The following is a 144,179-nucleotide window of genomic DNA, read 5'->3' on the forward strand; positions in this document are numbered from 1 at the left end:
TTCACTAATCCTAAATGTTTATAAAAAAAGAACTCTCAGATTATTCTACTGATTGCCTTCAAGCACAAGTGAAGGGAATTGCCCAAGGGACATCCCATGCAAATGAGATGGTAAGGGCTTGCAGAGTGGCAGCCCAGGCTTTCAAGAAAAAAACTCCAGTGGGTATTCACAGAGGATATTAACATACACTCATATTTTGTGATTTCATGTTCCTTAAAAAAAAAAAGCCATCCTATATGACAACCTTAGCACTTGGCAGAAAGGTTTAATTAGTCAAATTAAATGAGAAATGAAGAACTGGTTTTCATGAATTCTCTGAACACTTAATCCCTTGAAAAACACTTTGATATCCTGAGAGTTCTCTCTTTTTTTGCTATAAAAATGGTGTTGGTAAATTCAATTGCTATATTAAGTTAGAATAAAAAAGAAACTGATAATACTGCAATAAATTTTTATGAACATTTGAATCCCATTATAACAAAAATACGAAAAGACATATAAAAAACTATCTAAAACCATACAAAAACTTGAATCTCCTACCAATCCCATTTGTTAGAATTTAACAGCTAGCCTATTTGAATTGGATTTCAAAATGCTGATCTCATTCTAGAAAAAGAACATAGACTTCTTCAGACATTGAGATGCTTTTGCAAAAGCAATACTAGGTGTTCTAGTGGCTAAACACAATCCTTTATAAAGCTAAAGGAGCTGAATGGGATCAGCCCAGATTCAGGTGATGAGCTGCCTCTTCTATGGCCACTCCAATCCCTGGCCCACGGGACAGATCAGTGTGAGCTCCCTTACTCTGCCTGTATTGCCTTGGATTTGCCCCATCCTAAACTTGACTCTGAGCCCAATGTGCGAAGTTGTAGAAATTGTAATTCCGTGACAGTGTCCAGCTTGGACACAAAAGTCTTACTGAGGAGTACAGTAATGGCCAAACAAATCCAGAGATAAAAAATTAAGTTATGGCACAACCATGGGCAGAAAGAGTAAAAAAGGACAACAGGCACAGCTCTACACATTTTGAAAACAATCATGATAAACACATATATGGGATTCAAGTTTCCAGTATCTATTATTTCCAAGTGTACATACAGGGAAATCACTTATAAATTTAAAAAAATATTACCTATTCATCAGAAAATAAATTTTCTAAGTTTGCTTTTTTTCCCCCTCAGATTTTCTTTAAAGAGATGGCCAGTTTGTGCTGTACAGCAAATTACTTTTAGTTGTCTTATTAAAGTTATAATGGAGAAAATATCATGTACTTTTCAGAATTCATTTAGTACAGAAGTTTGAGTCTATAAGTTAGTAAAAATAAGGCAATTTATTTATGTGAATGCATAAAAATCCTAGTCTTTAATCAAATAATCCTAAAACTGTTTATAATTGGAGTATTCCAGTTCCAATCGCTTGCAAATATCATTCCAATAGATACACTATTAAATATTGAAGTTTCCTTTTTCTATCTTGCACAGATCACTTGGCAAGTCACTTATATAGAGAATAAACTTCACATTGAATTTATTTAATTATTGTAGCATTGCTCGATAATGTTGCTGCTATTGAGCTTTCTAACAGTTTTAAAAAGTTAACTATTCTTTTTCATGAGGCCTGAGAAAACCCTGGCAAGATGGATACTCTCACATCAGCTTTACAGATGACTAAACTGTAGCAGCCGTAGTTCTGTTTTATCCAGGCTAAGCAGTGAGTTTAAGCTGGAGCTAAACGTGAACCCCTCCACTCCCAAGCACTGCTCTAGGACACCCAGAGCAGTAATGCAGCCCAAAGCTCTTGGAGGGCCATCCTTACACTGCCCAGGATCATCCGTGTCCTTCAGGACCCAGCCCAGAGCACGCTGCAATGGAAAGGCTGGGCCTCCAAACACATCCTGCTCAGACCCCAAACCACTGGAGTTCTCCTGGAGAGCCAGTGCAGCCCCAGCCACGGGAACAGGGAGGGTGCTGGTTTACACAGGAGTCCCACCCATGGGGTTCACACCAACAATGACATGAAATTACAGAGTGATTCCAATGCTCAGAGATTTGGGAGCCCCAGGGTAGTCAGCACAACACACACAGCCCTAGTGCTCCACCCTTTACAGACACTGGAGTTCAAGGGATTCCTAAATCAACAGCACACCTCTTTTTTCTATATTTTTTTTTAAGTAGAGGAAAATGATTTATGACATAATACATTTTCAAAAGTCTAGAAAGGCTGATAAAACTATAAATCACTATTCTTATGGTCAGAACATAACAGATTTCAACAATCCATGGAAAATCAATCACCTGTAAAACTCAGAAGGAAGATTTCCCTTATTTTTTTGTTAAATGGTGCTGCTAAATCCCTGAAGTAATATCAAAAGTCTAATTTGCATTGGTTTGTATGGCATTTTTTCATTTCCCTTCTCTTTAGCAGATATGTTTGCCCATTCTGTTTTCAAACCACCGGCTAGAGAATTCCCCAACATAATTTTTGATTCGTAAGCATCCTTTGATTTGTTATCTTGATGCTAAAGCTTGGCTATTCTACTTTTCTTAAGGCTCTTAATCACAAGTTTAAAGAGAAAATTATTTTAAAACGGTTTCAGAGTTTCACTGTTGCCTTACTGGACATTCCTTGCTAAGCAAAGGACTTGCTATAAAAGAGTACCCTGACCTGAATGCCCTACATCTCCCAAGGGTGAGGAACACTGAGCATTCAGATGCACTCTGAGTGCCTCCACAGAAAGTCTGAGGAGCAAGAGAAGTCACAGTACATTACAGACAGTAGAGAAAAGTAAAAAAAGAGCAGAGATATTTTAAAGAGTATTTTGGATTTTTTTTATGTTTCTTCAGCAGATGGAACAAGAGTGGTTTAGCTTTCATATAAGACTAGGTTTAACTACAAAAAAAATAATTATAAGATATAAACCAAGACAGCAAGGACAGAATTACCTCTGAAAATATGTAATGAAGTTATCTATTTTTTAAAATTTTTTTTTCAGCACAGTGGCTTTATTTGTGGTATTTTTATTACACACTTTTCAAGGGACTCAAATGCAGAAGAGATTCTGCTCTACGAATAAAGTCATGCCCAATGTATTTGTGTACAGAATAAGGTGTCTCTCTCCCATATGACTATCACAGCAACCACAACTAAACAATGATTTTGTCTCATGCTATTCATGACTGGAACTAACCCTGAATTGAAATTGGACACTTTAAAGAATAAATTTTCAAGACAAAATATTTTCTTCTTATAATATTTAATCATTTATCCCTCCTTAAATCAAATCCTTAGCCATAAAAATATACTTCTTGTTTCCCAGCCTTGTTGAACTTTTCCCTAACTTTGGATCATTTCCATGTTAAGTGGCAGATAAAAATATTTTTTCCCCAAGCCTTTCATTAAGTTCAGTCAATAATTACATCCAAAGTATCCTAGAGGAGCACTTATGCAACTTGTCTTATAAATATGTAATATTTAGTTATTAATACTTGTAACTTCTTATCTATGTATTATAAGAATTATCTGGAAAATATAAGAAAAATTCCAAAGCATAAAGAGTCACTGAACAAAAACAATTCATCAGGAAGTGACCTTTAATATCCAGTGATAAGGTCCCCCAAAGGAAGCTAAACTTCAATTTAAAAGTTAAAGAAAAATAGATTAAAATTCAAAGAATTGTCTCATTGCATGCATGGCTTTATTCTATGAAGAACAAGTTTTGCCAAAGGAATAAATGAATCAGGCAGACGCAGAAATCAAAATAATCTTTTGAATGTCTATTATTTAATAGTGTGGAATGTTCTGTCCTCAAGGTCACCTAACTGTTGTATATCATTGCTGAAGGGGAACATTAATTAAAATCACTGATGATGAATACTGCATCTTTAGATATTAATAAATGAAGCTAAATGCTTGTTAGATTTTCCAGAAGTCAATCACAGCTTTAAATTAAACACCACACTAAATGCCCCAATCTGGCACAGAGTGCTTTTCTAAGACCTGTACTAGAATACGAGTTAAACAGAATAGTCCATTAATACATCGTTCTGAGTTGATTTTTTACTTATTTTTCTTTCTTCATTTGAATAACTCTATTTCAATATTTTTCCCTTTTCTGTGACAGATGCAGCAGCACTACCAATGTTTCCCATTAATCACATATCCAGTGAGCAGTATGTCCCTGCTAACCCTGGGCACGATGCTGTCACACGGGATGTGGCACTGCTGTGGAACACCACGTAATTTCCATTTTGCCCCCTGCCCTTAGAATAATTAATTAAAGAACAGAATAATTAATTACAGAATAATTAATTACCTAACTCTACATTTGCCTTCCTTGTACATCACTTTTCAAGTTCAAACAAGATCATGTGAGTGCAGTACAGCTGGGCAAGTATGCAGGCAACAAGGACATCTCTGAGAGAGAGAAAAGCTATATAGGATATGATGAAATCACACTTTCTGTGGGCTGGACTTGTTTCAGAGCATTGTGAAAAAAATTTCTATTTCTGTCCCCTGCCCCTTTGTTAAAGGGATAGAACCCTCAGAATATTCAGCTAGAAAACCTCACTAATATTCATTATTGAAGAGTGACTTTTTAAGAAATAACTTGGGAGTAAACTCTGAAACAATCAAAATTAGGGAGTTTTGCCAATTCCTTCACAGCTGTACAGAATTCTTCAAAGTTTTCATAGTCCAGGATTTCAATTTTCAGCTACACAGACTTTCCAAATTGCCAGCTTTCACTACACTGTTGTGTCAGACCTCTGGTGTCTGTGGAATTAATAGTGCTGGTCACATACTTCCTAGAAATTAAAGCAAACATTTTCAGTAAGAGCAGTGAAATTACAAAAAAAAAGGACAAGGGAAGCTGGGAGCAGGCCAAACTAAGGTCAGTTGTCAGACAGAGCCTCTAAGTTCCCTCCATCCCTCGCACGGTCCCCTGGACACCAGAACTGTCCTTACACAGGAGCAAGTTTTCCTTAGGGAACTGCAAATTTGGGATCTTGTCAATACATGCTGAATGGGGTGCTATGGAATTTTGTCCCAGCCAGGCCCAGCTCAACTCTTTTCCATATTCTCAGGTGGATATCTCCTGATGACCCAAAACTAAAAAGTTGTTGTGCATTCCATGAATACTGTCCTGCCATCTATGAGAATCTCATCCCCCTGTGAATTCCGGCCTGAGGACAGGGTAAAGCAAAAGGATACGTCACATTCCTTCATTTCCCCACTGACTCCATAGGAAGAAAGACAGTAAGACAGAAAAACCTCAAGTTGTTCTAAATAGAAATTTGGTAGAAAGGAATGAATGTCATTTTTAACAAATTATCTAAGCCCTCAGGTAAGTCACTGACCATCTGATAGCTGCCAATGTAATAATTCGTGAAACTACTTTGGGGGAGCTGTGGATTGAAATATGACATTCTTGCTTTCTTTTGCTTTTAACTGACTCAGAACCGAAACACTTGCAAATTCCATCACAACAAATGTAACAAAGACTCCCATCCCTTTCACCATCTTAACTTCATTTCTTAATAGTACTTTTCAGCAATCCACAGTGACATGTTGTAGGTGGGCTAGTGGCTCAGAATAACTTTTGCATACCTTCTGATTTCATGAAGAATTTGAAATAGAAGCCTGTAGGAGGGAAAACCCTTTGCTGATACATCATTTGCAGGTCATGCTGTATATGCCCCCAAATAATTGTAAGATGACAATGTTAACAGTGCTAAAATTGGGTATAACATTTAGAAAAAAATATGCATAAGAGGTTTAGCAGTTTCAGCTTTCCAGAATATCATGTGCTTAGCAGTTGATACCAAGAATACAGCAGATAATTTTAAACATAATCTAAAATTGAAATTGAGCTACAAAAAGAACAATCAAGTAACATACTGCTCTAGACATTTGAACAATAATACTATGTTTCCAGCCAACAGAGTAAAATTTTTAATATGTATATGTTCCTCTAATTTTTAAAAGAACTGAGGAACTTAGATATTGACTAGTCAGTTCTGAAGACATGGACTTCATAAAGCACCTAGAATTGATAGACACTTCCTTTGACAAGTATGACAGTATTTTCCATTTTGGAAATTCCTTCCATCATTTTTTGAGTTTTCTAAAAGCCTGTGTTGAAGTACATTATAAAAATAAATAAAACATAATTAATTAAAAGTATTTTTCAAAATAAATAAAATTAAATAACAACAGAGCTTAAATAAGCAACAGAAAAATAAACATATTATATTTGAAGTGTACAAACAGGAGTAAAGATATGCAGACTAATACATAATTCAGGATTGTGTGATGTAAAAAAAAAATCTCCCTGATAATTTGAGTATATCATTTGTTTTCTTAAATTCATCAAATTTTATGTATTTCCAGCATGATACACTTCTTTTCTTTCATTCATAATCAGGTTGGGAGCATTGCTGCCCTAGGAAAGCTGCGATTCCTCCCTCCTGCCCTTGTGGCCTAGGAGAGATCCACTGGCAGACTGTGCCTGCTGCCCCTGACAGTGCCCATCCCAGCCACCCTCCCTGAAGGAGGCATGAGCTGGTGCTGGCAGCTCTTTGGCCACCTGCAGACACTGGCAGTTCCTTTGGCTGTCATGATCACAACTGCCTTTTTAAATGTTATTGCAGGATGTGTCTGGTGGGTCAGACATCTACAAAAGGGGCAACAAGTGTCATCTAAGTCCAACTCCTGCCTGTGAAAAGAAGGCCAGAATGTTACTCCATGTGTTGCAGTGTGAGTTTTTTTAGTAAGAAATATCTTGAGAATCTGAAATAACTTTTTTCAAAATCAAAAATTCCAGCCTTTCCAGCAAAGAACAAAACAAACCTTTACAAAATATAGAATATAGCACTCAAAGATCATAAAATGTACATGGATGAAGCTGTAAATATCGTTCCCTGGTTTCCTTCCATCTATGATTAAATCTCACCTGTCAAATTAATAAATAGAATGTATAACTGTAGCAGCTAAAGCCATTTATTTGCAGAAAGTAAAATTCAAGCCTCTTGCATCAAAGGAAAACAAATAAATCTGAGCTTGAAATGTCCTTCATAGTCTGAGTTGATGCCATTTCTTAACGTGCCTATCACTACAAGAGTTAAGAGACCATATATTTTGTGTTTAATTAAAATTACTCATATAATGATTTATTAAAGATGTCATAATATCAATTGCCTCTTATGTTTTCTTAATATCTTCAATCATATTGAACAAGAAAGGCAATGAAATAGACTTTCCTTACACTCAATGGCACTTGGATTTAGTGTGAGAAATGTCTGAATGGGAAGCCTGAGCGAAAGGAATGATGCTGCTGTTTGCTGGCATGAGGAGTGGAGAATCGATTTTAGAAAATTCAGATAACACCTGATACCACAATGGTGGTTGACGACTCCAAAAGAAACCAATAAGACCAACTGTATCAGCATATTCACCTTCATTTTCTTCCCCTCGGATTAGCAAAAAAAATTATTCACAGTTATTGTCAGAATTGTCTCTGGGAGCAAGATAATTCCTCACTATCAAATAGAGCCACGAAGAAATATATACTACAAGTGATGGAAACATTTAAGAAGCAGGTAAAGAAGGAAGCACACCTCCAGATCAATTTTCTTGCCTCTGGCATAGATGTGCCAAGTACAGAATATTATGTCGTGATTTGTATTCTTAATGGAAAAAAGAAAATTACGTACTTGTGAAGAACAGCTCATTTAATCATCAAAATTACTTGTAAGTGTCACTTAATAATGCAACCAAACTGATAGAGGAAATGCTGGTTTGATTATAAGTGGCAAATCTGCATACAGTAACTCCTGTCATGATGTTATAGCTTTAGGAAGGGAATCCAGCTTGATTTTGAGCTAAAGAGAGTCAGTGTGATCCTATGCACAGGAGGAAAATATGAATGATTGACTAAGATTTCTATGGCACTTACAGTCTAAGCTGATTTACATTCCTGCTATTTAATTTATCTGTATTACAGGAGCACTAAGGACTGAGAACAGAACTGGCACATGTGGTTCATGTATACATCAAGAACTGGTTACTGTTTTCTGAAATCTTACAAGATGCTTTTAAAAAATAAAGAAAAGCATGCTTTTAAATTGTGTTTACAGACAGGGAAATGAGACATGCAAAGTCTGCGGCAGAAGAGGGAGCACCTAAATTATCTACCTACTTGTACATTATTTCCTGCATCTGCTAATCTTGAATCAAGCCTGGAAGTGAAACATCTTTTTTTCAATTGATTAATATAGTAAACTGCTATTTACTTTCATAGCAAGTAGATGAAGTTCTATTAATTTTTCTAGTTTTATCTGCTTTAGGCTGGGGATTAGATACAAAGAGACTGGTGGCAACACTAGAGATCTGTTCTTCCTCAGTTTAGGAACTGATTAAAAGAATATATCACGATCAACAACATCCCCCAGGGCAAATGGTGAGTGAGCACCTTACTCCAGGTAACCCCACTGTGCACTGCTTTGAAGGCTTTGGTAGGTGCCTTAGCTTGAGATTCCCCTTTTTCTTCTTCTTTTTTTTTTTTTTTTTTTTTATTTCCCCCTCTTTTCCTGAGGAGTGAGAGGAAGGGTCTTCCCTGTGCTTCTGGCAATTTGTGAATCTAACTCTTTGTTCCCTTGCTATTGCTTCATGTGTTTGGTAATTTAACAAAAAAAAAAGAAAGGAAACCTTTGGGTTATATGAAGGTTTCACATTTTCTTTTCTGTTAGATAGCCAAACTGAAACTATCACTTTTTAATAGAGTTGTAACAGAACCCACATACAAAGCAATTCTCCATTCATTGCTGAAAAAAAGCAAACAAGTCTAAAAGAGTATAAGCATAATCTGAAAGTAGGGTAGATGAACAGGAAAAAAAAGTACTGTAAATTATTTAACAGATGAATGTTTTATATTGACTCATGTGTTCCCTTGTATTAATTGTGCATATTTCATGTTAATATTGTTAGACTTGGCTTATAAAGAATTCTGAGGCCTGTAATTCCTACCAATAGGTAGATTTTTTTTTCTTAAAGAATATGGCCTGTCATGAAAATTTCTGTACCCAATTTCTATTCCCAATACCCATAAACTGCATATTAATTGAAATTACTAACTTTTCAAAATTGTGATTAATTTAGTGTACTTTGAAATGTTTTGAGACTTTACATTCTTACCCTCCTGCACAGTATCATCCATTTGCATAATAATTTCTAATGGAGTTCATGTGGGAACGGCAAGCAAGCATGGGAAAAAATTGTGTTATTGCTGAGCTCCACTATATCAGTCCAAAATGAAAAATCCTTGTGGTTAATCCATGTCTCCCTTGTTTCCATTATTGAACCTTGTTTTCAGAACAGTGGAAAAGAAGCTATTTCTAATAAACCTGAATTATTATCAAGGGAAATAAAAAATATGAGAGTGAAAATAAAGCTAAAATGCATGTAGGAATTCAAAAGCAACTAGAGAAGCAAAATGTTATCAGTGCTGTCCTATTAATATCCAAGAATATGCAAAGACTCAGTACACTAGGCTCACTTTTCTTGCTGGTAGCAGACAACCTAACCATCAAGCAATATGTAAAGAACTACACATATTTGTTGTCACTGTGTTTACAAACAATTTAACCCATGATAAATATATTTACAGCCATATGATTTACCTCGAGTCAGTGCAAGCCTACAGGAAAGGAGAAAGGAGTTATTTCGGCATGAGAAGAGACTCATGACTCCAACAGCTGTCTGATGAATATGCACACAGCAAAAAGTCTGAAAAGTTTCCAGAAACACAGGGACCAAATATACTCAGCACTGGAAACCTTCATGGCATGCTTTTTACCCAGCTTTACTTCACCAGTTTTGTTTTAATGTCTGCTCAATCAAGGGGAAGAAACTTAGTCAAAACAAAAGAATATGGCTCCTAAATTCGAAGACACTTTATAAAAGAACTTTGAATATTATTTTTGTATCCTGATCTGAATGGTCTATGGCAGTGGAGCACCCCTCTGGAAAAGCAAATGCACCCTCAGTACTGACACAATTCCCACAGTGCCTCTGGTGACAACTGGCCAGTTAAAGGCCTTTGGAACTCAGCCCCACTGCTGCTTCAGCAATAGAAAGGTACACTGTACACCTTGCCTTGAGGCTTCTTCAGTGCATTGCCACAAGTGTCCTTCTCCCTCTGGGAGACTAACATACCCTGCTGGCTCAGCAGAACCTGAGCTAAGTTTGCAGGAACGTTTAAATCACAACCAGTTATATTTAACAGTCTTATTCACAGTTGTCAATTGCTATAGGAAAACTACTGATCTTCTCTTGACTTCAGTTGTCCCCCTCTACCACTGGCCTAAATAATAATTATTTTGCAATGAAATAAAATTATTCTTCTTGGATATGAGTCATTATCATTATTATGGCCTTCTAGGAGGTTAGCATCTGTACATAAAAGAATAGTTGAATAATATATAAATATTTATTTGTCTTAATAATGCTATATCAAGAATAAAATAAAAAAAATACAGCACAAAGACTAATAAACCAGGTCAGATGTGAAAATACATTTCAGTTCTATCAGTCCTATCAGATCACTGATAAAGAAATATTTCAATGCTCAAGAATACAGTATTGTCCAACAAAGTGAGAGTGAGTATAGAAAAAAAGCTTTCCAAAAAGCTGAAGGGAGAAAAAACCTTTGGTTAAGTTTAGGTAGTGAGTTGCATATCTTTAAAGGTTCATTTTCTAATGAAAAGGTTCATTTCCTTCTTTCTTCCTGTGATGCCTCTGATGCAACATAAATGCCCCCAAAAATTAATGGTGTTCTTTTTACAGATTCTTGCCAGGCCTTGAGACAATATAATATTCAGAAAAAAGTTTCAGGGAGTAATTTAGAGTTATTGCAGAATTAAATTCCAGTAAGACTAGAAAAGTCACTGAGTGCATGTGCGAGCGTAGCTCTTACACTGAATTTCCCAGCACAATGCCTTCTGTGAGTAGGTCAACGAAAAGTCTACAGGAAAGATTATGAACACTGTGAAAGACACCCAAAAACTGCTTGAAAATCTGAAAAATCCTGCCCTTACTGTGCTAAAGCTTAGGAACACCAGAGGTTCAGCTGAAGTGAGGCTCTGACTGCACTCTGCTCTTCTGATCTGAGTATAGTGCAGTTGTATTTTATAATGTAGTTTATTTTAGTCCTTAATGTATCTCTTAAATGAACCAGTGAATTCTATATACTTTATCATCTAGATAAAGCCCTTTGTCTATGTTTTATCTGAGTCATGCTCTTATTCAATGGTTGCCTATGTTTTTAAACAAATATTTCTGGTATAAATGGAAGCGAATCCAGAGGAAATTATTTTTTATTTTTTTTCTGGTACAGAGAAAGCTGATAAAAGTAGTTAGTTTCTTCAGGCAGCTAAATCTGTTAATGATGAGCCTTATTCACAGTATTCATTAAAATCGTGTTATCTTAAGAAATTATGAAATTTAATTATCCATTATCTATTTGAAAATACTTCTTGGAAGATATAAGAGTATGATACTGAACATAATTCAAAAACAAAATATAAAATGACATAAATAAATCATTTATGCATTCATTCTCAATTCACAGATGAACATGACCCAGCATAACTGCACACAGAACTTTGATTCCCATGACATTTTGACTATCATATTGTAAATCACATATTCTTGGAAAGGCAAAGACATCAAAAGGCAAAGGAAAATAGCTATTTGTAATGCAGGGGAGCACAAATTTGTTCAAAGTGGTGAATATAATGAAACTATCTGATTTTTTATATGAAATAGGTACAGTCATATAGAGATTTACAGTGAGGTTCTGACCAGTTGTTCAGGTCTTAACTAATTGGAAAGACACACTGCAGCCAAACTAAATGGTTGAGTGAAAGGTGTTTAATACTTGTACTAAAAATTGTTCTAGACAGGAATAGAGAGATATGATGTCTTAAATTAGTAAGTAGGAAAACTTTGTTAGGCAATAAATTAGTGAAGAACATCTGACTTTAATACAGAGTTTACAATCTAAAGATGTAACTCGTGTTTTGGGCCTTAATGGATTCACTAAAGTGCTCAATCATTGGCAGGTAAATGCTTATTTTAGAATTTTTCTTTTCATTTTTCCCTTTCTTCATCCTCTATTCTCATTTATATCTTCAGTGTATTTCTCCAGACTCATAAAAGGATTCAAGGACCTGAAAGGAGCTTTCATTTTACGTGCAGGCCCCTACATTTTGATGTGTACCTTGACACCAGTCATTCAGCTTCTGCATGACCTTGATGGGGCCCAGACGCTGTCAGCAAGAGACTCCTGAGGCTCCTGATTCTGCCTGTTTTGCCATGCTGATCGGTTCTCCACCTGCTCCTCCTCAGAGCCAGCAGAAGTAGTACATTTTTGTTCTGCTCCCAGTCTGCTCCTTGCTGATCATGCTGCTAAACGGTTTGGAGCATGGGTGAGGAGTGTTTTCATAATGTCACATATGGGGGATTTCGCCTTTAACATTAAAAAACCTCAGCTTTAACAATTTATTTTATAACCGTTAAGGCCTCTTGTACCTAGATAAATTGGAATCTGCATTGCATAATTCTAAAAGAATAAATCCTAACAGGTTGTCTAAAGTCAAGTACTTCAAAATACCTCGATATTTTGGACTGCAACTTTCTCGGGCAAAACAGAATGAGTAACCACTATCCCAGATCATTTCAGAATCGTTGCATCTCTGGGACTCTTTACACTTTTAGACATGACCTACATTCTTTAATCTTATATATACAGTTGTGTTCTAATATAATGCCAGCGACAAGTCAAAAATCCCCTGACGATCTGTCCAGGTTCCATTTTATATAATGACACACAAAAAAACTTTTGTCTTCTCCCAACCACTATGTTGAATTACCTTTCTCTGCAAAAAATACACAAGTGAATCTACTCTGTTTTTCTTTTCACACAATAAAACGAGAAGTACTGCTGGAATTCAGCTGGAAGTTTCTTGGTAATGTTATAAAAGTCTGGGTAGTAACCAAGCTCCTAAAGAAAGATTTAGGCATGGAGAAATCACACATGAAGCATGGTAGACAGCTTCAAGCCAGAAACTACAGACACTCCTCTGGAGACACATTGTGGCAGAGTGTCTCTGAAGGATATTACTGTGAATTTAATTTGCAAATGAGCTGTGCAGAGCCGATCATGCACAATAATAATGTGTTCTTTCAAATAAATACAAAAGACTTAAAAAGCCACAGAGACACTCATAATTGTTGTAGGTATCCTTGCAACTCCAACTTAATGAATTAAACAACTTAATGTTGAAATTGGTTCTATTTAGCAGTGTGGTTTTCAGTTTTCATACTGTACAATACACAGAGAACAACTAAGAGTTGGTAAGGCCATTTATTTCATTAGCACAGATGAGCTCGGATGAGAGAGTATCAACAGAACACTTCTGCTATTAAAAAGGTTGCTATTTACCTTTTTAGTTTTCCTCCTACAACTTTATGTAATATAATATCTAAAAATGTTAACTTAGGCCATCTGTTCTTATTCCTATTTCCAGCCCACTCTCTTTTTTTTTTTTCTCTTTCATTCCCCTAGTTTAACCAATTTTAGCAGTACTGGAGCTTATTCTGTGACATTATGCTAGGGGGAAAATCCATGTTTATTTCCATACAATTTAATAGACCCAACCAAACAATGAATATGCAAATTCTGAAGATAGCAAGACTTTTGAAAAAGAGTTGTGAAAAAAGAGAAAACTGGCTATTTATAAATACAGAACTGAAATGTTAGAGAGCAGTTGTAATGAATGTTACAACCCTGAACAAGGATTATAATTAGCCTCTAGATACTACAAAGGAATGTATGAGACACTGCCCAGATCAACAAACAGAATAAAGAAAATACGGTTTAATTACACTAAAAAAATAAAGAATGTATGAAGACAGCACTAGAACTTTGTGAAGTGTTACAGATTAATAGTTTATTCACTGCCTAAAGGAGAAAAGAAGTGACGAGAAAGATTTGCATATATGGATGGCATTGCAAGCACGAAAAGGGAGAATCTTCTCTTTCAACATTTGCTTTCCATGTTGGTGAGAAGGATAAGGATAAGTGGCAAAAACATGGCCTCAACTTGGCTGGCATTACCTTTGGCATCCAAGAATTCCCCAAGAATTCCCCAGCTGCTTAAGCAAATTTCTGTCCATTCTTTGAAGCAGTGTAAAAGAATCAGGGTTGGAAACGTGATCTGACAGAATCCATCTGAAGATTCAGTTAAACCATCCATAAACAACATGGAAAGAAGTAACTAAACAAATGTTGTTATGCATAAATAACTCCAGGCAGTCACTTGTCTGTTTAAAAGAACCTAACTTATTTGTTTTCTCAGGATTTCCTTTCACAGATGCTGCAGAGATTTTTTTCTCCTCCTTCTTTCTGCAGGATTGTGACTGCAATGTCCATTAGGAAGGATTATTTTGAGAAACAGTCTCCCCATCTGTTGTCTCTTTTAAACAGTGTTAAGTAGTATTTTGCCTCCCTGGAAAAAACTGTCCACGTGTTCCATTCCTGCTGTGCAGCAGCAGCATGGAATGAACACTTAGGAAATGCAGCTGAACGGAGCAGTTTAAAAGGACAATGTTTAACTGGAAAAATGGTGTTACATTCAGAAAGATTATTACACTCATAAAACCAAAGTGTGCACTGTAACCTGTGGCTTAAATCCCTTCATGTCTCAACAATGCACAAGGGCTGGGGTGGCTGCACCTTTCCCTTCCTGGCTACTTCAAAGCCAAACTGGGCAGTAGGGTGAGCATATCTATTTTAAGAGTGGAAAGAAAGAAATGCCACATGTAAAAAAAATATTTCTGGGCTAGTAGGAAAATCAGCTTTAAAAAAAAAGATAAAATTTTGAATTTTTAATTTCCCATATCTCCACTGAGATCTGTGAAATTTCAGTTTTGAATCTAAACTTGTGATCTTTACCACACCTCTCTGTTTTTCCTATAACCTCTAACATAGACCCTAATGAATAATACATAAATAAGTATATGTTTTGCTGGTGGTTATGCAAACTTGCTACCTCAGAGGCATAAAAAACTGCTTCTGTTATTCCTCAGGATTGCTCTGAAATGATCCACAACTTAGTTAAGCAGTATCTCTGAAAACCCCAACCAAGAAGAATCAAACCCCATTTGTAATGATTATACAGAATGGACATAACATTCTCTTGGAGAGCCTGGTTGTAAGTTTTTCCCAGCAAAGGCTGCCCAGAGCTGGGGACTCTGGATCCGTTCCTGATGTAGACATTCCTGCTCTACTCAACCTGCACAAAACCATTTTTGTGCCCAAATGTCTTCTTACACAAATGGCTGGAAGTTTTTCCTCACATTCACTTTGGAAGGAGATACAGACTTTGAATATTACAGTCAGAGGAAATAATGATAGATCAAAATAGTTCTTAAAATTATGTAAAATACCGAGTCTGGCATGGAAGCACAGAGCTTTTGCCTCTGTGTTACTGAACACTAATAACAAGTGTGGGTAGAGCCCTTCCCAAATCTTCATTCACGAAGCCCAGCCATGATGACTGAACACCAACCAAACTGGAAAACCTCCAGTGTATGTCAAATCACATTTTCTATACAAAAGGGATAACAACCATAGAAAAAGTCAATAACAGTGGGTCTGACAGGAGTGACATCATGCTCTGAGTGTTTGCTACAACACAGACCCTGGAGACTGGTGTCTTAAAATATTCACTGATGAACAAATTAAGATCTTGTATTGTTAAATCTCACATTTTTACTTTTAGACCTCACTTTCCTGGTATGAGAGAAAAGCAGAAACAGTAAAAATATCTTTACTGAAAAAAATAGAGATTAAAATTGTGAAAAGTGACATTTTGAGGCTGAACTGTTTTCTGTCAGGTAGCAGCCTTTTCTTGCATTACTGGAAAAGAAGGCTGCACCTCCTTGAGCAGAGACCTGGACTTAGACAACCCTGATACAGACAGCAGTCAAACGCTCTTAATTCTCATCAAAGTTTGTGAGACTTCAGCTTGGGCTTTATCCTAAGCAGGCATAACAAGCTGCTTCCTGTGGCCTCTTGTCAGGAATCTGTAGACTTTAGTCTTCAAAAAACATATATCTATTTGTGGAAAAACTCATAAGAGACTTCTTTTTGAAAGAAGTAACCACTCTTTTAAGATAGCCAAGGTATTTGTAGTGTGCAGAAACCACGTATTTGGTGCTGATGTTGTTCTTGTTGCATTACAGATTGGGGAAAACTAATAAATGAATGAACTGTGTTTTCCTGGTCTATAAGAATTTTTGTTCTTCATGAAAATGAAAATAATACATTAGATGTGCACAGTTTAAATTAACAGATTTAGGAGCCTCAAGAACACTCTTTTTTTTGGCAGGAATAAATAAGAAAAATTCTTAAATTTTTAATTTTCCAAAAGCATAAAACATCATGCTCTATACAGAAAATTAAAATATTGAATTGAACAACTAAAGAAAAAGGACTCTATTCCTTACTTTATCACTCACTTATACCTTAGTATAGAGTGATAGTGAATGCTTTTAATGGCAAACTGACCACTGGCAGCAGGAAATAACTGATTGTTAATAGCTCTCTGTGATATATACAGTGCCCTAGAACATAAACATATCATTTACAGAACACATTAATCCTGCCAAATGTGAGTATACACAGATGAGAATATATTTGCAATCATACTGGTCCACCAAATGTGCTGTTTCATAGCTGATTTCAAGAAGACCTGTTTGGTTTCATTCCGATACACATATATTCAAATACCAGAACATAGTTCTTGAAAAGTGCCCTTTCTTCAAAAAGTATTCTTTTCTCAAATTTCTACTGTGTCTTTCCCTCTGATATTCAATGCTGATTCTGTACACATAGTATTTCTTCCTGTCTCATTGCTAAATAGAGAATATATGCAGTTACAAGTTACATGCAAGTACTGAAAAATAATTTAAAAAAAAAAAGCATGCAAATAGGTTGAAGTGCCACTGGCCATAACCATATTTATGAGCAATAAATCTAAACTCGTCCCACAGTTCATATTATATGAACAGTGTTTCCTCCTTCCTTCATATAAAGATTCCCCCCAGAACTGAGCCCAGCCTTGCCCATGAGCCCACTCTCTTCTCCTCACGACTGAGAGGTGGCCAACTCCAGCATCCTCCTTTCCTCTTCAGCCCAGTGCTCAGGCAGAGTCTGCCTTCCTGGGAGGGTTTAAAAGCCACTGGTCTTCAATGTAGTGATGTAGCACAAGGTATGTATAGGGAGAAAGCTGTAGTTTGAACACAGGGGTTTGATCTAAGCTCTTTATACAAAATAAACTGTATAAAATATTGTGCACAAGAAATCCAGCTGAAGACTAATACATATGAATACATATTAATATATGACTCCTCAAAATCACATTTTTCTTAAACTCTTGCAGAGTAGAGACTTTTCTTAAGCATTAAAAAAACTATTCAGAAAACAACCATTATTGTGTTCCTCAGAAAGTATCTTAGTATAGTGGTTTCTTCACATAGAAATGTAGTGTCATGGAACTGGACCCTCCAGGTAACAGTACAGCATAAGAAAGCTCAGTCAGGTCAGTGGCAGGAAGATGGGCTTTGCAGTTTCCTCAAAGAGTTTTATGGTAACAGAATCTTAGATATTTACTGCACAAAATAGCATTTGGTGCCTGTTTCTGGCACGAGCTTGTAAATCTAAGTACAGAGAGAAAGCCCTTAGCCAACAACTTGTTTTCTTTCCTGTTCTAGCACAAGATCAAAGCACATAAGCACACAGCCTATTTTGGGTTTGTGTTTTGGTTGTAGTTAGGCTACCACAATTTTTTCTTTTAAGTCAAATACTCAGAAAGTGATTGTTTGGAATGGAAGCCTGATGATAATCTTTAAAAAAAATATTCTCTTTGCATAAAATCCTGAAATACCACTGTATACCCATTTTAGGAAAGAGTTCCCAATTTTTTACTGCTAAGCTTTAAAATAATTCATTTAAAAAATAAATTCCCACGCAGCACAAGGTTTTGGCTTTTTAAAAATGCAGCAGGTTGAATCCTCTAAGAAGCTGGCTTTAGCTTGATGGTTTTCTTGAAAGAATTATTATTCTCACCTATTTAGTTTGGTTTTGTTTCTTTTAGTCTGACAGTTAAAGTGAATCATCTTACTTCTAATAGATAAGACTGAAACAATGCTTAAGTCACACTTTTTTGGTTAAATAATAGAACAAACCTTAAGTCCTAATTTGCCATTCTAGGACATCAATATTCTACTCAATGATAGGCAATTTGTCTGACTCCATCCAATATTTACCAGGGAAAAGAAGCAGTGAGACTCAATTTTAAAAAGTGATTATGTTCTAATTAAATAACTACTAATAATTAGATTTAAGTTACATTTGGCAAAATAGAGAGAGATCTATATGTGATGCGTTGTGCACTATGTTTTTGAGTTCACTTACTTAGTATTGATATGGATGTATACATTTGGGCAGTCACAATAATGTTGTCAGACTTGATTTAAAAAGCTGTTTGAAGGGTCCAGATTTTACATTGATTAAGAAGGCAAGAATCATCTCTGAACTATGATTTTAGTCTAGCACTTATTCTAGTGTCCTTTTTGCTCAGTCCACCTCCATACCACTCCTTCACACACTAGCTGTATTTTGAGCACATGGATTAAAAGAAAACTGAGTGTCTGGGTCTTCTAAATAAAAAGTCCACCCACAGGCCCTTGACTTGGCAGTAAGTGCTCAGACCTGGCAGTTCCTGCTCTAGTACAGAATTTTCCTTATCAGTGACATAATGAGCTAATAGGAAAACACTCCCCCCATACACAATCACAAATACATATGTACAGTAATAAATGTACAAACCCATGACCTAGGTTTTTCTTCTAGGAGTTTTTCAAAATTCATTCTGAGTTTTTTCCACTTTTTAATATAGTTAGACAACCATAAAATGTATTAGAAGATAGGGAAAAAATAAGAGATTGCATCAAATCCTAAAATTCCATCAAAGAAATCTTTTATATTGGATGCTGTTTTTCTCAGGAATTCAGTAATTAAGGTATTTATCCCTGGCTAGAGTATGCTAAGAGAATCATGAAGGAAAGCAAAATGTTATCAATGTTATAATACTACTGCTATGAAAATATATTTATATATAGCTTTAAACAAGCTGTTTTTTAAAATATGTGGATTCATGCAGTTCAAAAGAGTTCTGGGGTTTTTTGGGTTTTTTATAACTACAATATATTATTTCAGGATAAAAATAATTTGAAACAGTTAATGTGTTTTTCTAAGCATCAGAACATTACTAGATATGTAATTACTAGTCTTCTAAATCATCACCTCAGAGAATTTAACTACCTATATGTTTCCTTCTTATGTCTTTAAGAAAGCATCCTTAACATGACCCATAATACAGCTACCTCTACCCAAATCTTACAGCACTGGAGAGACAGTGAAATTAGCACTTGTGTCTAAAGGAACACGAGGAATTCAAAGATGAAACAGAAAGAACTTCCAGATAGGAACATGTGATAAAAGACAATGTGGCAATATATTGACATTGACATTGTCCTTCTTTTTCACTTTATCCATCTTTTATAACACTTATTTTTGCATTTGCTTGTTCACATATATCTTTTTTCTTCTTTTTTAATGTGTGATTTAATATTTGATAGGCAGGAAAAAAATAATTTTAGAGTAAACGAGCCATGTTTTCTTTGAGCTTAAGCATACAGACAACTAGGGAAATCATGGAAGCTGAGAACCCCCTTGTAGGCAAACAAGACATGCCAAAATATACTAAGATACTCTTATGAACATCTTTCTGGTCTGATAAAGAATGCATGTTTTTGGAACAATCACTTCTGTGTTTAAATACTCTACACAAGACTTTTTTTACATAAAAAACTTGAAGTTTGTTGTGAAAATACCACATTTGTGCTCATGGGCAAATTATTATGTGGGACTGGTTTATCACACAAAAGGTGTCAGGAAAACATTTCACACTGGGCAGTATCCTCATGTAAATTCAGTCCTTTGTGATAATTTATTATGATGGAATTCTGATCTGATCTTGTGGGCACAGAAAGCAGAACACTGTGCTTCAAAGACAACGTGTGTTCAGACAGAAAACAGCCTGTCACATTTTTGTTTTCTATGGCAGTTCTATCTGCTACAGATAAACAAAGTTTTTCCTGGTACAGGTTATCAGCATAACCAGAGATTATAATATTGAAATGCATTAAGCATAAAACCTGGGGTTGCTTTCTCTTTCTTCAGGCTGAGGTTGCAAAGAAGCACAAGGACAATTTTGCATTTCAAAATACTTACAGCCAAAATTAGTATTGCCTGATTATTGGTGGATGAGTTTTACGTACCAGGGTCAGGTATTTTGATATCTAAATGATGGTATCTAGGAGCACTGAAAAACCTGACTTGGCCTCTGTGTGGTCCCCTTACTGCATCAGAGGCTGCAGATCCTAATTGCCACCACCTAAGTCGGTGCCTAAATGTCAGCTGCATCCAGCTGAAAAAAAATTAAAGTAGATGCATCTGAGATGAAAAATTAATCATAATATGGTGATGCAAGTTTTAATATGCAGAATAATCTACACAATCTTCAGAGTACTCTTGGCTATCAAACCCCACTGATGTCCAATTAACAACGTGAATACAAGGCACAGCTTATAAAATACCTACAGGAATAATGTTATCAGTGGTCTCTACCTTAGTGAAATCTCAGCAGCCAAGGATTAGTATTACAGTGTCTAATTCTTTTGACATACCCTCTATGTGGTGTGAATCCTGGAAAAAACGATGAGGATTTGATGTCAGCAGGCTTTTCTCCTGTTGTAGATCCTTTGCTTCTCTTAACAAGAATAACGAGCTGAACCTCTGGAGTGAAGGTGCATAACAATTTTCTAGGAAGTCCAGGAACTCTTTTCAGACAAGAAGATTCTGCTAACAGAACAAAATTTCAGTAAATAAAGTGCAGAGTAAAGCTGCTATGCTATAACAGACACAATTGCTGCAGCTAAGACAATAACTATTTACACAGTTCAAATTTTTAGCTGTCAACAATTTTGATTCCCTCATCAAAATATATACAGCATTTTTATCCTTCAAAGGAATGCTGTGATAACTGATGAGAGAGATTACAGCAGTAAAATCATAAAAATGTCATGTTTACAGGTAATGAAGTGTACCACGAGCAAATGTTGCTATCTGAACATGCATACATATATACATATACAGATATACACCAAGAGAAAGAGAGATTTGGAATATTTGGTAGCTTTCTATCACTGAAGTGGCTGTATTTCACTTCAGTGATAGTTTGGGGATAAGTTGGGGAAATTACTTAACTAAGAATAGGACCACTGATTGGAAATATTAAGAACCAGGTTCGTAACATTAGTTTGCTTGGAAACAGTGATACAGTGACAGTGTAAGATATTGGCTCAATTTATCACAGAACTATCCAAGGGCCAAGATGTATTTCATTCAACTAATAATATTGATCTATTGCTTATTGTTGGGAGTTAAATATCTTGTGTTTGGAAATAGAAAAAAATAGCTTGATGGCTGAAGGCTGGATCTATGTTTTCAGAGACTCTGAGACAGCAACTACTGTAACTATCTTTTTCTGATGGAGAACTGTCATTTTGAATTTGGACATTGGGAACTACCAGATTGTCCTGGGTATTAAAAGGTTTGAGCAGGATCCGAGTGTCAGATTTGGTTCAGTCCAGAGGGAAATTTTGATGCATTTATTCTATTGGAAACATTTAACTTCCTCTTCATTTAAGGGTTTTTTTTGGTTTTTTTTAATTTTTTTTTTTGTTTTGTTTTTTTTTAGAATAATTATTTCTTTATTTCTCCTTTGAGTTTTAAAAAGATGGGCTTTGAACTGAAACAGTGTCAGGTCACATCTCCCAGTTTCTGATGATTAAGTTAGTCTATTAATCTACCAGTTCATAATCAGCATTGGGGAGGCTTGTTGCTGTGGTTTAGGTAATAAAAATAGGGGAGGTAAAAAAATTTGTTATTGTTGGTCATGATCCAAGTACCTATTTTCAACTGAGGTGCTCTTACTTCGGGAAATCATGAGATTCCTTGAATTTTTTACTTCACTAGTAGTTGCTAAATTGCATTTTGGACAATAGAATTTGGGATTCTGGTTCCAAAATTTGGCACAGGTCAGCTTTTATGGTCATCTAGTGTTTCCCCTCTGGACAGGAAGTGTTTCCTCTGTCTGATTTTATTAGGGGGAGGGGAGATAAAAACCTTGCATATTTCCCCTAATCCTATCACACACTAATTCACCTCATTCATACTGACTCCACCAATACTGCTTTCCCCATTTCCTGAGTCACTTAGCAACAACCATCCCTCCCTTTTCCACTCCCCCATCCATCCTTTCATTTTTTTCCTCCTTTGCAATCACGATTTTCAGGCTGTTTAGAAAAATGAGGATGCTCAGCAGCATAGGGCAAGCTTTTCTTTCCAACCTCCTTTTTTATGCCTGCCAAATCCTTCTTGCCTCCAAAATGAAAATCCAGGCTGCCTGCATATGTGTAATCAAAGGTTAAAAAGCACCCTGACTGACACCACGCATGTGTTAATCTGTGCTGCAGCAGAGTGCATCATTTCCACTTTGACCTCAGAGTTAATCTGCATTCAGGCAGAAGCTCCGTTTCTTTATCCTTTCATTCTTTTTTTTTTTTCCTCCATTTACTCTTTCTTGCTCTGTTGGCTTTTCCTGCATGTGTGTCAGTGGTTCCGTAAATGTGTGCATGTGCATGTGCTTCTTTCCTTGACTGTTTTTGTTCTGTGAATGTCTGTGATTCTGGCTTTTTGTTTGGGTTTTATTTTTTTCCTTTTCTCCCAATTATATTATTTCCCTAGATTTGGAAGCTGCTGCCTGCTGCCTGAGCTGACGTTTTCTGATTATATCTGCAAAGGGCTTGTGCAGATCTAATTTCTGTCCCCCTGCATATTAATTCCCGCAGCTGGGCGCAATGTCTCATCCCACTGACGGGACCCGGTAGGGAGGGGGGAGAACCACTACCAAAAAAAAATTAAAGAAGGGGACGGATCCATCTGCAACCAAGAGAAAAGGGGGGGAAAAGCTGGGGGGGGGGATTGGAATAGAGATGATTCCTCCAAATCCAACAAGCCTGGGGAGCACTGCATTCTTGAATCCTGCATTTTCTCTCAAAATGATGGTGTGGGCACTTCTGTTCCTCTCTCTCATCCAGTGGTAAGATGTGCTTTCTGATTCTGTTAGGGGGGTGGGGGGAAGGAGGACTGGGGGGTGAAGAATCTGTTTGCAAATTTGCCGATCTGCGGTGAGAATGCCGGAGGTTTGGGTAGTGGCATTGCATTCATCTATCTCCTAGCAGCTCTGATCTTGCAATGTTTTATTTCTCTTACAATTGTCGCTCTGACATGCCCAGGGAGGGGAGCGGCGGGCGTGTATGATGGTGGTACATGCCGGGCTGTTCATAGAATTTGGTGCCATATTAATGAAGCCTTTTATCTCTGAATTAATTGCTTGCTCCAATGCATGGAGTTCTAACGCAGCTGTGTTTCGGGGGCAGAATGTCCGCGCATTCGTACTTGTTTTCCCCGAGCGGGCAGACCCATCATGGCTGTGCGAGGCTGCGGCCGCGGCAGCGCGCTGCGAGCGGCGGGCAGGGTGAGCACCAAGGACAGGGATGCGGGACCCGCACAGCCCTCCCGGGTGCCTCACAGCCCTCATGGGCCCCGCACAGCCCTCCCGGGTGCCTCACAGCCCTCATGGGCCCCGCACAGCCCTCCCGGGTGCCTCAGAGCCTTCCCAGGTCCCTCACAGCCCTCCCGGGTCCCTCACAGCCCTCCCGGGTCCCTCACAGCCCTACCGGGTGCCTCACAGCCCTCCCGGGTGCCTCAGAGCCCTCACGGGTGCCTCAGAGCCCTCCCGGCCCCGCACAGCCCTACCGAGTGTCTCAGAGCCCTACCGGGTGCCTCAGAGCCCTCCTGGGTGCCTCAGAGCCCTCCTGGGTGCCTCACAGCCCTACCGGGTGTCTCAGAGCCCTGCCGGCCCCGCACAGCCCTCCCGCGTCCCTCAGAGCCCTCCCGGGCGGCTCCCGGCCGCTGTCGGTCTCCTCACGCTGCCAGAAGGCTGCGATAGCGTTCGCGGACCAGATGAGATGGATGTTTACAACAGCGTTTCCCCCCACACCAACACGTCCTGTTGGAAGACCTGTGCTGCTGCATATGTGTGTCAGATACCGAAATGTAAAGAGGTAAAAATCTCAAGAGCAGGGGAAGAAGGAGTTCAAGGATGAGCAGAAAGTGGAGGGTGGGAGTATTGCTGCAGTGCCAAGCACTGCGCTGAATCAGACATTCCTGTAAAAATGTGTGGACTGTGCATTTAACAGGTTAGATGAGAAAACAGCACAGCGTTGCAAAGTACCTGGCCTTTCCAGCAGCAACAGACTGTTCCTCACAACTGCATAAGCCATGTTGTCATTGATACGTTTGAGAAGTTAGTGCCCGCTCTCTTTGCTACTCTTAATGCTGTGTCAACACAAGCTTCTCATTCAAATTTACCTTCTTGATTCTTCCCTCCCTTTACCTGGACACTACTATACTGAAAAGTGTGTTCTTTCTGTTTGCTTTTCTGTTTTGTTTAAGAAAAATCAGACTTGGTAGCTGCAGTGGTAGAACCTTACTTCTAAGCCAAATAAAAGGCCAGATGATCGCCCAGGGAAATTAAAAGTTGCTGTGTTTTAGATTATTTTTTTTCCACACACAAAAAAGGGCTTTGTAAAGAATTCCTGTGAAAAGAAAGTTAAAATGGTTGAAAATGAAAGTGAAATAAAACTTGGTGAGCCTACCATGAGGGATACCTGGTTGTTGGGAGTAAGACAAGTGTGAGGTATCTCTGATCCTTACAGAGCCATTTATGATTACTATGTGAATACAGCAATGGAAAATGAGTTTCTACAGGATTTTATGTCACAGGTTCTCAGATTATTTTGACATAAAACTTCCACTAAAATAATCTCAAATACTTATTTTAACACACTTCCTTCTTTTCACTCATCTTTCAGAATAGCATCACCCGAGAAGAATTTTGCCAAAATTATTTCATAAGCTCTAAAAATACCCCTTCGTAATGCAACTTAAAGTTTTATCTCAGCAAAAGGTTTTGTTTTCTTTTCACAGCCATCTGATAGCTAAGATGGTGTCCTCTGACAGTTTCCTGACCTCATAATTTTAAAGAATATATAATAGAAAAATACTAATAAACAGCTACAAGTAAAGAGAAAATAGTGCTTTACAGAAACATTTTAAATGAGCCAACATGCAAATATTATTTTAATTCTAACAATCAGGAAATCTAACAATTTCCTACTTCTATTGTGGAAGAAGCCTTATAATAAGTAGTTTTGAAAACTCATGGACTAAGGCTGAGTTATAAAAAGTTGAACTTAGATACCATTTATTTATAGCCAGGATGAAAGATTTTCCTTGTTAAAATCTAATCAAACACTTCAGAAGGAGAGCAATATCATTTATTATGTGTCACTTGCCTGAAATTCTGGAAGGCCAATGCAGGTGAACGCCAACAAAAGTGCTTCATGTTATGCATCTGAAACACACAGAGGTTTAAGTATTTGCAGAATCTGATCAAAGTAATTGAACACATAAATGTTGATTACTAGTACTGTGCAGAAGTTTGAACCCTATTAATACAGAAAATACTATATTGTGAAATTTATTTTTGCAAAGTTGTTGACATTTGCAAGATTAAAGAAAGAAAAGTCAAGACATCACTAGGCATTAATGGAAGTAACTAAAATTCTGACTTTGACCTCAGCAAACCATGATTTGAACAAATGCCATATTACAGCACTGCAATATTTTACCTTCACAAGAACTTGTTTCAGATTTATTGCATGCACAGAGTACATCCTTACAACTGGGCACATTAAAGTTTTAGGAAGTGCTTTCTTACGATTTGTTTCTTGACATACATAACTGTACTGCAAACTTCTTGCAGTTCCTCATCATCTTAGCACTCAGACTACTGTAACAGCACTGGGCAGTCCATCACATTGACTAAAGCTGTGTTTCAGTGAAAATTAGTCAAACTAAGCTCCAAATTTCTGAAAATTGTACATAAAAAAATCTTAGGATTAAGAGACAGTTTAAAACTATAAATATAATAAACTAATATTTGCACACACTAATATATGGTTTAATTGGAATTAATTATTTGATTACCCTTATTGAACAACAGTAGGTATTTAACATTACATATAATAGAATTCACCAGCAAAGTTTAAAATTATTTAAAGCTATACTCTGCACACGATTCGCATACAGTGTTTATTAGGTTTTTTTGCAGTCTTTAGCTTTAACAAATTGTCAGCAAAATCCACATGAATACAGTGCAAAGTAATGTCCAGATGGAAAATGTGGAACACCAGCAACTTTTGTTTTTTCACTTGAGAGTGCTCAGGTAGCATCATGGCAATGTTTATATACTGCAGTTACACACCTAAACCCAAAAATTGTCAGGACTGATCAAAAAAATCCATAATCATTTTAGCACCAAAATAGTTTGGTGCCTTTGTGAAACGTATTTTTATTAGTAAATTACTGAACATGGGTGTAAATAAAATTGTTTTGCTCTTGTAAAGTGATATGGTATAAATGGGAATTAAAAGGAGTATGGGTATCCCCCAGACGGACAGTCATTTAGAATTACTATAAAACTTGCTGACATCAGTTTGGTGGTATTCCTGTAGCTGTAGTTATTCATATACTTCCAATACTTCCACACAGCATACAACACTAAATACTAAGTCAAGAATAAGGAACTGCTCAGTAAGAAATGATCTCTCAATTCACAAGGAATGGTTCCCTTTAAAGAAGCGTCATGACAGAAGATGTGAATCTAGGTGCTGTTAAAATATGACTTTATCCTTGCCTATGATACTATGAAATTGAATATTTAATACACTACAGTGTTTGTGTCAGCAAAGCTGAGGCTGTACAGACACCAGACCTGCTCACTACTTTTACCATGTCCAGGGTGGCAAGGAGCGTGAGACTGCCTTTGAGTTTTTCATAAGCATGCTGCATTCCTGACTGCTGTCAGCTGTAATGCTGGGACACAAACTTGGAACAACTACCATTGTCATAAAAAGAGTACCAAACCCACAGATCTAAAGTAGATTTGAAAATTAAGTAATACCTTGTAGACATATATTCAAATCAGCTCCAAAGCAGAGGCAGTTTAAAGGTCAGTAGCTCTGACTGGCATTGTCCTGCAGTGAGATGCTGTGGCTCATTTGAAACTGGCTCAGAACTCTGCAGCCTTTCCCTTCTAACAACTGGTGTCAACTACTCCAGCTGCACAAGTTCTATATATTTCTAAATACAAAGATTCTATTGGGGTGATCGTTTGATTATTTATTTTTTAGCATTCAGCAGGATAACCAGAGTGTGCTGTGGTTATCTGCCTCACTGGGACAGTCTCAGCTGCAGCTCTGCAGACTATTGTGCCTGCAGCCCCACTCACAGCCTTATACAGAAAATAAATGGCTCATGTGAGAATGGAAGTGAGAACAGCCAGCTAGCCTGGGGCTTGATTAATACCAATTCAGGCTTCGAAAATCACAGAAGCACAGAATATTCAGGGTTGGAAGGGACCTCTGGAGACCATCCAGTCCAACCCCTGCCAAGGCAGGGTCACCTGGAACAGGTGACTCAGGAACGTGTCCGGGTGGGTTTGAAATGTCTCCAGAGAGCGAGACTCCACACCCTCCCTGGGCAGCTGTTCCAGTGCTCTGCCAGCCTCAGTGTAAAGTTCTTCCTCATGTTAGGGTGGAAGTTCTTGTGTTTTAGTTTATGGCCATTGCTCCTCGTCCTGTCGCTGGGCATCACTGAAAAGAGTCTATGCAAAAATATGCAAAAATAGACACACAAAAAAACCTAAAACCAAAACCTGACATAGGATGTCAGAACTGAAGGGGGTTTTTAATTTTCATCCTTCATAGCCTGTCTAGAGTTGAACATTTTTAACAGGCTATTATTGCAATACAAATCCATTTTAACACAAATGATAAAGTTTAATTGTCCATTTTTCCAGTTTTGCTTACTAAGAAATCCACACCCTATCCTATACCTAGTACTGAAAATGTCAGCAGTTCTGGGAATCTTCTCACATGTCAAACCTCGTTTTATCCTCTCAGTAATCCCTGATCCACTGAAGTCAGTCTGTTGCTGAGGGAAAAGCCAAGACATATCCAGTATAGATTCTTACAAGTGGCTATATGCTCATAAGTAAGAACAGGGAAATCACCTGAAGTTAAATTATAACTCAGGAAGGATCTTCAAAAAGTGTTTCTTACGCTGCATAATGCTTTTATTTTTTTGCAGAAAGCTCTCAACCTACATCCCAACTGATTTACAATAGCTCTAAACACTTTTTCCTTCATTCCTGCTTTTTTATTCTACATAGAAGATCAACATAAGCTTTACACTCCAGTCCAGACTAATGTAAACTGATCTTAAATGGCACATAGGTTTTGTCCTGGCCCTCTGAACATAAAGGAATTTCTCCATTCACAAACAGGGCTTGTTTTGTCTGAATTGAAGTTCTGAACAAGAACTAGGGAGGTTTTCTGGCAGTAAAAGAGAAAGAGACATGTTTATTTTCTTTTAGAAAAGATATGACAACTGATGATAGAAATGGACATTCAGGTAACTTCACTGGAAGTATAGATATGCTTTCTGGGCTGAAAGGAGAAGGTTGTTTACTTAGAACAGGATACATTCATTATATGAGGTATAAAAAGACTGCAGAAAGTACCTGGAAAGAACCATAAATTACAGAAAAAAAGAGTCCATTGCCATAGTCAGGTAACTATAATTATTATTATTACGTAAGGAAGAGCCTATCTCAAAAAATGAGACTAAAACCAAACTCATGAAATTAGGGACTTCAACTGCCCCTATTGAAAATATCCAACACACAAAAACGAGGGTGAAGAGCTATTTTAGCTGAAGGAGAGATGAGAAAGGATCAGTATAAAGTGTATATTCTAGATGCACCTATTGTTTTTAAACTTTAGACTCAATATGAAGAGTGACTTTTGATGACTTGAAATTTAACATTCATTGCATCCTTCCTTTTCATACTGATTATGGCCCAAATTGTCCCAATACTAACAAGATGCATCCCATGAGAGTCTGAATTCAGCTGCTGTATACGCCTGTGGAGAGGCAGTGTCTTTGCAGGCATTTTATTCAGGTGAGCTCCTGGCTCAGAAGAGCTCTGGTGCAGTAAGTGGGAGCTTTGCTGGTTTTTGGGTCTGGTTTTCTATTTGTAATGTCCAGAAGTAACCTGTTAGTTTGATTCTTCAAATTAAGAAGAAATTCAGCTTCACACTAAGCCAGAAAGTGGAGAAAACAGCAAAACAGAACATAATATTACTTACTTTTAAACTTGTCATACGAAGCGGTTAGAACTTAATTTATATCAGAATGTGTAACCATCTCCTTCAACGTGAGAAATTTGCAAAAAGCTATATATTTTTTTTCATCCATATGAAAAAAGAGTGGGAAGAGGGAGATAGTGGGTACATATTTTCACGAGTTCCAACACCTGCCAGCTGGCTGACAAAACTGAGGTAAAAGAGGGCCGAAGGTGGTAGGTTTACAAAAGTATTGAGAGAACAGTGAGGATTATATCTAGTGTGATTCTGGGGTATTTTATAGTTATGACAGGAAATTAATATATGAGTCTTGTCAGACTGAATGTTGGGTATTCAGTCTGACACACGGTGATATCCTCTTGTTTATATAACAGTAATATTTTTAACACAACTGCTGTCAAAAAAGGAGGCTTTAATGCTGCTGAAAACCACCAGTGACTGCATAAGAAGAGAAATGTAGCAAACACCTTCCCATGTAAATGACTATCTCAGCTGCATAATGTTTCTTCATGTGATGTCCTAAGCAACATAGAAAAGTTGACTACAGCAGCATTACTTGTTCTCTCTTATGTAAATGGCATAGAGCACCCAATGAAATGATCCCTGGCTGCCTGAAAACTTAGGAAAATGGTTGGGTTTTTTTAGTAAGTGAGGTAATGCAGGGCCCAGTATTTATATAGATTCAAAGAGAAGAAAAATATTTCAAAATCTACTGAACTCAATGCTAACATTCCATTACAGGAAATCTCTATCTTCATGTTTCTGGAAGAGGAGAGATTTTGGCAGGGATATTTCTGCCCTTTTCTTTTGCTCTTAGTTTCTGCTATTGACATCTGCCAGAAGCAAAATACATGGCTCAATATACTGGTGGTTTGACCCAGGGTAATGATTACGTTGTGGTTACTGAGAAGTAAGAGAAGATAATAGAAATTCAGTAATTTGTACAATCTCAGTGCAACGGATTATCACCATTAATGAAGAAAAACACTCCTGTGTCAGATTTTTACACCTAGAGGATCAGCTCTATTTTTTCAGATTTAGTGGAATGACGTTTTCACACATATTCACTGAAGTACAACAGCTGTGAAATCTGGCCATTGTATATGAGACTAAATATTACTCTTACAAGATAGAACTTTCATCTGTTTGCAGATAAACAGGAAAATATTTAAGAAATAGCATTTTTACAATACCTAAACCAACATGTACAGATTATTACCAAAAATAAAAGATCAATATATGGGAAAAATATATTTAAAAGAAATGAAGGATAATAATGAGTATTTGGAAGGAATGGAATAAGAAGTTATTTACTTTTTATGCTTGCATTAACTCTTTCCAAATGAAGCAGGTAATCATGTATGAAATTGTATTTTTTACTGAATGTCATCTTAGACTTTGGTGAGAACCCTTGAGATGAAAGGCTAGATTTTTTTCTGAGCTATTTATCATCTTAAGCTTTTTGAATGCTCTGTGTTGTACTGAAAAATACTTCTGGTTCTATACATTGATGAGAAATGCATCTTAAAGAGGATCTCATACATACCTAAAATAACCTTCTGCCAGAATTCCCCAGAAAAAAGTGGGTGATCAGAGAAAACAAGTGTTTTCCTTCAATAGTGATTCAGTGTTATATTGTGTAACACAAATAGCATGTTCTGGTCATATGAAGCTTTCGTTAATCCATAGCAAGATATCTTCAAATCCAAACAGAAATCTGCCTGCTGCAACAGATTGAGGATTATCTACTGAATTCCACTTTCATTTAATTCCCTGAGATTATTTTTCATGAGCGAAAAAGAGGTAGAATGAGAAAGAGAACAATTAAGAACAATTAATCAGATAATGCTAGAAAGCCTTACTAAACTAATCAATGTATTATTCAATATATTATCAAGTAATAATGCACTTTGGGAACCTACTGAACCATGCCTATATTTGCTAAAGCCAGAGAACCGTGTCACCAAACCAGAATGAACTGTACTCACAATGATCAAAGAGATCACTTATCTCTTGGCCATTTTGTGTACATCCTATGAGAGGGTGTACTCTGCTTTTCCTCTCCGAAAACTGATGAAGACACAGAAGACTTCACAGTGCAGATTAACACTAAAAAGGCTTCAATTAGATGCATAGCAGATACTGATGCAGGCAAGGGAAAACAGTTCATTGAGGAGTCTGCAATCATTTTTCCTCTTCTGCTATCCTCACTAATGCCTCTGGTTTCTACTTTTATAGGCCTAAGAGACATTCTTCCAAAATTTAAGCATCCAAACTGAGTCTTTGTACAGAAAAATAAACACTTGACCCCCCAAAAATCAATAACATAATTCTATATTCAGACCAGTAGTTCGTGTTTATTTGTGGTGATGGCCAATATTTTCAAACCATCTGCGAAAGCATTGCCCAAAGAGATCCAACAGGAAAGGCAAACAGGGACAAAAATGTCAGGGAGTGGAGAATGCCACCAAATACTTTACATATGATTAAAATTACAGTCAACTTGACCATCTCAGATGAATTACTGAGAGCCCTTAGAGTTGCCTAGTTCAGTAAGGGCTGTAGCTATGATCTCTACAGTTGCTGTGAATAGGAGGTAGAATTGAAGGAGGTCTGGAAGCGAATTGGGAAGGCTGGAATTACACATCATCTTTAACAGAGAGACAAGAAGCCTGCTATACTTCAAATAGAAAACCAGCACGGGGATTAGGAAGATGAGTGGGTATGTTCAGATTAATAAAGATGACAAATGCAGGGCAACTGTTTGCATGAAGTGCAGAGAGCCTGGGTGTATTTTTGGAAGTCAGAGGCCACAGAGAGATGCCACACCCCAACAAGAACACAAGTGAGAAAGCTCGTAGTGGCTTGAGAAAGAAGATGAGGTGTGTGACCCATGTAATGATATTTACACTACCAAGAACTGTCTTAGTGTCCGAACTAATACTGAAAAGACACCTTTTGGCTTCTGTTATATAAGGTAAGTGATACAATCTGCTCCTGCAGCCCGTGAGGGCTGTCACTCCAAATATGTTTGAGCATTACAATTTTGTTTTGTAATGTAGTAAAGAAATTATTTTCTGGGAAGGTAAGAATTTGGAAAGGTTACCAGTGGCAAAATGCGTGGAGGTCCTTAGAATACAAATACAAATATTGCTACTCTTTTATTGAACCCAAATAATTAACTACAAACCACAGACCATATTGTACTGACTAAACATATCAGGTATTTGTAAGCTCTTTGGGGCAACAAAAATAAACAATACATTAGCAATGACCTTTTCCATTTTATTTCCTGTTTTCTCCAGGAAATACTAAAACATCTCACTAAGCTGTCTTAAAGACTTAAAGCATGCACTTAATATTACTTAAAACCTTAATAAAGGTCTAATGTAATGTAGCACACGAGATTAAAGTCATGACAAATCTTTAGGGCCAAATCCTTAACTTCTATGTCTACCATAACTAACAAGGCTTATTCCTGTCTGCCACTGGTTTTTGTGATACAGACCCATGACTGCCTCCTTGATGTCAAAATGTAGATCTCAGGTGCCTCTGTTTTGCCCAGATAAACTCAATATGCCATAATATGCCACCGCTGTCTCCAGAGTTCATTTCTCAGAAATTAAATTAAGCAATTCCAAATTACTTGCTATTAATATCCAACCATTTTTAACCACTTTTATACCCACTGAATACATTTTAACTTCTTAATAGTGAATCACTTTTACTGTGGTATACATCTTAATAAGGATTATTTCTATAATGAGTTCCAGAATTTACTATTCAGTCATTTAGGGATTATGTGTATGAAAACAACTCATATATAGATTTGGTTTTAAACGGGAATAAGAATAACTTTACAGATTTCAAAAATTGGATTTTATTTTAAGCTTTGAAATAAAATTATCCCTTGGCCAGAAACCAAGAATTTCAGCTTACGTGGTAACTTTGAAGAAGTTCTGAGTATGAGAAGACTTATGGAGAGTACTAGGAGAGAAAATTGTTTGCAGCTTAAATTATACAGTTTGTTAAGAAAGAAAAAAAGAAAAGAAGAAAGATAGAAGATACTATATCTGTAAAAACAATTCTTCTGTTTCCATCCCCAAACCACTGTCTCTCTTAATATCTCTGTGGTAGATAAGCACAGAGGGGATTGAATTCAATGCAATATATATTCAGACCAAAAACTGAGAAACATTTGTTATCTGCAATCATTACCTGCATAAGCCATGATCTGAGCTCCTCAATTAAACAGTAATGAAAGGATATAATGAAAAAATCCAGAAATTTAATAGTAAAATTATGTCCAGTCATAAATAGTACTTATTTTAAATAGGACCTCCCATTAGAATTTGTGAGCAAGACTTCCAAACAGCAAGTAAAGAATGTATTTCGTCAACCAAGGTGTCATGTCTGCAGTGACACCTGGGAAAACAGGCTGAGGCAGCTGAGCCAGGGTTCAGTTCAGCAAGGCTTTAACATTCAAGCCCTTAGCCAGGAAAACACTTTCATTTGTGTTTAAATGTTTACCAACATAGTTTTCTGCACCAGGATGAGAATACAGAGCAGCTGGCAGTATGGAAAGCATAATCCTGGAAAATCAGACAGATATAAGCTAAAAATGCAACATTTGCCAGAAAGTCTATTCCAATTATGTCCTGTCTTCTAAATTATTTCTTTGGTAATCTGTCTTGGAAAACTGTAGAGCTTAGAATAGCACCTGTTTCTTTATTTAACAAATTATCTCGAGGTGTGTTTGCCAAATTCCCCGGGATCTCAGGAGGACAGATTGCATGTAGAAGTTTTGCTTTAGTGGCTTCCAGTGGAATTTCTTATTGTCAATACTCTGCCTGTTATTCTGCGTGTCTGCAGCTCATAGAAAGCTGCTGGATCTGTAGAAAACGAAACTGAAGATGGATTTATTCATGTGGGAGATATGCTATGATTAGTAAAACTTCTTTACTCTTCCTTGGCTTCTACTCATGTCCCATTAATTTTAGGGGTTTGCACTCTTTCCAAGTTTTCAAGTGTCCATCCTCACCTGATGGTCCCATCAGCATCTGCTCAAGTCATGGAAAGACTCTTCTTGTTTTTAAAGAGTTCCTGATTGTGCAATTTGGATAAGATCTATAAAGGACCAACAAAATCTCTGAAGCATCATGGTACCTTCTCTGTACCCATGGAAAATGAGGTCTGAAACCATCTGCACTTTGCCAACGAGCTTATTCTTAGTTTCCACGAGGCTTTGCGTGGTTGCCCTAAATTCCTTCCTGGATCTTGCTTCAGAGCTCACACAGAGTACAAGATCCATAAATGACACCACATGTAGCTGCTACTTACATCTCTTCCATGGAGACCCCACAGGTGGGAATGGACTAATTCAAGTAATGCCAGATGGGAACCTCTCCATATTCCTGCTTCATCTTGTATCCATTCACCCTTAAAGCTTGTTGCTGTCCTGCCATGGGGGGTCCTCCACGGAGCTTTTGAGGAGGAGCCAAGGAAACCTGCTGGGGAACTGGACATTGTGGCCTGAATATATGGACATTTTGGGTTTCATCTGAAACAGTCTCTGGAGCACATTTAGTGGGTCCTTTGGCTTAGCACAGTACAGAGCTGCAGTGAAGAGGGGGAGAAACAAAAATCTTCTTATATAATCTTTCAAACTGAAGGAAACAATTTCACCTGTATCTGTTTCTGGACTTTGTATCATTCTTGTAGTATCTTCTGCACTCTGTATTATTCCATTGCTAAATATATTTTGAAACTCTAGTTATATGAGTAGGCATCTTGTAGACCTTAATGTGGTTTCTTCTCTCCAGGAATTTCAGAAATAAATCAGTAACAGTGCTGTATAAACTTGGTTCCCAAAGCAATGTTTCCAAATAATGCTTTTGGAATATGTCTGTGGTTACATCTACTGCTATTTCTCACCCTTGTAGCCAGTTGCACACATTAATCAAACCCACTCTCAGCTTCTGTTTGTACTTATTTATTATTCTGATCTTGCCCTTTTTTCCAGTTACGAGGAGCTTTCTCTAGCCCAGAATGACACCCACTTATAAAACAAGTTTCTAGTAGCTTTCTCTGTAGAAGTGTCTTACAAAGACAAACTTCTCTGACCATAATCAGAACCATGACAATTTATAAAATAAAATTCTCTTATGATGACGAGAGTCAAAAAAGGTATGCCAAAATATTTCTGGGAGAAAAAGAAAAACCTGGGAGATATATGTTTGAATGTGTCTGGAATAGAAATTGCTGCTATTTTCCCAGTGTTTTGACTAGTCTTAATAGTCACATTCAAATGTGAGAGATGGGAAGATAGGCTTTGCAGTGATCGTTATGCCTAGCCCACTCAAATGCCAAAAACTTCAGAGCTAGGTAGGATTTGCATGTTTGTGCTTTACATTTTACTTACTGGAGACTGATAGAAAGGCAAAAAAGATAAATAAGACACTAAGTGAACCCATGCATGGTTTCTTCTCATTAAAATAAAGTTGAGAGCCACCATATTATATATTAGATAGCGCCTTTAAAACAATTGACCATTTTTCAGAAAAAGATTTTCATTTTCTTGCATAAAAAGTTCTACATAGTTAATAGTGAGATTTTCTTTCTATGGAATAGATATCTTAAGTATTTTTTTTTTTTACAAAATTTTCTATACCTCAGGATTTCTTCTTGAAATTGAGCTAGAAAACATTTATCATAGTGGGGCATAAACAGGAAAGGAAGATGTAGCAGTTTGCATCCCTATTTCTCGTGGAAGGCAGGAGTGTGAGTGGCAGTGGGCAGCCCTGCCATGCAGTGTGGCCACTGCTCACGACAGGCCCTCCTTGCACTGAGCCTGCAAGGCCCCAGGACAGAGGCTTGGCCGGGCATGAACATCTCTTGACCTGCCCACAGCTTCTTTTGACTTGGTTTAGCTGCCACAGCAATTTAGCTCCTTGACCAGACATCTCCAGCTAATTTGTTTGACTTTTTGCATGGTACAAGCAGAGTTTTATACAAACAATAGTAACGATCAATGGACTCCACCGAGCCTCCTTTTCTCGAGGTTAACCAGGCATGGGGTGACAATACCACTGGATAACCCTGCCTTGGGTGCATTTTACAGGTGAGGTGCCAGCAGTCCTTACCCTAAAACTAGGATATTTATGTCCCACAGAATTAAGGAGACCCTGACATGAAGCCATTCTGATTGCAACAACCATCAAGGAAAGTCCATCAGAATTCTACAACAAACCCACCATTTAATGAAATTCATAGGGGAATTACAGGCACACTTGTTGACAATTTTCCTACTCAGCTGACATAGAGACATTAGTTTGCCACTTACATTCTTAATTTATCACACATCTACCCTGTTATCAGAACTAAATTCCACATCCACCCCTGCACAGTCTGTTTTATGAGTATGAGTGCAAACAGTGTCTTGCATGATATGAGTTGGTTTATGTGGGAACACATGGGTTACTATTGGTTACCATGCATTAAAAATTAAATTAAATCAGAAGCATTGTTTTAAAAAGAAACAACAAAAAACCAGTTTAGTTTTTACCATTTGCTTACAGTCATTTTGTGAATGAGTTAGCTACATGATGATGTGTATTAAGCAGCTATTTTCTGTTCATTCAGCTCTTCCATCAAGACACATTTCTACCTAATAAATATTCCAGTAAAGTCACTTCCATGATCTAAGAGAAGTAAGAATTATTAATATATTCCGAATAAACCCGTACGGGTTTCACATTTAGTTTTGACTGGCTTTCTAAACATTCAGGGCTTATCTGACCCACTTGCTTTACCAAAGATACGGGCTTTAACCTTGCTGATAAGTGCAATGCAATGTCATTTCCTAAGGCATGGTTAGTGGTTGTTTCTTCCTAATTAGATGGTTTACCATCATACCTAGTCTTTATCAAACACAAATAATAAGGGACATTTATGTGCTTATTTATGTTATAAAAGTAGTTTACACTTACATAGAGAGATGGTATCACTTGGCTTACCATAACAAGGAGAAGGACACTAGTCCTTTAACTGGGGTAAGCATTCAATGCTCCTGACTCCCAGCCCAACACTGGGAACACCTCAATATAGTGTATAAAGCACTCATTATAGTGCTTTGCTGTGTACCAAGACAGAGGAGAAAAGAACAAAGACGTTCCATGACAGATTTAATTCTAACAAGGATTTATATTCAGTTTAACTTGAATTTATAGCTCACATCAGTACACACACACACACAAAAGGGTTTTAAATCCAAAAAAAATGCTCGGGAGTGTTACTCAATAAGCAAAACTGCTGACATTTCTAGCACCTCACTTTTGTTTTTAAACATTAGGAGATAGTGATGAGAAGATGACCACATCATGAATGACTGATTCCAGGAGTGACTTCCTTCTGTGTGAAATTACTGTGCAAACAAAATACAGAAAAACATTGTGCAAGAATTCTGAAAAGCCACAAATATGAGTGCCTCATGCACTAGTACAGAACAAGAAACTATTTTTTTATTTCTCGAATCTAATTGAGCAATAGGATAGGGTTTTTTGAGCTAATGTTGTTTAAATAGATGGCTGAAGGGCATCAATGTTTTCCTAACTTGACTCACTGAGAACAGAATTGAGCTTTTTACTCCTCTTTTTAATATATAGTGAGATTTTAAGGAAATCTTTTCTAAAAGCAATGTACGTCATTGGGGAAGAGAAATCACATAAAATACTAACAGATGACAGTTATATACAATAAAACACAGCCAGGAAAAATGAAGTGGGCTCACACTAAAACAGACCTAGTCAAATCACATTCCAGTAATGGCCATTAACTCCTTCTATTGAGATTTCCCAGCTATAGTGGAAATCTGCAGGAGCTGAGTAATAGCAACAGGCAAAAATCATGCTCCAAGTGCCTTAGATTTCACATGCAGAGATGCATAAAACAGTTTCAAAAGAAGATAAATTTAAAGAAAAAAGGAGGAAAGAAGAGGATGAGAAGGGAGAGAACTGGAGAGAAGAGGAAGGTAAACAAAAAACCTTCTCAGGTTCATGTAATTCCAAGGTTACACCTTTTACAGTTAGACAGAGCCAGTAAATTTCAAATAAAACAGAAGATCAACTCAAGCTAACCCTGTGATGCAGAAGAATATCTGAACCTATTTCCACCTTTTCTGTTTGTTTCTAATGCTTTCACTTGCCACTAACATGAGTAGCCAGAACCATGGTGAAAACAGGTATGGGAGTAGATTATATAACCTCCAGTAAATGAAATGTAAGGATTCATATTCATACAAAATTCAAGCTCAAAAAAAATGGAAATAATCATCTTAAGTTAAGGAGGCTTATCTGAATCATCTGATCACATCTTACACTCCTCCAGAAGTCTAGATGCTGCAGTTCAAGCTCAGGATGTTCAAAATTAATGATATATGTTTGTTTCTATAATTATCTTTCTTATTCCTTACTGGCTAAACAAGTTTGTTTCAACCCTCTACACTTTGTTATCCTCCCTAGGGGTAGCACACGATTCCAGTGCACACCCAAAGGTTCATATTGTGGTGGAATTCAGCTTTGATTATTTACATCAGCCTGTTCTGATAGATCTGAAGGTGGAAATACTTTATCAACTTATTTAACAATGTGCCTCAACTTTCTGCTGAAGAAACAGGTTCTAGACTGGGTGCTACATTTCAGCTTTTGGTTCTTTGCCAGGACTGCTAACACTGGTCCCCGTTTCCGGGAATTTTTGTGACAACTTGCCGTGACCATTTTGTTGCTACTAGAAATATTTTAAAAGGAATAATAATCCTCATGGTCACTCACAACTTGAACCCAATTTGTTGTGCAATGCAAATATTGCACTACAATTTTTCAGTATAGTGAACCAGAGAACAGAGTAAATACTACAAATGATAAGTTTTATTGTTAGAACTCTCAGTAAATGCACTCCAAAGGGCTTTTTTAAGAGGTGTTTTTGTGAACATACAGGAAGGAAACAAAACTCAAACCAACTTAAATTTTTCATTTTCAATATTTCTGTATAAACACTTGCTTTAGCCACATCGAGCTTAATCTGAAAATATGGAAAATAGATGCTTTAACAATAACTATGAAGAGCTAAAATTTATGATGTGTTATGTGCAGTAGTTGATGTGAGTGCATATCTTGGGGAAGATGTAGAATGACCGCAGGATAAACCAGTCTGCTGTGACTGACAGTTTTATAGAGACCAATACAAAACCCTAATTGCCATATAATATTTTAGAAGTCTGTGAAGAGGTTTAAGAATTGGACTGTTTTACTCAAAATGTCTGAAAAGTACCAGTGAGATACTGTGAATTGTTGAATGACTAGAAGAAAGCTTGTAAAATCCACAGTGTGATACATAGGTTTGTGTTGTCAGGTATCATCTCTTCAGTGAACAAGAGATGAAATGTTCACAGGGATCCAGCACCCTTTAAATCTCAGGGTAGGCACAGTTTTCAGAAATGAGTGATTGCTGGCAATCTGGGGCCTTCATGCTCAGTAAAGATGACTGAGAAGTCATCTGCTGGGAGTACTCATCTGTGCTCCTGTAGTGATTTCTGGGTCTTGAATACCCATTTTGAGACGTGTGGACTCAGACCCCATGTAATCCTAATGTTTCAGCTTATGAGAACTGTAGTATTATTTTAATAATTATTGCCTTGTACACTTCAGTACCTCTGTGACTTAGGGATGAAAGAAAAACTCAGCTTTGCTTTGTTTTTAAGCAGTAATCATTTCATGACAAGGATTTAAATACTTTACACAATTTGAATAGTTCATGAAATGATAGCTGTAGCAGAAGCAGTTGCCTAGGAAATAAACTACCTTCTCCAGGTGACCTACCTAAGATCCACCCTACCCAAAACACTGAGTAGAGGTCAAAACTATTTAGTTTCTTCCTGTGAACTTCCTCATCCTCCCTCACTCCATGACTACTTCAAAGGGCCAAAATACAGCTTATACTCTCTTTTGGCCAGGTGTGAAACAAGTTTTGCTGGAAACTCTGGGAGTCTAGGATTTCAGGCTCTTCAACATAGCTCCATCCAGAATTGTAGTTGCACCAGCACCACAACTCTAGGTGAAGGGAGTGGGACTACATGATTTCCACAATTTCGTGGTTCAAATTTCTCCACATCATTTCGTGTTAAATGACTGGATCTCCTCTTTTCCTCTCTAAGCAAAGTATTATTCCAAGTTTACATCTTTAATGTAAGAAATGGGAAAAATTAATCTCCACATTACATGATTTGCAGTGCTGAGAAAATTGAAGGTTGGGTATTGTGATGAACATTTAGTAGTAAAAGAGAAAATAGGATCGATTTTTATGGTAAGGATAATAGCACAATCCTGGGCATAGCCCTGGGATTTAAACAATACAAATGGAGAGCCCAGAAACATGAACAGGGTGAGAGAATCCAGGACACAGCTTTGTGCAAACATGCTCTGTTTCAATCGAGCTGGCTTTGCTTCAAAGGTGGTTGGCAGCCCCCAGAGAGAACACAGGTACTGTCAGACTGCCAGAGACACTGTATGCTCCTCAGACTCATCTGTCACATCTGCATACAGCATCTCTGCATCCACTGTGGGAACCTGGAATGCCTTTCCCTCACAGTGACCATATTATCACCATGACTAATGTACGACCTATAGATTAAGGTAATTCTTTATGCACATCAGAGAATGAATTTAACTTGAGTCTTCATTAAATAAACAGTGCTGTTATGTAAACTAGCAAGCCTCGTTTCAGTCCTTCCCTGAGAGGTAGAACAGATTGGTGCTTTCAATGAACAACTCATTCTATATGTAAGTAGTTTATTAAATCTTTGCTGAAGGCTTTATAACTTCTATAGCCTACTTTGTATAAAAGATGAAATTGGCCAGAGTTTTTCAACAAATAAATTTAAGTTTGTAATAGGATTTAAACTAACTAATTGTTAGCTATTCAGTACTGCTACAATTCTTTTCCTTTATGCACTTTGTGGCTGCTCTGATTCTACCCGTAAATGGCAATGCAACAGCAGGCACTTTTCAGCAGGATAATTGACTCTTGGGTGAAGGTCCGCAGAAAATTCTCAGTAATAGTTAAAATTAATTTTCACTCCTGTTTAACACCTGATATGGTAAAAAGCTCAGTGGAAGAATGAGGTTTTTATGTAAATGTAGAGTGAGATACCAGTTTACAGATCTTTGCACGTTATACAAAAAAATCTAATCTAAATTAATAAGTGCTTATTAGCATGTAGTGATTACTGCCCTTTCTCTGCTTTGTGAAGATGTATTTCAGGTAATTTGAGTCATACAAAGAGCCCCCTGAATGTTAAACACTCATGGTTAAATATATATGTAAGTAATTACCATCACAGCTACCTCATACAGGCTTAGCTGGCCAACTGAGCAGGGATTGCACCAGATGACCTCCAAAAGTGCCTTCTAACTTCAAGTACTCTTTGGCTTGAAGCTTCAAGTTTGGGTTCTGACTCTCTTAAGCCTTCTTTTTTTCAACTAGGGAAAGTGGATTTATGTAGAGCAGTTTTGCACACATCTTGCAATGGCATTAATGGCCGAGTGGGAATATCTCAACTGCTGAGATTTTGTGTCAGTGTCCGAAACATTAACCTTCCAAAAATTTTACTGTAATCTGCAAGTAGGTAAATATACGTTTCTTTTCATATCTATATTACTAGATTTGAAAACTTCTGGCAGTCATAAAAGTAAAAGCAGATTTCAATATACATTTGGGTATAATCTAGGCTTTAACAAATTTGTTCTGGACATTAAAAGCTCTTGCAAAATTTAGATGATATAATCAGAAGGACTGATCTGAAAGTCTTAAGGAGATGAAAAGGGCTTTGTCATTATAACTTTCATTAGTATTAATTTCATTAGTATTTGGCTATGCATGGCATGGCCAAAGCCCTGCTCATCTGGATAGAGATTGACCTCAGGTTGCTCTGGCTGGTGTGCAGGTTTACACAGAGACACATTTAGACAATTGCATACCCATACTAACTTATGATCCTCTTGGAATTCTGATAAAAGCTGGCATTTAGTGGCATTTTTCCCTAGTTACATTGGCTGTGTTCTCTCTCCTCTGTCTCCCACCAAGCTCATAAAGTATTTGCTGTTTTTTGAGATGTGGACTGCCAAAATGGCTTGAAATGAGAGATGAGCAAACAAATAAGTAGATATTTCATTCATGCAAATAGCTTCCAAGAAGAAATGGAAGTTTTAGTGACTTTTGACTGCTGTTCAGTAAGGTTGTTCTAGATTTGAGAAAACCACTAGACACACCTACTCCTAATCTTGCACTGTCTAGGACACCAGATTCTACTAACTAGCTGTTTTGAAGCTTTCTCATCACATTGATATTCAGTAACACCTTGCCTTTATGAAAGCATGCATTTGATTTACTTTTTCTTTTCCATTCAGAAAATTATATTCTTTTCAGAGAATGGATGCTTATTTGGTTATAAAACAGGAATATGGCCTTTTATACATAAAGTTGTATTTCTTCATTATCTTTGCATGGTTTAAAAACATATAATCTAGTGCCTTCTGTTTGCAAAGACTTTATTTAGAAAGGTTTTCTTTCCTCCAAGAGAAAGAACTTGGCTTCAGTTATGTTCCTTTGAATTATAATTAGAACTTTGAACTCCAGACAGCTGAACAAACAAATTTCCCCAATTTAATTATATTGACCTGTTTGTCAGTACGAGCAGAATACTGTGGAGCACATACCCAATTAAAACTCTGCTTTTCACTGCCTGTAAAAGGCTCAGGCTTGTGCAGCCAGAAGGAAGAAGCTGGGTTGATAGCTCTTGAGCTGGGAAGCTGAAGCTCCCAGGTTCATACTGCTGGTGTTGGGTGGCTTAGGGGTGCCTGGAGGCTGCACTCAGTGGAATTCAGGACATGGAACGAAGGCACAGATTAACCAATCAAAGCTCAACTCAATGCAGTGCAAGTCTGGCTCTCTCTTCATGCTGCACATTCCCTGTGCACGGTCTCAGGCTGCTTCAAATGTCACTGTACCTTCAGCACCTCCCAGGGAGCAGAGTCTTACACGCAGAGGCACAGACGTGTTGTGGCTTTGTCCTGTCAGGTTGTGCCCATGGGGAAGAAAGGACCCAAAACCTCTTTCATAGTTCAGTTGTATTTGTGCAGTTGGTTTACAGCTCCCAAAGCCCAACATGGGAGAGCCTTCAGGCCATCCATTCTGAGGAGGTCCCAACTGGATGCAGCAGGAGAACACTGCAGGGATGAGTGGGCACAACCTCACTAAGGCTGCTGGTAAGGGAGTGGTGCTCTCTGACTCTGGGCCCACTCCTCCCTGCACTGCTGCACCCATGGCCAGCTGGGCCTCTTTCAATCTCGTGTGCCAAGCACAAGACCCAGGCCCCAGAAGAATCCACTTCTCTGAGCTCTTTCCCACTCCTGTACAGATTCTGGCTGAAATGGGAAAATAACTAAATTTTCTGCTTTTAACCCATTTGTATCCAAGTTCTACCCGCTGGCTTAAGAAATCTGTAGTATCATTAAGATTTTTCATATCCAGCAGTGTTCAAACTTTGTCACAGAAGCAGGTCAGGAAAGAAGGACGCTGGTATATTATGCAAAAAACAGTTGCCTAGCACTGTTCAGCTGATTATCACTGACATTCTGAAATTAAAATATCTGATTCTGTCATATCCCGAAGTAGTTTCTGTATTCTCCTTTAGAACCGGAGGCACAGATTTTGAGAAAACAAAACATCCATTAAGACCAGTCTACACATTTCTGACTCCTAACTTGCTTTTTTTTTTTTTTCACTGTGATAAGCAGGTTGAATATGATCTGCTGTCATCCTGCTCAGTAGCAGAAACAACTAGCAGCCAGACTTTTTATCCTCTCTGGGTTCTGGTTAGCAAAAGTGAAAATGAAAACCCTTGGCAAAAATTTGTGCTGAACTTTCCAAAATCACAATAGGCTCAAGTTCATCAGAGTGGAGAAAAGCTGTGTGACAGTTAGTTTGAATGAATCTAATTATCAGTCATGTCAGTTATGTGGTGCATCAAATCATTCTCTCCAAGAGAAGTAATGCAACAACACTGAGTACATAAGAAGTGATATTTTGGGGGAGAGTTGCATAAGCTGAGTGACAATTAGATTTGTTTCATAACAGGTCCCACCTGAGGCAGTGAGAGAAAAATAGGCGTGGCAAAGGTGATAAGCACTCATGTTCCTTTGAGGAGACTGAATGTGGTATCAACTGTACTAGAAGGAAATGCTGCTAAAGTGAACTGTAACCTCAACTGTTACATGGCACCTTTACTGGGAGTCTCCTTTTATAAAGCAGGCAATTTTTCAATGTTTTGTACAGTATTATTAAAGCCTGAGGTGGGTGTGTTTTGTGTCCCAAAAAAGTTACCTGCCAATTTGTATTTCTCAAGGCTATTTCTTCATTTTTATTTCTTTATTAGTTCCACCCAGAAGGGAGATGATGATTATGAAGATTACACTTCAAATAAGACTTGGGTTTTGACTCCCAAAGTCCATGAGAGTGATGTGACTCTTATTTTAAATGGCTTGCTGGAAGGATATGACAACAAGTTGAGACCTGACATAGGAGGTATGTCGGTTTTCTTTCTAGACGACTTTGGATTAAGCAGTGAAGAGAAGCAATTTTTATGTCATATGATTGCACACAGGAAGCATAATCCATTCAAAGTAGTTATGAGAATAAAATACAATGCAGTAAAACATCAGAGGCATGAAAATTAGTCATGAATTTGGAAGCTGACATAAATTAAGATTGCTGAATCTATCCTAAAACATCTGATAAGACTGTTGTTAATTGCTGAATCAGGCTGCCCGTAATGATCTACCTGCATAGGAAGTTCTAAATTTAACTTCTGGGGACTGAAAAAGCAAGTTTTTATCATCTTTTTATACCTAAGTGAGGGTGTTAGAGAACCACGAATAATGTATTGAAAAGGAAGGTCAAAAAGAGGATACCACAGCCTGATCCTTGTATGATGTGATGGATACAGAGCCTCCAATGGCAGCAGGTCTGCACTGGCTGATCCAGCCTGGGCCCTGACTTGCACTGCAGGGCAAGAGGTGACAGGGGAATGAATGGGGCACAGAGAAAGAGGTTCACAAAAAATAACTGCAGTCAGGCAAGGCCAGTCTTCCCAGATGTTTCCCACAGCCAGCATAAGTATATAGACCTAGATCTGGACTCATAATGGAAGTCTTATCTGACTGAATCACCTTTTACAGGAATCTTCCTCTCCATCGATTACTGAGGGAGCTCAAAGAGAAAAATCTGAATTGCTGCAAGTGTGTTTGAGAAGCCCCATGTGTGCACAGCACAGGCAGACAATACCTCTGGAGAAGAGGATGCAGCAGTAATAAGATTATAGAAAAAGGCAGGGAGATTTCATGGCTGAGGAAGGCCCAGGAAAGCAGAGAGCAGCAAGGTTAATGAAGGAACCTGTTTCTAACAAGTTTATAGAGGCTTATAAACAAAGGAATTTTTCACAGTGGGGGATAACATGAGTCTTTAACCTTCAATGTACATATACAGTGTAAATTAGCAGAGGAACTCATTCTCCCAATCCAAGACTCCAGAAACAGAGAGGAAGTAGACATTCTTAAAAGCAATTGAGAAAAAACATCATGTTTTAGTCAAGGTGTATAAGAATAATAAAGCTACAATAGAGTAATTTCAAAATAAATTTATTCTAACAACTGTTCTTCATTTCTGTTTGAGAGCCTTGAGTATTAATTTTGCTTTGGGCTCCTGAAATTGCTACTTGCCTACAGCCACCTCTGCAGGCAACAGCAGTCATGTTGCATTTGGCATTATAATGCAAAACAAGTGGTCCAAAACACCATAAGAAAAATGTTTGTTCTCATTGATAGTGTTTTGTCAGTGTTGCTGTGACCTGACACAAAATATACATCCTCTCAGTCAGATATGAGTCACTCTAAGCTAACAACATTTGTTTCAGTATTTATTCTCATAGCATAAAGGAATTAGTTCTGATAGAATAAGTGATGCAAGAATTTGTCTCAAAGTGTCTCCAGCTAATTTCAAACTGAAGACATTGCTGCAAATCTGTATTTATTGTATATGCACATTTAAATGTGAGGCAACCACAGCCATCCAGAAGTACTATAATAATATGATTGTGTTTGACTTCCATGTAGTTGACTTTGACCTTCATTCATTTCACTGATTCTCGTGTTTCTCTTGCAGTTAAACCAACAATAATTCACACTGACATGTATGTAAACAGCATTGGGCCTGTGAATGCCATCAACATGGTATGTAAATGATTGCCAGTTTTCCTTCTTACCACGTCTCCATCATTTTGACATGACAAAGCTTCCATTAGTTCTAATGTTGTGTTGTACCTGTATTATTTTTAAAACCTCATTGTAATTATGAATGTGAGGACTATTATGAGGTATAAATCTCTACGAGATGGGAAAACTGAGCTCTATGCTGAAAAATGTAATAATAATAGTTTTTAACATATCCACACACTTTCATGTGCCCTACTTTCACACGCTTTGGGACAGTTTAACTCCTGTAAAACTGAGCTTCCAGATTGCTACAAAATAAGGAAAGCTGTTCACCAGTGATACGATAATTCTTGCCACCCAGAGATAAAAAACAGAAAGCCCAGATCCTCTCCACAGGCTTCCCCATTGCTGATATAACCATGGCACACAGGCAGTTCAGTCAGCTCAAACTTTTCCTGTCCTAGATCCAAGGAAATAGGTAATTGTTCTCCGGCCTGAGCAGGTCTGGGTTGAGATGGGGGGACACAGAGTTAGAAAGGTGCATATGACACTCAATTTTACCCTAGTTTTACCTCTCAGTGGGAAAAATAACGGGAAAAATTGGTTTTAAACAATAATCTTTTGTAAAATTCACAAAAAAATTGGTTTTATCAGTTCTAGGATCATCTTCTGTAGTTCAGTTTTTTCATGTGAAATTAAGGAAAGCTTATCAGGAGCTATGTAAAATGCTGAGTGCTATGTTTTCATCAGTATTTCTGGTTAACACAACAGGAATATACAATTGATATATTTTTCGCCCAAACGTGGTATGACAGACGTCTGAAGTTCAACAGCACTATAAAAGTGCTCAGATTAAACAGCAACATGGTTGGGAAGATTTGGATACCAGACACATTCTTCCGAAATTCCAAGAAAGCTGATGCTCATTGGATAACAACTCCTAATAGGATGCTCAGGATCTGGAATGACGGCAGAGTCTTGTACACATTGAGGTATTTACACATAACTTTAATTTCTGTAAGGAAAGCCAGAGAAAGACCCTCTGAATTCAGGTCATTTGACACTAACCTGAAGGAAAAAACATTGGGGTTTCCTGTTTATTTATTCATAAAACCCTGAAAAAGGGAAGTATTTAGAAGATAGTCATTGCATGAAATTTATGTTATATTGGCACAATAAAGAATTTTATTTCTTCCTATGGATTGTACTGTCTTGTTCCACAATAGTCACCTTCCTATATTAAAATGATTACAGATTTTTACAGTAATTACTCTTAATTTTCAGGTATGTTTTATTGTTTGCCACTGGTTTGGTCCCTACTGTCTTTTACCTTTTTATTCCACTAAACAGATAAATTTGAATTTTCCTTGAATTAAGTAGATGGTATAAAAGGAGGTATTATATACATCAAAGGTGTCTTATTCTGAATTAACTACAATTTAGCTAGATAAGGCTCAACACTGCAAAAGCATTTTGTTCCTCAAATATCCCGTGAGAGTAAGGTTTATCATTTCGGCATTGAACATTTAAGGTTTAATCCCAACCTATGGATATGCCCCATTCCACTAAAATTTTCATGAACCTGAAATTGCTGTGCTCATGTCCAGATTTCGCAGTCACATGTGTAGCTTTCCTACAGAGACAGACTCCCTTTTCAATAATTAAGTTATGTGTGTGCCTACATTAAAGTGTAGCATGTGCCATATGTAACAACTCAAATATCATATTGCAAATCACCATAAGATACTTCCTAAATGGGAAAATCTTAAGTGTTTGGGGTTTTTTACTTTTTTTTTTTCATGTGATATGATACTTGAGTTTATGTAAAAAACAGATAAATACAACATTTTGTCAAGATTATTTATAATTTAAAATGAGAGTATAGAATCAAAGATGATAGACATAGGATCATCTGATTTTAGACTGGAAGTTTTGAAGAAAATTATACTCATAATTTTAATGAATAGAGGTGAGGCTTTGGTTAACACAACCTTTTAACGTTGCAGCTGTCTGAATTACAAAAAGAAGATTTATTTCATAGTTATTTTACATTCATCACATGTTGCATCACCCGAAGAGATAAGAGAACAATTGAAATTGAAGTCCAATGCAAATCAAAGTCAGTGTGATAAAAATGATCCTAGATCCACTTTGGAAATGTTAGATTTGAACTTGGCTACACTACTGTCTCTTTGGATTTCGTTACCTTTCTCTTCAAATTCCTCAGGTTCTCTCACTAGAAGCAGATGTATCTGATAGAACTTGGAAAGAGTTTTCTGTTATGAGTGTTTACTCAGTTGTGCTAGGGAGCCACAGTAAGCACCAGTAAGGATCTGATCCAGCTTAAAGCACAAGTGAAATGGGATTTAACACATCTGGGATTCTGTTCTGAAGAGAAGAGAGCTTCGAAAGGGCTGATTGAGTTTTCTCAGTCACCTCCCCCCAGGCTCAAGAACCATCCTGACCAGCAGGAAATCAAGTATCTGTGATACTCAAGATGATGAAAATGAAAAGAGGAAGGGCAACAAGGAAATTAGATTTGCTCCTAAATTCCTAATGTTTCCCTTTGACTTCATTAACTTGGTGGTTGGTGGTCACAGAACCCCCCCTGCATCCCACAGGGTGAGACTCAGGGAGCCCTTTGCAGGCAGGAACACTCAGGATCCTGTAGACAAACCCAGCTCGCAGGCTGATCAGCAAAGACCAGAAACCTACAGTTTTCCTAGAGACTCGTGGAACAAATAAACATTTCTCCTCCTCTTCTTTTTTTCCTCTCTCACCCCACCTCCTCCCTCCTTTCCAAAGTTCAAGATCCTGCTGCTCATGGCAAGGATGGGACTGAATGAAAAATGGTAGAGTTTTTAGCAGGCACATCAGGGGGTACATCTCATCTAATTCTGGATTTCTAAAAGTACTTCACCTGATCTATAGCACCTACACTACCTGAGTTATTATGGACACTCTCCTAATATTCAATGGAGAGAAACCCCTTTCGGTTCATTTTTCTTCTGCAGTAATGCAAATGTCGTATTTTGGGAGGAAATGAAGTGTATCCTCAGAGCACCTTTGCACCAGCTGGGAAGGGAGTCTAGGTGGCTGTCTTGGATGCAGATGTCTAAATTTGGACTGCCATCCGTCATTTCGGAAATAGAATTTTGGTCACAGAAAATACATTTCCCTAGTGCATTATGGCATGTTGTGATACAAAGATTTGTCACTGGTCATGAGATGACCTGTATATCTACTTATGGATTTGTTAGTCATGAGTAATGCTGCCATTTCAGATGCAGAGGAACAGAACTTTAATACCTTCTTCTGTTACACAGTCCGAAAAGATGATCAGGGTCTACGTAACCAAAAAAGAAACTGGTTATTGGTAACCATGATGTCTTGCTATGCTTGGAATATTCAAACAATTACATAATTCTCAATAACTTACTTCTGCTCTCTCTCTCTCTCCCTATATATAATATTTATATATTTCATAGTCAAGATCCATATTATGAAGAATCTTATTTTGCTTACCATGATGTAGCTTTCAGGACAAACTTCTCAAGTGCATTCTGTATATCCTGATCTCTTCTCAGGCTGACAATTGATGCAGAGTGTCAGCTACAGTTACACAACTTCCCAATGGACGTGCACTCCTGCCCCCTGGAATTTTCAAGCTGTAAGTAACTTGCTTAAAAATATCCCTTTTCTGCCCCATACTGAACTGCTTATTATAAATTTATATTTGCATTCTTAGAGTCAGTGAAGATAATGTTCTTAATTAGACATAGCCCAATGGTTTTCACTTTTATTTTGATCTTATTTTCAGTACGTGGATCACATACGTTCACAAATAAAATTGAGGAATGCTATGTAAAAAAAAAATCAAATTTCTGGACCTATGTGATTAGTTTATGCTTATATCTGAGCATAAAAGTAGAAATGTTTACTTTCAGCATCAAAGTCCCGTGGCCTTACACTCCCTGTTTGTGCACAGGTGTTTTATTATTGCACTAGTTGGACTCAAGTTTGACATTTTGCAGTCAGGTCAAGGTGTGAATTCCTGGTCCAGCTGCAGACTTTTTTTGTCCAAAATTGAAGGATGGAAAAAACGATATACTATGGGGTCCACAAAAGTGAAAAGGCTATTTTTGAAAAATTTATCTCAAATGTGATTTAAATTTGTAATTAATAAAATAAAATGTGTCATTAAGTAAAAGGCACTACTAAGTAATTTGAGGAAAACATATCTATAATTTATTTGCAATATGCTTCTCCAGGTTTTTCAGAAATAAAAAGTAGTATTTTTACTGCCCCAAGTACACCCAACCCTAGCACTGACTCTGAACCAAAGCTTCTGTATCTCCCATTGCAATAAGATGGGTACCCCAGAGAAGAGATCATCTACCAGTGGAAGCGCAGCTCGGTCGAGGTGGGGGACACCAGGTCCTGGAGGCTTTATCAGTTCGCCTTCACAGGATTAAGAAACACAACTGAGGTGGTGAAAACTACTTCAGGTAAGACAACTGATGTGTTTACCCCCAGGTTCATTTCGGATTTTACTAAAAGAATCAAACCAAGACAGAGATCTCTGGTTAGAACTTAGCACTGGCACTTCTCAGTACAATTACAGGCTTTTAAATATCTGTGAAACCATTCAGGCTTTAGCATTTCTGAACAGCTCACAGGCAGAAAAACAAGTTCTTTCCTGTCCATTCCCATCCTCCAGGGGTACATGGGACTGCTGGCAGAAACCACCACTGCAAGGGGGGGTGGGCGAGGGAAGTTCCTCCACTGCTCCAGTGGAGAAAACAGCAGAGCTGAGCCACTACACGATGATCTGATACTGAGGGGAACATTTTATGATCCCCTCCCAACTTCCAGACACAGAAAGTAGGCCTGCACACAAATGAAATGGGAAATCCCAACCTCTTTACTACAGAGGCTCTAAGTTTACTTTGTTCTTTAAAAAAGACACATTCAACTCTCATTAAAGACAACAGGCTTACAAATCAGAGTCTCAGATGATTTTCCTGCATATTTCCATCTCCTTGGAAACAGGTAATGGAATTTAAAATGATAAATGAAGAACTCTGCATTCAGTAAAAAAAAAATTTAACTCTACTAACTAAGAAGAAAAACATATTATTCTAGGAATATATATTTTTTTATTTCTCAGTGGAAAGAAAATCAGTGACTATGAGAAAGGATTTAAAGAGGAATTGCGTATTAACATGATTGTAGATGCATGGTATCTCTTGTCTTTTATTTCTTATTTTCAAAAAGAAGAATTAAATGTAAGCAGGTTTGGGTTTTTTTCAGGTTACTTCCAATTTTCACCTTATTTTATTGATCTGGCAAGTATATTAATTTAAATTCAGACATCTGTGTTAATTCTGGCTTCAGAAATACCCCCACCCATTTTATTTCTAAAAGGCCAGCATTGCTGTTATATGAAGTGAGATGCACTAGAGCTGAGAGGAGCCTGCTGTGCATTGCACAGATGTGCAAAGAAAGAGGTGGAGAATTATTTCAAGTTCCAACTCCTGAATCATGGACATTAAGTACCAATGACAAGTTTAGTCTTATGAGCAGGGCAAAACTGTGGCTTGGCTCTGTTGGTCAGAGCCTGGTGCTGATAAAGCCAAGGTTGGGGGTTCAATCCCCATAGGGGCCATTCGCTTAAGGGTTGGTCTCGGTGATCTTGGTGGGTCCCTTCCAAGTCTGAATACTTGGTGGAAAAAGTGGAATGTAGCCTCCCAGCTGTAGCCATGTTTGCCTAATGGTATCTTCTTCCATTTTAGCCAAGGAAGATATTTAGTCAGAAATTCAAGAAAGCGTTTAACTTTTCTCGTTTTGCCAGGAAAATAAATATAAAGATGCAAAACAGGACAGGAGAGCAGCATGTGTGTGAGCCAGAGCTGTTAATAACCACCATTAGACATCACACGTTGCTCTCAAAGCAAAAATGTAGCCAGCAATACATCTCCCCTGGGACTGCACAAAAGGCAGCAGTGTATCCAAGTGCGTTCTAAAGTCTCATCCTGCCCAGACTGAAAACTAGCGACAGTTCAGCCCTCATTCGAGTTTCCTTTATTTGCTATTTTCATTAATTTTCTGCTTGAGCAGAATCTCTAATCAACTTTTCTTTTGACCAGAGATAGAAAATAATAAAATCTTAACATGCTACAAGTTCCATATCCCCTGAGTCAGCACATCTTGCATTGGTGAATCAAAAGCACTCTGATGTTCTGTTAATGTGAACAAGGTACATTCTGGGAAACAGTAAAACTTAGAAAGCAAAAATACACTTTTTCATGCAAAGAAAACTTTTTTCCCCCCCCCCAGGGGATATCCATTCAAGCTTGTAGTACTCACCTGAAGTACTGCCATAATGTTTTATGTGTAATTTTTCATATGATGACACACACCAGTCCACCCAATTTGCATTAAAAAGGAAGTATTTAGCAGCTAGCATGCACTTTAAAGCAGCAGAGAGTCACTCAATTCCTAGGACAAAATGCCCATGAAAGCTACTCAGCCTGCTGAGCTGCTCTCAGAGACCTGCTGTGTATAAAAACTTGGGAAAATGTCCTGTGTATATATTTCTTCTTCTGCAGTTACCTTTTCCTTGCTCCTCTTGTTTTTATGACCACAGATACACAAAACTACAGTTTATTTTGATCTAGGTGTGGTATCTAAATGACTAGAAGGTGGGGGAAAAAACCCAACAACAAAATAGGGATTGTTATGAGTCTGCTCTATCTCTTACAAATATTTTGGTAAAGCTGGTAGAGCCTAAAGAGTGTTCATTGCTTACTTAAGTGACATATTAGCATACTGGCAGCTACATTAAGTCCAATATTCCTCAGCCAGACCCATACTCTACTTAAAAATACTCTCTTAACATGCACGTATTTGCAGTAGAGTTTCACTAAAAGAAAAGACAGGAAAAATATTCCAAATTTATAGATTTATTTGAAACCTAAATGAAGCCTGAGTACACCAGTTTAATGTTTCAATGGCCATACAGCCAAAATAAGTGCTAAGACTTTATGCAACGATTTTCAGTGCTGTATAGAACAGAATTTAGGTAGAAACTAATATCAGTCCCATTGCTGATAGTGTTAAGGCATTTGAAACTGGAGTAAACTTTCCATATCTCCATTTACTCCATTTCAAAACCAATTCTTGTTTCTGGCCTCATTCCTCCCAGAGACTCCCAGTGCCAGTCCCTGAGGGCTCTGCTCGTTCGGAGCAGGGAACTAGAAAGGGTGGCTGAGATTTGGCCATTCCAAACTCCCTCACTCTCTTTCTGTCATGTCAAAGATGGACATTTGAGCTCTGGGCTGAGCTGTGGGCAGAGAAGGACAAGGCTTGTTTGAGTGTGAGCTTCCTGAAACCTGATGCACTTGCTGAAATGACTTCATTTATCTGCTGCTCTTCCTTTGCACGCACTGCAGAAATAGAAGATTAACTGAAAGGGCCAGATGTCACAATTCTGTCCCTGAATAGTCAGCAAATCCCAGTAACAGCAGGAAAAAAGCAACTGGAGTATTACAAACCATCCTGCCTGTTTCTCTTGTCTGAAGTGAGTCATCCTGAAGTGGCAGCTCCTTTCCCTCCAAATTATCCAAACTAAACATTTACTTAGAACTGTAATTTTCTTCCACAGTCACTGACCAAGCAGTAAGAAATGACTTAGCTAATGTCCAGAAATTGTGGTGATAGTTAAGAAAAGTAAACTCAAAACCTTCTGCCCTGTGAACATTTCATTAAAATGACTGAATAGTCCATACACGTTACTTGGATATATTTTTTGCTTTTTTACTACAATCTACATTGTGTAAACAGCAGTGGTTTAGTTTAGGTAATTTGCAATAAAATACACGCTAAGACAATATCATCTGAGTTGCATGAACTAATACAGTTGACTTCATACACTTAGAAACTGAGATGGCTTTTAAGATTTTTTTGTATTATTGAAGTATGTCCACAATCATTTCTCAAACAGTGCATACCTCAGTCATTTATAAGGAAACTACCATTTCTCTTGTGTGACCTTTGTGCTCACAGTGTAAGGCCCTCTCCACTGAATGGTAATGAGATCCTCCAATAAAAAAGGGATGAGCTAATGGAAAAGTCTAGGGAACAAAAATTCACCACATTGCAAAATTTGGATGCCATGGGTAGCCCTTACAAAGAAAGCAACAGATTTGTAAAATCCTACTTCAAAACTAATACTGAGGTTGCTTTACTGACATAGTTCAGAGTTCATGTTATGCTTACAGTGTCTTTAGCTATTGAAGTGTGTGATTTATTACATATACGCTCTATACATGGGGCAAATGTAAAACTAGCTGGCGAATATGGCAGGAAGTGGACACTAAGTATAAAAAGAGTGGAAAAATAAAGAGAAGCACAGTATCGCACAGTACATTTAATTCAAACGAATGTCTGTTCTGTTTAGCCTTAAGAACTATTCTGTATATAATTTCTGACCTTTTATATTCACTGTGAATTCAAAATAAGAAACAAATTTGGTGAGAAAATTGGCCAGCGAGTTCACCACTTGTGAAACGTATGAGCAAATGCTGCTGTTCCTTACTTTTTGGGTGTCAAAATGAAAATATTATAGAGCTTACCTAGAATCACCTTAGAGAACAAAAGGTGTCTGTTGCTAATGAGAGGCTTCAAGGAAGTTTTTCTAGAGAACTCTGTCAACTCAGATTTGACCAATGAGAAGAATAAGCTTTAATTTTTCTGATTGCTACTGCAACGCAACAAGTGCTGCAGAAGCATAAGGTTTGCAAAATATAATGCACACGTGGATTACATTGATCAGGACACGTTGCACTTTGGGAACAGGAAAACAGGAACATTTCAAAATTTGAAAGTAGTTTCTGTAGTTAAAGAGTGAAAGATTTAGGAAGGAAATAATCAAATGCAGAAACATAAAAAGATCAGTAGTTGTTAGAAAAAAATTCTGGGTGGCTGTAGAAGTCCATGAAGGATAGAGAATGTGATACTGCTGCAAAACCCACTGCTTCTGGGAAGATAGTAGAAACCCTAAAATCAGAGGGCTTATGAAATTGCATCACAGAACAGGAGGAAAGGGCTAGCTTTATGAATTTCATAAAAAATACTAGAACTAGACAAACTGGATTTCTGCTCACTATTCCAGTGGTTTTGAATGTAAAAAATACTGTATTATGCAAACCACATGTGTAATTATTCAGGACAGACGGAGCTTCTGGTATTCCCAGTTCATTTCTGTGACTGGGTAGTTCCTCTTTTACACCAGACATTGTCTACAGCTTATTTACAGAGCCTGTCCCAAATTTTTAATTAGATACAAAGGCATTATAAGATTAATCAATAAATAGCAGTCCAACAAGCTGCACAGGATCCACAAGACTGGTCAGCCAATATATCTAAACGCCTTTTTATTTCCTTCCTGTCCTGGGTTTTACAGAGCTAATCAGAGCTGTGCACCAGAGAAGTGTATTGCTCATAACTGATAAACAGTGTCAAATTGGTAATTAAATATTTATCTTCCTATGCATCTATTAAGCCACATAAATAGATCTGGGTCTGGTTTCTGTTTTATCAGGAAAATGTGGTCAAGGCTATTATTTTGTGGAAGAGGATGTATTTGCAGGCCTTTATACTTTATTTTAGTGTTGTATTGTAATGAATTGAACTGTTGGCAGACAAGCAGTCCCCAGAGATTGCATAATGCTCAAAAAAACAGGAGTCTTCTTTTGCTTCTTTAATAAGGCAAAATATAACATGACAGTTGCAAATCATATTTGAAGATCTGTGTTGGGAGATAGGCCACTAAAAAATGGCCATAAGTGGATTGCCACTGCACCTAGAAATCCCTGAAAGCCCCATATACAGCCCCAGGTTCTAGGACGGGTTGATTATTGTATATGTTTTTTGAAGTATAAGGAAGAACAGACATATCTAGAATGTGAATAACAAATTTTTCTCAAATAATCTGGATACTCCTGTCTGGTCAGTCATCCATCAAACCTAGCAATTAATGGATGTTTGCTAAAGTTTAGCTATTGAAAAGTTGGTTCATTGAAAATAATCTACATTTCAGGATCATATCTTCAAAAAGCAAAAATGCATTACAATTCCCTCATTCCATACCTGTTGTATATTCTGCATTTTCTCATCCAGGTTGGTTAATTGGGTGGCAAATAATTATTTACAGATGAATTCCCATGACTGCATAAATGAACTAACTCAGTAAGCAGCTTTTTGCACTCTCCCTGCCATGCAGGCATTCAACACTTGTGTACACGCACTTGTTCAGAGCTGCGAAGCCACAAGTCCTTAGAACCATTTCTCCTTGTATAATTCCTGCAGAGGCAGACAAGACTATAGGGACAAACCAAAGACATCCCAAGAAACTGTTCAATGAACTGCAAACGAGGGACAGAGGAATCCTGGCATGGCTGGGAAGGACTCAAGTCAGCTACATTTGGGGCTGTTCTGTACTGGCTGCTTCAGCCTTGCCTGAAAATCTACACAGTTGCATTCCCACTTTCTTTAGTCATTCAGCCATCTCTCTGTTCATCATCTGGTCTGTAGTTTCTTTTCAAATCACCACAGACCTATTCCTCTGACAGCAGAACCATAGGAAAATCCATGCTCCCTTACCATGGCTGAGGCCAGGGAATTTAACACAAATGACATATCCAGCAAGGAAGGCTCTGGATCCGAGCCACATGGATAATTAATAACCAGGTTTTGCCCGTTCTTCTGCTCTATGTTCAGTTATTACAACAATAAAAATGATCTTTCCAGTTTCTGTGACAAGGGTAGCTGCACCCATGTGAGAAACATTTCCATCCTCTTGCCAGTTGCTGTCAGATCCTTGGAAAGAGTTGGATGGTGAGAGGTGAGAACCCCAAGCCATGGCAGCAGCGATGGAGCCGAGACTGAGGGTGAAGGAACTTCACCACTGGTGTTAATGCAAAAAAGCTCCTAGAGCAAAAACACTCCTTTCCCTTGCTATCTCTGTCACAGTGACAGGTCAGATTTTCTTGGTTTAATAGGGGGGGAAAAAAGCCACTATTTCTGGGGAATCAGTATGTTTCAGATTCTCCCAGGTTGAAAGAATCTGACCTTTTTGTTCAGGTTTGTATCTATATAGCTTCAGGTTTATGCATTCAAGCCCACCTGCTTCTAACTAATCATATAAAGAGTTGAAAGGCTCTTTGATGATTATTTTTCATCTTTTGAAAGGGGTTAAAGGCTTTCTTAAAATTCCAGTGACAGTAATTCAGCCTTTTTTTTATCCTCGGTTTTTCCTAGACTGAATGTCAACTGACTCACCTTGGCAAAGTGAAATCCTGACTGTCCCTGAGGAAAAGGGTTGTGGGCTCTGAAAACATGTCCAATCTGCCCCAGCATGACTTCCCAACTGAACAGACTCTTGAGGGTCACGTTTTTTTTCTGAGTCTGTCTTTCCTAAGGTTTGCCATATCTGAAAGCATGGCTTGCTAGAGTTTAAACTGAGCTTTAGAAAGGGCAGCTAAGGATAAAAAGAATTAAAGTACAAGTAACCAGAAAAAAAGGGATAATGTGGGGTCTGACAAGTGTTTTCACTGAACCCATTACTGGGTAATTACAAAAGCACAGATATTATAGGCAAGATTGGTTTTGCATTAAATATAGTTTTGTGGATAGAATAGAACAGTGCCTTTAAATAATATTTGTTCATTTAATAGCAAGAAAATAATTAGATCTTTTAAGAAATTTAAATTATTTAAAAATAAAGAAAAATTGAATTTTGAATACTTTTAATTTTATGATAAAATCAGCAAGTTAGCAGAGTAAGTCTATATCTTGAAACTTTTCCTGCAAATAACTAAGCACACGAATTTTTGTAATGCCTCTAATGTCCCTATGTATATATTTTCATAAGTACTGATGACTCTTTGAGACACAAAGCATATTAACATCCCAATTCCCTTTTATAATTCCTGTTTGGTAAAATGAAATCATCATACTCCAAATAATGACTGACTTCCACAGAAACATCACAAGAGAAAACACTGTAATGTCACCCTTTCCAGTTGGAGCCAGATGTAATTATGATGAATTGCAAGGACAAATCTTTATTCAAAAGGATTAGACACAATGGCTTGGTAGTTAGAGAACAATGTATAGTCACAATTATTTTAGCATTAAAATAACTCTGAACATTAAGCATTTTTAGGGGAGTTATCTTTTAGAGTGAGTAAGTACATTCAGTGGTAAAGTCACAAGATAATCTCTGTAATCTGTGAATTGATCAGTCTGGATCTGACAGTCAGTTCCTGCACTGATGTTTCACTTCCAGACCCTTTGCATGTACAAAAAAATATGTTTGTAGTATAGTGATTATAAGATAATTTCACTTTTTTTTCCCTTGGTCTTACATTACTCATCATCTTCCCGCTCTTTTAGTGGAGAAAAATAAATTAATTATGGATGTTTGAAGATGATGACAGCTCTGTGTTCATGATGTGTATAGTGCAGGGATAGTTAGTTGAAATAGGTTTAGTTTTGCCTGGAGCACATATATGTCCTAAATAATAAACATATGCTCTAAGGCTGTTCTTAGTTCAATCCCTTCAGTTTGCAAGTGCAGTTTCGAGCTTCCCAATCTCCTGTCATTACAGAGCATTTTTAGTAACCTACTTATCTAAGATGCTGTTTTGTCGGGGGAGGTTGTCACTGGGTTTGAACAGATATAACTGAAGGGCTGGGTGGAAGCAAGACAAGTCTGTGTAACAAGGGCCAGGCAGCATCCATGAGAGCTGATAACACTCAAATCCCGCCAAATATCCCATGTAAAAAGTGAATGAAACTAAATTAACACAACTAAGTTTAAAGAGACCTTCTCAATGAGCTTTCATTTTTATTTTTTTAAATCAAATAAAATGGGAGGGTCAAAGAGAAAATGTTAAATGAAAATGTGTACAGTATGTCCAAACTACAGTACATACAGTATGTACAAACCACTCTGCTGTACCTTGTGACTAGAAAATGTTCTACTTCCATTTTTAGATACACATTATCTACACAATTCCACAAACCCATCCTACAATGCTGACAACACATGCTCACAGAGGAGTAGAGTAGAATAATGTTAAGCATGGCAGTAACATTCAAATAATTGTCATTATCATTGTACATTTCTCAAACATTAGCTCCCTCATTTTGTATTGTTAAAACTAAATCTTAATTGTAAATAGTGTGTTTTAACGCTGCCGTTTGAAACAAGCTATAATTGTCCTCATTTCAATGTACATTACAGAAGCTATAAATATGCCACTTATCTCAAAAAGTGATACAGTCTATTAAGTGAGTTCTTTGCTACTCTCAAGAAAACTGCATAATTAAGGCTAAAGAGCTACAGGATAAAATTGATGTAATAATACTTTCTTGTGTCATGCCCTACATAGAAGAATCTGAAAATATTTTTCAAGATTTAATGCATGAAGTACCACAACACCCTTTGTGTGTCTTAATGCTAGTGACTACAAATTATCAGGAAATTAGTCAGCATTTGCTCTTTGTTCTTTCTCGGATATAGTTCCAAGAAATTAGAAAATTATCAAAAAACTTGACTATTGCAAATAATGTGTTCTTGTTGATTGTAGTTTGGTACCTGCAGCAGTTCCCACCCCTCTGGAACCTCCTCTGCCTGCCCTGGCTTTGCAACCCACAGTGCCCACTCCACGGAATGCTGGGCTGCTGACACTGGGCAGTTTGGAGGGGAAAAATCTTTACCTCATGTCTTTGTGGCCCACCTCATTCCTACTGACACAGCCTTGGAAGTTTAAAGTGGATTTTTGTTTCCTGGTGTAATAAGAGATTTTCTCTAGGGATAATTAAGTAAGAATGTGTAGATCTGTGAGAAAAAGGGACAATTTCTTGTGGATTTGCATCTCATGGTAGAATTCCCTGCTGTCTAGTCAACATGTAAATGCCATTTTCAGCAGCTGAAAGCACCTCACAGGTGTTCTCTAAGTCATTTCTTAACCCTTCTAGGGAGGAGGACTGTATGGAGTTGCTGATGTTGTGGAAAGCAGCAGCCCCATTATATGACAGTCCCTCAAATTCCCCTATCTGTCTTTCTGACACTTTGCAACTTCTGTCTTAATACTTATAATAGATCAATATTTTCAGAATTAGAATCAAGGACTGCCTGAGATAATATGACCTTGACTTCTCTTAGATGAACAGGATAAAAAGCAATGTACTTCTGTAAGTTTTAACTAAAGCCTAAACAATACCAGTTTTGAGGCTTATAAAAAAGAGCTATTCATTATTTACCTCAATTTTAATTACATTTTACAAGCCATTGTAATTCCAACCTCCAGATGGGATTTAAGATCTATGAGCCAAAATATCCCAATAAGAATATCGGGAATTAAACTGAAATAAGGAAACAACTGAAATAATCTGAGAAGTGTTCAGCATAATATTTGTAGATTGAAGAATGGCAAATTTTTATGCATAGTTCAGATAAAGAGTTTGAATTTAGTGTGTGGAATTAAAGAGAAAGTAATATTCTAATATACACAACTTTTGTGAGAAGATCCTTTAGCAGACTTGTGAGCAAAAATTTTACACAGAAATGTACTTAAAATAATATTTGACTCTAACACCTTTGAAAATAAGGAAATTCAGCCCAATATGAAGTTCTTCATAGACAGAGCCTGCACTTCAGACTAGGCTAGTTGAATGTGGGAGCTTCATTCCACCTGTACTAGCTAAAATCAAAGATGAATGTACAATAGTTGTTAATATACCTGTCTGAATGCAGTGCTGCAGGGACTATCCACGCAAAAAAGTTACAGTACAGTATAAAAATCAATTTAAAGGAAAAAGTAGCCTTTCAGTAAAGGGCAATAAGCAATATTATTTTTGATATGGCAAAGCTCTAATTCTATAATTCATTTACTCTGGAAATGTAAACTTGGGAGATACAAACTTTTTTCTTCTAGATAAAATTCCTATGATAGGAGAATTTTATTCCAAAATCAGGGTTGCTAGCTCATACTAATACAAATAAACAACAAATAAATTGTTTCGTGTTGGGAACTGCTTGGAGAACTTTGTTTACACCTGTATTCATATTTTCAAACATTCACTTGGCTTAAAAAGTTGTTCACATAGAAATGTTAGGATCAAGAAACAGGGAGGAAACTACATCAGTAAAACATGTATTTTTCAAAAACTACCATCAGTCATCTTCTTTTGAACTTCTAGAAATAAAATGTTTAAAATTGGTCTGGCTGGGAACAGTTGGGATGCAATTTGAGAACACGGCTGTCATTTCCATGGTAAAAACTGAAAGTCATGACAAAAAAACAAGCCTCTGACTTCAGTAGAGTGAAAAAGAGTAAAAACAGTATTTAAATGCTCTCTGGGCAACTGTTTCTGTCCCACCTGCAATATGTGCCTATGAAGGGCCAAGTTCTTGCTGGGGAGTGTGGCAGCAGAGCTGAACTAGAAGGGCCCCAGCTGCTGGGCACAGCCCATGGAGGAGCCACACTGGTGGGAATGGTGCTTTCCTAAAGGTAGCTGGATGGCATTTCCATAGGTACATGCCTTCCAGGAAACTCATGAGCCCCTCAAAGCAAATACTATTTTGTTGGGTGTGAGAAATTAATGCTTGTAATTTTATTGCTTTGCCTCTTGCATTTTGAGTGCCTTTCTCTCTTGTGGAGTCTGAGGTAACATCATGACTGTTTCACAGAGAATCTCTATAACAAGCTACACATGCAAGGTACGAATGACCACTGCCTCATTTCTGCATGTCACCCATCATCTCGCCCTGGAGTCCAGCAACCTCTACAGAAAGATAAAAGCAAAAAGCATTGGAGGACTCTTTGGGGCATTTTAACCTTCTCTGGTGCCCAGCACCTGTCCCAGCCTCATCTCTCTGGGGAGTTACAAATGCAGCATCTGAACTTCTAACAAACACTGCAGGAGCCCTCCCAAAGGCCTCTCCCTCAGTGACTGCACATTCCATCACTGCTCTGCAGGGCACACTCCAGCCTGCACGGCAAAGCTCAACCCACAGCTCCCTCCCCGTGTTCCTGTGGGACTACAAACACATCCCTCTCTGGATGCCACACTGCGTTTCAGATTCAGAATTGCCAGTTCATTCTTAACAGCTTTCTAGGACATAACATTTTCAAATGCTAAGAGAAGAAAGCCTTAAAAAGACATAACCCATGGGATTCACAGTGTCACAACCTCACTTTTAAGAAAAGATGAAGAGGTTGCACTGTCTGGCCTGAAAACATGCAGTGTGATGGTGTACACACTTCGACATGGAATGCAGATCCCAGGGGAACTGTTTTGTAGTAGCTGTGAACGTTATCCCGAATATGTCTATTTGAGAAATAAATAGTTCTTCAAAGGGCTCCTCTTGAAAAGAGCAAGCCATTTAAATACCTTGTAGGATTTGGACTAGGGTGATTACATACACCTGGAAGCTCTACCTTTATTCCCGTGAAGCTGGTAGCTGAAGCTTCAAGATGGTATCTGTAGTCTTTAAAGAATTTTTTTACATCCTAGGCTTGATCTGTTTGACTTCAAATGGCAACACTGGTTATAAATTATTCATGATTCATAGCTGTCTCTTCTGAGAGATGATCTTCAAACTAAGCATCCTCTTCAACTCTCTTTTTCCCTTTGGGCCTGTTGCATGTGGGCTTGTGGCTTATCTTACTCTTGGTAGTAAGTGTCATTTTATAACATTATTTCATTGCTTGACATTTTTACTAATTTCTCTTTCTCAATTTCTCCTACATCTTCTACTTTAATTCTACATTTATTTACTATTTCAATCATAACCTAGTTCCTTCTACTTCAGGGCCTTTATTTCTTCCCTGATTTTAAAAATCTTTCTTCCCTCCCCTCCCCCCCCTTGAATAACTAAAGACATGCTGGTTTGTAAAGCTTCTTTTTCTTTCCCTCAGCAATTTTACTTTCTACCTGATGTCAATAATATCCTCCTAGAAAGTTTAAGAGGTTAAAAATACACCCAAACACATTTGTCATCTGCTTTCTTAGCATATAAATAACTGTTCTGTTAGAGCTAGTATTTTGCATTTCATTTCTTCACCAATCACACCTTAGACTATTTTGCAACACCTGCTTTTGCCAGTGGATGTTTCTGCTGTTACCTCTAAACCGTGATCGTGAACAAGACTAATTTGCACATAGTTGAAGGTTTGCACCTGGCTTCTGCAACACAAAATACTTAATAAACCAGAAACAATTTGGAATCTGCACACAGAGCAGGTCTTGTCCTCAGGCAAACTGAGAGCAGGAGAAGGAGGGTAGTGTTTACTGCTCAAGTGTAAGTCGACAATAGTCTCTTCTAAAAGAATATCTCAAATTGAAAACCAAATACATTTGTCATATTTTTGTCAAAAATTCTTCTAAGTAGTCCTAAACACCAACAGACAGAATGAATCCATGAAATCTGTAGCTCTCCTGCAGAAAATTGCCTCCATGCAATCATACCTTCTCTCCTCTGGAGAGGAAGTAGAAGAAAACATTAACTTTTATTGCAGCCTCAGGTCTACTGTCTCCTGGCTCTGACTAAGATAACTGGAAACATCTGGATCAAAGATTAAATGGAGTATATCCTCAAATTCGTCTTCTTTCCAAATGAAAAGCATTCAGAGAAATTCAAGAATGACCTTTGCTGTGCAAGACAATTTATAAGGATGAAAAAGCAAATTTAAGAAGTGTTTTATGAACTACATTAGTCCTGTGCAGTCATTACAGCAACCAAATCCTGCACAAAGCTCATTAAACTAATTTCAAGAGTTTTCCAACATATCAGTAAAACATTTGTCATTTAGACCAAAAAATTTAAATACTTCATTCTTTTCCTCTTGTGGCATTAACAAATAGACCTGTATATAATTTTTATTAGCAGTCATTGACCTAGGCCTCAAAGTGTCACCTTTAACTTAAATCCCATTTTTACATCTTACGTTGATCTGGAGCTGCCCACACTCTCTTTTCAGACAAATCCCTTGCACAGTTGTCCAGTAAGTCCAAATACGTAGACCCACAGTATGGTATAAATATTGTGCTTTACCACCACATGAAACACGATGTACTTTTTTTCCCTAGATGCAAAATGCTAAAAATTTCAACGTGATAAAATTTCAACATGATAAAATTTACATAGCTTTGACAATTCTTATGTCATGCTATTTCAGAATTCTGATAGTGTGTTTGATCTAAAGCACGAGAGATGTGTTGTACTTCATGCTTTGAAGTATGGAAATAAAAGTTATTTCCAACTGTCCCTGTAGCAAGCAGGGTTGGATGTTGACAGCAGGTGGGTACACCATCTGGGTACCTTGAAATGGGTGAAACATGACAAAACATATTTCCTATTTCCTTACATTGGTGATTACACTATCTCAAAACCTGTATTATTATGGCAATAGGTTAGATAGTTAAAAAGAATCAAGTCGTTACGTTAAACATGCACAGAGCCCTGCTAAAGGTGCATAATGTGTTTGAAGCAGAGAGCTTTTCCTTAGCTATTCAGGTAACAACCAGCCTTTCAGATGAGCCAGAGCCACAGGTGGCCTGAGCGTGGCAGGCACAGCAGCTTCCTGACAGAACAGACCCAGCACGTGGGGCTGCCTGGAAATGGGGACTCTCCTTTCTCACCTTACACGACATTTCCTGTCATCCTCATGTCTTCTCACCTCTGAACTCAATGGACTTTCTATCACACTAAGGCAAAGTGGTCATTTAGAAACCCAACCACTCCTGACCATTCAGAGAGAAGATGCTGAGCTCTCATCCTTGCCTGATGCTTCCTAGGCAGGAGGGGGATGGGAAAGAGAGCAGAAGGTTCTATAAATTGCAGATTATTTACACACTGGAGCATAATGGTTCGCTCACAGCAGTTGCAACCTATTACACTGTGCTGCTATCACATCTGAGCATTAATCCTGCACACTAAAAATCCTCCTGTGTTTGCTAATGCCAATGTAATAGCTTACCCACCTTCAAAAACAAACAAAAAAATCAGTTGTTTGTAATTATGTTGCAAACTAGGAAAAAAATCATGTGGAAATATATAGAGTCAGTTATGTTCATTTTCCCCTCAGACTTCAGGCATTCACAGATGAAATCTTGGAAGCAAACACATCTAAGTTTACATTCAGTTCCTCAATACATTTCCACATACTGACATTTTTCAGAAAAAAAAATTCTCAGGCTAAATCTTGTCTCTGTGATTCCAAAGTGAAGGTGGGAACAGGAGTAATAGATTTTAATCACTGTCTAGTGACATTACATTCTTTCCTCCTATAATTAGAAACTAATGAGAAATGGAACACATTCTGTCAAACGAACTGACAAAACATCACTTCAAGTGGAATGAGTGGCCAAGGACCAAACAAAATACAGAACTGTTGGGCAGAAAGTCATGTCATATATAAAGAAATTTCATTTGCTTGGATGACTGTAATGATTCATCTCATTTTGCAGAATTTTCATCAGCTGAGATTGTCATTTCACAAACATAAACTAATTGCAGTTCTCTTCTCTGTGCTCCCACAGGAAATCAAGGTGTTTGATGTCAGACATATTCACACATAGACATTCACCTTACTTTCTAAAAGCAGCAGAACAAAAGCAAATCTCCTCCTATCCCCTGCCCTCCATCCAGCTGTGCAATGCAGTTGGGATTCATCCTTCGGAATGTAAATTGAAAGGCAGGCTTCAGCTATCTGAATCGCAGAGATAATCTTATATAAATGGACTTCAGTGCAACCTTTGTCAAAATCTTAACATTGTTTTACCTCATTACATAATCAAAGTATAATCACAGCTTAGAAACGGACATTTAGAATTTCCACGATTAGATTTTTAGGAGAAATCACTCCCTACACTTGTTGTGCTGTTCCAGCAATGAATGTGGCTGGTCCATTCTCTGGGGAATGCCAGCAGCCAGGTAGGGACTGGCACAGTGTCCTTGTGCTTCAAGTCTCTTGCAAGCAAATATCTGGAATGCCATGGCAGATATTCTTTCTTTGTCCTAAAGACTAAACATTTACAGGGTTTTATTTCAAATCACAACTTCTCTATGACACAACAGTGATATTTTGCCGCTAAACCTCGGGGGGAAAGAAGTTGTTGAGCATTTTTGGAATGGAAGAGAATTATTAATTCTTTTTTGAACTCTGGCCCTTCTGCATTCTAAAAATCAGTCAGTGAAAGAACAAAAAGCTGTGAAGGATAGAAACAATGAAAAGGACATTTGGCAAAGAATGAGATAAGAAGGTCTCATGGTCAGATATCTAGGGAACAGTGTTTTTTCTGGTTTTGCCTTTTCCCCAGGTTTCTCATTTCTGGCTGTGGGAACCAATAAATCTCATTCATATCAGCTTATGATCAGCCCTGTGACCAAATTTCTGTTCTGTCTTGATGAACATTCACTCATGTGCCCAGTGATCAAAAACTTCAGCTGAAATTACATTCCTGCAATATATGCAAAAACATATTGCACTGGAAGAGTGAGTATCATCTCTTCATGTGATCAGTGACTGGTTTTAGAAGTACATTAGTACTGAACTAGACAGACTTAAGAACTTTCTGATCTGTTGAAAGAATAAAAAAAAAATAGGTCACCAAGTTTTATACAGGACAATAATTTGAATAGGTTAAATCTGAATCCTCATTGTGACAATTTAGAACAAATATTATATTTTTGCTCATGCCACCGTAACAGTGCAAGACATCTCACTGAACCCCATCTTCAGGCTGACTCAGTACCCAAGATGGTCACCAAGACAGTAAATGCTAGCAAACTCCAAATATAGACCCTGTCAAGGCAAGAAAAGAGATGGAGACAAAAGCCAGATTAAGGTGCATCAGGACAAATACACCCATCTTAAGCTATTTACATGATTTTTCATCCTAGATTAGAGCTGCACTGTACAATGTAATCCACAGTCTGACAGTGGCTTGATTTGGGAGAGAGATCTGACTCCTGTCTCCCATTCTCCCCTTTTCCTGCCTTTTCTGGGGGCAGTTATCTGTGTTCAGGCACAGCTGAGCAGAGCAACACCAGAGCTCTGGTACTATCACCTGATTTGATGTGAAAGAGAAAAGACTTTGTCCATATTCTCTCTTTTTTCGTTTCCTTTAATTTTCTTTCACCACTTGTAGCAGCTTTTGGGTGTCCCTGCTGCCCTCCAGTGTACCACAAGTACAGAAGGGCACACAATGGGAAGGAAATCAGCTGTTTTGCAGGCAATGCCCCCCAGTCTAATACCATCCAGTTATTATTTGTTATTACAGAATAGCTGTGTAAAAATGGCACCAGACCTGACTCTTTTTAGAAGAAGGATTCGTTTAGAATCCTTTTGGTCCTGTTTACTATTGCTTTTATAGTCTGTACTAATCCAGTAGCCTTTAAAGAGTTAGAGAGAATAGGAACCTCCTAGCTTAAAGGAGATGTTTATAGAAATCATATGCTACTATTTTAATGGTATTTTCATGTACCATGACTAAGCCCTAGAAAACACATCTTTTCCATTAAACTACTATTTACCCGTTCCTTCTTTTAAAATAAACCAACAGCACTAGCTATGATCTCTGCCTAGCAGAAAAGGAGACTGTGGCCATGTTAACAGCAAAAGAGAGAAAGAACAAGGATGTATCTATTAGCTATTTATGAGGAAAAGAAGATAAATTCTGCTGCAACTGTTGTTCTTCATCAACAATTTATGAAGTTTATACTCATTACTTGTAGCACAAAGGTGATGTTGCTTTGGTGATATTTCTGCCATACAAGAGTCAGTTTAGTCCTTCCAAGTGCCCTCTGCTAACAGAGCCACACGAGTCAGTTGTGCCGTTTCAGTGTTTGTAGAAACACTCAATGGCGACAACAATTAGAAGTTTTTAAGAGTCGGTTTTCCACTGGCAGACTTGCAAGCGTTTCTCGTTTCTCTTCTGAGGTGACAGTGCCCTCCTGTGGCAGGAGTTTTGCTATTTCCCTTTTTCCCTATGTATACTTCATCCTGAAATATGAACTGGATAGGGTTTCCAATATATAAACACGTCATTTATTTATATACTTGTTTATATGAGTTAATTATGAGAAAACGTTCCATTTCTATCTATATTTTCATATGGTTCTTTCAGCAAATATTTTAAAAAAGTTCTGGCTCTTCTCTGTATGGTTTCTGTGTAAAATGAGGAGATAAAAGCCCCCTGGGAATCTGGAGAGCTGCTGCATCTCTGGTCTTATGAAGCGTGTGGCCGCTGTTTGCTGCACTAACAGAATTGTGCCTATTAGTTACCATATCAATTGTGACCTACATTGATCCTAGTGTTTAGTCATTTGATCTGTCCTTAAAGAACAAATGATGGCCTGAAATTTTGGGAGAGTTTGGCTCATATATTACTCTTCTCCTATCTGAATTATTTTTTTTTGGCAGCTTCACAGATCCATCTAGTAGAGGAAAACAATGTTTTAAAAAGACACTATGAAGATACTTGGTAGCTTTTTCTGCCAATTAGTGATTCATCATCAATGTTCTCCTATATAATTTATTTTCTTCACAGAGTTTTACATTTTGGCACAAAAAGCACTAAATTATAAAAAATATCAGAATTAATAACACACACATTGATTTTCATACTAGTAAACACTGCCAAAATATTTAAAGTAACCAAATATTCAAGAAAAATTGTATTCATACCCTGGGATAGAACACATGCAGTTCCTCAGGGAGAAGAGTTCCCCAATGAAACTCCTGACACCACGGAGTCCATGAGATGAGGAGCTCACATGCTGTAAACTTTCAGCACAACACAGAGAAATTCTGGAGATTTTAGCTGGTGGAATGTTTAATGGGACAAATACAGTTTGAGAAGAAGAGAGCCACCTCTACCATCCATTGGTTTTTGCTGTGCCATTTAGAGTGCTGTGTAGCTTTGTAAGAAACAGAGGGAGAGATAAAGTCTTACAAACTTTCAGAAACTGTCTATGAACATGTCTATGAACACGTCTATGCAAACATGGGCTGTTTTCCAAAGCTTTGAAGTTAGCCATGAAAGATTTTTACAGAAATGCCAACCCATAAAAAGGCCAGCCCTTCGTCTAATGGAATTTCCCTGTTCATAACTCTCTCTTAGAATTAACAGAAATGAAGCACTGAATGTTCCCCACTCCAACCCATCTATGAGAATTAACTGAAGTGACGCATACAAATAACTTGACCAGGCGGCCAACATATGATTTTTGAAGCTTTTCTGCAGTTCTTTTAATAATTTAAATCCAGTAGTGTTTTAAAAAACAGAAAGCAGAATCTCATAATAGCATGAGACAATCTCAGCTAAAAGTGTTGCTACCTGAACTATAATTAAGACACCAATTTCCTGTGATGTTCTAAAGCTGTTCTTTTCTCTTGCATTTGCACTAGCTTCCAAATCACTTCTGAGTACAAATTAAAGGCTTGTTTCCCCAGTACCTTACACTTTGCACAGTCACTTAAACATGCATAAAGAGAGCACTAATGGGTATAATTTCCCATTCACTTTGCACAGGTAGAAATGATTCCACAACCAGGAAGCAATGAAGGATCACACCCACTGTGCTGATTAAATCAGTTAAGTACAGGGTACATTCCCCTGGCTATGCCCCACTAATTCCTTCTACTGAACCTTTGGGACTTAGGTCAGGACGTGTGCATAGATGGTTCCCCAAATCAGGAATTCACTTCCCCTACTGGCTTACAGAGCCAGAATCCTGGTATGCAAATCACTATATCACACACGTATATTAGGAGGAACTTAACAATTTCTGAAGTTCACATAGACTGCTTTGAGCCTGTGTAAAATAGGATGGAACAGGACTGTTAGAAATACATTTGTAAGGGCTTACTAAGGTCATGATCACTGAATACTGATGCATGCATCTCATTTTCAAAGTATCTCCTACTCTGGAAGTGACTTAAGATCCATGCACTCTCTCTGTGTACAGCACAGATTATTGCCACCAAAACAAATACTCCAATTCCCTTTCAGAGTGACAGTCTGAGAATGCTGTGTCTCAAGTCGGAACCCTGCCCTACATCTCGTGATCTTCCAAACATAATTGGCAGGAATATACACTTAGGAGAAAACATGAGTATTATACATGAGGATAAACATGACCTGGATAGCATTTTCCTGAGGGATTGCATTCTGGTTTAAATATATATCACCAAAGAAACCGAATAACTTGGTATTGTATCTTCAGATGACAAAGACTGTGTCTATTGCCTCTATAGGCACACAAGCACTGATATAGAGGAATAGGTATATGATAAAGATTAAGGAATGGGAGAAATACGGATATTCAGAGAGAAAAAAGGTCTAAATATATTAAGGATGAGTTATTATGCTCTTCAGTGTAATAAGATTATTTTTTCCAGGGAAATTTGTATTTCTTTAAAGATTGAAAATTACCTAGGTATTATTTTCCAGACATATGTAGCAGTTAACATGGGCCATAGGACTGTAAGGTCTCTGGTGAAAGGCTAAGTAATCCAAAATCTCCTAATTATGGTGCCAAATGTTAAGTCCTTAAGTATGTTGTCTTACAAAGATACTGCCACATTGCATTATCATTCATTCCTAGAAAAATCCAAAAGTATGTTAGTCCTCCAAAAGCAGTCTGGCAGTCTGAGAAGCTTTCTTGCTGCAGTAGACAATATTGGATAAACAAGAGCCAGAGCTCAGGGAAAGAGGATGAAGTAATAATGAAAAGATTATCAGTTTGTCAACTGAGGACTAATGAACGACACTGTGCTAAGGATCAACTCTAGCCATTTTTTGCTAAAATAATGTCTTAGTTTGATAGCTTCATGCAGGCATCACACTAGGAGTGAAAAATCACCTGAGGCACAGAGATAATCTGAAAAAACCCAGAGAGTATTTAAGCTGGTTTTACCTAAAGAGCTGAGAAGTCCATGAATGGAGTTGGAAAATAAACCAAATGTGCTTAAAAACAGGGCTGGGGCAAGATTGCGTCATGAAAGGTGTGATTAAAGCAAAGTACTGTCAAGTGCATGTTCCACAGAGGAGTTAATGCATTTGACATTTTGGATGGATGTGTTATGACAACTGATACTAGTTCCTGAACTGCACATCTTTGGTCTTGCATTATTTTGTATGCTCAGAGTACTTTCCTTATTCAAAACCTCAGAAAACATGCTACAATATAATTCTAACATCACTTACATAAACTAGGCAATACCACCAAGATATTTCTCTGGAGCATCCCACCCTTTAGTCCTGTTTTCCCTGACTCATTATTGTCCCAGTTTTCCCCTGGCTAGCAATGGAGCACCACAGCTGTTCACTCACTCCCCAGTCACCAGCCCTCCCCAGCAGGGAGGAGAATCAGAAAGAAAAGGTAAATCTTGTGGGTTGAGATAAGAACAACATAATAATTGAAACAAAATATTATTATTATTATTATTATTATAAATATGTGAATAATGTTAATAATAATTGTAACAATAAGGGGAGAAAGAGTAACAGAACCCAGCAGAAACAAGTGATGCCCCTGCAATTGCTCAGCAGCCAGTGCCTGATGCCAGCCCAGCCCTGGGCAGTGCCCAGCCAGCTCCCCCAGTCTGTGCTGGGCATGATGTTCCGTGGGGTGGAACATCCCTTTAGCCATCTGGGGCAGATCCCTGGCTCTGCACCCTCCCAGCCTTTTGTGTGATTACTCACAGCAGAGCAGAGCATGAGACACTGGAAAGTCCTTAACTTGGGGTCAGCCCTGCTCAGCAAAACAAACCTCAGTGTGTTATCACCAGCCTCGTGCTAAAACCAGAATACATCCTGTGCCAGCTCCTAAGAAGAAAATGCACTCTGTCCCAGGTGAAACCAGAATGTATTACTTCAAGGCTAGAAGAGATAGTCAGTACATTACAGAATTACTGGCTTGCCTTGTCTTGGCAATTCTTAAATTCTATTTGTTATTCTCACTCTTACCTCAAAAAAAAAATCATCAGTACATCTCACTTCCCAAAATCCCACCAAAGCAAGGTAAGATATTAACAAAACAACTCTCAGTGGTATTAATATTATTCCGTTCTTTAGTAAGGGTCTCTGGAACACTCCATAACACAACAGTGTCTGCAGCATCAGCAGGCTTTCAGATTAGAAAGTAAAATGTAGTTCACAAGAATTTCTGCATCCTTGAATGACTTTTTGGACTGGTCACCTCCACAGTGCCTAGCAAGTTAGAGTTGACACTGAAGTTTTCACTTACCCTGATTTAACTTCTCCATTAGTAGAAACCTTAAAGCTCATATAAAATATATATGGTCTCTTATTTCCTTGTGGTCTCTTATTTCCTTGCGCTTTCAGTAAAACATTTCCAATGCATAAGAAATAAGATCAGCCAGAATAATGCTGTGGACTTTGTCTATAAATATCAGGAGCTGACACAGAGTTTCCTATGGATATCATTCTGGAGTGGTTTGAATTTTTTTTACATATATGTCATTAGGAAGTCTTTGCACAAAGGAAGGTGCAACAACATTTGTGAGGGTTGAACAAGACCTACAACAATTACACCACTCTTTTAACTTTTTGGACATATTAGCAGAGATATGTTCTTTCCCAACATAACTGCTTCAGAAGCCCTGTATTTAAAAAAAAAAAAAAAGATAAAAGAAAAGCAGAGGGAATTGTATTCTTATATTCCATTCGATATAAACCACCTGGAGTGTCTCCAGTTTTTGTAGCAAATGCTCTGGGACAGGGCACTGTTGTTCTTGTATGGAAATGAATTGTCCTCTGATGTGCTGCTTTGAGATGACAGAGAATTCAGTCAAGTTTCACTGCTGGTGAACAGCCAAAGGCTTTACAAGTTAATGTTTTAAAAGGTCTTACACATGAAATTAAAATAATGCATACAATATTGTAAAAATATTATTGTAATAGTTTACTCCTCATGTTAAGGGAAAAATCCAGACAAGTGTCCATGGACAGCAGATGGTCCCCACCAAGCTTTCTAAAGAACCAAACAAAAAACCACTGTATGTGAAACAGTCTATAAATTAAAAGGTTGAGGCCACTCCCCCCCCCCCCGCACATCTCTCTATATCCATGTGCTCTCCACATCTGTGTATATCCATGTGCTCTCCACGTCTGTGTATATCCATGTGTTCTCCACGTCTGTGTATATCCATGTGTTCTCCACGTCTGTGTATATCCATGTGTTCTCCACATCTGTGTATATCCATGTGTTCTCCACGTCTGTGTATATCCATGTGTTCTCCACGTCTGTGTATATCCATGTGTTCTCCACGTCTGTGTATATCCATGTGCTCTCCACGTCTGTGTATATCCATGTGTTCTCCACAGCTGTGTATATCCATGTGTTCTCCACACCAGCCCTGGCTCTGCACACACAGTCTGACCAGGGACAGGGCTTTGCAGCCAGGCCTCGCTCTAGGTCATCTCTATTTATCTTTCTCAGCACAGGTGCCAAGTTTTGGATTTGTCTCTAATACCTGTAAGAAAGTGCTGGCTTGTGTAGTGGATTCTCCTATTTTCTGTTCTTTTGAATACAAGGCAGGAGTGCTAGAACTACCAAAACAGTAGTTTGTTGGGGGTTTTTTTGCCCACAAAAAGAACTGTCCAGGTGCAGGACAAACCAGAGAGAGTAGTTACCTGGGATCTTAGACATCCTTCAGCTACTCCACAAAGGCTTCAGAAAAAAACAATAACAGACATAAAACATCTGATTTTCAAATTTCAGTTCTGAGCTAATCTTTTGTACCTTTTTATGTTCTTATATATGTTTGGGTTTATATTCCACCTCTTACTTTTGGTAATTTTTTGTCCCATTAAAGTTATATAAAAGTGAGCATGAAAACAGCTTCTCCTTAAAAATGTTTGCATGGAAGTAATACAGCTACTGTTTAAAAGGAGGTCTACCATAGTATAGCAAAAAAGAGAAATTAAATACCAATGCTAATAATAGCATATATGAGGGTGAGTAAATAAAAAGACAAGTCCCAAAACTGAAAAAATAATCACTTCTCAGGAAGTTCATACATGATGAAGAGAGATCAAGAATGAGTCATACTGCAGTTTTATGGCTTCAGTTTTACAGTGCTTCTGATGAGTGGTGGTTTCTTATTTTCAGGGTTTCTTGGTATATGAAGGACCTACACATATGATGCAAACTTATCTATGAACTAAGGGGGTAATAAGACTAAAGTTATTAAAATTGGTTGCTCCTATTCAGTCATATCTCCTTGTAAACCATATGTATAAAATTTGCCTTTTTTGTGGTTTTGGTTGAGTTATAATATAACTAATTTAAAACCAGTTAATCCCAGGAATATGGACATTCAATTTTAAAAAAATAACATAACAAAGAAGCACTAGCTGAAGACTGATCTCTGAAGTTTCTTCTGTGGTCAGGTTCAAAGGGATTATTCTGGGGGAAATTAAAATTTTAATTATGCCTGAAAAGACAGAGCTCAATGTTAACTAAAGGCACTGATCTAAGCAGAATACACATTAGCCACAGAGTCTCTTTGATAAGACTGGAAAACTATCTTATTCTAAATTTGTAAATCCTATCCTGTTTCCATGTGAGACTTCTCTGGGCTCCTTTTCACTGAATTGCAATGAAGTCTTTGTAGCCTGGGGTTCTGTAGTTCCTTTGCTATCAAGATTTCCCAGGAGTGCTGTAATCTGAAGTAAAGATGGGAACCAGGTTTGTTTTGGGGTTGGTTTTGTTTTGGATTGGTTTGGTTTTGCTTTTTTTTGTTTTGTTTTGTTGTTGGGTTGGGGGTTTTTTTGGTTTAGAAAAGAATACATCAAAAACTGAAGCTTTGCTGTATCCCTGAATCCAGATGGAATATACTTAATAATTTGAGAGAGGAAAAGAAACTGAAAAGAAAATCACAACCTATTGAATGGGAATGATGTGTTATGTACACCAGAGCAACTTATAGCCTGGTTTTAGGGAGCACTTCGGAAATGTGGGTGCAAATTATTTTAGAGGAGAAAATACAACAGAAAACCTTCAGGCAAATAAAAAATTAATTACTGACACAGCCTAGCCCTGAAGAATAGTTGACAACATGAATAACCTAGGGAGTACATGTGAAAGCATGCAACATTGAGAGCAGAGCTGAGTGTGCTCACAGGGCCAGCACAGGGCCTGCAGAGGCTGGACCAGCACACACCAGAGGACTGGCCTGGGCAGCTGCAGGTTGGGAGGAGTGGCTTGGGTAGAAGGAACCTGTCACACTATGCAAGGGAGGTTACCCTGGAAATCTTACAGCAAAGTCACCTAAATGGATCTGCAGGACTTTTTGCTTTCAGAGTGTGGAAAATCCACCAGACCTGGTGTGGAAAATCATCTAGACCTGGGTTGAAGAAGATGTATGAATGAATTTGTTATCAGCATCTCTGGGGAATCAGTTAAATATATATATACACACATCCCTCAACCCCCAGACATGGAATAGGAAAAGCCTAGCTATTACATAGAAAATGTATGCTTTTGTTTTAACATATTTTATCTCACTATGCTTTTGTTTTACAGGAGACTACGTAGTCATGTCTGTTTTCTTTAATCTGAGCAGGAGAATGGGTTATTTCACTATTCAGACCTACATTCCCTGCACACTTATTGTTGTCTTGTCCTGGGTCTCTTTCTGGATTAATAAGGATGCAGTTCCAGCCAGAACATCGTTGGGTGAGTTGATTTTTTCCTGGTTTTATTCAGGTGTTATTATGTTTAACTGACACCTCTGCAGATCACCAGTTTGTAGATGTAAGAAAAGACACAATTTCACAAGAACTCTCCTTATTTAGAGGGATGTAGTGATTTCCAAGGAATAACACAGACAAGCCATATTTGCATCTCTTCCTTTTTACTGTGTCAGATTCTGAGTATTGTAGATTGTCAATAATAAAAGCTTTTGCATTTTTTCCAATTCCAGCAGTCCTTTTTTCTACCCATCAAGGTACTGGGGAACATTGCTGGATTAGAGGCAGGGACACATTAGTTTCATTTATTCTTACCATGACTGGCAGCACAAATGAAGGAGAAGGAATCCACCTTTCTGGCTGTCTGCGTGCCATGGTGGTAACAAGGGGAGAATGTAGCACCCTGACTTCTGCTTTAGAGGCCAACAGTCAAATGTAGACTTCAGGCCAAAAAATCAACTGAATTCGGTGGTAATCAAAATCCTGTGCATGAAAATGTGACATGCAATTAATCAGAATTAGAAATTTCTACACATTTAGCAACTGCTCCACAAATAAAGAGAGGCCAAATTAATCTTGCTTGTGCAAAGGAGCCATAAGAATCAGCAAAGGAGAAACATTCAACTAGAGAAACTCAAACACATTTTCTACTTCTGCATTAAATCCACACAAGCGAGGATCATTTTAGTTTTTCCCTCTGCATTTTCATTTCTTCAGAGAACTACAGCACAGAGCATTGGAGTGCAAAATGAGGGACACAATCTTCATTCCAGATTCCCTTGAGAGAAACACAAGAATAGAGGAACAGTGGCTCCCATGGCAGAAAGTTTTAAGTATTTAACTGTCTTTTTCACATTCTCACTAAAAAGAGGTTATAAAATCTGCTTTAAAGAAGTAGAAAATTAATAAAGGCATTCAGATACACAAAACACTTATCCCTCTGTTGAGAATTAGTCTATTTGTACCACTAAAAAGGTAAAACCAATGGCATGAAATTTGCCATGTACAATGTGATGGATTTTAACTGTCCTAATGCATTTTTAATGTTCTTCACATCATAGTACAGGGAATAATGTTCTGAAAGGGAAAGAGGTGGTGAGGCATGTCACAGTGCTTCACAGTTAAAGACTCTTTCTAGCTCTGTTTAAGAGTTTGAGCACAAAACCTAAATTTTTAAATAAAAATCAAGGCTCTCTAGAAGTAAACTACAAAACCAAAATCCCAAATTACATTTCTTAGAATCAGAATCCACCTATCCAAAATATTCTACAGAGCAGCACTGGCAGTGGCCATGCAAAAATATCTCATACCCCTGTTAATCTCTAAGCTCTCACTGAATCCACATTTCACTGCTGGGATGTACTGTTTAATATCTTTGCTATCTGTTTGAACTCCAGGCATACTTCAAAACCAGTCAGAGAGAGGTGATTGGCAAAATCAGTTTGTTACTTGAAGTAGTAATACTTTTGTTGTTTTCTATCCATCTACCAGGTATTACAACTGTCCTGACAATGACCACCCTCAGTACAATTGCTCGTAAATCTCTTCCCAAGGTCTCCTATGTGACAGCAATGGATCTTTTTGTGTCAGTCTGCTTTATTTTTGTTTTCTCTGCACTTGTGGAATATGGAACTTTGCATTACTTTGTCAGCAATAGAAAGCCAAGCAAGGATAAAGACAAAAAGAAGAAAAACCCAGTATGTATCTTTTTTACCAGCAAGGCCTAAATTCAATTACTTTTTCTGAGAGAGCATTTGAATCTCTCTTTACAATTGTACTTTTTTTTCATACTTTGCTATTACATATATACTCTTCCTTTGTAATCATAGAAATGCAAACATTCACCTTGAGAATGAAAAGCTCATATATTACAGTTGTCTGCATGCCAGAGAAACTAATTTCTTAGAATAAAGATCCTTTTAACCAAAGTGTTTGGCAAATCACAACTATGACCAAACCCATTATTTGTGCCATAGATAGAGCTCTTGTTGTGACTTTTATAGAAGCTTCTCAATTTCTCTGTCTTAGCATTAACAATATTCTATGCCATTAACTTATGTCCATTTTATTGACATGACTCTCTTTCTTATTATCGGGACTACAGTTAAACTTTTATATTCAAACTGCAGTGTGTGCTTTTTCTAATCTCCCCTTAAGCATCTGTTTCCATTTTTTCCTTATCTTCTTTTTCTTGTATTTCTCACCTCCTTTACCTACTTCTCTTCCTTAGAAAGTGATTTGGTCAGTAGTTTATGATGATACATATGGATGCATGCTACCCAATAATAAAAAAATTAAAACAACAATTATAAAAAAATCCTGGAAGCACCCTCAGTAGATACTTGGGCTTTTGCCCAAACACGGAAAAAGTGTTGCTTATTTTGACCAGGACAGATTTCTCCTTGCCTTTGGCAACTGAACTGACAAATTTGTTGTCTAGAATCTCTAAAATAATTAGTTTAAAATCAGAGGGGGAAAAGTAGCATAATCATCTATGGGGGAAAAAAGTGACGAACAAGTGTTTTACATTAAAAGAGAGCATTTTCAAATCCATTTTAGGCATCCAGCAAAAAATAAAGTGATTTGGATTTGCTCTGCTAAAATATTCATGGACTTTTGAAGATATTCCTTTTAGTTACAACACAGAGCATGAAAAGGATATAGAAAAAAAACAATTAAGGAACCTTTTACTGCACATTATTCCTTTAATTTCAACTTTAAAAGCTGTTGAGAAGTAGACTGTAAAAAAATGAAATAAAATGATGAAGTGTCCTGTCTTAGATGGAAATAAAACATGTCTCTGTGCATGTGTGTCTTATGCAGTCAGGTAAAGGAACAAAATCTAAATACCTCAGATTTAGCTGTGACCCTTTAAAGTGTCCATATAGGGGCTGATTACTTGTTCTTTACATTGCTTATGTGTGAGCTTCAGGGAAGAAACAGAGCTAGAAATGTTTGCCTGGATCCTAATCACAGAGCCTAAAAAACTTAAAATAACTCTATAAGTCTACTCTGTTCGGGTCACAGTCTGCAGGTAACAAGACTTCTTTCTCAATAGTGGTTCTATAAATTGTGAATGGTCTCCTTCAAAACAGTTCAGCATAACAGACTGGAACCTCCTCAGGATGTGAAAATCTAAATGAAGGTTGATGTCTTATGTCCTTGGCCCAGCTATAGCTACAAGACAGTGACAAGTCAAAGATGTGGGGGTTTTATGTTACAGATACTTGTTTCAATTGCTGTTATCCCAACCTTTCTGTAACTCTAGTTCTTTAGACTAACTATGTTTTAGAAACATATTTTTAATTTACATTATTTTTGTCTCTTTCTTTCTTTTCTTTCTTTCTTTAATTTAAAACAAAACCCTCTGATTCTCTTTTCTGTCTACAAAATGAAAGCTTCTTCGGATGTTTTCCTTCAAGGTATAATGTTTTTTGGAATGGAAATTCACTGCATGCGACTGCTGAATTTAACTGTTAGATGAGAGTGGTGTTTTGTTGGGTTTTTTTATTAATGAGGCATCTACTAAGCCTCATTCTACTAATCATTCTACTCAAGGTACTTCCTAATTAAGTAGAATGGTTACATATTTCTAAACAAATTGTAGAGTTGATTCAGCAGCCCAAGTACTGATTCACTATGGTTCTGAACTTACCTAAATTCAAGAATGACCAACAATATTGGATCACATGAATTAAGAGAGTTTAATGTTAAAACATTTCTGCTTCTCTCTTTCTCAATTTACCATGGGATCCAATAGCACCAGCTACCCTACAATCCTGCAATGTACACCCTTTTAGAACTCAACTCTGACTCTGACTTTTTAACCTTCGTGATACTTCACTCCAAATTATAAAACCAAATCTGTTCCCATGTTGACCTGAACAAAATTCAGTGTTATCATCAATTATTCAAATGATGATCCTTATGCAAAAAAATTCGGGGTTTTGAAAGGGTTTAAGATGCATATAGATTTTTAATGTTGTCCCTGGATCAACACACTCTTAGCAAATTAGCAAATATATCTATCTGTGTTCTACATCTAAAACCTATCTCCATTCAGAAATGCAGAGATTTTATTTTAAAAAAGGAAAAAAAAGAAATTACATAAAATAAACCCAAGAAATTTACATACTTATAGAATGGAATTGTTATTTTCCCTAATAACTATCAGCAGAAAATTTCAATGCCTGTCATGCTAGTGTTCACCAAGTGCTCAGATGTGTTTACATGCTTAACTTGCTCAACTGATACTAAATTTATATGTGTGTGTAGATATATATGTACAGCTACTATATAAAATTTGGAATATATTGAACTGTCTAGGTGGTGAACATTAGTAGGTGGTGAACTGCATATATTCAAATAATTGGAGAGTTTTATAAAGATTCTCCTAACCCTATTCAAAAGGCCCAGTTTTTTCCTTTATTTCTTGTGTACATGTATTTGCTCCTGACTCAACATAAACCAACTCTATTAAAATCCTGCATTTCCAAATAATTAATCTCCTTCCACATCCAATACACAAATTGCCTTCAGATATCAAGCAGCTATGTAAAATATAAACCCAAAAAAGAAATTCAAAATACCATCAAATTACATTCCTGGATGTTTCATTTAACCTCTAACATTTACCTGGTCTGGTTTTGAAGCCAATTGCCCACAGCTGTTAACTTTATTGATTCGTGCTGCTTCCTTGTAAAGTTAAAGTGTGTGATACAAGCGACTTTAATAAGTTCAAGGCAGTATCACCATTAGAGCCCCTCAGCACGCCCGTGCCCACACAGAGCACCATGCCCATGCTGCCCATTAATGCCCCTCTCCCAGTCGCTCTGGGGACAATAACAGATCCTTCTCTTTCTGCTGCTCCACCTTAGGCACCTACTATTGACATCCGCCCCCGGTCAGCTACTATTCAAATGAACAATGCTACACACCTGCAAGAAAGGGATGAAGAATACGGGTATGAGTGTCTGGATGGCAAGGACTGTGCCAGTTTTTTTTGCTGCTTCGAGGATTGCCGGACGGGCGCGTGGCGGCACGGCCGGATACACATCCGCATCGCCAAAATGGACTCCTACGCACGCATCTTCTTCCCCACTGCCTTCTGCCTGTTCAACCTGGTCTACTGGGTGTCGTATCTTTACCTTTAAAGGCAGGAGGAAATCAGTGATATGAGCCTTACTCACTGAATTTCTTAGAGAGATGGTTTCCTAAATTCACTTGAAGTATTTATGATGCGCTTTATAGTGGTCTGAATTCTTTAGTGCCATAATCCCGTAAATATCAGTCATATCATTTGTCCAAAAATCCCCATCTGGTTATTGTGAATTGTATGTCCATTCCACATGCCAAAAATAATTTGAAAATAAAATCATTTGGACAGGCAATATACAGCTACACCCACTGGAATAGAGAGAAACGGGGAGCACAGCAACACCACTCAACAGCTGGTACTGCAGTTTCAAACAGGAGAGGGAGAGAGAGGGGGGAGATAAAGTGCTGTACAGTTGGCTAACATTGGTTATAATTATGCTATAGCTTTATTCTCTGTAGGCTTTTCTTTTTGGAAGAGTCATCTCTCACTTTGAATAGGTATTATTAAGCTAGGAAAGTTAAATTCTACTCCCACCAAGATGAAAATGCCATCCCTTTAAGAGCACATGTACAATGCTGTAAATATTTCAATACCTTGTAGTACATAAAGTCTAGTGCATGCATCTTTTGGGGGCCAAAATAAATGAGAAAAGGTACCATAAAGTTTTATCTTTTTATTTTGTGTCTCTGGATGTTCTATTGTAATTGAAATGTGGACAGAACTTTTTTTTTTCTTGAAAAATTGCCCCTTTCCCTCATGCATGGAAGATCCAAGCAGACAGCACTTTCATGTAAGACATTAGAGAAGCCTTAAGGATTCAAATAAATAACATGTAGACAAACCTGTATGGCCAATATAATAGCTCATAAAGTGTAATGTATGTGTCTGCTGCAGTTGTAGCCTTCATTTGCCATTGATATTTCAGCTGAATCTCCAGTAATTATACATTGCAAGATCAGCTTCCGAATTTAATCCATGTGCTTCTATTGTTCTTTTCCTATGTTGAGCTCTCCTTTTTTCCTTACACAAGTGTTTGTGGGCGTCTTTTGTTCTTTAAACCAATCCAGGAAATAGCTTTTATTCTACATGTTATTTTTACATAAGAGCTTCAAGTTAATTTTGAAACATTAGACTTTGTATTATATATACACAAACAGTTCTCTGCCCATCCATGTCCTTGATCAGCAATAGTTGTTGTCAGTGCTGCTTTCACTCGGTGAGTACCTTTACTAAAACCAACCTTGCCCATGGCTGGCACACAGTTTATAGACAGCCTTGAAAATGAAAGGGAACAAAAGGGTGTCTTGGCTACTAAATCACATGTATGCAGTTATGTGCATTTAAAACCTTCAACCCACCTGGGTGAATCTTGAAAACCATTTATCCACTGGTTTTCAGAACCTATATGATTCTCAATTATGCAACCTTAAGCACATGTAAATAAGACTGACCTTTTTTTTTTTTAACTTGTAAAATGTCACCTCCAGGAAAGTGGGCTTGCAGCTTGAAAAGGGAGATCTATAATCTATCATTACAGAATTACTACTAGGTAAAATGGAGGAAAAGGAAAGTTTTCCAATGTTTGTATAGTTTTGAAAATAAAAATGTATAAAAAAGGAATATCTCTATCATCGATTGCTCCTTGTCCAATGTATCTGAAAAAATTTTAATAAAGGAATAGCACACACCTGTGGACTTTTTCAATAAAACTGCTGCACTCAATTCCAGTATTCCTGTGATTAGTTTGTTAAAAGCATGCTTTGAGAACTAGACTGCTGGACTGGTTTGATTCATCAGATGCCTAAATATAAGTGATTATAATCCTCATAATCCTCTGCATTGTCTCATTTTGTAGTCAAATGGATTACTCACATAATTTTCAAGGATTAAGATTAAATCTTTCGAAGGTTATCTTATTCTTAAATGATAATAATAACAAAAGTATTTAAAAATCACTGAATTGGAAGTACTCTAATGAAGAGAGAGAACCTTTCTTTATCTACTTAGAGTCTCCACTACTTCAATGTGTGTCAATCATCTTTCACATGGAAATGTGTTTCAGCTGGTGGCAGACAGATCTCTAATTTTTTTTCCCAACAGTCAGTGATTTATCAGCTTTCTGTTAGTTCCTTGCAATTAATAAGTGTGACTGATGTCATAGATTTAACATTTTAATTTTTACCTGGATTTTTTCTGCTACCAAACAAGTTTTATACAGACCATTAAGAAACTCAGCCCAAGCCAGCCCTTTAATTCCCTCAGCCCAGGTGCATTTTGGTCAACATATTTAGGATTATTTTTGGCACGGTCTGTGAAATTAAGGATTCAGAAACACTAAGCATTTTACCTTAGTCCAGGTCAAGTTACATGTGCCTGAGAAAAGCCTGTGACACCGATGAACTGGATGCAGTAACAAGGAATGAACAATCAGATCCCTCACTTGTGCAAGGGAGGGGCTCAGTTAAAGACTGATACACCCCCATCTCAAAAACACAAACCACACAACATGGAAAAGTGTACCATGTCTCCCTAAAGGAGTTGAGTGAACTTTTCTCACCACCACTACACAAAATAAAGAAAATAAGCCCTTCTCAGTCATTACTCCAGACTCCAGTTCCTGCACTTACTGAGGCGATTTGTCAGCTCCTCCTGGGGAAAGTGGATGAGATTCCAAAGGACAGTTCATGCAGAACCACAGAATTCTAAGTAAGAAAATGACACCAGAGCACAATCTAGCACTAACTAGATAAGAAGCACAGTGCTCCTCTGAACAGATTGTCTTAGTTATTCAGCACAGGATCAGAGGATGACCTTTGTATTGTAAAGCCAGGCTGCCACCACAGCAAACAAAACAGCGTTTGGGTGTGATAAGGGTTATTATTCAGAAAAAACTTGCCCAGAAACCTATCTATTCTAGACATTCACACATACACGTTATATAAAACATTATGCTAATATATACATTATACATACTAACTCTCCCAGTTATATTCTAGGGAAGAAACTCACTCCTGACAGGCCAGGTTGCTAAAATGTTTCCAAGCTCATCAAACTGCAGATAGCTCTTACTGCTCTGGGATATGGCTGAGGATGTTCAGATGGTCATTAAAGGTCATAAAGGATACACCAGTGGCACAATCACTTACTTGCTACTTATATTCCAAGAGTATGCTATGTCCTGAGCAAGACACGACACTGTTTTTTCCCAGGGATTATACCAAAACAGAACACCCTCAAAGCATTTATAATTCTTTATGTATTTATAACATTTAAAAACCCCACACTGTACATAAAGAACTGGTATTTAAGGAGATAATGTGACTAAAAAGTAGTTCTCCTATTTTCTATGTTAGCCAAACTCAAAGGACTATATTTTAACTAGCCAGTATGGAATAATTTTAGCCTCTGTATAACACAAAATGCTAAAGTTACACACACACACACAAAGGTAAAAAAAAAAATAATCAAGAGGTTTTGGGGTTTTTTAATCACTCATTTCTGCCTCATTTTCCCACAGTCACATAAATCTATCGAACATGACTGGATTGGTCTCACAACTGTGCATAGCAGTTCCAATGACACAGATATAGCAGCAATTATTGACATGGATTGGAGGTCCAAACATTTAGACCTTCTTCCATCTGTGCTGCTAAAGCCCTTCAGTCTTGCAATGTGTAGAACAAAGTATACTTATAAAATATTCAGGCAAATGAATAATGTCAGAAATGGAACAAGAAAGCTTTGTTAACTGCACAAATGTTAGTGGATAGCATTACTTTGGTTTGAACCAAAAAATAATTGGGAAAATATAGTTTTAGATTACCTGCCTTACCACCAAGTCTGGGCTTTGTAGGACCGTGGTAGGGATGAGCTGCAAACTGAAAGACGATAAGTAAGGATTTTTTAGGTTTGCTGAAGCATTTCTCATGCTGCAGAGGAAAGGCAGGACTAAGTAAAAAAGTCTCTGTGTGAGAACTTGATAGTCGAGGAACAAAACTGCAGCTCAGCTATGACCCAGAGGCTGCAGAGAACGAGCTGCTCCTCCAGCCTGAGCTGAGAACTAATCAGAGACAGATAAAGAAATTGCACCTTAATCCACTAAAGAGGCAACCCAGAACAGCAAGTTAAGGACAGGAATTCAGAGGCAGTAGGATCCACAGAAAATAATTTCCAAGGCCAAAATAATGAAGGTTGCAGTTCTCTGAACTTAATAGGACACATTTAGAGTTCAGGCTTTTAGTGATGCTATGGCAGAAAACTGATGTTATTTGGAAATTAATAGCTACATCCAAGATAAGGTCCTCATTAAAAATAAAGCTTGTTCATGGGCTTCTGGAGTTGAAAGTATAAAACCTGTTATTTTAAAGCTAAGAGATCATCCAAGGCAGAATCCCGTAGTAAGCATGAACATAAGAAAAAAGTAAAAATATAAAGAATCTATCTAACTTAATTACAGCTCAGGGGAAAAAGCAACACTTTAAAATGCAAGTGTTGTCTTTCAAACAAGATTTCAGTCACTTTGCTGAGAATTCAATTAAATCTTATGAAAAGCTTCACAGATAAATCAGTTTATTATACCCATGAGAGATCTACTGTTTCTTTCATAAGAATTAAAAGCCAATGCACTTTGCCTCCTTATTTAGAAGGATTCTGTAGATGAAAAGATTTAGACTTCCTATTTACGCATTACTGAGTTTTTCTTCTTAAAGTCAAGATTTACAATGAAAAACATACCTGTTGAATATGCAAAAGAAAGCTCATGACCTTTAAAAGATCTTGAATAACAGACATGAACTCAAAGCTTTGCTTACAAGTCAGCAAACACATTTGACAAATACATTTGAATAATTCATTCCAGAATGTCCAGGATGTCAAATTAGCTCACAAAAACAGTATGTTAGACTGGGTAAGATATTCTCATTTGTACTTATATAAAATTCATATTGATTATCAAAATGAGAAAAGGGAAAACAAGAAATACGAAAATATTAATATAGCTGTAATTCAACCAGTATGAAAAACATTAGAAATATTGATCTTTGCACCAGACATATGCTTTTTAATACTGGTATATTGAAGCGTATATCTGATGAGATTTAATCAGCCATCACTCTCTTTAGAATTTTCTGGTATATGCTACAGGCCTAACTATAGAGTCAGTCATTTTGCTGTGAGAAAAACCTGCACAAAAGAAAAAAAACCCTTTCTCCAAAAAACCTTCAAATCAAGACTTCTCTTTTCATTCCTAAAATGAGATACAAGCACAGAGACATCCATCCAGCTAATCTATTTACAAGATGTCTATAAAAATAGCAATTGAGGCTATAAACTACTTGAAAGTTAGATAGACCTGCTAGAGAAGATTTAGCATAGTTGGATACTTTGCTGTATTAAAGAACCAAAAAAACCCATGTAGATTTACCATGTCTTTATTTAAAAAAATAAATTAATGTCTTCATGTTTATCTTCACATACCAATGCATAAGAATGCATCAGACTTCACTTCAGTGTTTCCCTTAAGACTAGAAGGGAAAGACTAGATCGACAGTTTTAGTAATTCCACAGTCTTAAAAATCTGTTCAGATTTCAGAAGCTTTTCTGCTTGTCATTACTGTTCTATTTATACCAGCACTCCTTAAACTGCTGCCACAGAGAGATTTCTTATAGAAAAGGGCACTTTAGTTTTGCTCTTTGCAGTTCCTTCACCCTCACACTCACCTGAAGTTGGTACCTTTCCTGCTGATTTAGCAGTGTTGGGTCTTTCTTGCCCATGTGCTTCTGTCCCACAAACCACCATCCCCACAGATTCCCCCAGATGAGTGATGCCATTTCAACTCTGAAAAATTATTGTAGTTTGAAAACTATTACTTTTAAAGAAACTAAGTGATGTCACGAAGTTAATGGACTCAATACCAGGAGGCAAAAAGGAGCTCAGACAGAGCATTGCTAACTTCAAGCCTGCCTGTATTTTCCTTGCTTTCAGGGGAGCTGGTGCCAGCTCTCGTCAAGGCCGGTCTCTCTAACCACAATTCACTGCCACAATTGTAACAGCTCAGAGAGAACCCACCTTGGCACCACCTGCAGTGTTATTTAGTGACAGTTATTCATAAAGTGATGTCAATCTCTGCATAAAATTTTAAGCATCATAAGTTTTTGGTAATTTCTCTACCATGTTTCCGGCTGCACCTTTAAGTAAAGGTATCAGTTATGACCAAAACTGCTCTAGTATAAGTGGTAGCACACATCTTTTCTGTAATTGCATAATTTAGAGCTACTGTGAAATGAACAAAACTACAGGATGCCTGCCTGGTACAGTGCTGCAGTGGTTAGCTCTGCTCGAGATCTCTAAAATGGGAAAATCATCTGAGCCACTTTTTGTATGTGTGATTTTTATCCTTTACAGGTAATTTAAGGATAAAACAGGAAATTTAAGGATAAAATCCATCCCAAACCTGAAATAAGATCTGCTATGATAATATTTTGTAGGGGATAAGCTCATTTCGTGAACATGCAATTTGGTCTCCAGAGGTTGTTTTTCCTGCCTGTACACAGAGGAACAGGTGATAATTCTGAGCAGTTAATGCAGACACACGGGGTTTGATTATGTGAACAGGCTGAAGTTCACATCCCATGTACATCCAAGATAATTGTAAAAATTCTTCTGAGGATTTTGCCAAATAAATACTAAGTACTCTGTTATTGCTCCTTCTACCTTCCTTCCCACTCTCCCTGGCACCCAGACTCAGAAGGAACCCTTGATACTTTGAATTCATATGCTGTGCAAGGAGAAGTACCATGTGAGAAGATGCTCCTTTTCAAAGATGCCCTTATTTTATCCTGTCTTTTTTGGGGGGGAGGGGGAAGCGTAGGACTGAAAAGTGGTATCTGGGGAAAGTTCTAATAAAATAAAAGCTTTAAATTAACCTTGCAACAAACTTTTCTAGGTAAAGAAATAGACTAGTATTGATTGGCAGCTTAGTTTCTAAAAATCATAGAAAAATTAAGATAGTAGTTTAGTAAATTAATCTTTGTAGACTAAGACCATCGTGACCAATCCTAGGATGAGTACACCAGATCCCTACATCATTTTGAGTACCAGTACAATTAAATAATTCTACCCTGCCTGAATAAATGGATTGACATTGTTATGTCGCCCAGAAAATGTGTTCAATGAATATTTTGAAACAGAAAAATAAAGTACCAGTTTTTCAATTTTAGTAACAAAAATCATATAAACTTCTAAAGCTCCATTTAATTCATAGGTAGTAGGCAAAATACTAATCAAAAAGCTAACCAAAATCATTCATGCTATAGTAGAACAGAATGTATTTTATTCTAAACAGCAACAGCCAGTTTCTAAAGATGCTCTGCAATTATTATCAATTATGAGGAATCATATGCTTTTCAAAGAGTTAAAATACAGAAGAAGTACTTTACTTACGAAGAAAAAAAAGAAAATACTTACATAGGAAGTGAAAGAAACAAAGCAGGCAAAAGAACTATCTGAAAATATGGCAAAATAATGGAAAACAAATTAAGAAAACTCACCAGGTACATTTTAAGAATTAACACACTTGAAGTTTACAATTTTCTTTTCCACTAATTTGGAACAAATTCAACAATCAGAACCATTGGAGAGTTATGTCACAACTAACCATGAATATATTCCTACCTGAAGGTAAGTTACCATCTGCACTTAGCTCTGCAGATCTGCATTTTTATTTAGTTTCATTTTGTTCAGCATGAGATACAAATCCTCTCTCTAAAGCCTTCCCTACACATAAATTATTTTTTAAATTAAACCTCAGGTCACCTGTTCTTTAGTATGTTTAGACAACCAAAACTGACAGCGAAGTTAGAACACTAAAAAAACCAAAAAAGCAAAAAACCCAGCAAAATAAAATAACAAAAACAAAACAAAAAAACCAACAACAACCAAAAAACTCAAGTCGGCAGGTTGGTTTAGTTGGCACTTACTCATCTGTGGGAACTTCAGAATTGACATTTTCACATATTTTCCAGAGTTTGTAGAGAGAAAACACCGACATTTCATTCACTTATGTCAGAAAACTGGGTGGGAAATGGCCTTTAAACTGATCGAGGACCTGGTCCCTTTTTGAGACAAGGCCATTCCTGTGATGAGCCTGCAATCCCACACCCCCTTAGGAGGTGGAGGTACCAAGAGGGACCAAAGATATCCCTGCTGGGATCACCACACACACACACACACAAATGCAGAACCACATTGGAACCTGGGTTAGCAAAACTGCCCCCAAAGCTGCAGGACCAGCTGGGAGCTGGGACTTGTAGCACTTTGTCAGGGGTTTTGCTGACTACACCCAAGCTCACAGAGATACACAGATGGCAACAGAGACACGCAGGGGAGCATAAGAAGATAAATGTAGGAGATGGTTACAAGGTTCTTCATAAGTTAATGAATATTTTCTCCTTATATAGCTGGACAGGTACATACAGAATTAAAAAATTATCAGTTCAGTGATACATTGTCTCTTTGCCACATTTTCTTATACAAAGTTAAAGATTAAGCTGCATAAGAATCCAGCAATATTCATTACTGTGTGGCTCACTTGTAGCAAAGTGTTTGCTCTACCATTTCATATTTTAAATACCACTTGGGTATACCATCTTCTTAAGTAATCTCGGGTTTAATCATACTGCATATTTTGCAGTAAATATTGAAAAGAAGAAAGTGGTCCATTTTATGAGATTCATAAACACTACCCAAATATTCTCTGTGCAATATCATGCTACCTGGAGATAGGTGAAGCGTTACTTTGCATTTTCAAACTGCCTAGCAAAGTGCCTAACCCTGTTAAGGAGGGAAGCACTGTGAATGTCACCTCTAGACAGCAGCAGTGATTTTTGGTTTGTTTTTTTTCTTGTAGGTTAGAGAATGACATATAAAGATATAAGATTATTCCTTCTCTTTTGAATCTAAAATGTCCCTTTACCTAACAAAGCAACCTATAGCAACCTATAGCCTACATCCAGGCTCTTTCAGCTTATTTATTAACCTTATAAAATTAATTATCTTAGTTTCTGGCTGCTGGCAGGTAAGTATGATCTTGCATGTCAGAACAATACTACCCATAGACAGTGAAAATCCCAGGATTTAGTCTCTATGACCCCATAATGATTCCCTAATCATCAGCTAATAATGCTACATATAATTAAGATTTTCCCATTTCAAGAAACCAGAATCCTCCTCTAAGCAATCGCCCTCAGCTAGTAACACAAATTGTACTCTGTATTAACTCATGCAGGAAGAAATTCCCTTTGCTACCATAGAAACCAAGGATGAGTACTCTGCATCATCCCTTGAATTTAATCATTTTATGACTGAAATGCATATTTGGAGGCAATGATAAACAGAAAATTTGTTTCTGAAGGAAAATAAAAGCAGGAAATGAATGTAAGTCCACTGGACAGTAGGAGGATGACTCAGTTCCTGTATCTTCTCAGATAAAATGACAAAAGTCTCAAGGAGACAGAGCCATTGCAGCACTGCCAGACACCTGCACAGAAGTTTCTGTCTATACCCCTCTGTAGACTCCATGATTTGCAAGAAAAACCAGGATAAATTATCTCCTACTGCTAAGCAATTATTCCTACCAAGAACTTTTCTGATGGTATTACTCTTGGGGGAAGTGGAAAATGAAGTGGTCATTTGTTCAAGCCTTTCCTTGCTTCTCTTCTTCCATTCTTTTAGTTGATTCTTTTCCTCCTTGACCTATTTTACAGATGAAGTGAGAACTGAGCTTGAGAGACAGTTCTCCCTTCTTATAGGTATTGAAATTGCAGGCAAATGACATCAGATGGTTTTCAAGGAGCCATCTAAAGCGGTTAATGTGCAAAAAACCCAACTTGTTAGTTTTATGAGTTGGGAAAAAAAATGCTTTGCTTGCCAAACCATCAAATGCATTTCTTTTACCAGTGCAGAAATCTTCACTTGACTGAGAGTGTAAGCCTAAAAGACCAAATATCACATGAGAGATTGTACAGCTTCCCAATGCACAAACCAGGTTAAAATAAAAGAAAGCATGTTACTCCCAGCTGAAAAGAAACCTGGTTTCATGATGAGTTGAACAGCACAAAAGTCAGATGAGATATAAAGCGACAATAACTAAATATAGACATAAAATAAATTGCCTTTATGTCAGAGAACATGAGTAAAAGGTAATATCTTCCAATAAGAGTATTTTAAAATGTTGATATGCATTTCAAACTCTACTGCAGTTGCCCTTGAAATATCCACTTCTGCCTGTGTGGCATCAAAAAGATGAATATTCTTTTGTGCTTATAGTGCAGAGTTAGCACCAAACTGATGTATAAACACACCCCCAACACTGAAATTTGCTGGACATCAGTACTGTGCAGATCTCCTGCTGCTAAGAGATGCATTGTTTGGTACATTGAACTTCTCTAATTTGTGATCCTTCTTCAGCATCAGTTCAGGTGAGTGTATGGAGGCTAATGCTGAACACACTGTTAGTCTGACTTGCCGAAGGAATTAGGCACGTGCACAACTACGCCCCTGTACTGGAGACCTAGATTTCACATTAGAGCAGAGTTGCTAGATGCTAATGGTTCCAGTGCAAAAGATAAAATTCTTGAGACTATGACATCTAAGTAGACAGATGAATGCTATCCTTACAGAGAGGAGGGGAAACAAATGATACAGGGAATGTGAAGTCTAAACCGACGCCAGTACAAAGTTTATGTCAAAACATTTAAACTGAATCCTTTGAGACTCAATCTATGCCTTAATCACAAATCTGTCCTTCTATGCCATAAAATGGAAAATCTTACCACCTGCCTGTCAGCCAGTGACAGCATTATAAGAGGATTAAAGATGAAAGGTTTTAGAGTTTTTTAAACTGCAGATCTTACAGATTCCCTGCTTTCTCTCTCATGAAGATTTTATATTTGTTCTCACTTTGTATTTCAGTTTTCCTAATCTAAAATGAAAGTCATTGAGACTGAAATGTATGTTTTGCTCTTTATGCACTGAAAACACAGCAAAGCAAGCTGTCACTGAGGATCCAACTGTGAACAACAACAAACTGCTTAGAGCAAAGAGAAGGTGAAGAACTTCACAGTTCTCACCTTTTGGGAGCCAGAAGTTCAGATACAGATAGAAAAAGGGTTTTCAGAAAGCTTTACACTGTGGCTGTAATCCAGGAAAATGGCCCTTTGTAATTAACTGTGTATGAATCCATTAGAGAAAATCATAACTTACTGGGCTGTCAGTGACCTAGAAAGGTCTAAGGGGGCCTTGCCTGGAACTCTTACTACAAAACAGACTGTAGCCAGAAAGAACAGTCAGTGTCGTGTTTTTTGGAGGAAGAAAAATTAATTTTTTTTTTTACAGTTGAAAGCCTGAAATGACTATGTTCTAGGTACTTAATTTTGTCTTTATTTTTCATAGCTTCTGAGCCCCACAGCTTCTACTGCCTTCAGATTTGAAATTCAGGTCACTACAAGTGACCAAAAGCAGTTGTGGGCCAAGTGCACAGTAACAGTTAGGTATTAAATATTAAATATTATTACTGAGGCAGGATAGAAGAAGGGGATCTGCTGGTGAAATTATGACTAATAAGCACTGCCAAAAAAATTCAAAAGATTTCTGGAAAGTTGCCTAAAATACTTTTATAATGGAATGGATATGGCTGAAAAGAATTGATTAAAATAATAGGGTGTGATTTTGGGGGGAAAAGTAGGAAGCAATGAGAATATTTAATGAAAAGAGTTTTAAAATGCCAGAAGACTGGGTTTGAATCATTTTGCCTTAACTAAGTACAGTGCCCTTACACATCAGCACAAATACACTGAAGACTATACATTGCTGACAGGAAAAGGGCTTGTAGATCTAAATGGAAGCTTAGAAAAATATACTGGACTAACAAAGACAGTTTTCCTGTTTGCTTTTCTACAGACAAAACTACTGCAAAAGACAAAACAAGCCAATTTTTAAACTTGTTTTTCAAGCTCTCTTTTTATATGTTTCTCCAGAACTAGAACAAGCAAATGAAACAGATTTAAAACCAAGTCATGTGGAATATGTATTTTTTAATGGTTTACTTTGAGGAGGGAGGCATATTTAGATGTCTTCCTCTTTGCACTGATATACAGTTCAAGTATTTTCAATTCAGGCATCGCTTCTTATTTCTGCTTTCATAGGCAAAAATGCTGTGACATTACTCAAAAAATTATATTAAATTCAATTCAACTAAACCTCTGATATTTTACTAGAGCTACCTTCTCAGAAAGTGTGGTTTGTTGCTCCTGGATCTCTTCCTACCAGTTTCATTGCCCACTCTGAAGTCTCTTAAGAAAACAACAAATAAAAAAAAAAGATACCAGCTTCCCAAATCCAACCCTTCACCCTTTATTGCTTTTCCTGACACGCAAAAAGATTTTATTCTCTTGAAGGTGACAAACTATACAACCCAGTCTAACTCTCGAAAGGTATTTTTTAAGAGAATCATTAAACCCAGAAATAAATAGAAACAAAGTGGTAGCTGTGTAGGAGGAATGGGTGACAGAAAATATCGGAATGGTTGACTGAAACCCCTCTAAGAGAAGCATCAGTGAAGTGGTAACTGAATTCTAGAAAGAGGTATCCATTCTCAAACATTTTTTGGACATTATCTGATAGAATTTCATTCCCTTCTATTTTTGCCAGGTTCTTGTTCCTCTGTGTGCCCAGACCTATTTTTCAACCCCCTTGTCAGGGATTTAGGTCCTTTGATGTGCCTGGCTTATTTGCAGTCCAGACAACTCCACAGAAAGGCACTTTCCCAAGCTGTTACATTTTATTACCATAAAAGATATCTTTGTGCCCTCACATCTTCCCACCTCCTGCTGCAGTGGCTGCAGCTGGTACAGGCTCTGGCCAGACAGGTGTAGCTGCCAACATCAGAGCAGTTCTGTTTGCACTCAAATGCACTTACTGGCAAACAGAGCAGTAAGAAAGCCTGAGCATCTCTGCTGCTTCAAAGATGCTGTTTCCAGTTTAGCTTATACATCCATCATTCTCAGTGCTGGGATGGTACAGATGGCATGGAGTTGGTCTAAACCCATGCACTGTGCAGTGTCCAGAGCCATCACAAATTGGAAAGGAACCTTACTCTAAGTCTCACTTGTAAGACTCATCTGTGTTTATAAGTAGGTTAAATTCAAGCATTTCACAATCAAATAAAATTAAAAACCCTTCCCAATTAAGATGAGAAATAAAATTGAATCATCTAATTTTAACTGTGCAAATATTCCTGGACGTACCTCATACTAGCACACAAGAAAACTACTTAAAAACTTATTTTAACTTACTTTTTTAAAAAGTCTTTCACTAAATCTGGGGGCCAGTGCTAGAGTCAGCACATTTTATTTGATTGCAGAGCCAAGTTCTCATTTTCTGAATAATAGAACTGAATTTTGTCACTAAAAATCTCTCTCTGGATCTTACAGTTTGCCTGTTTAAAGGCATATTTCTTATACTAAACTTGTGTCCAAGATAGTTATTAAGAGGAAATGTTTTATAAAAATGTTGAAGCCTTCCTACCCACCATATTTCACTTTAAATTCAAAAAATGTCTTTGTTTAAAACTGATAGATGCTTTAGAAGATTTTAATGTATACATTTCTTTTCTCATCTACCCATACATAGCCCAATTATCTACAAAGCATGTACAAACAAGCTGTGAGACTTCTTGTAAGTTAAAGTTATTGCATAATGTGCCCAGGAGAATGCAGAGGAGCATTGTTGCTCAGAACAGGACAGCTTTTGCTGGTGTATTTTCTCATCTACACCGAGTGCACATCTTCAAATGCACTTGTTGTACTTCAGCATTTGACTGTGTAGGTGAGTCATTGGTCATTCCAAGCCATGCTCCTACTAACCTGCAAAGCAGAGTTCACCCTATTCTCTGCCAAGAACTTCCAGATATACACATGTACCTACCACCAGATGATAGAAAGCACATACATAGAATAAATACAGTCAGTCTCTTAATTGGGAATACAACTTCACACAGACATGATGTTGGCATCCATATACTATTTACTAACTCATAAGGTCAACTTCATTCAGTTTTGGCCTGCCTTTTATGTCAAATGACTTACTTTGTCACATGTAACAAGCAACTATAAAGGTTAAGGACCGAGAAACTGAACAAAAAATTGACAGTATTTGGTATAGTCTTTCTCAAATTGAGCAACTAGGAAATTCTGGTAACAGTGCAAATGCAAACTGGCAAGTGAATCATAGTACAGAGTATCCATTTAAAAATAAATAAATAAAAAACATCAAACATTACAAAGCGAACATTGCAAACTGTGGGCCTAGAGAAATAGCAAGTACTATAAAAGGCCTTTTACAGTGATGAAGTAAATATGTTAGTTCATCATTTATGCTCTGCAATTCATCATCATAAGTATGATCTTGGCATACTTTTGGGTTTGTATCAAAAGCATGATTGATGACACTGCATCCAGTAATGCCAATGCCAGCTTGGTCAATCCTCACACACAAATGGACACTTCGATTCCAGCAGACAATTTCTCCAAGCACTAGAGAAGGCACATGGTATTTTTCATGCCCATCTGAATCGTGGTTTTATGGGGGTTTTCTGTTATTTTTATCAGGAAAAATCAAAATGAGCAAAAAACCAAAACAAGAACCAAAAACCACAATTCAATAGGCAACAATTTTTGTCAATCAAGACAGGAACAAAAGGCAATTAAACACATCCTAAGGGTTACCTGAAATGAAATTAATTCTGTGGATCTACTGGAAAACGGGAACAGCAGTCTGTCTTGTAAGAAGGAATTTTGGACACCTGATTTCTTTTAATGCCCTTCTCCTTTGCCAGCTCATTCAAATATTCAGTATTGGCAGGCAGATACAAGTATACCCGGTACAGGTTCACCTGAAGCAGTGCACACTGGGAGCCAGTGAGTGCCCATTTTTCAGTCATTGCATCAAAAAGCAGCTGAGAAATACTTGCAAACTGGTATTAAAAGCAAATCAAAATTGTCTATATCTTCAAAAGAAAAAATCCAGTTGGTCTTCAGAAAACAAAAAATTAAAAAAAAAAATAATCCCCAAACCCACTTTCCTGCATAAACTACTAAACTTTTAAATGTATTGTTGGCTCTTCAAAGAGCCTCCAGTGATAACAAGCTATAGTTGTAAAGTAAAGCCAATAGTCCTCCATCTGAAAATCTGAATTTGCTTGGGAGCAAGTACAGAGAAGGGAGTTTAAAGGTCTAGTTGTACATCTGTTCAGTAGAGGGAAATTGTCATAAACTACCTGAGTCCTTCCTTGAAAAACAAACTGTAGGCTCCTACACAGAAGACTATGTATTCAGAAAGCCTTAAGTCAATTTTCTTGAAGTCTTTTAAAAAATGTACAAAAAGACCATAAAATGTGAACACAGTGAGATTGTTAATATCCTGAATTAAATAGTTAGTTGAAAAGGTCAAGGTTAGAAAGAAAAGGAAAGAAAAGCAACAAACACGTAATGAAGATTTGCCTCACAGGAAAGAAATCATGGCTTAGAAATAGTAGCTCTCCCTCCTCTGTTCTCCATTCTTAGGATTCCCCAGAATTACCCAAGACATCAAAGTCTGAGTTTTTCAAAGACACAGTGAGAAATTAAGTCAATACTGACTCCTGGTTGCTTCAGTGCCTCTCAAAGTATAAACTGAGCTGCCTGTGATTTAACTTTGCAATCCACCCTACAGTATTACTAAAGTAAAAAATGCACATCATGTACATTTGGTTAAAGAATATGCTAGAATACTGTAGCAAGGAAAGAATTTTGGAGAATTATGAAAGTCCTTAATTCCTGAGTTCAAAGACAAGAACATATCGTTAACTACTTTGTAATATCTTACTGTGCAACATGCACTAATAGGTCAGCAAGTATTTAAATTTGCCTATTTAAAGGAATTTTCACAGGGCTAGATTTTTCTTTACGAAAGACTAAAATGTTTTCTAACATATATTGATTGAAATACTACTCCTTAAGACAATAAATTTCAAAGTACAATGAATCTCAGATGAGCATGCCCTGATGTATGATCACAGATTGCCACTTAAACACTCATCAGAATATGACTGCTTTCAGGAGCCGAATTTTTGCAATGAAAACCAGCTATTTATAGACACTGAACTACATTTGCCAGCTTTGCAGGCAGGAACCAGCAGGGGGTAAACACAACAGCAGTAATAGCAGTGGAAACAAAATAAATATTGAAAGAAATGTCAGTCATTGTTAGAGCAACTTAAGGACTGTGTTAAAATCCTCCAAAACTGTTCCTGTGTTCAGTGGGAATGTGTGGCTCCCCTTCCAGAGGCAGCACAGGTATCCAGGTTTCAGTCAGACACATTTCCTGCCAGTCGTTCCATTGAGTTAAGAATCTGACTTCATGCTTTTCAACTGGAATTGTTTAATAAGACTACCAGGATCCATAGTCCTTATTCTACACAAGAATTATCAACATTGTGCTTTGCCTTCAGGATGCAAAAAAAATTCTCCCTATAGTTGACTCTGCAAGGCAGCATTTCAGTGTTCACTCTGACCCTCCACACAGTTCTCACTGTGGCTCTTTTCCTCAGCAGCTCACTATAAACTTTGGACATACTCAGCATATGTTAGGATATGATAAATGGTTTCGTTTCTTGAGGTCTAAAATTAAATCTAAATAACTGGCAATTATCTTTCTTGAAAAAGCCAAACTGTGTAACATGTTTTGCACACTCACAATGGCTTTTGAACCATTACCTTTTCTTCTAGATATGGTACCTGATTTTGAGTTGGTACAAGATGAGAGCTAAAAGTTCTGCCTTCTCATATCTGTAGAGCTTCAGAAAAGAGCCACATACTTGTACATGTTCTTTCATCAGTTGTAACAGGGAAGATTTTCTTGTGTAAGGAAATTTAAATGAGCTACTACACTGAAGTAGTTCTATATGACAACTACTTTTTTGTGTACACCATTAATAGTTACTTTCTTGTGGAGTTCAGAAGAATAATTATGCCACTTAGAGGTAATAGTAAATCCTTAAATTTGACAAATTCATGCCAAACCAAATCATATACTGAATTTTTATATATTGAATTATTAAAGATTTCCTGCATTATTCTCTCCTATCTTGCCTCCCGCAAACCTGAAATTATCTTTCAAGTATACTTATGTTCCCAAGTGCACTTTCAGTGCTTCCCAGGGCTCCACACAGCTGAAATTTTTTGATCAGAGGCAGCTGAAGAAACAGGACCTGGATTCAGAATGGTTACAAGTAGACAGCAGAAAACCTATAGAAAACACACTCAAGTGATACTGTGGACTTCACAATTCAGATCCTGCCGGCAGAACCAGCTCAAGAGTTTTCAGCAGTGCATTGCTCCTTGTTCCTCTTGCTGCTGCTGGGACAATGCCACTGCTCCTGATGCCACCTGGGCAGCTGCTGGCAGAAGCCAACCCTCCTGCTCTAGGCAGTAGCTCTGGGCCTGGCTCTGCCCTGCTCCAGGGGCAGGATCAGGACACTGCTTACACTGCTGGAAAAGTCAGGGTCGTTCTCCATGGAAAACCATCCTCCCCGCTGGAGACTGCCACTCTTGATAGCCACTGCCTTTGGTGAAGCTTTCCTTTTATTAAATCCTGCACTGGAAGCTGAGCTAAAGGCCTACATTTTGAGAGGTCAGAGAATTCAGTTTGCAAAGGATTGTGCATTCTACCTGCATGATTAAAGCTGAAAGGGCCATACGATTACATTTTGTGTTCACTGGAATCTTGAAATGTCATCATTCCCAACAAATAAGACAACACAAAGTGACTCTCTAGCTTCGTAATAGTATGATTTAATTTACCATTATATTGTTTGCATTTTTTGTTAGAAATAGGCCACCATTCTGTGACTATGAGATCTACAGTTTTCCTAAATTCACAGCAGCTTTTGAAAGAAAGATTTTCTCCGAGAGAAGTTAAATGGATCATTTTTTTCCCTGAATTATTTTCAGTAAATACCTGCTGTTCCAACATTATATAAAATTCGGTATTAATGAATTCTGTCTGCAGGTGGTCAATTGCATTTGGTATCACATTTAAAAATTTACAAGCAAACATCTCTCCTTTAACCTCACCACCTTCTTTTCCTCTAATTGTCATATAAGTGATAGTTTCAATATAAAGCAACTATCTAGGGCATGAATTGTTTCTCAGGATGCTGAAGTCACTATAGCTTTTTCCTTATGCCAAATATTAAACATAGATTTCCTCCCCCCAACTTCACTTCCCAAAAAGAGTAGAAATCTCATATTCTGATAACTCTTCTGGAAGACTGAATGTAGGATTTTGGCAGGCTCTTCACCTATAAGCAGTAACAGTGGACCAGAACAGCTTAAGAGCTCACAGTATAGCTGTCTCTTGGCAGTAATCGTTTAGTGCAGCTGAATGCTAACAGCAATCATTTACTCTAACTGAATGCTAACAATCCTTTCTTGAGTCACAGTGCTATTTTCCTTCTATCTATTGCCTGCAGCAAAGTCAATACAGTTTTTCTAAAAGTAATAATAACAACAATAAACCTTTCTTTTTAAAAAAATTAAATGCTGCGAGCTAGCTTAAAGTTGTACATTTGGAGAAGTCAGGGAATTTATGATGTGAAGGGCTGTGTACTCCCACCCACCTGGTTCTGAGCCCGAGTCAACAACCCAGAATGTAGCCCAGTGTCCCTGACAAACCCAGAGCTTCACTGCATCACTACTGGGGGAGAGTTGGCTCCTGACCTGCCCCTGCCATTACCTTTTGCTCCGTGCTCTGTCTTTTGGAGGAAGCTCTGCTCTCAAGGACAAGGCTGTTGTGAGCTGCAGCCATCCCTGCTATCTGCTGGTTGAAACCAAGACCCCTGGAAGTATTCAAGGCCAGGCTGGACAGGGCTTGGAGCAACCTGATCTCCTAGAAGGTGTCCCTGAACATGGCAGGGGGGTTGGAACTACATGACCTATAAGGTCCCTTCCAACCCAATCCATTCTGATCTCAAAGCTTCAATATATGCCAACTGTACAAACACAGAGTTTGGTTTTGTTTCTTCATGTCCTTTACTTTTTTCTTCTTTTCTTTTTTATTTTTTTTAAAGACATTTTCAGATAGAAATTTTCTTAGGTGACTTTCCAGCTTTTAAGTAGTAAATTCACCAGAATAAACATGGGAACTTCCTGTGACTATAACCATCTCAGAGAATATTCTTAGTTTAAGTGATGTACATCGTTACTCATTTTTATCCCAGTTATTTATGAAAATTCATGAAATAAATATATTAATGAAATAGATATAAGTCACCATCATTACCCAGTAAAATTCAAATTAGAGCTGCAACTGTAAAAAGAGTCAAACAGACCAATAAAGAAGCAAAAAAAAATGCTTTCACATGAGTGAAGAATTTTATATAACTGGTAAAGCAGCAGTTAACCCAATTTCCAGGTTGGTCATGGGTGCTGTAGGGCAGATGTAATACACACAACAAGACCACCTCTACATCCTGGGGCATTACAAGTGACCCTTAACTGACTGAATTATTTACCAAGTGGAAAAGGAGTTTTCTGTCAGAAAACAAGCAATTGTGTTCTGCTCTGGCCCTGCCCAAAGCTTAACCAAAGCATAGCTTCTATTGAACATACCAATTAATCTATTTCTGCTATTGCCAGCTATAAATCTCATTCACATTCTGGATTACTAGAAAGAGAAATAAATTTGTTCTTATGCCTTTCAAAAATACAGTATATTCTACACTGGGTGGTGAACAGCTCATTGCCTAGTTAACCATCCATAAACACTGATATTTGTCAGCATTCCAGGCAGTTAGACATGCCCAATTCAGGGCTGTTTAGAAAATATTTGTAATAACATTTAGCAAATAAATGCAGCACTTCATAAAACATTAATGATTGTCATAAGCAATAGAAAACGTTATCACACAGAACAAAACAGTATGTTTAAAATGTCCACAGAGAGAGATTCAACACCAGTTTCCTTTGCAAACTACACATGCTTTGATGATTTATCTTACAATGGTTGATAAAGCAAGTGGTCTGACAGGGGGCCAAGTTAGGGCAGCCTCTTTTCAAGTCATGTCTGACTGGGAGCCAATTTTTCTTTCTTAATATAAGTAATAAACACATATGGAACATTGCTGTATGACACAACAGGCTTGGGCATGTGTGCTTCCACTCAGTGGAAATTAAAAACAATCTCAGTTACCATATAATAAGGTAACATTAGAAGTCACACAAGTAGAATTAATCCAACAATAACCACAGTAAAAATATAAACATTTTTAAGCATTCAGAAAGCCACTTGAAAACAAATCAAAGTTGCTATTCTTGGATTCTGCCTTAGGTTAGCTTTTTCTCTCACTTGAACTGCAACTGTAGAATTTTTGACTCTGTTCTGCCATGTACACACACACATCTGCTGTGTGTCTGCTAACATATGGTCTTTCACTAATTAATTGCTCGCTATCAGCCAGGCTCCGACTGCTCATTTCAAAGTGAGTACCCTCCAGAATATTTCACAGCAATGATCACTTCACAGATTCATTGCAGCAGCCACTGTATGGTCAGAAAGCAGTTTTCCATGAGAAATGCAATAAGTATGTCAGCATTTAAAATCTGGGTCTGTTGATTTAATATTGCAGGTTTACTGTTACATAAAACATCAGAATAAGTGCACGTCTATAAACACCTGCAAAAGGAAAAGCTGTAGTAGTTCAGCAACCTGGTTCCTCTGATGAAAGCAGAATTATGGAAAGCGCTGGGACAGTTCAAGTCCAATAAACTTTCAAGGCAGCTTTTAAAAAGGGATAGGATTATATTGTTTTCCTAGTAAATAAGCTGTTGAAATGCTCATATTTTATATATCATTGGCCACAAAAGTTATTTCTGCATAACCTTTTAAGTATTTTACAATGTTGTGGCTCTTTTGGTTCTCAACATGAAGTAGATTTGGTGATGATAGAATAAATCCCTTCAGCTGTTGGCCACCTTCTACTAGTCGGTTCATCTTACTGAGCAACAGTTCCAGAGCTACTTGCTCAGTGACATAGCTGGGAATTCATGTGACAGAACACAAATATCTCATCCCAATCAGACATGACATTAGAGTGCTGGAGGGAGCATGGCCCTTGTTACACCTTCTCACCCATGCATTTTTCAAATCAAGGAAGAGGTACAACAATAACAGCCTGAAACATCAGGGAGAGGAAGAAAGCAGTTGTGGGCTCCATTCCATGGAATCAAAAGTTCTGTTTCCTAATGTATTTTTTTGGAGAACATCTCATGTGTGACTCTTGCTTATGTGTTTAGGTGTTCAATGTATGCGAGGACAATTTAACTTCCTCTGAATTGACCTTAGAGGTGATACTCTGTCTCTACTAGTAGACTAAGAAAGGGTCCATGTACGTGTCCAGGTATCTGCACACGGCCAGGGATCTGCATGCAGCCACTCGTATTCAGATTTATTTCAACATGAGACATCAAGTAAAACTGAGCTTTGTTCAGATTTAACTTGGCATATAAGTCTTTGCAGCTCTGTCTAATGTACAGAAGGATCTGTGTGAGACTGACCAGGCAGTACAGGATTAATCGTTCTATATGCAAACATTTCAAACCACTGACAGAGTAGCCACTGACAAACAGGAAAAGAAAAGCAAGCCATAATGGTCATCAGAAGTAAATCAAGAAATACATGGTACCAAAGTCTGTCAAGCCATTATTCTATCTAATACCAGAGACTGGTATGAAATAAAGGAAATTATTCAGAAGTACTTCAAAGGAAAACACATATAGAGTTTAATCATCAAAGAAAAAGAACTTGATAAGAAAGAATCTTCCTGCCCACATACTGTATCAACTCTTTGTAGTGCTTAGTCACACAAACTGTGGTATCCCAGACTTGAAGGGCAATGAATAGTAGAAAATCATGACCAGAGAACACAGCTGATATAACCCAACCCAGAAAGAACGTCTGCAGATGGGATGCTGACATTTGATGAAGTGGACTTCATCACTGATCCATGGACTTTCTAGCCCAAAACTACACTCACAGGGCCAAAATAGAAAGACTTTCCAAGGTGAGAATGAGTTCCAAGATTAAGCCTTCAAAATTGTATTTCCAAAGGGAAACACAGTACTTTTAATAAGAAAGGCTATTTAATTTTATTGCCTACTCAATGTCTCACTGACATGGTTATAGGATAAAGTTAAATCATAAAAAATATTGACACTTTTAAATATTTTTCATTGTGCAAAACAGTCTTTGTGTCTATATCCCATTATGACAAATTCTAGCTAAATATGAACTTTACCTACTGTCATGGTTTGAGATAGCCCCAAAATCCAATCCCTAGCTCCATTCCCCCTCCCACATCTCAACCTAATGTGAGATGGGTTTTCCAGACAAAACATGCCGGACTCAAAGTGGGGGAAAGGGAATATATTACAATGACTGTACAAATAAATACCATATCACATTATACACACGATCACAACTATCTCCACCATGACATATGTATTTACAATGATCAGATCTCTTCTCCCCTCCAAATAAAAGTCCAGGAGGGAAAGAAGGACAGATCCCTTCTAGTCTCAAAGCAGGAATCTTCTAAGGCAGTGATCTGTCTGTCCTCTCCACATGCAGCAGCTGATAGCTGGATTTCTGCCAGCACTCACGAGGGAGGTATCCAAGCTCCCTCGGCCCCTTGACACAGGCAAAGGGGTCTTCCGTGGGCTTCGTAACCCCAGACAAGGTCGTATCACCACGTCATATCACGAAGACACAGGGGGTCTTCGTGACGGTCTGGTATCTCCAAGAGATTCAAGCTCCTTGCAGGGCCTCTGTGCCCTGTCTCTCAGGCTGCCACCGTGGCAGCAGTGCGAGGGGGGAGCCAAGGTCACCCCCTCTGCATTCCTCTCGGAACTCTCTAGCTCCTTTCTGCAGTGCATGTCGCACTTCAAGGCTCTTTCAAGCAAGAGTCCATCATCTTCCTCCTTCCAGGAGGTCTCAAAGGAGTTTGGGGAGTGTAGTACAGTTCTTATCCCCAGAACTCTGTCTCTCAGCTGCTGACTCTCCTTCTCGGCTCTCCGACACAACTTGGTGTCTTCCTTATTCAGTTGCATCTCTTCTGCTTCTCCGGTTCAGTTCTTATCTGTCCTGGCTCTCTGCCTGAGTCTCTGGACGCTGCGTCTGCCGCTGCTGTCCCACTGCTGTCTCTGCTCACCCACAGCAGAGAAAACATCTCCCGGCATACTACAGACACTTAGTCCAGTCTAGCACTGTTCCAAGTCTCTGCAGTCCCCCCCAGCCAGGGGCTGGGAGGCCCCAGAGGCCCCGAGGGGCTCAGAGCCCCTTCCTCGTGGTCTTACAACATGGCTACTTCTCCTACCAACCCAAACTACAACTCGTCTTTTCTGGTGCTTGTGATATGTTTACATTTTTGCAGGAGTGCCCATTGGACAAAACTCCAAAACTTCCAGAGGTTTCCACCCCTTGGGGTCTACCACTTTTCTTAGCCTCTGGGGGAAAACAAGATTCAAACCACTACACCTACTTGCAAGTGAAGGTTTCATTAATAGAAGCATTAACATTACTTTAATCGTAGCACCAACATTATAATTATGAATATTTCATAACTAAACAGTTTTCAGAGGAATAATAAGATAACCAAAACTATTATTAACAAAAAGCAGTGAATTACAGACAAGTATGAGAACTACCTTTGGAATTAGAATACAGTTACTGAACATAATTAATAAGACACAATAGTTTAAAAAAATCTTTGAGATTTGCATTGTTTTTCTTTTAAATAATGCAAATCCTTTGGCAGCTAAGTACAGAATATGGAGATAGGAAGAGTGACACAAAGAACTGTCACCTTAAGGATGAGCTTAGGAATTGAATAGAGAGGCTGCTTAGACTGCAGGAAGGCAAGTGTGCCTTCCAAAGATCACATTTCCTTTGAGTGTAACAGTCAAAGTACCTTAGGGAGCTTGAAGAGAAAGAAGAAAAAAGAGAAACACCAGTCTGTGAACTAAGGTCAATTCGCCATAGTAAAACATGGACAGGTTATGTAAGGAATGAACACCAGTGCCCAAAATAAAATCAGAAGAGCAAGTTCAGGCAAAATAGCAAGCACCAACAAATTGCAGGTCTGTCCATACCTGCTGCCTAAGGCCAAAGAAGCCTTGGTTTTGAACAATTTAATGCAGACTCCTATTGTAAAACCCTTTTGTGTTGAACCTCATTTGTCTTCATATTTTGGCACTGATATCCTGAAGTGTGGTTGCTTGATCTTAGTCTGAGTTTGAGAATCAACACTTACATCCATCTTCCCAGAATCTGCAAATTGTGCAACGTTTGCTAGGATTCATTAATGCTACAGGACAAAATGTGAACTCAACTCCACCAGCTTTAGAAACAAGCTTCTTGAGTGCTGTGTATGAAGCCTGTTTCCTAGGAATCTAAGGCAGCCATCTCTAAAAGAAACCCATTTGATTTTGAAAATGTTATGTTTGTTCCCATTTCCTATCTCCTCCTATAGCATCCCATGAAAAAGTTCTATCAAAAATCCTTTCTAGCCTTTGACAGAGTGCTACCTTAAATGGTATAATATGGGTAGCTGGTCTGAAACAGATGAGAGCCAAACCTGTACTTTCACTAGAGGTTTAAATTACTGGTTTTTTCCTATGCAGTGTCCCTTCATCTCTCTAGTTCCTCTTCTTTTCAAAAGGATCACACTTCTCACCTGATAACTCCCACTTAATAATTAGTGTTTCCTCTCCCTCCCTGCCCTCTGTCTCTCTGAGAAAAGCAAGACAGCGAAGCCTGCAAAGTAACAGGAAACATATCAAGCAGATTCAATAAGAAATATTTATTCTTCATTCCCACTCTGCCCAGCTTTCTCATTTATCTCACCTTCACATTCTGCACTCCTTTGATACACTAGTACGGAACATGCTTGTTTTTAAAAGAACTTACTGCTATTTGCACACTAACAGTATATAATCAACATCTGCTGCATGACTCTGCCCAGCAGAAATTAGTGCATTTCTATTTGTATGCATGGGCTCTATTGATAAGAGCTGAATTTTGCTTCTTGTATTTGCTCTCCTCATTCTCACTGTCATGTCTTCATAAATGGAAAAAGAGTTACAAATAGATCACCTATTGTAAAAAGAATTGGACCGAGTGTCTTGGATGTAGGAGCTGCAATATGTTTGGTGTTATATTTAAAAAAATAGTTTCTCATCAATAAAAAAGATGCAACATTTGTTTGTAACAAAAAAATGTAGTGAACAGTGTTACAAGGTGTCTTACAGTAGCCTAAACTGAGTTTGTTCAATTTATCACCTAACCATAACACCAGAGTAGTGTAAAATGGACTTAACACACCTAAATATATCTGGGTTGGAGTTGGGTTTTTTGTTTGTTCATTTTGTTTCTTTAGTCATAGGGATTTTTTTAAAATTAGGAATTTTACATTTTTAGTGGCAGAATGCTTTGATATCTAGATCATAATAAACACATAGCTGTAACTTCTAACTACAAAAACAACCTCTGCAAAAGTTTGAGACAGAAGATATCAAAGTTGTACAAAAAATTATTACAAAGTCTTTCAGAAATAGGTCACTTTTAAGTAAACCATGTGCAATATTCCAGGTCAGTACATTTTTTTCAATTTAAACTGCTGTCAACTTATTTCAGTAAGTATAAATTAAGGAAGACAAGCTGGCAGAGGGTAAGAACTTAATCATATTTTTTACCTACTGTCAATTGCCAATAAAAACTCGTAGCTGAAATCAAACTTTTAAAAGTTAAACTTACAGCTACTATGTCACTGAAGCGACCTGAATATGCCATCATGATCTTCCCTCATCCCAAGAGGCCAATAACTGTTATGCCAAAACAAGGAAGGAAAGGATATTTTTTCACAAATGTTAGTTCCCCATAATTAACTTCAGTGGACCAAGCAACACCAAAGGCTTTCAAAAGTGCCATCACAGCAGCAGAAGGGTCAAAAGTTCTTGGCTAGAAGCTCTCCTGGCAGACTAGAGAAGAGCCAAAGGACAATGTGGTTGTGAATGATCTTTCTAAAGTTGTTATAAGAGACTTTTACCAACCTACAGAAAGACCCTCAATACACTGAAACCACTGGAATTACGAGTTTATCCATGGCCACAGTCATGCTTCTGGTTCTAGTAATCTGGTCACTCTATGCAATTCATAGTATTCTACTAATGGGGTCAAGTTTGAAGACTACTAAACACAGCATATATAATACACCATTTGCATTTTATATGAAGTAACTGAGTGGGTACAAAACAAGACAATTTTGCTGAAAACTTTTGAGAAGCCTGCTCTTCCAGTTGTTTCTAATATGATTCTCCAAATGAAAGAAAAGTTTATACAGGTAGCTCCTCTGCTTGTATACTTAGCAATGATGATTTTGGAAGATTTGACAGAGGTACATAGGACTCCCTAAATAGCTCTTTGTTCCCCAAATGAAGAGGGTTTAATTACTATGTGTTCCTCAGTTAAGCAAGGGAGAATAAGGACATCACCTGGTTATCTACTCCTTTCTTTCTAGAATCCCAGCAGCATCTTTATACTTTCTTACCTCAGAAGTTGTGATTCTAATTTTGCTATAACTGTAGATACTCCTTTTCCCTCTGACCTGTGTCACCATTTCAAGTTCAGTGCAAATCTAGTTATGCTATCGTCAGTCCCAGTTAGGTCAATTTTTTACTCATTTACTGGATATGAGATCATGTAATACAGGGCTTTGTCTTCAAGTATCATTTTATGTCAACTATCAAAACTTGGATACAAAGTTTGTACTTAAACACATATTAATTGTCCAGCAAATAGAAGTCTTTCTAAGAAAGTTCTCCTCATTTTCTCTTCTCCACCATGTTGCATATTCTAGACAACAGAACATGGAATAAAACCCTTTAAGACTGTTATTTTAGCAAGAACTAGACTGCTAGGAATCTTAAGTTTTTGGAGAACCTGTTACATAAACTAATATAAAGTTTGGTTTGAATACACCTTAAACTCCATATTGTCTGATTTAAGTCACACACACTCAGTAAACAGTATCCCAAACCACCCATAAAATTAAGGTCAAACTGTCAGAATCAGTACAAAGCAATAAAACTAATCATGTCTCTTCCAGGTGACAGTCTACCAAATCTTATTTATTCATATGGCCGTGGCATCTACTGGACTTATGAGCATCAAGATTGTCTGAGCACAGAGATCAGAATAGAACCAGAAAGAAGAGCTGAAGTAGCACAAGAGTTCTGAAGACCACTCAGTGATGCCGAAGGGTTGGTCTGAAGAGCAAATGTGTGGGGACTAGCAGCTGGATAGAGCCCAGCAGCTGGATAGAGCCCAGCAGCTCCCGGAGACAGCACACTGTGTGCAGGTGTGTGAACCCCAGTGAAGCTCAAGTTGAAGTGGCCAGTGAGTAGGATCAGGGATATGCAGGAAAATGGTGTTCCCCTGATTGTCGGCCTGTAGACCCAAGATTAAAGTACTCATGCAGTGTGTGTTTATAAAAATACCACTTCTGTGGGGCCAGCTGCATTGTGATGATGTGCCCTTGTGGGCAAACCTACTGCAAACTGATGCTGAGTCTTGCATCTGGCTGGACCCGGCCACACCAAAACCCCAGCAGCCTCCCACCTGCTGACCTGGGACCAGGCACAGAATCTGAAAACTCAGCTCTACCTGACTGGGAAGGAAGAGTCACTGGGTGATAAGTGCACTGGATTTTCTTGCCTCCGGCAGCAAGAATGAATGGTAACTAGTTTAGTCAGAGAAACTGAATTATTACAGGAGATTTTACTGATACTAATCACACATAACAATGGCCCTGTAATTTAAGAAATGTACTATTCTGCTAATGCAGATTGTTTTGCAGTTATCATTAATTGTATAGTTTATACCAATGCATTCCTTCAAAACCACTATTATCATTATAATCCAGAGAAAGCTTTTCATGATCAAACCCAAACCATTATATTTTAAAAGCAATAACAAAAGCTGTTTCTACTCTTTGCAAAACTATTCCTTGATTTTCACTCCATGCAATCTAAATATCTCAATCCATTGTGCTTAATTTAGTACTATGCTACTTTGTACAGTGTGCTAAACACAGCAGTCTATTGTTTACATATTTACATAACAGACTAAAGAATAGAATATTATTACACCCAAAAAGAACATGGAACACTGGTGACAGTCAGCACAGTATTGGATTGTGAAGCAAAATGCTTATTTTTTCAGGGAACAGTTCGTCAGCAGATGCCATACTACACAAATTTTTTGAAAGCTTGTCAACCTAAAAAGGTCCAAAGCATTAAAACATGTTTACTAAAACTCCACTCCATTTATGGACTAAATGCTAATTAATTCTTTCAGGTGTGCTGGATCCTTTTAAAACACCAGACTCCACGGAACATCTCTAAGCAATAGAAATGTGTTAGGTTCCAGACAAGAAAACCAACATTTTTAGGGATGAGGAAAAAAGAAGACCAATTATATTAAAAATCCTCCCCAAACCTGTTATTTTCCTTTGTTACAACCATATATAGGAGAGATTCATCCCACAGTGAGTGAGTGTGCTTTTCACTGACCAAAAACTACAGGTGCATCAACTCCATCAGAGCAAAGTAAAATCTTTCTCAGGCGATGACACCAACTGGACTTCAGTGGTACAAACCACTCCATGTGCTAACTTGCACCATCTTTACTGATGTCACTTGTTGGAGCTGCTGGACCTGTCTCAGACTCAAATTCATCCTCGTTAGTCTCAGTGTTTTACATCCTCCACTGAGCTCACAGTATTGCTTCCTCATACACTCAAATGCATATACTCTTAACCCTTATATTTTAGTGAAATATTTACCTTGAGAAAACCCTTGGAATTATTAAGGTATCTATACTCAGAGGAATGTTTCTGCTATTAGGTGATGAATACAGTAGATTATATTGGCCTGTTCATGAAAAAAATGAAACATATGGAAACTTCTTCCAGACAGTCAATGCAAAAAAAAAAAAATCCTTACAAAGGTAAGACACAGTTTTCTCCCTCACTTCCACTTCTTTTCCACAACTGGCCATGACTACCAATCATTAAACTCATTAAATACTGTCAGGGTTAGATTATTCTTTTTAGAAGCAGCCATTGCAGCACATATCTTGAGGACTAAACTAAAATATATTGGGAAATGTTAAACTTGTCTTAAATGAAACTCTAATATTTATGAAGAAAAACAAAATGGAAAACAAGAAAACACAAAACAGAAGAGGAAAAAGGAAGACTATGTAATGAAAAAAATAGAATTGATTTCTTTCATACTCTAGAAATATTTAAAAAATGTGTTACATTAGAGGTTAAAATTTAATAAATAGTTTCAGGTTACCTAATAATAGGATTAGATTATTGATATTAACTAACCCTAAATTGTAATTTTCACAAAAGCCATGATATTAATACAGAGAGCACTAAACCCACTGGGATGACCTTGTAAGCTGGATATCATAAATAGCAGAAGTAACACCTTGGGGAAGCAGCCTAAAAACAGTCTGCTTTTGAAGCCTATGCAAGATTCATTTTTCCAAAGCAGAGGCATAAATAGATTTCATTTCAAAAATGCAAGAATAAGTATGTCTATATAATTTAGTTTTCACACACAAAGGTAAGCAAGCACAGTACACACAGACATTAGTTCCTACACATTATGCAGGTTCCTCAGTATATACCAACTGCTATTTCTTATTCCAGCAAGTACTTGCATACTTAAGAGCTTTTAAAGATCTTACATTTAATTAAATAAGCTTTAAATTCCAAATCATATTGCCTTAAAGCCCTCACCTGTCCAGATCATTATATATCTAATTCCCTTTTCAGTATCTTCTCCTAACTAAACTATATCCAGTAATTTGGTCCTACTAGGCTAGCTCCCACGCTCCGATATTTATAATTGATGGCAAATGGAATAAGCTGCTGAGCCCAGGCTGTCGCCAACACCATTTCATGCTTGGTGTCTAGTGACTATTAAAGGTAATCAAACTTTTCTACAGCAATCTGACATCATTACTGGTGGTTTCAGAGATCAGCTTCTGATGAGCTATTGTCTTTCTCAGAACTGATATTCTGTAGGCACCTGTGACAGCATGTAATATTGCTCAACAGTGTGTACATTTTTTAATGTTTATCTTTGCTGAATAATCAAATATCTAATTTTTGAGCTTCTGCAGTAAGATTTTTTTTTCCAGTGCCTATATTCTGTTGAACAAAGTTTTTTTGTCTCAAAAAGTATTACAGACCCATGATTGCCATTTATTGAAATAATAACAGTAATTTCACTTTGAATCAATTACTTTAATCTTAGCCTTGAAAATGAAATGACTTTTTGCATGGGCTCCAGTTCTTTAATCTGAGGTTTTTAGACTGGGCAGATACCCGAATGTCTTAGGAAGGTCTCTATCTTATTGATTCACCTAAAATAAATTTCAGTTTATGCAGACAAGAAGTTTTAGAAACTACATTTGAACATTCTCTGAAATAAAACATTTAAGGTGCCAGGTCCTGATTCCATCAGTTTACAGAAGAAGTAACTCAAGCTACAATAATGTACTCCTGCCACACTTAAATTGGTGTCACAAGCAGAATTTTATCCAAGATTAGCAGTAGATTTGGTTTTGTTAATCATCTCTCATGGACATCAGAGATTCTAAATCAAAAAACCCTGATTTAGGTAATGGAAATATTAAATTACTTGAAAATATATAAAGAGCAATACTGGAAAGAATGAGCACTCAGTGGTAAAGGTCAACAGAGAGGTGTACATCAAAACATCATGGCATTAACCAGCACCATCTGGAGATCTTCCCATGTGAGTTCTCAATGGACTGCAGTAATCTGCAGCCAGCCCGTGACCAGGAGCACCTCTCCAGACAAAATCTGCAGGAACATCAGTCTGGATACAGCAGCACTTCTCCATGTGGCTGAGCAAATGTCTGAAAGTTTCTCAGTTACAGCTTGGGCAAATCCCAGTGGGAAAGAGCAGCATAAAGAAGAGCTAGTCTGCCTAATTGTGCTGACTAAATTAAGAAAAACTGAAAAAGCCTCACTGATGTCCAAGCCATTATATTTGTTCATTAATCCTTTCACCTGTCCTTTTAAGTTAGTCATGTAAGGTACAGTAAAACAGGAAGTTATATAGTACAGGCAATTAACCTTCAGTAAAGATCTTTACATGGTCCACTTTACAATTCCATTTGCATTTTGCCAAAGGTTAAATATGTAGTTAGAAATTAATCCAGCTCTTTGCTAGTTCAGATCTGGGCAGAAAAGTCAGATTGACACAACTGAACAGAATATTCTGTGCTCAGTCCGTGCTGAATAGACTGCTTTGCTGGCAGTCATCCAATCATTGCCATAGGATGAAAAGACAAGTAAAAATAATTCCTCTTAGCACTCATGCTGGTTGAAATCCCTCAAAACTCATCAAATCTGAAATATTACTTGCACTGTATTCCTGTACATGTGAAGCCATTTGGACATCCTGTCACAACTGTACATTTTAGTTCAAATTTTGTATTCCCTTCCTCTCACAAAACAAAACACTCCAGATTGTCATTCCCATGCTTTGATGCACAAATGAAATTTCGTACATCGTTGCCTGCAGTCACAGCAATAATATTCTCATGGACTTTTTTGTATACGCAAGCACGGAGCTAGAGGTTGAAAGAGAGGAATCTTTTCTATTACATTGTGGTTATTTGATTCCCTCTTCTGTATTTTAACATCCCCTGAAGACCTTTCTTTCCTCTTTCCTCACATCAATTATAACACTTAAAATAAAAGTCTAGCAAACAAAACCAAAATGAAATGTCAGAGGTCTGATAACACTGAAATATTGTATTAGTGTTTTATATTACAGCTATTGAACAATGAAGTTACTCTTAATAGAATTGGCACTTGGAGGCAGTGATCTAACAGTTTACAGCAAGATTGCTGCTGTCTTAGAGGTTGCTTTAAACATATTTAAATGAAATATTTTCTGGGGAAAATTAACAAAGTTAAGACCTATCAGACACATACTTTCTTTTACAAACTTATTTGTGATTATTCTAATAGCTCTGCCAATCTGAGTTCAGTGTTTCACAAATGGTTTTGGATAACACAGTGGGGTTGCAGGGTGGAGGAAGAGGGAGATAGAAAATGTCACCCCCATTTTCAAATAGAGCATTGCGATTTTTCCATTGAGGAAGAACAGATGTGTCTATCCTTTCATAAGACATATGGTTTATATAAATATCTTTTAATACAATGTAGTGTGGAAAAAAAAAATTGAAACACCACAAAAACCCAACAAAAAACCCCAAACCAAATAACGAAACCTCAATTCTCCCTGAATCAAAAATATCTTGAGTTAGGGTAGGTCTGGTCACAGTAGAAAAGTAAGATCATTAAGGAAAAGAAAAAGCAGGTACAGGAAAATATTTTAATTGGCTTTCAACTGGTTGCTTTGATACAGAAGTCTTTCTCTTTTGGTAACCAAAAGCCAGCAGGTTGTCTTGGCCAACTTGTTGACAAGCCATCACATCCTTAGTTTGGTAAAGCCAAAAAAAGAGCAGTGGAGAAGACAGACAGACCACCTGTGACACTGCCAGTAATGTAACAGAGTGCAGATCAAAGACCTGAAATTCATTCAATTACTCAATATTTAACCAATTTTCATTTAAAGACAAGGAAAAAGATTGTGGTTATGCAATTTGGACAGCTGAAGCTTCATCCTACTCGGTGAGGATGTGATTTAATTTTTAATGGAGATTCAGAGAGCCACTAGCTGCAGTGTAATTAAAATCCTACCATATCAATTCTGTATCCTCTGGGGGGAGTCATATCAGTTTCCCACACTGCATGAGCTGGTCAACTGCTTTTTGGGAGTACTTTTAAACAAAAATACAAACATAACACTGTCAAGGTTGGGCATGAAAATTTCAACGGTAATTGCAACAATTTATAAAAGTGTCTTGTAACAGCACATTAAGTATTAACTGATGATGTTTATGAAGGATAAGATAATGTAGCACATCCTTGGCCTGCAGGAAAGGAGTAGCGGAGGAAAAAGTTTGGCTAGAGAAAATGGAAAGGAAGGTGAACATCTTGGATTTTGCTAGAGAAGCTCAGAAGTCCATTAGGATGTCTTAGTTGCAAGCTAAGGACAGAGCAGGTAGGCAGAGCTTAGTTGACTCAAAGTCCTGAAGTTACAAAGGAAAAAGTTTCAGCAAGTGCTGTTAAAGGGCTGCCCAGAGCTCCTACCTATGTCAGCAGAGGGACCTCTATCTCACCTGATCTCCTCCTAAACCTGCTGCTGCACTCCCATCTGAGGCCTTCAGCTTGTTTATATTTAATGTGGTGTACACTACAATCATGATTTAAAATGAAAAATTTATAGAACTCTATGTATCATTATGTTACCCACTTTTAGGACATGATTTTCCTCTGAATGTGTTAAGACAAAGTGAAAATTATCCCCCCTAAAGAGTTCTTGTTTGTTTGTTATAGTACACGGCAAGGGTTACCCTTAAAACTTTTTTTTCCTCTATAAAGAAGTTAAAGCAAAAGTCTAGAGAATAGAAAAGTGCAGAATCAAGAGTTAGGAAAAAAATTATCACAAATACATTAACTTTTTTGTAAAGTTGATTTGATGTTACAAGGTAGACTGGAGAAACACATAAATGAAAAAAAATAACCCAGTAGGTGTTGGCTTTTTGATTTTGTTTAAATTTTCAATTACTATCTTTTCTCAGTACATACCAGTTTGTGTCTTCATGTTATTGATGTGAAAGAGTTAGTTATAATAAATTTCACAATTAAAATACATGGAAAAAAAGTCTTATGAGTGTCAGAATATTCTTTTTGAAATTTAAGACTTGATCTACATGGGTTTTTTAAGGTCCCAACAACAAATCTGTCTGAGGCAAGAGATCCATATGAAAGACTTAAATAAATATTTTAAATGCCTGTAACAACAATCCAGTTTTTAATAAATACTGCACCTCATCATAAAGAACACTCCAAGAAAGTATATAAAAATTTATGCTGTGTTTCAGCAACACCTGAACACAGGTTAAACTTCAGGGACTTAACTAGCTTGAGAAAGTTTGTATGAGCATTCAGCAGGTTCAGAGGAAATCTGTCACTTCGGTGTGCTGATAAACAGAAGTCTCGATCCACATGTATATATGAAAATACACACACCATATAGTATTAACTGCCTTGCTTCTTATTCTTAAGATATTACACACTTAAACGTTATACTTCTTTCAAGCACTCAACTAAAGCAGTTCCTAGTTTGTTAACTGTGATGTTATTCTAATAAAGGAATGCCTATGGCCCTGTCATTTGTGACCTTTAGCTGCTATCAAATGATAATGACTTCTGCCTACTTGCCCTGGCTAAATTCACTTTCAGGCCTGTAATAAGTCAGAACTACAATAATGTTTCATTATGGCACACAGCATGTGCAGTGTTTTTATGCTGTGTGAAAAAAAACCCCTGAATTCCAAATGGAATTTGCCAAGAGAAATATCAAGAACTTAAAAGTCAACAGACATCAGAAAAGGGCACTTGGTGTTTGGCAGTGGGATGGAATATGACCTTTGAATTTATTCACATTTGAAAGCTCTCTTTCCTTTTTTATTTTAATGGCAAAAATGTAAAATTATTCTAAGAAAATGACAGTGGTACTTTCTGTGTTTCATTACTGTTGTATAATTCCAGAGCCTGGCATGTTCCATGTTCCCATTCTATAATAAAGCTTTATATGAGTCTGAGGCTACAAAATCCCTCTAATAAAAAAAAGATCTGATATACACTTAAAATTCCTGCTACTTCCATCTCAATATATATGATCTACTGTCATTATGAGGTAAAGTTCATCATGGAATGAAAAGAACAATATTAGGACACAGTTTCATGGCCATTATCTACTATAAGGCTGATATTCTTATCCTGCTATAACTAATCAGTCCTCTCACTTGAGCACGATCTGCAGGAGAGATCCTGCAGTAAACACTGGTGCAGGTTTCACCACAACCTGATCATTGCTGAATAATTGCTTATTGGTGTTACTGATTATGATCCTGATTACATCTCTTAAATCCATGTTTTTTAAAATTTATTTATCATACTGACATGAATGTATGATTATTTAATACTACTGACTGCTGCTACATGAAAGAAGGCTGTGATCAACAGTCTGACAAGAAGTTCTTTCCAGGTACCCATAAGTTGAAAAACACCTTCACAAGGATAGTAAAAAAAGCTCTTTTCTTGCTTCATCTCTTTCTCATGCCCCATCAAGAGAGACAGTTTCAGACTTGTAAGAAAAAGCTGTTCCTTTAAGAACACCTGACCTTACCAGCCTTACTAAAACTTTATGCTGGACATTAAGTACTCAGTGTCAACCAGAATACTGAGATACAATAGCACAACTATTGCTGAGTCACAGCATAATAATATGATTAAGTAAGGTGCATTTCTTTGCCAGTGGCAGAGGAAGAAAGGTCTGTTCTCTAATGTGCACGGATAAGGAAATCTTCAAACAGAAAATCCTTTCTACAATCTCAGTGCAAGAGTCTACTTTGACCCCTAGTTTATACTCTTGAGGGCTTCACATTCGCTTGGTAAACTGAAGAGCTTTATGTCCCCTGAAGAAAAAAAAAAGAAAAGGCATAAAGCAATCTGGCACCTAAATTTGTCTTAAAGGATTTTTCTCTGCTGCTCTGTGTACCTCTCATATACACCACAGCAAGGCCCTGGCAGGACTGGATTGTGGTGATAAAGTGCATGTTAATAAAACAGCACTGTTCAACAGCAATTATCTTGGTCAAGCAGCCTGCATTTTACAGGGGTCAAAGGGACAAGCGCAGTACCAGGGAAGTAACAAAATAACAAGGTGACTCTATTGGATATGCTTGTGTGCTCAGAAACTTCAGGTTTCCACTTGTAAACTAGTTCATCGTGTTACTTCAAAGCAGGAGCTCAGCAGAGTCAAATCTTCAGTACTCAATGCTCGTTTCTAAAGGTGGTGAAGAAGTCAGACATTAAAATGTGGCAGTGTGGATAGTTAAGTTGCCTGGAGCACATTATGAATACTAATTTTGACACATATAGAGGTACTGCACAACTAAATAACAAAACACATAGTGAGAACAAAGGATAGATAGGTTGCCGGATTTAAAACCAAACCCAGAGACAAAAGGACTGGACCAGCAAAGTGCAATTTCATTTCTGTTACAAACATTGACTGGTTGGACTGTGAGCATCTGTGTATCCCATGGCAAACCCCATTGTTTCAATCGGGTTTCCGACTCTTATGAAGTAATGAGACTCCTTAGGATAGCTAAAGTCAAAAACGTTTGTATAATAGGCCCATGGTACATGTGATAAAAGAAGTATACAGGTTTCATTTTCTTTGCCTCTACTTTACTTTTTACTTTTAATCCACTCTGGAACTGTTTTGAAACCACATTTACTTTTCAAGAAAGATTGATGGATGACCCCTCACATCATTCCCCCACTTCAGATTCTCAGCTACATTGTGACTTTTCTACTATCCACCCCCCCACAAATGCTACAAATGTTAACTTTTACAATTGCTAATTTAATCTGAAACTTTATAAAGTAACAAATGCTTAGAAGCTCACTCACACAGGCATGTTTATACAGGATGGACCAGCCTAGCCCAGCACTTCGAGGCACATGGCTTTCAGTGTGTCCTGCAACCACCACCTACTTGCCATTCAGTCCAGTGCAGTGTGGGCAAGTAGCTGCAAGCTGTCTTTTTTGGCCTAGTTCAATTTGAAAACCAAGGAGTGACAGCCAGCCCATGTGCTACTTTACTTGACTTTTAAGTACTCCTTCAAAGTCAGTTGCTAGTCCCAGAAGCATTTGCAAAACAACCTCCCTACGTGCAATGCTTGGGAAGTACTTTTCCTAGATTTGGCCATTTTTACATCTGGTACTTGAGCTCCTCAACTTCTGCTTTGGCTGTCAGGGAGCCTGTGTTTCAGTGAGGAGCTGTAACCATGGCAGTGCTGCTGCAGTTCCCCAGCACACAGTAGCAACCAGCATTAATAGCACTGGGAACTTTCACTCTAGTCATGCTCTGCACGTCTCACGTTATGGCAGCACCGCCCACCTCCCGCCTGCCCCACACACCCACTGCTGTCTCACTGCCCTGCCTGTGCTCTGGGCTAACAGAGAAACTCTCATGGCTCCCTCCCTCTGCACCCCAGGCACCTCTCTGCTCAGCAAGCACACAGGACATCTCACATGCAGTGATAGTGTTTGGGGCCACAGGTGTCAGGGCCTCAAGTCTCCAGGTACTCTGCAGCCTCCCCCCACCCCAGCTCAGGGCCCCCCATCAGGTCAGCTCCAACATGGGCCTGTTCAGCCTCAAGAAGGGAGGACTGAGAGGGGACCTGATTAATGTATATAAATATCTAAAGGGGGGGTGCCAAGAGGTTATAGCCAGCCTCTGCTCCGTGGTGCCAACAGGACATGCAGCAATGGGCAGAAACTAATGCACGGGAAGTTCCACCTGAATATGAGGAAAAACTTCTTTACTGTCTGGGTGAACTGCACACTAAAACATATTGCCCAGAGCGGGCATGGAGTCTGGACACAATCCTGTGCCATGTGCTCTGGGATGACCCCGCTTGAGCAGGAAGGTTGGATCAGATGACCCATTGTAGTCTCTTCCAACTTGACCAATTCTGTGACTGTCACATGGCTCAGCCTGTAGCCTCAGGCTGACAGAGGAGTTCAGAGACTTCTTCAGGACCCTCTCCCCCTTCACAGGCAGCAGTTGTTCTGTTCTGCCCTGCCCCTTGCCCTCAGCCCACGCCAGGGCCAGCAGCCAGGAGCAGAGGGGCTATTCCTGGCAGGCAGCCCCTGGTTGCAGAGCCTTACCTGCCCCGGGCCAGAATAGGAGCTGTACTCCAGTGTGTGGGGGCACAGCAACATTTTCTAGGAAACCCTCCAGTTTCGATTGATAACCAACTCCAGCCTTCCTTGCTTTAGCTCCCTCAGCTATGAAACAGGCAGCTCCTCCCTCCACCTTCTTGCACCTTGTGGAAAAAAAGAAAATAGATGAAAATTAAATGTCAACACCTCTCCAGTGCAAGGGCATAAATAAAGTGTTCGTTAATGGTGTCTTACAGACAAGGGAGACACAGGAAGATGTTTGAAGACCCAGCTCTGACCTTAATTATGCCCACATTACTGTAGGAATGCATCTTCATTGCTATTTACAAAGAAACAAAAATGGTGATTAGAGTCTAGGTGGATAGAAGCAAAAATGGCTGTTACTTGTTCAGCATTAGGACACAGAATAATAATATGAACAAACTCCTCAGGCTGAACCAAAAGACAGATGAAAAGAGTTAGTGCTCAGAAGCTGCAAGGCTGGACAGTGATCAAAAGCTCTTCACAACTGTCAGGTTTCTCTCCTCCCTGTAGCACAGTGCAGCCCTGCAGAGAATCCTCCCCGAAAGCCCTGTGTAGGTTCACAAAACTAATAACCAGCCACTACTGTCAAGGATTCCTCATTTTGCAGTTTAATTTGAGACATTTGTCAGTGGTCCTAAACTCTAGAAAGATGAGGTTAATGTTTAGTGTTTGATGCCAGGTGGAAGAAAAGAAAGCTTATATGCTTGTTAGGAAGCACATGAATGCAGGTTTACTGTTATGGTAATCATTGCAGAATTCTGTTATCAGTAACATTAACCTGTATAAATGTTCACTTATTACTGCAGGAGCTTTTCCTTCCCTCAAGGAAGTTTATCTGTACTACCTAACATTGATTATCTTGGTTTGGAACATCAAGAGAGATAAATTTGTTTGTTAAAAGTCAAACAGAAATTGAGAGGAAAACATTCTTTTCCAATTCTGAAGAATTGTGGATTTGTCAGATTTACAAGCTTGCCAGGATTTCAGCTGTAATAATGCATCAAATTAAAGCATACCAGATGAGCTCTTCTTGTATTTGAGATCAGAAGCAAATATAGGTATTTATCTATAAACTTCAGTGGAAATACCAATGTGCATAAAATACCACAGGCAGAAATAGTTATTTTCTTTCCTATGTAAATTAAACTTGCCCTTCTTTAGTCTTCAGTTTAGCATGTCCAAAACATTTTTCATCTTAAATCCATCTGTGACTGTAGACAGCTATCAGTGTTGTCAGAGACTGAATAATGTAATTTCTGCTTAAAAAGCCCCTCATATAAAAACTGCTGCCCCACAGCAGTTTTATTCACAAATAAAAAGGCAGAAGGTACAGGCTTACAGCTAAAACTTGAAAACAAGATGAGGAGAGGAGAGATAACAGAAAGTTACTCCATTACAGAAAGGTTAGCTCATGTGAAAGAAATGAGAAAACTCCAGATAGCAGCTTTATAAAATGTATTTGTTCAATTTGGAGATGCTTTGTCATAATTACATACAAGTTTGTTCCTCATCCATAAGAACAGATATATTCCTTCAGAAAGCATCATTTAGCCCAGAATTCAGCCAAGGGCCATGAAAAGATGCTGTAGTGAAAAGCAACAGAGCTGAGAAAGCACAGAGTGACCCTTTGCCTGGACACCATCACAGCTCCTGTAAAGCAGCAGGTAAAGCCACCTGAAGCCAGGAGCTGCCTTTTCCCAGCCACACCGAACAGCTTCTGAGAAACACATTCTGCATGAACCTTCTATGGCCTTTTCTCACTAATCACAGAACGCCAATGTTCTCTAGGGCAGGGAATTTCATAGTGGGGTTGTACTTATGAGAAAATGTATCTCCTTGTTAATGGAAGTCTGGTGCTTGTTATTTTTATGGAGTGTCCTTTAGCAGAGTGATAATCATTCTGTTCTCTACATGATTTGTATTTTTCAGAACTTTAGCATTTCTCCCTCAGTTTTCTTATCTTGTGAGAAAAAATCCTGATATAATGAATCTTATTTTATAAACTGTTCAATAGCTCCAGATATATTTTGTCAACTTCTCTACCTTTTCCAGTTCTATTAGATTTTTTTAAAATGAGATGAAGTACAGAGCTATGAAGGATTCTAAATGTTCACTATGTCTTTACCAGTGGCATAAATAATGTTTTCTGTTTCTAAGTACTTAGCTCATAATGTCTAATATTCTTGTATTTTCAGTACTGCTCTAGCATGTTCAACACTGCATCATGGGGATCCTGGTTCTGACTGCTAACCAGGAATTTACAGCACATCTTGATGCATCTTCAGTATTTCTCCAACTTTATCACCCAACTATTATTGACTAGAGCTTATTGCTTAGTGTCTCTCTGAAACTTTTTGCAGCATGTTTTCATTTCAACTATGATGAATATTTTACATAAAATATGTAATTCCTTGTTCACTCTGTGACCAGTAACTCAGGGATGCAGTAAAGCAGCACAGACTTCGCGAGGCTTTGGAAGTTTCTTCTCCCTCAACAATTGAGCTTTTCTACTTATTTTAATTACTTTTTACTAGATATCAATCCCTTTTTCCCCTCAAGTAGATTTTCTTACTGCTGAGAAATGCTGGCTGGCACATATAGCAGTAATACATCTCCAGCAGCTGGAATCAGAAAATTGGTAAGATCCTTTCCCAGAAAGGTTATAAGAATGGTTTTACAATCATAAGAAGCAAACACTGGTGGCATGTTGTCAAAAGGAACAAGTAATTTTAGACTAATGGCCAGGGAAAAGGACTGCACTTCAAATTATGCAAATAGCAATATTCTAATCAACAACAGACTATGATGAATTGTTTCATGAAGCCCTACAAACATACTATAGATCTCCTCTCACTGTTACAAAGAGCTTTTCTCTTGTAATAGAGATAACAGAAGTAAAGCAGGTTGGTTTGCAATACAAAGCTAAGCACAGTCCCCCTGCATAGGCTCATGTGATGCTAGTCAAATTAATTTTTTCTTTTGTCACAGATGTCCATGTAAAATAAGATTTCAAGAGCCTCTCTAATTTAAAAAAAAAAAAAAAAAGTAAAGGATATGAGAAACTCGGACACAAGACAAAGAGATCTATGGTTATGTACCACATTTGGATAGTAGCCTATACCTACCATACCTTCAATTACTGTGCATCTATAGCACACAGCATAATGGCATCAAAAAGAACTCAGAATGTGACTACAAAAATAATTTGTATGCTACTCTGGTAGTGTATGTTAAATTAGCGTAAGAAATGAGAAAGGGTTTGTTTCAGACTTGTAATTGTCAAGCACTTCATCACATTACCTCAACAGCAGTAATTATGGGTATGGAATGATGTACACAAAGGAAAGCAGTGTGGAAAACACCAGGAAAGTAATCTTCAATATATACAATTGTTAAATATTATAACTATACTAAGATTAGCTGCAAAAAACCTTGGTAGGCAAGGCAGACACCTCTTTATTACTAATGAGACACTGCAATTCTTTACAGTGCTTCTGCTTCAAAGAAAACCTCTAGCTTGTTTTTAATTAGTCTCAAAAGAAGGTTTTCATTGAACAGAAGATTCTCAAATGACAAAAGAAAACAGAGGGCTCAGCATAAGTGAAGTGAACTAGAACCAGAGGAAGACAAGCTGAATGTCCACTGGACAGGTTTGCCAATACCCCAGCAATTCAATGTCACTTAAACGAGAAGCACATAGAAAGTGTCCCATCATGTTAAGGGACCTGCCACCTCTAAAAAAGTTGCTGACATTGGGTCTGTGTGTGAAGGAACAGTTTTAACAATTGCTGAAGGGAGTTTGTTTTCTTTAAGAACACAAATTAGGATTCACTTGACAACAGGTAAAATTAAAAAAATATTACAAATAACTAAGGAAAGAATGGGATCCAGCAACAGCAGCTCCTTGGGTTCTTGGTCTTTTGAGGAAAAAAAATAGGTGAAAGGTAACTAAAGGAAAATGATTTCCCCATTGTTTAGTTTGAATTAACTAGAGTGGTTATGTACCCTGCAGATAAAATTCGTGGCTCAATCTAACAAAAATACACAGTCACCTAAAGGCTTTTACTGAGAGGAAAGAGTGAAAGCAATGCCACCCATTTATAGGTCCTTCTACAACTTTGCTGCTTCTGTGGTAACATGTTCCTCATGTTGGATGATAATAACTTACAAAATCATTTGAGGTGGACACAACACCATAGCTCATTTTGCATTGGTTTCAGCTTTTCATCTTTTCTTGTCATAGGTTCCCACTGATAATCTGGGGGTTAATCCGAGAGAAGACATTGAAATATTAAAAGCTGACTACACAGTGCACACTTAAAAGGCAATGCAGCGGTAGCCAATGAGCTCCATATATGTATATACACATTCTTAACACCAGGTGTTCTTCAGTTTTATTATTGAAGTTACTTAGACAATATTCCCACTCTCTTAATGTAAATTTCTTAGGCTTACTTCATCACTCAATGCAATTTTTATTCTATCTCATGTTATATATAAATTTAAAAAAAACCAAAAAAACCCAACAAACCAAAATAACACGTTCACCATATAGCCAAGCCCATATAAGCAAAAATACCATTACAATTGTTATACTCTGTTGACTACAGTGATGCTTGAGAAAATGTCATCTCATTATAGCTCTGAGAGACACTTGGAAAAAACCAAACCCCAACCTTTTCTGACAATGAACTGTAAGATATTTTAAGCAAACCATCCCTATTTCCAAAGAGAAACAAACACAGACAAGATAGCAACTAGATTCACTAGCAATCCAGCCTTATTTAACAGTTTTAAAACTGTTTCAAACTCATACTTTTAAAGATCCCACTCAGCTTTGACTCAGCACAAGTACTTGACTTCAGTTGTTTATATCCTCATGCATTAAATTTGGCAAGACCTTTTTGGAATTTCAACCAGATACATCACACCTAATACACATATACTGGGAGAACTGACATGAGGCACTCTGTGAAAGGCTTTACATTTTGGAATTCCACCCCCCACCTCGTGTCCAAATGGAGCATAACATTGTTAGCGTTCTACTTACACTGCAAATTTTAATTATCTTTTTTCCTCCTTTTAAGAAAAATTAGGATGTATGATTAAGACTAATACTGTATATATACATTATTGGGATAAGCACTAACCATGCCTTAGTTATAAGGAATTTAGCACAGTATATGCAAAAACTGGATTAGCAAAATAAGCACTAAAGGTCTTGAAAAGCATATTTAAAATTTGCTTTTAGCAGGAGGAGTGTTTTATATTGTCTTTGAATTCTAGAACAGAAATTGGTATTAATGTTGACTACTAATAACAACTAATTATTTTTTTTTAAACATCAGGCTATTTTGTTAAATTTTGAATGAACTAAGGAACTTTTACATATATAACAGGTTAGAGACCAGGAAAAATAACTTCTATCAATAACTTAAATTAACCAGAGCAACAGATGCACAAGGACAGGAGAGAACATAATTGCATATGGTTGTGCATTTTTTTCAGAGCTTTTTGCCCCACTAATAAGTACAGCAGAGCTGTCAAATTTACCTCCACAAAGACGTGAATGACTCCAAATCAAACAAGAAGCTATCAGAGAAGTATTGTTTGACACTGTCTGCAGGGCTCTTTGAAAAGCTAAGCTTCACTGATTGCTACAATCTTCATTTTCATGAGATTCAACCCTTTTCTGAAAACCTCGAGGTGTTAATGCTGCTAACTTACCTGTCTTAAAAATCGCATATTCTGCTTTTCCTTCTGAAGTACCATGTGAAAGGTTTTGTGGAGTTAAAAGTTGAAAAATATCTAAAGAAACCATACAGAGTATGCAAATGCAGGGTGCCAGGAATTGATATCAGCACCTCAGAGAAGCAATGATAAATACTGCCCTGAGCCAAATAGTTGTCACCAATAACACTCAAGACCAAAAATTTAACATTTTTTTATATGTACACTTAGACATCTTGCTATACACCAGTGTAAGTCAGTTAAATTTATGAACTCAGTATTTGAGATATTGGTTTCACTCATTAACTACTGGAAAAGTGAGCAGCAGTTCTTCTCACTGTTTTGCTCCTTAGATGGGAGCCATTTGCATTTCTAGCATATCGTACAAATTCTGAGAACAATACTTTCTAAGATGCAGAATATTTTCAGAAGAAAACATACAGAATATAAGGTGACATGGGGATTTGAGAGTAGAGATCAACTGGTTTTAACATTTTGGTTTTCTTTCTGACAATCAAGAAAGAGGGAACACACCCTGTCATCCAACACCACCACTTGCAGACAGATATCCATCATTAGCAAGTTGTGCACGTCTTTCCTTCCCCCACTTCTTTTACTTTTCAGAAGAACAAACATCATTGTGGTCTATTCCATTAAGTGATCCTGTATTTAGTTGTTATCTGATATACTATATCAGTTAGGTTTGGGTTTTAACACAAAGGGAACTTTTTGTGTCTGTTACGACCAAGTTAACATCAGGTGCTTGCTTCTGTCAAGAAACTACTTCCCAAGGGGCCCAAGAAGTTTTTACAAAAAAGTCAGAGACATTAATACATTTTTAATTTCTAACCAGCACTACTTTTTTTTCTAAAAAGGAGCAGCATTCAGAATGCAAAAGCCACCAGATGCTTTCCCCACATGTCTCTTATTAACAGTAACCTCTGAATTTTAACGATCATGAGTTCTTAGATATTGCTGTAATAAAACATGACACTGGTGTAAATGGGCTCTATTGATAAAGAGGCTTCATTTTACTTCTTAATCATCAGGGTAAAGCTGAAAAAAGGCTACGGCTAGACCACAGAGAATTTGGCCCACTAGCCCTGATAACATATGCTGAGCCAAAGCAAAAGAAAATAATTAAAACCACACAATTAAAATGGATGAAATAGAAATTGCTAGTTCTAATCCAATTTGCTGAATGAAAAGCTAAAACCTCTTCTATCCGGTGCACACTATGAGCAAATTTCTCTGTTTTCAGACTTGGTACTTCAAAACCTACTACCAAAACCATTTGGCAACGCACTCTGCTTTCCAGAAAACAGCTTCTAACTTTCTTCCTTACTAATGAATTCATAAGGTAGAAAAGCATTTTTGCCTGAAAACAGACAGAAAGAAAAAGCTGAAATAGCAATGACTAACTAGATAGTCTCTATTTTTTTTCCTCTCTGTTATAAAGAAAAAGCACTTACCTACTAAACTCTTGTCCTCCTAAAAACTCTTACTGTAATGATCTTCAACACACCTTGGACAAAAGAAATACTTGGCTACCCTTTTCTTTTTATATAAATTAAAGCAATTGCTGGCCCAATTGCAGTTTGAACATAATTAGTTCTCATTTATTATCTATCACACTTTCAGCGGTGCCACTTATTGAACCCAGGATCTTCTACTTAGCTAAATTGCCATGCTCTCATAGACCCCGACCCTTACAGAGAGAGGAATCAGCCTGTAACCTAGAAACAGGATTTAAGGCAGGACTTAAGCAAAATATGGGCACAGAGTCCAATGCCGAAATCCAAAAGGGGCCACATGGTGTTTCCAAACCCTGGAGTTGTGGTACTTTCCTTTGTGATAGTTGTTAACACCCCAGCCCTGGAGCTGCAAGCTCACAGGATCAGCCAGGAGTTTTACTTTAAAATATATATAGGGTTCTTTAATACCTCGAGATAGCGTCAAGAGAATAAGCCACACACTCATCCCTAAGAGGCATTTTTACTGATAATTTAGGGGAGAAAATAAGGGAACCTGGCAAAAGTTCAAAAGGGCATCACACAATCTAGAGGAAACATTTCACCACAGTACTGACCGAGCACATACCAATCCACACTACCCAGTTAAAATCCAATTCCTTCAGCTTTAGGCTACCCAAAGCATCAAAAAAGGAGCAAAGAAAGAGAAAAAGAGGGAGCAAGAAAAGAGAGGAAGGAGAAAGAGGGAAAGGCAGATTGTATAGCTACCATTGGAACCTCGTGGAAGCCCAGCTCTCACCTGTCCAGATGGCAGGGCCGCGACACGAGGCGAACGCATTCCTTTGGTTTTATCCACTCTGGTTCTTGTGGCCAACCCGCCCAGGCAGGGCCTCTGACCCACCGGCCATGAGGGGGTTTCCGACCGGGGTGAGGGGCGGTGTCCTCGCTGTCCTGCCAATCTGAGCTGCACTCCGGGAGCTGAGGGATGGGCAAGTGTGTGCGAGCTGCCTTTGACCGACAGAGGGACACGGGGCCACCTCAGGGAGGTTTGAGCTGTCCCTTTCCCCTACACACACACACACAGAAAGACAGACACACACACAGACACACACACAGACACACAGACACACACACAAACACACACAGACACACACACACACACACAGACACACACACACATACTCATACACACACAAACACACACAGACACACACACACACATAAACATACCATAGACACACACACACAGACACACACAGACACACACAGGCACAGACACACAAGTATCTAGACCCAAACACTGAGAAGAAAAGCACAGACAAGGACCTGCAGTATTTGCATGTCTTTATTAAATGTAGAAGACAACTGATTTATCAAAAAAGTTTAATATATATGGCATCACATACAAAAACCATTGAGTCCCCACTGTACACAGTGGTGTTAATCTAAGCTGGTATGAATGTGCAACATAGATTTTATACAATTTTGAGCAAAAGATTTGGCAAAATTTTAACTTTTTTTGGCAGCCAACTTACAGAAGTAGTATTGTAAAAGAAAAATTACAGAATCACAGAATATGGTAATTTCTAGCACAATGATCACACTAATACAGCACTAAGATACACTTGCTTCTCTTGTGCTTGGCCTAGATATAAAACTAAATAAAAATAAAAGTTTTTGCTAGCTGTACACACATAAAAATGCCTCAAGTGCTCTTCTCCAATTTGGTGCAGCTCTGCTTTGCAAAGCTGTACAGTTTTCAGCATCCCAGTGGAGACTACATTCTGCCAAGCTCTCACATGTTAAGATTTTTTTATATGCACAGCCATCTCCTGCTTATGGAGTTGGTTGAGGCTGCAAAGGTTTTCCTGGGGGAAAAAAGGTTTAGAGAACAGGGCCAAGAAAATCACTGCGTTTGCTTTGTAAGCTCTGAAATCTTCACCACTTTTTCTGATCAAACATGTCTTCAGTCCTGATTTCAGTCAGTCCCACAATCTTCTCAAACTTTTGGCACCAAAAAATCTTCTTAGTGATGAAGAATACTGCAACCAAGATATCATATACATATGCTGCATCTGCAAAAGCCAAACAATCAAACAATTATTTGCCTTGTTTTCCTCCCAGATGTTGGTATTTTTTGGGTAAAATGTTCTGGAGTTAATGATCTTTGTGTTTAGCTTACACTGCATTTCTTAAAATTTGTATGTCAGCTTTAACTGGGGTGGATTAAGGGCAAACCCACTTTCTTAGCAGACAACTGTAGCCATGACAATGAATACAGAATACCAGTAGCATTTTTTTCCCTTTTACTTGAAAATGGTAGTTAAATGTGGTTAATAATCATTGTGTTGTATATGTGGTTACATTCAGGGTAATGATCTGGAAAAGCAATGTTTCTAACTGGGTTTTCCTGACAAGAAGTTTTTGCTGCAAAACAGGCAATTAATCTTCAAATAGACCATATAAAAAAACAGATGTTCAGTGACATACAGATTGGTGGCATTGGTATTGAAACATCTTGTTTCATAACATGTTGGTACCACTATGGAGAAAAGAGAATTCATCTGCAGTTCTCCATCCAAAGCAGACCAACACCTTTATAAATAACTTCTGCTTCTCAAGACAACTCTTCATGTATCATGAAGATTCTAACATTAGGATCTCTTCATCTGAATGGAAAATGCAGCCTAAAATTAGTTACAAACCATCTGCATCTGTGAGTTGTCGTACAGAACTTCAAAATCTGTACGCTACTTTTTGTGCCTGAAATAGAATAAAATAAAGGAACAACATCTTTATGTATGAAATCTGTGTTAAGTAATTCAAGAGGTTAATTTGCTGCTTAAGCTATATTCTGCTGTCTAAGAACTATTATCTCTCGGTAGTTCTGTTCTCTACTTAATTACTTATTTTCACATATGACAAAGAAAAGTTATGTTTCAGCCTGATGAATTAGATCATCACATTGGCAAATGCATAGCTACTGCATTCAGAGACAGTTGGTATGTGAATCAAAATAAGTTCATTAGAAAAAAGTCTTGCAGTGGTCAGTCTAATGGCTTAACAACTGATTCGGCTTTTTCATGGAAACAGAGACAAGGACTATTACAGTTCATAGGAAAAAGAATCCAATTGCCCGAGAACGGACTAAAATCATCCAGACCTGAGTGTGAACCTGAATACAAACTGCTGAGATGTGCATAGTGAGGAGCGAAGGAAGTTTCTGTGTACTTAGGCATTTTAAGGAATCTCCCTTTGTTGATGGGAGAGCCTTGAATTGATGATCCATTGTATTCCAAAGGCCAAACCAACTTCTCAGATGCTAAAAAACTGGCATTGCACTATTCAGGTTGGTAAAGCTTTGCCAATACACAGCAACAAGGAGAACGCTTCCTATTCTAGTAAGGAAAATGTGTTCCTTTCCTATTTGCTGCTTTGGTTTCTTTTCAGAAAAAAAAGTGCAGACGTTGGCTTTTTTCAGAATAGTAAACTTGCCCAATTAAATTATGTTATGCTCTACATTCTTTTTTGTAACCTAAGTGTGTTTTTTCCTGTCAAAAGGGGTCAGCAGAAATCAACGCATCAGGTGCAAGGTCTGATGGCCTTTTGCATTTCAGAATGTTATTAAAATTTATTTTTAAAAGGTTAAGATTTTTTCTTCCGCTTTCCCTATTGAAATAACAGAATAAGCCAAAATGCCACTCTCTGATAGAAGTGTTGCCAAGTTCACAGTATTAGAGAACACACTGTCCAAGCTTTGACATCTAATCAACATGACTAATATACTTAAATACAAAGAAAAAATAACAGATTTTAAGAGTTAGCTGTCTTCTGGGGATATGTGCAGATTACATTGTGTCAAATAAGGAATAAAAACCTTGGAAGTTACCCTTGTGATAAAAAGGACTAGTTGTAGTTCTTAATATGTTTGACACTGGCTGGAGGCTTTTAAAAATGCATATTCACTAGAAGTCTTGCTTTCTAAAACCACCTTACAATCTGATCGCTATTCAACACAAGAGCAGCTTTATGCCTTGTGTTTTATTAAATTTATGTCTATCTTTTAAATGATAGATGTTCAAACAGATTTGCACAGTACAGTAATTGTGTTCACACAAACTGCCTATTAGTTCAAGACTTCAGTCAGTGATTTCCAATGCAGTCTGTTCCAGACCAAACAGTTTAAGGGGAGAAATGTCTCTTATATCACAGGTGATTAATGTTGTTTTCTGAAGTATTTCTCACCGGTACAGATATCCACATGCTCAACTTGTAGGCAAACTTTTTCTGCAGTACATTTGGGAGGGAGTTCAACAAATAAAGCTTTTTTCAGTGCATGCTGTTAGACATGAATAAGCCTGGTATTTCATATATGAAAATTCAGAACTGGGCTTATGGTCCAACTTAAGCTTCAAAACACCAGGGTATATATATATTAGGTAAACCTTCCCAGCCAAAAGTTACATTTTTCATTCTAATGAGATATCAATTTGCTTCCAAGGATGTTTACAATATTTTTTCAAAATAACTTTACAGTGATTGTTTCAAAAATACACAGAATTCTGTCTTAAATGCCATGCCCATGCCTACACCTGGAAAATGAAAATACAATGTCTCAGTCTGCGTTTGGAAGTGTCACTTCCCTACTCACTAGAACTTAGAGAATTTAGGTAGAGCTGTTTTTTCATTTGCTCAAAAGATAAAATGAACCATAAGAAACAGGATTAACCTAGATATAAAAATGTGAAAAAAGAAACATGCACTTGACTTTTTTAGGGCTAGAAAATGTCTTTTCCTATAAAGTTACCCAGATATTTAGAGTCAGACAAAGGGCGTGCAATGGTGGACTTGCTCTAGTACAAATAAAATCACTCCATTAGTTCTAGTTCTACTGCTTTATGTAACCATTTGATCCACTTCAGTGGTTGTAATGGTCTGATGGGACAAGACTCTGAAGTAGCTTAAAAATCCCCTTACTTTGTCAAGTCACTCTGCAGCTCACTCTTGTACAACTTCACTCAAACCCGCTCCGTGTCATCTAGTGAGAGAGTCAGAACAATTCAAGACTCTTAAAGAAATGCCTTATTTCTTCAAACTGACTGTCTCAGTCTGGAGTAAAATCCTCTTTGCCTTGAATACTGAATTTTATAAACCCTATGTCCACATTTACACAGTCCTTTGCTGATTCCAAGGAGCACCATGGTCCAACCTTGTGATCTTTTGTTATTACAGGAACCCGTTATATGTTGAATAATTAAAATAATTTCTACTTGAAGACACACAAGTTAAGAGGAGGAACTACAGGGAAGAGGCAGTAGAATTGATCAGACTGTCTCTTCCCTTTCTTCTCTACAGAAAGAGCAGAGATTTTCTCCTAGAGATTTGCTAAAATCCCTGAAGTTACAGATTAAAGGCTATATTTTTACAAGTGTTAGGTATTTAAAGATGCAGAAAAATGCCACATAAGCACATCTGAAAATAACACTGAAAGTCTATCTGCAAATTCAGATGCTTTTTTAAACATAATGAAAGATGTTGTTATCATACTTAAGCACATAAATAAAAGTACATGATTTTCAGACATGTTGGTCTATTATGATTCCTACTGATCATAGTCAAGTATTTAAAATAACGTGCTGACAACACAAGCACTGCTCTTTATTGGAATGTATTCATTCCTTTTATATCTCTGCAGACTTGGGTGGAATTACACTTTTGGACTTTGTACTGGAAGTGTATCACAGTCATGCAAGGCATAGGGTTTTATTACATGACAGTTCCAGTTCTCTAGCACAACAAACTCACCTACTGACACTTCTACGTATCTGTGGAAAACAGACTGAAAAGAGGCACAATGACTTGCAAAAAAAATTTTTTTTGAGTGTTTTCAGTTATATTCTTAAATTGGAAGTAAAATTCTCAATAGGATTCTCAGTATCTTGCCAGGATCTCACGGTGCTAGGATATATACAAGGAAAAGACTTTTTTTACTTCTAATGACACCTAAACATACCAGGTTCTCAACAAGATGAGGTTTTTATGAGCAGTGCTCACCCTTCAGAAACGCTGCTTTTTCAAGACAAAAAATGCAAGCACCCAACCAGTAAATTACATTTTGAACTAGCTAATCATTTTGAACTAAAGGCAACACTTTTCAATTCAGCATTTCCATTATGGAAGTCAGCTATGCTATTCAATAAAGCTGTAGCGAGCCAGCTCTATGTGCCTGTTCTCTTCTGAGGACAGAGCTGTGAGTCTGGAAGTCACAAGGAGGTGCTCTGCTTGCAAGGAGATTAAATCACACAGTTTCTGGTACACTGGACATTGAATATCTACAATATCTGTCAGTTTGCAATAAAATGAATGATGATAATACAACAATTAAGTTTAAAATATCTTAAGGATATTTAGGACTGGAAGACTTGTGCTTTTCCAGAGTTCTTTTTCTATTTAATAATAAAAAAAAACGTCATTTTAGTGTTGTCAGCAATACTTTTGGTGAGAAAGAATCAAAAGGAAAAAAAGCAATTTCTGGTGAAAGCAGAAGCTGTATTATTTTAGTGCTGCCCCTCTCTGCTTTAAACTAATATTTTGTAATTACTAGCAAATGGTATCTGAATTTATGCATATGTACATTCAAGGCTCCTGCTAGTTTTTGTATAGTCATTTTAAAGAACAAGCCCCAGTATTTGATAATGAGAGCATTGTCTCAAAAGAGACACCCTCCCCAGGAGGCACTACCCAGATCTTGCTTGGTGCTGCTCAAGCAGAGCTGATACTGTGACAAGAAAAACAATTTCAATTGCTCTAATCTTGCAGAGCCCTGTGCCTTTTGATCTTCTCTTTGTTCCCTCTTTGTGAAGCACAACTTACACCGTCTGCAGTTTATTGAGTTCACAGTTTACTTATCTCAGCTGAGCAATAACATAGTTTAATGTAAAGTTCCCCTGCAACTATTGGACTACAATTTTTCTTGCTTCTAAAGACAGCGTCTGCATTTTTTTCTATTCATTCCTGCATTTCATTCAGTCTGAATGTCACATCATCTGTTTACTGTCTTTTTAAAGTCATCATCTGAACCTCTAATTACAGAGTGTTTGTTTAGTGAATAGAACAGTTAAATTCTGATTCATTTCCTCTCAGACTTTGTTTGGAGGCTGAAGGATAGTTCCACAGCATATGGTATACCTGTTAGTATGGATCATCATACAGTTTAAACACTAATTAATTAAGAAGTAGACAATTCTCATAGAAACTGTTCATTACCGAAACTTACAGTGACATTTATTTTCTTATAAAAGTAGACATGTATGGTTGCACCGAGTAATTTTCTCATCTTTATAAATTAGTTTTCTGTTATAAGGCTGCATATCTAAGAGAAAATGTAACATTGTGCTTGGTATCCAGTTACTGGTAAAGAGAACTCTTGTCTATGAAGACACCTGTAGTATATCTGACTCCTGCCAGTGTCATGCTGGAGTGAGAGAAAGAATTGTGTTGCACTGCAAATGTAACATTTTGCTGTGTTTCCCACAGCTTTGAGAAATAGAAAATAAGGTTGAATAATTAATACTGTCGCCGGTTGATAGTCTCAGGAAAGAAGTAGAAACAGATAGAGGCCTTGCTGCAAGGAATGAGGAAAAAAAAGATTGGCAGGACCAGAGAGTTTGAAAAGTAACTGGGACAGAAAAGGCAGTGGAAAACATTAGTTGCACATGATAGAGTGGACCTGATGAGCTGAGCTGTTTTTCACTGAAAGGCAACAAAATATATTTAGCCAGCAGCCAAACATCTGAGAGACCTGCTTCACAGTGGAGTGAGTTAGTAACTAAAAAAGCCTATTTGGTCAGATGGGGTATGGAGAAAGAGGGGGACAAAGCCAGCGTCCCCTTACAACACAGTGAGAGAGATAACTGTTTTTTGCTTTTCCATGTCTATAGTCAGTGCTCCAGGAAACTTGTCTAAAAGCTTCACAAGCCTCATTTGTAGTACAGTCATTTTCTGAGGAAACTGAGTACCCTTCAGTAATGCACAGAACAATGTGTTGGCTAATTTGAGCTCACAAAAATGCAGTCAGATGTGCTACACAACAATTCTGTGCATGGCCAAAATGCTCTCTCGATACAGAACTGACCATAACAGGCTTCCACCAGCCTTCACTCAGCGTATGAATTATGAAAAAAGTTTCAGAGATGTTACTTCAGAACTGACAACAGAGAATATGCTACAAAATGTTGCAAGAGAGACAACAGGTTACTCTCACCTGCACAAAGACAGGTGAAGTCACAGCATTCAGCTACCCCAAACTGTCTGTAATCCCCAGCTTCTGTGCAAAGCAATTCTCATCAGAAGCACAATACTGAACTGGAATCTGTATATCATTTTATATACATTTATTGCTATTTTATAGTTTTAATTACATGCACTTCATCATAACTAAGTGTCTGAAATTATAATGATAATTAAGTCAAAATCCAAACCCTTGACTGGCAATTTATGGTTTTAAATGGATCATGCAAATAAAAAGATGGTTGGATATATTCAAACGCATCCTTACAGGTCTCTCTGAAGGATATCCTCCATCAACACTGCTTGCATGGTTTTTCAAAGTCAGTATAGAGAACCCTCACAAAGACCAATATATCTAGCCATATAGTACAAATCTTAAGACAACCCAATACATTTATCTTCATTTATGCATATACATGTTTATAATTTTTCCTTTGAATTTTCTTGTTAAAATTCTAGTTGTACATTTTAGCTGAGAACACCTTTGCTATCTGATTAGATCCATTTTTGATCTTGTCACAGATTTGATACTGGGAAAAGGCAGAATTACACACAGGACATGTGGAGGTCAAGCAAAAAGAGGCTCAGAACAACAGCGTTAGCCTCTCGCAATTCAGAAAATTCTCCATCTGGATTCTGGTGAGTACCAAAAGCATTTGGAAATTCAACAGCAGTGATTAGAAAGGACACCAGTGAAATCAAAATACATTCCTGGTAGTTCATAAAGTCTTCTAGTCATGTACCAAGGATGAAAAGACTAATCCATCACATTAGTCATTCATTTAGGGGTAGGTAATAGGAAAAAATCCTCAGGGATTAGCAGGTATTTTCTAATAAGTGACTTGTAGTTCTTTAGTAAGTTCAGTCCCACAGGACACACATTTCTGAATTCTCAACATATTTTCACAAGTGCTAAGAAATGCAGTAACAAGAAAGTTCTGTATAATTCCTGTTCCCAAGCTTAAAAATATCAATTTAAACTCTTGTAGCCATGAAAGAAAAAACATGTAAAATGAAAGTGTTTCTAACCAAGGTATAAAAGTTTAAATGTAGGTTTTATTTAAAGATACATTATATTTTAGAGGTCAGACTATAAAGAATGAAGTTTTTATTATGACAGAAGGATAAGGACAGATATTATGACCTTCCTCTGTTTTAGCATTCTGCATCTTTGTGGAGAAGGCATGATGAGTTATGGTTCCTCTCACTATGAGGTTCATTTGTTGAGCTCTACAAAGTTTTACGTAGAACTGTCTGAATGTCATGCTGACACCTATGAAAAGCTCAGTTAGTGGTGGTGATAGAAGAATACAGCAGAAAGACAAATATTTCAAACTAGTATTACTTCAAATTCTAAGATACCTAAAGAAATGTTAGAATCTATTAATGTACTTACTGGATTCAGCTCCACCTGACTTCTTGGTTTAGCCTTAATCAGCTTTCTCTTTCAGAAATATTTTGGGAATTTCAAAAAAACAACACAAGCACTTTTGCATAATTGCATAAAGCATAATGCAAAAAGTAATATGAAGAGCAAAAATACTTTCCATATTTGTTTCTTCCACTGAAGTTCATAAAGCTGATTTGACTTGGGGCTCAAGTTGATTCACCTGAAGATCTGGTTTCATAGGAACATGTTCTTTTATTATTGGTTTCTGTCTTTACCTGATAGTCAATAGTGCAATTGCATGAAAATGCACTCACAAGCTGCTGATATTACTGGCACATATCCATACACTAAATGAACTTGCCTTTGGAAAAACAGGTTGGATTTTTACCCAGAAGATGAGAAAGATCAGATTCAGTGGTAATCAATGCTTTCAGGGATTTGAGATCTGGGAAACTGCAAAGTGGAAATGTACTGAGAGCAATTTCCCTACTCCGTGCAAATGAAATCTAAAATACATATGCTTTTGACATCTAAGCTTTTGAAGATCAGATCCAAAATTAATCTTGAAGCACTGAGAGAGTAAAGAAAGAGGGAAAAATCACTTTCATTTCTCTTCATATGCAGTCAAATTGTTTCCACCAGCAGTTCTCTCAGTCTTATCAGTGGGCACTGTGCACAGCAGCTGATACAACACAGCTTCAGAGCTCTTTCTCTAATGAGGGTGGGCAATCTGTTCACACTGCAGCAGTGCTACTGAAACCAGAAAGGATACACTGCATTCTGAGTTGTTCCAGCAAGTGGAATCTGAAAACATATTGGACTGAAGATCGAAGACAGCCATTTAGTAGCTGCTGCAGTACTGAGCAGCTCCTGATTGATCTTTTTCCTCTACTTTTACAGTACATAAGATATATTTTTTCAAGTGTGATGCAAATAAACACTTCATATTTTAAGTAACATATATTAAAAATCTGTATGAATAGAAAACTAAATACTATGCTTTTCTCAGTCTCTCTAACTATCTTTCTTACTCTATTTTGTTTCCTAAAGGTCTTTCTGTTGTCTCATGAAATACTGAACCGGGCTAAAAATGTTAAAATCCTACACATTAAAAACATAAATCCCTGTAATTCCTGCATCCCTTTACCCCTTCAATCAGTTCTCTGGATTTGCTAAGTCCATAGGATGTCAGGCATTTTTCCTCACAATTTCTCATTATCATAAAAAAGGATCATCCCTCCTTGGAACTACAGAATAATCTTTTGCCCTTCTGCTTTTACTGCTTCTCAACAGGGTAAACATAAATTTCTTTTCCTGACTGACTGACAGACACCAATACAGTAGGTAATAGAGATGACTTGACTGGGAAACTTCATACGTTTTAACTTTAGGAGAGCTTCACAAGATTTTGTTCCATAAAAAAAGAAGGTAATTTATTTGTTGGTCATAAAAAGGAATTGAATTTGGAAGAAGAAACAATACCTTCCTGGCATAGCAGATAATTAATATACAATTACTTACTCTAAATTGATACATGCTAAAATGTTTAACACAGTCAGCAGCTGAGGTGTGAGTCCTGAGATGAAAAAATACGAGAATATTGAGATCACTGAAAAGTACATGAAATGAAGTAAAAGATGAAGAATTTGAAGTCAACAAGCACATGGTTTGAACTAATTGCACTTAAAAAGACCACCAGCCAGATCTTGACAATTCTATTGATTGAAAATCCTAAATTAAATGCAGCATGCAAATCTGTCTGGAAGAGATTTGGATCTCTGCAAGTCTGTCAGATTCCTGCCAGCAATATAGATGAAAAACTGCCTTATCCAATCGGGTTTTAACAAGAAATGAAAAGACATTTATTTCAGAATAAGAGAGGGCTGAGTAACCCACAATTATTTCACTTTTGGATATTTTTTCTCCTGAGGGCAATTCTCGGTAAATATGTGTTCAACAGCATTCCCTACAAAATCAGGTTTTATTTATATTCAGATTTGGATGCAGATGAGCCTCTCAGGCTACAGAGAATGACAAGTGAACAGCAGCAACCAGTTCCGATCAATTATTTTTTCCAGCATCACATGAAAATTGATGACTTTTTAAAAACAGTGTTATTTAAATACTTTTATTTGCTGGAAAAAATCTGTAACATGAAGATTACGGCTCTAACTTTCCTTTAGCTATCTGAAAGTTCTTTGTGATCTGGATAGACAGGTTGTGCAATTTCTTCTCAGACCGGCTGTTTACCCACGGCATATGTGGGAGGTGCACTGAATGTTGCTTCAGATGTGAACAGTGGAGTATAAACAGATTTTGCTTTTAAAAAAACCCCACTTATTTATGAGCCTTGACAGCAGGCAGTGTAGTTTCCAAAATTTTAATGATTTCAGTAAGAACAAACTATTGGCTCACAAAACACATGGCAGTATTACTACCCACCAGATTTAAAAATATCCCAAAAGAGAATTTAAAACCCACAGCAAGTCTTCTGTGATTAATCCAGTAACTAAAGATTGTACTCTGGGTGTTAGTTAACAGCTTCACTTTGAATTAACTGAGAAAGACAGAGAGAGAGAAGAAAACATAAGTTCGTTATTTCTTTTTTCCCCATTTTTAATAAGGAACTTAGCATGAAGAGTCTCAAAAGAAACCTGTGGAGTTCTTTGTAACTTCTTACCCTGCTAAGTATTTATAGTTATTAATGAGCTCTATAAATCCTCACCATTACTTTCTACTGTGACTTTTGTGGACATTAAGCAGAGATTTAGGTCTAACGTAGACATAGTAACCCTATCAGAAACTGTTTTACAAATTTAAAGGTAATTCAAAAAAATTTTTCCTCCAAAATGCAAAAGGAAAAATTTTTCATAGATTATATTGCCTTAACTGTATCCACTCCTAATTCATACAGAAAAAATGATTTTCAATTTATTGCTTTTCTTCAATTGCAAATTGATTATTAAACATAAATTGCATGCTGGTTTTTTTCATACTAGTAAATGGCTTCTATAATAAATGTTTTCTTCAGAATATTCTTAAAGGATAAAAATTGCTCCTCTTCTCTGCTTAATTAATATCTAAGCACGTGTTGGAAAAGATACTGCCAGCTCATGGTGGTCTATCAATCTTTCAAAGACCACTGAAGTCAAAGGAAAAATCCACGTTCTTATGATCAGCTCAGTTTTTGGTCAGGCTTATGAAGCGACTCGAAGGTTTCAACAGGTTAAGAGGTTAATCTAATGAAAAGCGAAGAGACAGATAGGACACAAAAAAACCCCACCCCAAGAACCCATAAAAACCCACCCCAACCAAAACCCAAAAACAGAAAAAAAGAAAAAAGAAGTGGATTTGTTTCGAATGCTGTATATATAATATAGTGTTGTTCACCTCTGAAATCTTCCCCAGCTTCAGTCAGTGTTTGTGTTCCCCAGTGTCACTCAGTGCCTGTGGCACTCAGTGTGGGCAGAGAGAGCCTCCTGAGAGGGCTCCCTGTGCTCCCCAGGGGGCTACCACCAACTGCAAGAGTATTACAGGCACAGTCAGATCTGCAATACTTTTGGGAGTCTCTTGGGAATTCTGAATGCTTTGAACATGCTTAAAGTATTCTGTAGAAGATGGTTCTTAATTTAGTTTTGATATCTTAAGAAACTACAGGCACATCATCTACATCTTTTGTCAGACTTTAACACAAGGTTTATTTTACCAGATCCTAGATGAACAGTCATTCTTAGCTGGATCAACTTCCATTAAATTTAAAATAAGATTCATGTAAATTTGCCTAAAGAGATAGAAAGATCACAACCATAAAATTAAGCGTATAAAGTAAAAAGATTTTTCAACATGCACAAGTTGTGCAGGAAAAAGTTCCAGGTTGACAACATGATTTTGTGGGGTTTTGCCTTGGAATGAAGCAGAGTATAAGTAAAAGCAAAACACTTTTAGGGGTTTTGTAATGTATTAAATTTGAAAAAATCTTTATTTTTACCTTATATGCACAAGCTGCAGGAATTCCTAACAACCTACTACCAGAGCACTTAAACATTGGTTTAAGACACTGGATTAAATAGAGCTGAGCTGACAAGGAAACAGCACCCAAAAGTACCCAAGAAGTGTCTACAACCTACTGAGACTGCACAAGAAAATGGATGGAGAGGATGGAGATTTCCTGCTGTAGTATGCTTTGGAATCTGAGACATATATTTAAGGCCTATCTGTGTAGGTGGATGCAATATTTACTGAAGTTGTCATTGACAAAGTTAGTCCTATCAAATGATAAAACAAACATGGGGTAACATTCTTTATCTGTGAAGAATTATATGAATGATATTAGAAAAATCAGTATATCTACTGCTTCAATATGAAAATATACTGATAGCACAAGATCTTATTTTATATTTACAAATCCCTTTTTTCACTTTAAAAAAATCTCATAGTCCTGTACACATCCAAACTCTAAAATCACATTTTTCTAAATTCTAAAATTAAAGTTTTTATTATAACTAAACATGCGTTTGGGGAAAAAAAACCACCTAAGTTCAAACATTTCCCCAAATTCTGAACTATATGGCACAATTCACTTTCTACCTATTTCTACATTCTTCTAACCTTTCAGAATTTATATATCGGAAAGATCTGGGTAAATGTACAAGCACCTGGGAGACTACCTGAAAAATGAATAACTTTCTATAAAACTTCATAAATCACAGTTTACTCGGTGTGAAGGCAATCATAAAAGATGAAACTGGAACGTATTTCAGGAAGGTGTCTCATCTACCCTTCCACTGCAAAACTTGCTAACTAATTTTTTGCAGCCCTCCAAGTTATTTCAAAAGAAGAATTAATTTTCACAGATGTAAGTTTTCTTAATGTGAGTTTCCTTTCCCCTGTAAAGGAAACAGTCAGGCAGAATACTTTTTTGCTCCTATATGGATAGCTCTAAAGAATCGTTCAGATTCTGGAAAGTTCTGACTTCTTGCCCCATGAGGAGCTGGAGGATTAGGGAGGTTATGGCAAACCAGTTTTATGTGCGATAAGCAAAGGGCAAATTTAGCAGTTGATTTTAAACATTCCAAGAATAAATCAGCATTTAACTCAGGCAGTCTCACCTTGAGAGGTAAAGCACCAAATGCAACCTTGGCCTAAGACCAATTTGGGGGAGAAAAATTCCTTAAGGAAGAAATGATAGATTGCTCCTATACAGAACTTGCAGGGCTGCAAATTATGCATCTCCCTGTCTGGTATCTTTTAAAGCTCTTAGTAAGACTATAATGTGCTTTTGTTCTTCTCGACTAATTCCTAATCTTCTTCTGGAAAGCAAAGATAATCAATCTACTTTTCTCAGCCAGCAACAGGAGACAGTACTCTTTAGTCACAGCATGTGTCTTCTCCTCCAGAGACTTTGAGCTGACTGTCTTAATTATTGGGGTCCACTGAAGTCAATGAACTATGATAATTTACATCAGTTGAGCACTGTTCTTTTATTTCAAATTATGATACAGTAGTGAACCAGGGATCAGCCTGGCTGTGCTGGCTGGATAAGTAATGAGAAGGAAAGATGAGCTGAAAGATGAACATCATAGCCTTGATGTACATGTTCTTGATTAATGAAGAGCTATTACATATTTACCAGGTAAACAGAGGAATACGTTAAAGGAAACAAAATGACAGAGAGAAGGGAAAGGATAGGAACTTTTTATTGACTAGTGCACAGTGAAATTCAGCTATTTGCAAAACTTTCAGCTAAGAATACCCATTTATATATGTAACTCCAGGATACTAATCCCACAAAGTCCAGCAATATCATTACTGCAGTATATAGTCCAAGCATGTGCTTCCAAGAACTTGTAACTCCACTCTGTGGGCTTGAGAAAGTCACCAAAAACAGCATGAGCAGATAATTATCCAAGACTGTGCAAGAACAGAGTTCCTTGTGCTGATTACCCAGTAGGAATCATCCTAATCATATGACAGACAGTACTGATCAGATCATTGCAGGCCTGCACAAAAGAAAAAAAATCACCGCTGATTGAATAGCAGAAGCAGGACACAATAGAGATGATTAAACGGATGGTGGTAGACATGGGCCTGCAGGAATAGCAACTCACACATCAGAATCTTTGACTAGCAGAAGCTGTGAAAGTAAAAATAGATGCTAAAGAGCAGCTGATAAGAAATCAGAAAGAAAAGAGGAATTTGTTGGATAAGTGGAATGTGATCAGGACAGACTGAAATTAAACATGAAAAAAACCAAGAAAGGAGAAAAAGGAAAGATATTCACTTATTTAGAACAGTCTCAAAGTATAACTAGATGATATATGAAATATATAATTACACGACCAGATGATCTGTGCGAAAAAGAATTATCCTACAGCTACTCACAATAGGATTATACCATGGAAAGGACACCTTTGCAAAAACAGCTGATCAGACAGCTGGAACTCGGCAACAGGTGGCCATGCAGCTGTTTGCTTAGTGAGACAGTAAGAACTCAGCAAGTATAACTGTGGGGCAGCTGAGTATTAAACATCAGAATTAGGTAGCAAGAAATGATCTGAGGGCTCCAGAGCCACGCAATATGAATAGAAAAGTGCAAATCATAAGCACGGTGGAAAAGAAAGCAATTCATTTTAGAAACAACAGGACCTGACAACAACAGGCCAGGGGAGTGGGATCAGACAGCTGACTGGACATGGCTGAGATCAGACAGCATATGCAGCCCATCAGCCAGAAAAAGGATCCAAAACCAGGAGCAGTTCTTTGGCAAGAAGCACAATAACCCAACAGAAGCAATAAATCAGATTTGACAAGGTGAGTGGAGTCTCCTGCACTAAAAATGGTCTGGAAATGCATGTTGCTGTGGAGCAATGCAAGCATCACCAGCTAATGTTAAGCCCCAGTAACACAGACCCCGTGTGGAACCTGGCACACCTTCCCCTGTCGTGGTCCGGGGTCCCCCCCGGTGCGGGTTTGTGGGAATGCCAAGGGAAGGGGCTGGATCTGTGGGAGCATACACTACAATATGATGACTATAATCCTTCACCAAGGCGAGGTATCTGTCATTTTCTTTCACTGCTGTTTCAAGCTCCACTGGTTTGAGAGGATTATGAGTAATGATTAAATCCAGCAGTCTCTTTTTTCTGTACAAAGCACCAGCATTTGCCTTTTGTATCTTCTTCCTGTGGTCGGCAAAGTTCTGTCTTAAGCTGCAGCACAGTCAAACCTTCAGTAAAATATTAGCAAGGTGTTGAGGGAACAGAGCAGATTATAGGTCACTGTCTTAAGGTATCACTAGCCTAGTGCACTAGCACAGCTTGGGACATTGACAAAGAAATAGCCCCAATACATCACTGATGCCTTAAGTATATATGACTGCTA

At 37.6% G+C, this 144,179-nt stretch overlaps 2 protein-coding genes across 3 annotated transcripts; both read left to right on the forward strand.

The window, feature by feature from the left end:
* The first annotated feature begins 22,375 nt into the window (after positions 1 to 22,375).
* On the forward strand, positions 22,376 to 83,526 carry GABRG2 (gamma-aminobutyric acid type A receptor subunit gamma2). Of its 2 annotated transcripts, XM_051794125.1 has the most exons (11): positions 22,379 to 22,672; positions 23,098 to 23,348; positions 45,071 to 45,219; positions 46,855 to 46,922; positions 47,676 to 47,896; positions 50,492 to 50,574; positions 51,275 to 51,412; positions 76,540 to 76,692; positions 78,198 to 78,403; positions 80,105 to 80,128; positions 81,584 to 83,526. In XM_051794125.1, the coding sequence occupies exons 2-11, from the start codon at positions 23,242 to 23,244 to the stop codon at positions 81,857 to 81,859; spliced, it is 1,425 nt and encodes a 474-aa protein (XP_051650085.1). In that variant the 5' UTR covers positions 22,379 to 22,672; positions 23,098 to 23,241; the 3' UTR covers positions 81,860 to 83,526. The 2 variants fall into 2 exon arrangements, with proteins under 2 accessions (XP_051650086.1, XP_051650085.1); XM_051794126.1 differs by lacking the exon at positions 80,105 to 80,128 and having other exon boundaries at positions 22,376 to 23,348.
* Positions 23,791 to 44,940, forward strand: LOC127473919 (uncharacterized). Its single transcript, XM_051794181.1, has 2 exons — positions 23,791 to 24,375; positions 44,773 to 44,940. The coding sequence occupies exons 1-2, from the start codon at positions 23,806 to 23,808 to the stop codon at positions 44,800 to 44,802; spliced, it is 600 nt and encodes a 199-aa protein (XP_051650141.1). The 5' UTR covers positions 23,791 to 23,805; the 3' UTR covers positions 44,803 to 44,940.
* Positions 83,527 to 144,179: the final 60,653 nt, after the last annotated feature.

The sequence above is a fragment of the Manacus candei genome, unplaced genomic scaffold (genome assembly GCF_025592945.1).
Source record: "Manacus candei isolate 608988 ecotype Guabito, Panama unplaced genomic scaffold, ASM2559294v1 h1tg000037l, whole genome shotgun sequence".
Classification (NCBI taxonomy): Eukaryota; Metazoa; Chordata; class Aves; order Passeriformes; family Pipridae; genus Manacus; species Manacus candei.

Excerpts from the sequence above, each read along its gene's own strand:
- GABRG2 (XM_051794125.1), top strand. The coding sequence starts at position 23,242 with ATGATTCCTCCAAATCCAACAAGCCTGGGGAGCACTGCATTCTTGAAT. Across the intron at positions 23,349-45,070 it reads TTCCTCTCTCTCATCCAGTG|TTCCACCCAGAAGGGAGATG; the intron begins GTAAGATGTGCT and ends TTTCTTTATTAG. Across the intron at positions 78,404-80,104 it reads ACAAAAAGAAGAAAAACCCA|CTTCTTCGGATGTTTTCCTT; the intron begins GTATGTATCTTT and ends ACAAAATGAAAG.
- LOC127473919 (XM_051794181.1), top strand. The coding sequence starts at position 23,806 with ATGCGGGACCCGCACAGCCCTCCCGGGTGCCTCACAGCCCTCATGGGC. Across the intron at positions 24,376-44,772 it reads AGATACCGAAATGTAAAGAG|GTCCCACCTGAGGCAGTGAG; the intron begins GTAAAAATCTCA and ends GTTTCATAACAG.